We start from the raw sequence: 144,179 nt of genomic DNA on the forward strand, positions 1-144,179 counted from the left end.
CAATTTATATTTGTAAATTGTAGTTATGTTGAAATAAAAAAATATTACAATACTATTTTTGCGTTGTATGAAAATTTTTGTTGATCCGTATAAAATTTTTAATCAAGCCCCCCCCCCCCCCCAGGTCAAAGGTGTTTCTCTTTACCAATCTGAAAATCTGGTCACCTTAATATAGAAGCATATAAGCAGCTGCACAAACAGGCTGAAGAACAGTTTTTATCCATGGGCTGTCAGATTCCTGAATGCAAAATAACATAACTAAGTAGTACAAGGGACTTGCAGGGACAGCGCAACTTGTAACATTCACACTGGTGTAATGGGACTGAGTGTTTGTTAATATGATTTATTGGGTTTGGGTATTTTTTTTCTTTGTCTTCACTGTGAGTTGTATTGTGTTGGGGAGGTGCACTGAGGGAGCTCAAACAATTTCATTGTACATATGTTGTGCCCTGAAAATAAAGAATTATTGTTGTATAAATATAATGGTTGAAGTTGGGCTAGCCGGACCAGCCGATGGCAGGACAGATAAAAGTGCCGAGCGTCGTCTCTTGTCTTATCAAAACTGGAAAGAATATTTCATATTTATGTTTCCTGATCATGTGTATCTTACGCCGGTTTCTGTGGAACTTAAGGCTACAATTCGCAGCTCTCGCGATTGCCTTCGAATAACATGTGGTTCCTTCCTTGCCCTTTAACTTTTGTTTGCAGTTACGACTATAAGCCCGTTGCGAAATAAAACCACCGGCTAAAGCAATGGGTGCAGCAAAGCCGGTTTAGTTACTCGGTTAGGACCCAGCCACGTAAGTTTCGGTGCAGCGCTCAAATACTAGGAGAGCATTGGGGGGGATGGGGGAAGGCGGCGCCAGCATACCTGCAGGGTGTTACCTCGGCCCATTCCCCCCCATCTCCAGTACTTGGGGGCGGGGGGAGTTTTGCTTTGAATTGCGTTTGAACTAATATTTCTCCCCAAAGGGTAACGTAGCAAATGGGGGAGGGAGCGGAGATGCAAGACCACCGCGGAGGACCCTCTGCTTAGCCCCGCCCTCTCCCCTAACTGGGGCTCCGAAACAAACGTCCCTCAGATTTTTTTGCAAGCTAAAAGGAGGGGGGGGTCCGGGCGGGAGAAGGGGCGGGGTTTGGGGGGGTGAAGGCTCCTCGGCACGCGCTTTCGGCTCGCACCGCTGTCCCCCCCCCTCCCCGCACCTCCTCCATCACCGTCCCTCCCACCCTCTCTCTCCCTTGCTCTGTCAACCTAGCTCTGGCAACTGAAGGACACGGAGATTAGCCGATGGGGAGGCCGCGTCTTCCAAAAGCCGGCCAATAAGAGCATGGAGGAGGGGCGGGAAGCTCGGCCAGAGTCAAGTGCGCGTGCGGATGGTTGCTAGAGGCGCTTCTCCCTCCCCTCTCCTGCTCACTTTTGTTGTGGCTCGGAGGGAAGGAGAGAGAGGGAGCTGCGGTGTCGGCGGCTGCAGCGACCCCCCTCTTCACACACGGACCTCCTCCCCCGGTTTTGGTTTTGGTAGGGGAGGTAGAGGAAGGAGGAATGACCCCCTTTCCCCATAGGCGCTAAGGCTCCTTGCTCGGGAAGGAGAAGGGAGCTGTCTCTGGTGGACGTGGGCTCCGAGCTTAACCCAGGAGCCCTTTCCCCACTTCCACGCCAAAGCCCGAGAAGAAAGATAAAACGCCTCCCCCCCCAATCCCTTGAACCGCCCAAAAGGGTCCTTGGAGGAAGGGACCACGCGTGTCCGTCTCAGGTAAGTGAAGAGCTGGTGTGTGTATGTATGTGTGTGTGCGTGCAAGGGCATAATAGATCCCCCCTTCCTAATTCCCTCTATCTGCGATATGGAGGGGAAGCCCACCCGGTTCCTCCATTGGTGTTTGTGGAGAGCGGGGGGGGGTGTCCCACTTCCCCCCCCTTTGCTACTGCAGCGTCGTCTCCTTGTTTCAGTGAAGCTTTTTGCAGAGCTTTCCTTGCAAGGGCTTGTTATTTTAACGGGGACCCAGGATGCGGTGGAAGTGGAGGGCTCTTTGCTCTCTCTCCCCCTCCACGATTAGACAAGTCTTCTTAAAAGAGGGAAGGGTCCTGCCTTACTTTTCCCATTTTTCTGTTCTCCCTGGCCTCCTTTCAGCAGTTTGAGAAATTCGGAAAGTTTAAAAGTGTTGCTTCAATCTTCTTTTTTGTTGGTGTCCCCAAAGACCATATATATTAATTAAAGAGGTGCCTTTTGCCTCCTGACCCAACATTTGAAAGATGGCTAATTTTATTTGTTCAGAACTTAACCAGTCATACAGTACACAGTGCATGTGATAAAGTGGACTGTGATCATTTTTGTTTTTTTTAAATGCTGTTAATGTTTTTCTGCAAAAGAACTGAAAATTAATGCCACTTTGATAGTCCTCATAATTACACTGCTCAAGAATCTGTATTGAAGTATAGTATTGGCTTCCACACTATTTTTTTTAAAAAAAACATCACTATTGTATGAATGCTTACAGTAATTTGTTAAATATGTATATTGGCAGGCTTGGGGGAAAAGGCATGCTAATATTTTAAGAATCCTATATATTTTCTTTTTTGTTCAAGCACTGTGCTTTTATTTTTCTGTCCCAACAGGCGCAAATCATTCTGCCAAACTAAAACAATACATAAAGAACATCCTTTCAATGTTTTGCTACATTAAATGTAGCAGTTCCCTCATTTAGCAACCAAGTTGGAAGCGATAAAGTCAGTAAGTGAACACATAATTGAGAGAGAGAGAGACATAACTCTTGTTCTTATATGTATTGTCAGATACATAAATTTGGTCATAAGTGTGTGCACTGGTCCAAAAATCTTTAGGTTGCAAAAATCCAGATGGCCATCATATGGCAGCAAAAAAAGTTTGCAGCCTAGATCTAGTAAACGCATAATACTTATTGATATGTGGGTTTCACACTTGATGTGATTGGGATCACGGAATCAACACAGTAATAATAAATGTCTGTAGATTTCAGAGAATTTACCTATGTATGGTGGCTGAATCTATGTTTATGTATTTGTGGAATTTCAAGGATGATTCTCGTTTTTTTCTGGTAAATACAATATGTGTCTCAAAGCCAGTTCAGTGTATGTTGCTCTTGTGACCTGATAACTTCAAATAAGAGATTGTCTTGTTTGAAAACACTTATCTTAAAAGTTTAAAAGCTACGTTATTCTGGTGGCAAATATGTTAAAAGAAGAAACAGTTCTAACAGTGTAATCTTTCTGTCGGGTGAAAACATTCCCTCTTGCATTTGATATTTGAGGTACTTTTTACACACTTTATGGCAGTGATGGCGAAACGTTTTGGCACTGAGTGTCCAAACTGGAACATGTGTCCATGTGTGCATACCAGAGCGCCGGAAATCCACTGGCCGGCATGCACATGCCTGTTTTTTGCCATTTTCAGGTAGTTTTTCAGGCCAGAAATGGCCTGAAAACGGTTTGAAAATGACCAGAAAAACAGGCCAGAAAATGGCCCCAAAAGACAGCCCCAAAATGGCCTGGAAAACGGCCTGTTTTTTGGCTGTTTTTTAGGCCATTTTTGGGCTATTTTTTGGCGCTCCAGCACCTGCGAAGACCAGCTGGCCGGTGCACATGTACATGCCAGAAACCAGAAGAGCAGCTGGCGACGTTGCACATATATACAGCAAGGGCTCTGCATGCCACCTCTGGCATACATGCCACAAGTTCACCATGACAGCTTTATTGGATAAATCATATAGTATGTGTCAGCCTCTGTTTTGCTGCTTGCTTTTCGGCTGCCATTGAAACGGGGAGGGGGGGGCGTGGTATTTGGGTGAGGGAAATAATCTGTACAGGACTGTTAATTGGGAGTTGTTCTCACATTCATTTGCGCATGTGGAAGGAGGGGAGTTTCCCGCCAAGGCCAAGTGTCCAGCATACCAACCTGATGATGCTTTTTGAAGATGTCTCCCACCTGACAGCTGTGGAGATATACGATTAGACTATGGACTGGGGTACCAAGGGGAGGGGAATGAATCATTTATTGATATCTATTTGCTTTTGCGCTCTTTTGCTCAGATCCAGCTTTGCTTTGCTTCTCATTACTTGTAATCAGTAAAAGTACACTTAATTCTGCAAAATGGAGTTGAGTGGTTTCTTTCTTGGTTATTAAGTGAAGGAGGCATGACATTATGTCAAATTAATTCTATATTCGTTGTCTCATAAAACGTAAAAATTACCTCAAATATCAAATGCAAGAGAGAATATTTGTAATTTGCTTAATTGTAATTTTAGTACCATCTTTAAAACATAATGGTGGGATTTCATTGTCAATGATACAATCAGGTAACACATTGCAGTTAATGTCTGAAGTTTTCTTAGTCTACATGCTTATATTTTTTAGCTAATTGAAAGTATAGGGCAGTTACTATGGATGGACAGTTTCAGTCTATTTTTTTTTTAAAAAGCTTAGCCTGCTAAATAGAATTAGAAACATATTTTTCAAAAAATGTAAATGTGCCCCCAGAATAGTTGAACTTAAAAGAAAAAAACACTTAAGATTGTAACTTTACTCTTTTTTCTATTGAGAGCATCATTTCCTTTCTTTTTGAAGAAAGACATGGTGGGCAGAAATGAAGGGGTGGCAGAGTTGAAGTTAAATGTTTCTCCTGATATTTTTCTTTTAAGCTCCAAAATGGGATAAATAGCTTCTCTCTAAAGTCTGAACAGTTTGTTTACAGTAAACAACAGTTTGGGATTAATGCATGAGAGCTGGGGTTCAGTACAAAAACTGTGTTTAAGTCTGATACTATAGTCGCTCTCTTGAAAAACAGTTTAGCATAAAGGTGGTCAGTTCCCTTTAATTGTATAGATTTTTCAGATTATTGGAACTGTCAGGCAAAAGAAAGAGCTGCTGAGGTAGCACTATACTTGTCTAATTTGTATTCGTAAGAATTCTGACTCAAGAAAAGGTTAGTCTCATTGAACAAGGATGATTTGCTTAGTATTGGATGAGTGAACTGCAGGGCAAAACTGGGTGACACTACATTCCAACATTCAGATTTCGTTTTGTGAGTTTTACTAAAACAAATAAATCTATTTCTGGTAACTATCTTCTTTTTTTTGTCCACTTTGTTCACTCAAAGCTACATGGATGGAACTTTTTTGTCTGCAAAGAACTGGGTGCAAAATCCATGTCTATACCCCTTTTCAATTAGGAAAACAAAACATTTTGCCAATCATACTTTCTGATGCTGTATTGCAACAAATTAAGGATGAATTGCCTCCAGCAATCAATGCAAAGTGCCCATGCTTTATTGAGTTTGACCTTTAGGTATTGGGATTGATCTCTTCTGTATGGGCTTAGCAAATGGTTAATATAATTCAAAGGGTGAGAATTTGATGTTGCCACCCTGCACATTTTTTTTTACTAACTCCCATTAGATCCAGCCACTATGACCAGTGGCAAGAGTTTTGAGTAATTATAAGGCATGAAGAAATTCTTACTACAGTGTGGAATAATGCATTTAAGCAAATGGAATAAGCAAGACATATGGATGAATTTACTCATTGTTTTTCCTTTATATACAGAGCTTCTCTAATACAAAATGAAAAGTGCCCGTGGCAGCAGTTCTTCCTTTCAGGGAAACGGTGTCAATGGTGTGGACCTCATTCTTACAGGGCTGCCTATGCAAGTGCTTCAGCGCCCTAGCAGTGCCTCCCCAGGCAAACACATTGCTCGTTCCATTTCTGTCATTACGGAAAACAAACCCAAGAGGAATATCCTGGTGAGTACTGATGTTGTAGCAAGCATTCTTCTTCTAAAGCTTATGGTTTATATTCCTTTCACTCCTAGGGAATAGATTTGGTTTAAATGCATTCTTTAACTTCCATTGATGTACAAAGTAATAATGTGTCTTCAATTTGTTTGGATGAAGATCTTTGTGCCCTGTTATTCTTATGGTCAGATGAGAGAGAGAGAGAGAAGAGCCAGTGGTACAACAGATAAGAGGTTGTATTAGCAGAGGAGAAACCCAGATTCTCTTCACTTTCAACCTCAGAAGCTTTAACTTTGGGCCAGTCATTGTCCCAGCCCCACCTATCTCACTAGTAGTGTTTTTGTGGTGAACAAAGAAGGAAGCATTATGTACCTTGCCTCGGTTGTCCCCAAAAGCACGTTTGGGACAACCATGACCTGGGGACCAAGCATCTCTACATACGTTTAACTGCACAGTTTGAGATGAACACCCTTTGAATGGTGTGGGAGTAGGAATGGATTTCAAATTGCAGACTACAGGAACCAGGAGGCACTACTCAGGTGACCCTGAGGACACAGATAAACCCCCAAGGGCTCCAACGACCTAGCCCTCTAAAAGGATGCAGATTACCAGCTGCCTACAAGGAATATAAATCCTTCCATTTGCCACTGTCCTGTCAGAGCTGAAGAAGCTTCTTGAAGGAGAAGCTAAAAAGTCTTCAAAAGAAAAAAGTCCTGTTGCCTCCTGAAAAAGCACCTTTGGGATTACCTTGCTTTGCATAACATTTGAAGCTACCAAATGAAAGGCAGGATCTATATCCAACAAAAAGAACAATAGTTGCCTTGACAAAATACTTCACATTTTCTAGAAACATCCTTAGCCTCTCTTGCCTCTGTCACAAAGGGCAAAATAAGCTTCTCTTAGAAATGCTGGAGAATATGCAGAAAGCATTGCCTTCCAATCTTTGCTTAGTTTCCCCCAGCACTAATCAGAACCAGAAAATGCGTCCCTCCAGGGGTTTTACAAATGGGGAAGTTCCTGCTTTTTTGCAGATTTTACAGGATGCTGAGGGAGATCTGTGAAGCAGAAGAAGGTGAAGTAGCATGGATTCTCTCTTTAAGGTGCAAGAAGGCCATGTTTCACAAAACACTTTGAAGATGGTGCTTTCCTCAGATCTCCCTTGAAATGAACAATCCTTCAGAGATTGGCAAATCCCCAAATCCTGGACAGTCTAATTTTCAAACATTTTCAAAGGCAGAAACTTAATAGCTCAATAATAATCATTTATCTTTATGTTATCCCTCCCTCCCCTCCTCCCTTAAGAGGCAAAGCACTATTGACAGAAAATTGGCAATAAAATGAAAAGAAAATGCAAAATTAACATTTCTAATGTAAAAAAACAAACCTGAATTTCAGTGCTGAAGCCAGGAGCAGATGGTAGAGTACATTTAAGATCCTTCTCTCACCCCACATGTCTCCCATAGAGAAGTCTGTAACTCACTTTGAAAATATCAGTGTGATAGAAAACTGCAGAATCATGAGAGATCACAAAAGAATTTGCAGCATCCCTCTATAGCAGAGTTGGCAGACATTTTTGACACCCAAGTGCTGAAATGGGAGCATGCAGGCACGTGTATGCTGGAAACTGGAAGAGCGGCTGCCCGGTGTGCATGCCAAGAAAATGCTCTTCCGGTTTCTGGCATGTGCACGTGCGAAGACCAGCTGGCCGGTGTGCATGCACGAACCATAAGATGATCTTCCTGGCATGCACATGTGCATCGGGTGGCTGATCTACCGATCTCTGGCGCTCCTGTGACCAGGCTGGCAAGCTGGAACCCAGAAGAACCAACGGGATGGCTCGCGTGCCCAGAGAGATGGCTCTGCATGCCATAGGTTTGCCATTATGGCTCTGTACAAAATGTTTCATTCATGTACTGTATGCCTTAGCCAATAATATGCAGTAACATATTATTTTGGATTACAACAATGTACTAACAAATTCAATCAATTAGACCTGTAAATTGGTTTGGAGGTAGAGCAGACCCCTAACTGTAAATTACTAAAGTCATTTGATGGAATTGTGAGATACTAACACACAGGAAACTCATGAAAGAAAGTAATGTATTGAGAAATAAGCTATCAGTGTTATAATGCACTCTGTTGGTCTACAATTGATAGGGATTATGCAGAGTTTATAGGGATGTGTGACAATTCTTTTTTAAAAAAATACTATATTAAAACCTTTGCCATTCATGCAAAAGAGTACAGATGAAACTATGACCATCAGTGGAGAAATTTTTCCAAAATTTCAAAATTGAAAGGATCTAACAGCTGCCATGATAGTCAAAGAAAGAATGAAAGGGTTGTACAACAAGAAGAAAGCATGACAGCTGAACATAGATTTCCAGAGACAGGCAAAAACCAAACAACCCAAGGAAATTGACAAATAGAGGAAAATAAGAAGATATAGTTTTAAAAAAAAGAATGAAGAAAATATGGGAAAATCTATAGCTAATGTGAGAATATTGAATAGTTATTACAGAAGGAGTCTAGTAGAGGCAAATTGGGTTAAACAATACTGAAAGTGTTCAAATAGGATTACAGAATGATATAAATGTTTGCAAAGATAGAAGATATTAAAAACCAAATAAAAAAGTTGACATGAAATACAGATACTGAAAAAGAGTGAAAAAAAGAGAGATATTGAAATTGTTGACCTGAAGATGGTTACTGAAAATATCATTGACCACAACAACAATCTAATTAATCCTACATAAACAATCCCTTTTCCCCCCAGCCTTGACCAATGTTGTGAATTGCCAGCCTCTTGACCGAGCCTTTTGCCTCACTAAAATCTACACAAAATATACAACTCTGTGGGAACTTTAAAAACTTTATTTTGCTGCTTAAAATTTAAAGAATACTTTCAAGGAAAAAAAAAACACATTTAGTCATTAATTCAATCTACACAATGCTGTAGATTATACCGAATTCCAGATGCATAAAAATAACACTACAAAAACATCTCCAAGGCAGATGTAACCCTGAATTAGATCATTGTATTAAATGTTCTTGATCATAAGCTTATCAGCAAGTTTTCACTTATTCTACTTATCAATAAAAATGGAAAAAACAAAATTGCTAGTAGTGCAGAACAAGATGCCACCCAAGATCTCAAGAACAACATTAGCAAGCTGATAAGAGTCATTTGTCATTATGAATAAACTGGATTATTTCAAAAAAAAGTGAGAGACAGCCATCCAAGGCCATCTTGTACTAACTTTTATCTTCATAACCAAATGGCAGTACATTAGACAAAACTAGGTGATTTGATGAAAAGTTACTGAGTTATTGTTTTTCGGGCCGTTTTCAGGCTGTTTTTGGTTTTTTTTTTCAGGCCAAGAACAACAAAAAGGGGCCTGAAAACAGCCTGAAAATGGCTGAAAAATGGTTTGTTTGGGGGCTGGTTTTCAGGCCCTTTTCAGGCTGTTTTTCGGTCATTTTCAGGCCATTTTTTGGGCTGTTTTCAGGATGTTTTCTGGTGCTCCAGCATCTGCGGAGACTAACTGGCCAGCGTGCATGTGTGCACCAAAAACCAGAAGAGCAGTTGGTGACAGCATACCCACCCACAGAGAGGGCTCTGCGTGCCACCTCTGGCACATATGCCATAGGTTTGCCATCACGGCTATAGACCATCATCAATGCCCATATGCTTCTGCCTTCCATTTAGAACAAACCACCAAACATATCCTTCATGCTAACAATTATTCTCAACATGGATCATAAGACCACTTCCTCTGCCCCCCAAAAAGGTATCATAAAATATTTCTAGGAGCCAATAGTCTCTACACGATGTAGTTTAGATTAATAAACATTTAAAAAGTGTAAGTACCTTTTTTATAGCTAACAGGGACAATGAAAAGCATCATAGAGGTAAATGAAACCTAGAAGGGGGCCATGGGTAGAGAATCTGCGCCCCAACTGCTTGCACAGCAAAACAGATTCTCAAGGGATTGGGAAACAATATAACTAGTATGACATTGGGACTCAGAATAAGGGCAAAGTAATATTAGAGCATTTCAGCGTTCTAGGACACTCCATTACAAATCCCAGAGTAGCCATTTGGGGAACAAAGAAACATTGCCAGTATAATTGTGCAAGAAATTGTGCTGAAGGCTTCAACAAACAATGGATGTTTAACACTTTACAATTGTTACAATTGAAAAAGTCCTTGTGTAATTTGCATCTGCATCCATCTGTATTTCCCTTCTTCCCTCCTCATCTCATTTAAAATCCTATATCAGTGTAACCATATATTGTAATTGATGAAATGTGCTGTAATTCAACAAACCTATGCCTTTTAATTAAATTATTAGTCTGAAAGGTGCTCCTTCTGATATTCAAATATACAGTAAACTGTAAGATGTATAGTAGAAAAATTAATCAAATACAAGATGGCATTTTTCTCAATGTGCATGTCTGAATAGAATTTGGCTAAATGCAGTTGTATGGGTATAATTCTTTGTGTAGTTGGCGTTTTAGTTTTTTAAAGGGTTGGTGACATGTTGTTCCTCCAAATGAATTCTTATCTGAAGACAATGCCATTCTGTCATTTGTAGTTAACTCGTCTAGAATGATAGAAATTAGGCAGAATTAAGAGAATTTTTTTCTTGATAAAATGCAAGGTGGATGTACTAACAGGATTGTTATAAATTGTCTGTCTTTCAGGAAGATGCAGGGCTTGCCACCTCTAGAGCCATGAACAATTTGCGAAGATCCAACAGTACAACGCAGGTTAATCAGCAAATGAATGATGCCATCATGTGAGCATTAAACACTTCTTATTGAAAAATACACTAGCCTAGGAGGTGTCTTAGAACCTCTTTTCTTCCTTTGAGTACGCTGGGAAAGCTGAGTATCTTTGTTTTGGGATGTTGAAAGAAATGTCCTTCTGGGTTCAGCTCCAAGTGGGGAAGAAGACACTGGAGACATGGAGGCTGCTTGGAAAGATGGTTTATTGTTGGACACGGCCACATGGCTTGAGCCCTGTACAGAAAAGGTGATCACATGTTTCAGTGTAGGTGAAGAAGAAGAGAAGGGCTGAGGAAGGGGCTTGCTAGGCTTTTATACCCTGTTCAGTACCATCTCTCTGTTTCCTGTTCCTGTGTAAGAAATGTATTCTGACTGGTTGTCAGACTCCCATGGTGCCATGCAGGGGGCTACTCTCTAGGCTGTGATGAGTTCTCAGTTGCCTTGTGGTCAGTTGAGTAATATCCCTTCCCCCTACAGCTGCAGTGAGGAGAAGTCTTTATTATGTAAAGTGGGCTAGCCTGGCCATCTTAATGGCCCATTAGCTGGGGATGGGCAGAAAGCTATAGGCAACTATTCTGTCTTTTGAAACATGTTTCTTTTCACATCCAGAGAAATATTCTGCCTTTTCAATATTTCCTAGGATATTTCATTTTTCTGGGAGAAGGCTGGATGATAACTTCCCACAGGGATATATCCTTTAGACTAGTGATGGCGAACCTTTTTGGCACCAAGTGCCCAATCCGGAATGTGCGCACATGCTGGAGTCCCAGAAACTCAAAAGATCAGCTGGTCGGTGTGCATGTGCACACCAGCCACCTGGACTTTGGGTTTCTGGAACACGCATGCCTTTGGGTTTCCGGGGCTCCGGCATGTGTAAAGATACGCTGGCCGACCCGCATGCACACACTGGAAATCAGAAGAGCAGCTGGCGACGGTGCATGTGCCCACAGAGAGGGCTCTCCTTGGCACCTCTGGCACACAAGCCATAGGTTGGCCATCATGGCTTTAGACTGAACATAAAACATTGGAGTAGTTTATAGGAATAAAATATCTTTCAGAAAAGCTCAAAGCAATGCTATGTGTAGACTTCTGCAAGATTCCAAATTAATCTTGTCATTTTCCTTTTTAGCAGTGTAGATCACCATGACGACTTCCTCACATTGTTTAATAGCAGCTCAACTGGAAGAAGAAAACTAGCAAGTCTAAGCAAAGATTCCCCAGAAAAGAAAACTACCTGGAACATCCTAGTAAGGGCTGAAGTGCATGCACATTCATTAGAAAAGCTTCCGAAGCCAGTCCCAAAATTTAGGTTTATGTTGTTAAGCCTGATAATTCCTCTGTAAATGCATTCAGGATTTGTCTAGATTTGTTATGCCAAAAATCCATTGTTCCCCCAAAATAATAATCCAAATTATCATCATCTGCATTAAAATTATATTTCCCTTAGGATAAGAACATTGCCTTTTGACTGTTGGTAAAATGCAAGATACCCCTATAATGTACTTATCACACATGCCGCACTAATGAGCAATGTATGTAATACGCCTAAATGACTATCAGAGCTGTTGAGTAAGGTTTGCACTTCCCTCTGGGCAGGAACATACTTCTCTCCATAAAAAAAATAAAATAGTGGTGGAAAAGCTGCACACTACAAAAAGATTTCTGCCAATACTTTTTCATAGGCTTTATGGAGCTAAGTGCTAGAAAGAGTCAACCTGGGTTAGAAAATCCAGGAAAGATTTTATTATACCACAAATGAACAGGTTTTTTACCAAAGCTTTCCTGTTGACAAGAAAATTTTAAACTCTTTTTACACTTTCAGCATCTTGCTATGCTTTGCTTTGTATCTGGTTTGGCTGTCCAAACAGCAATTCCCCCAAAGCTATATAGGGGCTATGGTATGGGTGCTTTTGATTCCTATCTCTGCTTTTGAAGTTCCATTGACTCTGTTCTGATTTAGGCGTATCCAGGAAACTCTCCAGAAACTTCCACACTCGGCACCAATCTGTTCATTTTCAAGCACTCTTACCATATTTTTCAGAGTATGAGACGCACTGGAGCATAAGGCACACCAAGATTTTGAAGAAGCAAATTAAAAAAAAAAGTTTTCGCACTCTGCAGATCTTCCAAAAATGGGTCCATTTTTTGTCCAAAAAAAGGGCATGTATAGCCTTTAGGAGGCTTACAGAGGCCTCACGGGGCCGGGGGGGGGGGGGGGGCAAAATTGAGCAAAAAGCCCGTTTTTTGCTCATCTCTGCCCTCCCCAGCCCCCAGGAGCACTCTGCAAGGCTCCTAAAGGCTCTGCACAGCCATTTTGGTGAAGGGGCGGAGTTTCGGGAGGCAAAAAATGCTGTATTCAGTGTGTAAGATGCACCCAGATTTTCAGCCTCTTTTTTGAGGGAAAAAGGTGCATCATCTACTCTGAAAAATATGGTAATTGGATAAAAATCCTAGCATCTATCTCCAAAGTTTTGAAATATGTTACATTTATTTCACTGGTTTATAGTAAAAACTCTTGAGATTGAGCAATTTTTTTGTTTGAGGAGGAATTAAGAATTCTTGCTAAAATATATGTAGTGAAGATCTGTGTACTGTTATTTCCACGTATACTTATTTTTGGTTATTTGGCCAGGATGAGCAGCCCAGGATATTGCCTTCCTCATCCAGCACTCCTGGAAGCATGAGGAAGAAAGAAATCAGTGTACCCCTTGCAGCTAATTTCACTGCTAACAATAGGTAAGAAATATTTGTAAGTAGTAGGGCTTAATGCCTGGCATTCATCTAAAGTGCTGGCATTACCATAAGTTGCAGAAAAATTTCCATAGCTTTGATAGTAACACTTTAATAGTTGAATATGGGTGATACTTTGAGAGTAGGCTGAAACTGCCATATCTAAAGGTGAAGCAGGCGGGAAGGCACATAAACTAGGTGAACAAAAGCCAGAAATCTTGTTTAAAAGATCCCTTGGGGGAAGTAGATAAGGAGGAACTAAGTCGTTAAGGACACAAAAGGAAGAATGAGCCAGACAAAAGTTGGGCTTGAGTACATGAGAAACCCCTCCCCAAATTTCACCACCAGCTACTAGATTTGTAAATTAACAAGAGAAGAATAGCTGTCAGTCTTGTTGATCCACAAAGCAAGCAAGGACTGTGGAGGGATAAATAGCCTCCTTAAGCTTGCCCATTCTTGGAGTTCTCTTTGGATCCAGGCTTCCATCCATCCAGCCAGAATCTGGCAGAAAGACGTGAGTAAGCATAGATGAGTGTGTGTGTGTGGGAGGGAGGGGTTTTTATACATGCGAGAAAGAGCATATATAGATCTATTGTAACCAAGTGTTCTGTTGAAAGTGATTTGAATCTTTTTTCCAGGGCTGTGAGTGTATGAGTGAGTGGCCATAAATTGAATCTGGGAACACACGTAACAATACCAGGTCCTGAACAGCAAATACTGCTATAACCTAAAAATGGGTATATTATTATTGGCAGAATTGTGAATTCTGAAGTTTGAGAACTTCCATACTTTTAAAGTTCATTTTGGTTTTCATTATCTGAGGGAAACGGCATCTAGGTCATCATCTAGGACAGTATCCAGAATGCAGCTGATTCAAAAAATCTGGCTATCTTATTGAACATGAGACAGTTATTAAATGATGAGGCTCCAGAAATTTGAACTGTTTTGATAATATATTGGAGAAATTATTCTGAAAGCGTGCTGACACATTTTCCTTCTATTTTATGAGGAGTAACAAAGGTGCCATGGGCAACTGCGTCACCACTATGGTGCATAACAATTACTCCACTACGGACAAAATATCTGTGCCAAAGAGCTCCAATCAAGCTACAACTTCACTCAAGTAAGTCTCTTGTATATTCCTGTGACAGCTTTCCTTCAGTGGTGAATTAGGAGCATGTTAATCTACATTATGCATGAACAAGATGCTGGAAATGGGAGGGAACAGGATTGTTTTCAAGAAGAAAAAGCATAAATAGACCACACATCGAGAGCCCCTGAACTATCTCATTCTTAGTTTAATAACAAACTTGCACTTTTAGTCCTTTTTTTCATGTTAATACAGTGTTTCATATCAGCAGTCACTGGACTAAATGTGAGCAAATAGAGATTGCCCGAGCTGTGATGGAGAACCTATGGCATGTGTGCCACAGGTGGCACACAGAGCCCTCTATGCGAGCATGTGAGCTGTCACCCCACCTCAGCTCCAGCGCCCCTGCGTGTGCACCTCCCGCCGTCAGGCTGATTGTCAGGTCTCTGCTGCGCAGGAGCGGGGTGCATGCGGAAGAAACGCACACATGCGGGTGTGTGTGTGTGTGTGTGCGTGCTGTACGTGCATGCGGGGGGAACACGGGGGGGCGCGCTCAACCCACGCCCCATTTTTGGTCCAGGAGGTTTTGGGGAGACCTGCTAGGCCGAAAATGAGCCACAAGGGTATACGTGCGGCGCACACCCCTCCCCCCGGGTCCATTTTTGGTCCCAGGAGGCTTCAGAGAGACCTACTACAGGCAAGGGGATTGCATGCACAGAAAAGTGTGGGTGATTTCATGCGTGCATTGCATTATGGGTGTGGGCACATGCGCCCACATTATGGCATTATGACACCTTTGCACTTCTGGCACGCGAGGACAAAAAGGTTAGTCATCACTGTGCTAGAGTATATATTGTATATAAAAGTAGTTCTCAAGGACAGCAATCCCTGAGAAATCACAGTACAAGCTTAAATGGAAAATGGAAAACATTCTTTAGTGTATCCTAAATTGAAGAGACTTGCAGCATTCCATAGGATCCCATTGAGCAGCATATTATTGTCTCTTTCCTTAGCAACATCATCAAAGCTACTTCTAATGAAGACACAGACAGCAGCAGTTACATGAAATCTCAGAAGAACTTTTCCAGCAGTAATATCCTGGCTCGGAACAATAATACCAGTAGTAGCAGTCCCCCGACTAGGATACAAGAAGTGTCTGAGGAGGAGGCTGAGCGGTAAGCCTGAGAAAACTGACAGGAAGAAAGATGGTAGCAAGAAGTAACAAATTATGCAGAAAAATCAGAGGAAATGAAATGAGGGCATATAGAAATGAGGTTACTAGTTAATTGCCATATCTGATTTGGCAATTTCCAGTTAATAGCCTGGTTCTTTTACAAGCAACCAGGTAAATTTTGGGCAGTAAAAGTTGCAACTTGGTTCCCAGCGTTCTGAAGGATGACAGAGGCAATTTAGTTAGACTATGAATTACAGACAATTATTTGCAGTTACTAAATGGTGTATTTTCACACCTCCTTAGAACTGTGCTTCTGGATTTCTAAAAAATGGAGAGAGGAGTGTTTGTTTCAATATAGAAGCCCTGTTTTTCAGGGATGTTTTTCCCTGTAGCTTTAAATGTCCTTAACATCAGGAACTGTTTTGCTTGACATGGTAGTTGGAAAACATAGTCAACTTGCATGATTCCCCCCCTCCCCCCCTGTTTTAGATTTGTTAACCAAGTCAATTCGGCTGCTGTGACAATCCAGCGTTGGTACCGGCGGCATTCTCAGAGACACAAGGAAGGCGTAGCTCAGCTTGAGCGATTGTTAGCTTCCAAAAGAGAGGTTTGTCTTATGTATATATTGTATAAAAAACTTCTGAACATGCTGAAATAATATTTTGTTTCGTATGTTTTGTTTTCCATAAGCTTTAAATGCATGAGGTGTGGTTCTGGTTAGATTTTTGGGAAGTTAGTTGGCTTTATTTTTTTGTCCTAGAGACAGGATCTCGATCGTGTAGTTTTATAATGCTTGTGTTGTATGTTTTTAAGGAAAAACAGCAGCAGCAGCAGCTCACAGATGAGGGCAACATCTTGGATTTGCAGCAGAGACGAGATGAGGAGAGGAAAAAAATACGAGAGGAGAAAGCTCGCCTTGCCAGAAGAGCAGCCATCCAGGTAGCCATTTGCTCATTGATATTGCTAGTCCTGGGAATTAGAAGACAGGATTGTCTTGCTTGATTTATTTGGGTTAGAAGTTAGGCCAAGTATGTTTACTGGTGGACGAGGAAGTGGGTCCTAACAGAACAGAAATGCGAGTTGGTGTTTCATTTTAGGAGCTGCAACAAAAACGAACCCAAAAAGCTTTAGAGACACAGCGTTTGGTGGAGGAGGAGCTGGCAGTAATTAAAGAAGGCAAGAAAGCCAGGAGAAGGAAAAGTGAGAAAGCCAGCTCTTTGAAAAATAGCAGTCCTGCTAACAGCATCATCAAAGCCAACAATGCAGGTGAGAAATAATGGGAGGTCTTGGGACATTTGGCCTAGGGGTCTCCTGAACTGCATTTCTCCAAATTCAGCACACACACACACACTGAATTTGTTTCCATACAAAATAACATTTCTATGGCATTAAAACCCATGGCAACATGGTATTATTTAGTCGTACAAGGCACTGAGAAGCAACAAATAACATGCTGAAAATAAGGAGCAAGTTCAGAAATATTTAACTTGCACATAGACAAATGATGATAACGGAAAAATATGGGCAGCTTTTCGTAGTAAAAAGCTGATTTGCTACACTTTAGAATTGCTTGGAAAATTCAGAAAAATTATTTCAAAACAGACTTGGACTTGACATCTTAAAGTCTTATACAAAAAGGCCAATTCTGAATTCTTATTCTTACTGAATCAAATGCTTTTTGTTGCTACTGCAGGTGCCAACTTCCATTTTGCGGGAATAGATCTAGAAGAAGCTTCTGCCATGGCATCTCTTTGTCGCTCAGCACAAAACAAAGGACCTGAAGAACAGCCACAGGTGTTGCCGCCTTCTGATGTTCCTGAAAGCCTAAATACTTTTTTTTCTTTTACTCTTCCTTCATGATTTGTAGAGTTCCCAATTTCTGTAGCTTTAAATGTTTTTATTTGTTGAGAAGTATAAGGTCTTGCAAACCTTAGAGCTGAGATAGATGAGCCCTCCCTATGTCAGTGAAATATACTGATAATGTCTATTTAGAATTCTTCACAAAATTTCCCTCACATGGATTTTCTGTTTTCAGGATGGGAGTTCGGAAAAAATGGCCAGTGAAGATTTGGATGGTATGATGAGCGCAGCCAGTAGGATGCATTCCAAAGTAACCTTTCATGACCTACTAGACACCCTAAAGCTTTTGGAAGCGGATCCAGAATTTCTGCCACCACTACCGTATCAATCAAATTTTTTCAAGGATTACAAATATGCTTGGATAGATGGGGTAATATGAAATATTATATTGTGATGGGTTTTTTCTCTGTAGATCCTTTTTATGGCTTTGGATGAAAGTGTACAGAATTTGTTTGGGCTGGCGTGAAAGTGGTTTAGGGAAGAAATCCTGGAAATGAGAACACATAGCAACCATTGCTTCTTGCTTTACATTACATAAGCTGCTTAGAGCAAACTTTTGAGAGTTGTGAGCTGGAATATTTTTTACAAACTCGAGACATTTGTAATTGTTTCCCAAACATTTACAGTTAAGAGAAAACTTATCAAAATATTATTTTTAATCAATGGAAATGATTCAATTCAATTCCCCCCCTCACAACTGTTGCAGGTTGAAATCATTCTGTTTAGTACTGCCACAGTAGTCTATATCTATTGATCCCAAAAAATTTTCCCTGCGATACAGGACTTGGACTCAATTTCTCTAACCACTGACAACCTAGAGAAGTTTGGAAAATTGAACTGCTCGCTGGGAGCCCCCGAAGAAGGAACATTATTGTCAGAAACAAAACTTCAGAATATAATGAGCTTTTTGGATGAGATGGAAAAGTCTGAGCAGGAACGACCCAGGTCTGTTGCCTCAGCTTCACAACAAGAGGTGAATATGGTACATTTAAATTTTATTGATGGGGGTGGTGGTGGACAGGATAGATGGCTGTTTCAAGCAATGTGTTCTGACCCAGGCTTCCTTAACGAGCAAGAAGTGGAATCTTGGTCCAAGCAAAACCCCTTTTATTTACACGACTATAAATTCCTTTAATTCACAGTCCACAAGGCTTAGCAAACAGTCTTTCAGAGGGTTGTTTATCAAATACGAACATTATCTCATTTGGTGAGCTGCCAAATAACTACTTCCAAATGCAGGGCAAGGCAAAATTTTGCAGAGAGTTTTATTTATTTTTAAACAAACATAAACAAACAAGATATATAACATAAAAACATCTTCCATTACTTACAGTGTGTCGGTTGGTTACAATTTTTTTGTGCATCCTTTCCATAATCATCACCTAAACTTTATATAAAGTCACATATTATCAATCAGATATATATTATATACATTATTATTATAGTGCTTCATTTATTTGACTTTCACTATTATTTCTTCAATTTAAATGAGATATTCTAAATATGGGTTCATTTATGTTATCATAATTCATTACATCATATTCAATATATCCAATAGTGAAGTATTTTTATACCTATTCTAAATCATTCTATTATTTTGGTATTGGTAACATGGTCTAATAATTTTCAATTCCATTTTTTTTTAAATCTAACCACTGATAAAATAAATCCCATATCCTATAAAATTGTTTGTCGTCTTATTCTCTAATTTTATATGCCAACTTACTCATTTCAGCACATTCCATTATTCATATCATCAATCTAATATATATGTATACAATTATTATAATTATTAAACATACATTGAGTATAACTATTACTACATCCTTTTTATATGACGCATGGTAAATTTAGAATAAATTTATATTATGGCATTTTATTACATCATCCTGAAATCATCCAATAGTATTACATCTTTATATTCTTGCTTACAGTTTATATCGTTCCATATTATAAATCTAGTGTATATAAGTGCAATTTATCATTTTGTTCATATTTTTCTGGAATGTTTTGAATTCTATCCTCAATTTTCATCATCGTTTTGTAAACATTCTCAACTCTTCCCTCTGTTCTTTCTGTTCTTTGTTCTATAATCTCAAAACTCTTTTCAATATTCTCTGTACTGATTAGTATTTTTTGAATTTCTAGCATAATATTTTGCAATGTTAATTCCCTTTCTTCTTCATGTTGCACCATTTTTCCAGATTGTAAGCACTGCCACTAAACCATCCAAGGCTTATTGCTAGGTTTCAAACAAATTCACTATAATCTTTCAAGTCCAGGCTTTCTCTTTACTCCAGTCCAGCGGCTGATAATATTCCAAAAGAGCACCTGTATAAACAAATTGTGCTCTTCTCACTTCCTTTCAATAAACAAAGTTAAGGACTTTGAGATATAAAATATAAGTCAAATGTTTATAGGAATTAGTGTTTCCAAGCCTCCAGCCTTTAGGTGGCCGAGTTACTTCTTTTTCTTCTGCTTTTACCCTTCTCTTTGTTCCGGACTTGAGAGAAAAAAATGTTTAAAAGGAAAAATCCCCCCGAACATTGCAAAAAGAAAGAGATTCTTACTCCACAGATACAAAAAGTGAGGAAAAATAGAAGACGGAGGAAAAAAAAAAGACCAGTCCAATTTAAAAAGTAAGAGGCATTTGTAAGAATTCCATTCCAAAAAAGAAAACGAAGTTAAGGAAAGAAAGATAACATTCTAATTTTAATACAGGCTTAATCCGCCGCTTAGTCTCTTCTGTCTTCAATTTTAATTTTACTCAAAATCTTTTTGGGTTGATCTCTAATAGTAAAATTTATCTCACCAATTTCGACATACTCTCTCCTGCTCTGCTTTGGTTGCAGGAGGCTGTCCCAACCTTGGCTGCTGCTTTTGTAGCCAGAAAAAAAGAGCTTCTCCTGGATCAATCAGGCTTTGCTATGCTCCTGAGATCAGCAGGACATGCCCTTCTCTATCACCGTCTCTACCGGACAGTTTACATCCAAAAAGGACTGTCCAGCAGTAGAGATATCAACAGCAATCCTGGAGCACCAAGGTTGCATGTCGTGTTGTAGCGACGTCAGCCCCGCTCTTGGCACAGAGTTTCTTATAGTTACAAACAAGTTTCCTCTCTTGACACAACCGAATGAATGTATTGTTTCCTGCAAAAGACCATTCCCTGTTCATTCCTCTTTTGTTTCCTATGGGAGGGGCCAATCACCTCCAAGGTGTGGCTTTACCTGCTTTCTTAGTTATTCTTGTCTTCTGGCAGCTCTGCGCATACGCACACTGGGAACAGGGTCCAGCTGTTCCTCTGCCTCGCTGCTGTCTAACTCCCTCTGTGCCTCTGATGCAGAGCCCTCGTCTGAGCTTTCCTCAACCCCCAGGAGTGGCCCATGTTCCTCCCCAACCTCCTCACTGTCCGACTCTGCTGCCAGCTCCACTGGCTGCTACTGAGCCACAACATAATGAGCATTTGCCTTCGCTGATTGAAACAAAAAGTATTTGCGGTTAAAAGCCGTTAAGTTGGTATTGGCATTATGGCTTCCAATAATCTATTCTTAAGATAGAGTTGAGAAGCTTCAGATAGTTGGATCTGCTGCAGGAAATGAAGAACATCCCATGTTTCCCTGAAAATAAGACAGGGTCTTATTTTCTTTTGACTACCCCCAAAAAACACTTGGCCTTATTTTCGGAGAGGTGCAGGAGGCAGCAAGCATGGTCACCTCATGGCTGTTGCTGTGTTGCAATATTTTTGGGGAGGGCTTATTTTCAGGGTGGGGCTTATTTTAGTGCATGCATTCAAAAGCCCAATTGGGCTTATTATCCAGGGAGGTCTTATTTTCAGGGAAACAGGGTAGTAAAATGGCAATTTTATGATGGATGTTTCTTATGACGAGCAAAGCTTTCAGTACTGGTATATTAGTGCACACTTTAATTTCTATCCTTAAAGGATGGAAGTTGTACCTCAGTTTGACTAATCCTTTGCTGCTTATTGCACCTGCTAGGGATTATTGCCAGAAGAAGAACTTGCCCACTTGGATCAGGTCTCAGCAGTTGCCACAGAAGTCACCAGCTCTATCCAGAAGCTGAAGTTGGAAGTAGAAGAAAAAAAGAGAGCTGTTGCTTTTCTACAAAGAGCACTGGTGGGTGACCAGAACCGGATTCTTATCCTATGCTACAGGAAGGGGGGAAGTCTGTGTTACACAATTCAATCTTTCGCTCTGTTGTGTGAATGCATGAAATTAAACCCTGAACTGCCAAAGGGGCAGTGTCTGTCTTTATCTGGCTTTTCAGATTTCAGCAGTGTTGTTGGTGATGAACAATCCATATCAGCAAATGATCTGCTTAGGAATCCCAATGACTATATTTATATGCCCTTTCTTTTCCTTTTTTTTCTTGTTGACTTGAGCAGATAGAACAGGTTTTAGGTTTCCTTAATTGCCCTGGTTTTGCTCTTTGTCCTGGCAGGCTCAGCAGCAGGAGTTAGCTGGGCATCAGGTTAAAGATGTACAGAAAGAGCTAACTCACCAACTCACTGTGCAGAGGGAGCAGTATGAAGGTGCAATCCAACGGCACCTGGCCTTCATTGACCAGGTAATCTTTTCTTTTTCATTTCATTTCCATATAGGACTTGAGAATATCAATCCCCATCTTTCACCTTCTATCTAATGTCACTTGTATTACTGGCATATCTCTTCAGAAATTTCTGTGGGCATCAGCTAGAGCAGCTAGCATTCTAAGTTGAAATACTCTGTTGGAAGGGGGGAGCTTTGTATCTATTTTTACCGGAATAAGACAGCAGCTAGATTCCAGGTACTTTCCGCTAGCAAGCTAATGTGTCACATTAGTACAAAGAATGTTGTACTGATAGTAATACTATCTTGCCCGCATCTCTACAGCTCATCGATGACAAAAGAGCTCTGCATCAGAAATGTGAAGCAGTGGTATCTGAATTGAAGGTTGTGGATCAGAAATACACAAAGAAAATTGCCCAGATACAAGAGCAGCATGAGTTGGTGAGGAAATGACATTAATATAAGGGTTGGGTGAGCAAAGAGCAATTAGATAAAACATATTATTGGACTTAAGTTGAAGTGAATTTTGCATAAAGAAAGCAGTGTTTCATCCACTCCGGAGAACATCAACCAAGAGAATGTTGGAAGCCACTTGAATGTTAGTAACATGAGAAGACTGAAATACAATCTTCTATATCATTATGGTTTTTCTTCTATCATCTCTCAATATTTCTCAACTTTGTTAACTTTGACATACTTTAATTTCAACTCCCAGAAGTTTAAATCCATGTGTCTTAAGGTTGCCAAGATTGAGATGGGAGGATGGATAGACAGACAACTTCAGCTAGGACTTGCTATAAATATTAATTTGGGCCAAGCAATCTAAACTAGCAGGTACTGAGAAGGGTGGTAGATTTTAAAAAAAATTGACCTCAGTAAAATTAGAGGTATGTTAGCATTATTCCTGCCTTGAAAAGCACTTTGAACAGATGCAATATTCCCAAAATGTTAGCTCTTTCCCTTAGTCAATTTTTTTGATCCCTGTGCTAAGAAGTAATCTACGCTCTGCTTAAGCTGTATCCTTGCTTCCCCCCCCCCTCCAACTCTATTTCACACTCCTTCTATTTCCCCATTTCTCTCATCTTTCCTCTTTCTGTTTAGGTCTGGCGCACTCTGGGCCCCCTCTGTGAGGTAAACTCTGTGCATGCTGTTAACTTCCGCTTTTGTCCTTTTTGCTGGTCTAGATCCTTTAAATGTGATTTTTTTCCCCATGAATTTCTTAGATGGTGCTGTGCCTATATCTCTCTTGCGGTATAGGTATGGCAAACATTGCAATTTGGTGCAAAGTGCTATTCCTTGACTTTGATAATAATGCCCTCTTCAACTTCCATACCTAATACCCAGCTGAACAGGCTCTGGTGTTTATGAAGCAAAGGCAACATTTCCTAAATGCTTTAGCAATTCATTATTACCGACATGCACATTGTTTTGATTGGTGTAGGAAAGTGGATAGATCCAGCATCACATACCCGCCTGTTTTTAAATTTCAGTATATAGATGTAGAGGTAGATTATAGATATTATTTTCATCACATAGGTCCAGGTTACTTGAGGGATCATTTCACCCCACTGGGATTGGCCCATCCCAACCACTCTGGGAGAGGAGATGTGGATCCTGTCAGCCCAATTGTTCCAGCTGACGGGGTCCAGGAGGAGGACCTTCTCTGCTATTGCTCCTGCCCTCTAGGACATCTTGCCCCCCCCAATGAAAAGTTGGCCCCAACCCTCCTGTCCTTTTATAAGGGCCTAAAGATGTGCCAGTTGGGGAACAACCCAGTGAAGGTTGTCGATCGAGTAACAAAAGATCCCACCTCCCCCTACACCGCCCCTTCCCTCCCCATGTGTCCTTAGGCTTTAATGTTGATTTTAATTATGTTTTAATTGTACATGTATAGACATATTTTAATGTCTGTAAGCTGCCCAGAGTTAACATATGGTAAGATGAGTAGCCAATAAATTTTGTAAATAAATAATTTTGAAAGGGATGGAAGGGATAAAATAACTTTGCATTATAGAAAAGTACAAATACTAGTTTTATGTGGCACTATATAACCTTTTCGAGCAAAGTAATAACATTGGTCTTCAGATACAGCTAGTCAACTTTTTATTCATCAACTGTTCAAAGTTATTGTGTTGCTGGATGAAGGGATTTACAATCTGTTCCCAAAGTTATGATCATTGCATTGTGACCAAAATTTGAGTGTTTGGCAGCCCATCCATACTTAGAACTGTAGGGGTGCTGTAACTCATCTATCTTCCCCCATCTCTGCCCTTTTTGCCTCCAGCATTCCTTGACTCTTGCTGACTCAAGCTGTTTGGACTTCCTGAGGCTTATAGCCGGGGCTTCACACTGTGTGGTGGCTTAGGAGCTTCTTACAGCCTCAGTGCTGTACACTTCTGAAGATGCTTGCCATCCCATAAGGCATAGTACAGGGCAGCCTAGACGGCAGTGATGGTTTGGGGAGCGGGAGAGATTGGCAGTTTGGAGGAGTTGAAAGCACTACCTTACCTTCAAGGTTGATGGCTGAAAGTGAGCAAGCCTTCAAATGATTTGTACTGGGAAGGGGCTTCAGCTAACGACCAGTGGAATGTGCTTTGTGACTGCCACTGAGGGGTGCCAGGACTGCTGTTGCTAAGCGATATGGTCATGTGGTTTTGCACTTGCTCAGCAACTGAAATTCAGGTTCATTTGTGATAAACCAAGAACTACAATTTTTGTTACTCCCATAGTAATGTTACGAGCAGAGGTATATTGTCTGTTTTGCATTAGTTTTGCCTGTTGTTTCACTTTCTTGACTTCCAGTCTTCTGTCCTCAATGGCAATATTATATTGTTAGTTGACCTGATCTAATAATTATTTACAAAGAAGATCTGTTTATTTCTTCATCAGTCTCAAAAAGAACTGATAAACTGATAGGAAAACACATTAGAATTCCTTATTCGTGCCCCTTCCCTTTGCACACACACCCTTCATTTAATGCTGCTGCAAGATATGTATCACATTCTTTTCCAAAACAGCTCTTGAGAAAATCTAAGCTTTTTATTCCTAAAATTTGGGAGGCAAAGAATACTGAACAAACCACAACAGCCTCAAATGATTGTGCCCAGCCTTTTATTTTGTAAGGGTCAATCTATTTGAAGCTCTGGAAAAGATCAAGTCTGCTCTGCATCACTCTCGAGAGAGTCTAAGGATAATCAATGTTCAGATTAGGAGCAAGATAGGAAAATGAAGCTCCATTATCTTACAGACTAATCTTAAAAACAAAGAAAAATGTAATTTTTTAAAAAGCTGAGGAAAATGGGACATTTCTGAAGAGATGGAATGTGCCAAATTCAATGCAGCTGGTTGTTCTCTTAATTTTCTTGGTCCAAATTATTGCAATGGAGAAAGGAGATTTACTCTGTTGTTTAATCATTTTGGGTATATAAACTTAGAGCTAAAACATTTTAGTTGTTATTTGGAATTCATATCTTGAAATTTGTCTTCTAAAATTGGAGCTGAAAAAAATACCATTTATGTGGCATTATAAAAAAATGATACCCTGAATTAGGTTTTTATGCTAAATATATTTATTTTAAATAAATAAGATGAATGAATGAAGGTTTTATTTATATGGATGCATAATATAAATAATCAAGTATATAAATTACACACTGAGAGACATACACAAATAATATAAAGTACCAGCCTTCCACCCTTCTGAGTTTGGTAAAATAAGGAGCCAGATTGTTGGGGGCAATATGCTGATTCTGTAAACTGCTTAGAGAGGACTGCAAAGCACTGTGAAGCGGTATATAAGTCTAAGCGCTATTGCTATATAAACCACCTGTGTGTATTGTGGGGTGTGTTTGGGTTAGGGTTCTATAGTGAATTATTTGTAAGTAATGTCAACTCATACATTGCATGCCTTGAAATTCAATTTCAGAAATTTCCAGGAAGTTCAGTTGGTTATCTTACTGGGTTCTTTTTATCCCTTGCAAAGAATTCTCCTCTTCTAACGCAATTCTGATGCATTGCAGATTTATTGAAGAATTGCTTTGTTCTTTCATAGATACAAGATGGAATTTAATGAAAATCTGATATACGTCTTGCTTTTTTCCCTTTTTAATTCACATGAAGGAAATAAAGAAGCTGAAACAACTGATGACGGCCACAGAAAAAATCCGCCGAGAGAAATGGATTGATGAAAAGACCAAGAAGATCAAAGAGATCACTGTTAAAGGTACAGTTGAGCTTTGGTTATTTGTTCAGGTTCTTGTCCCAATAGCAGACTTTTTAGTGGAATCTCCCCCAGGTAGAACTATTTTCATAAGCATGTTGCCTTTGCTTTGACCTTCTAGGCAGGATTGTAGATCTGATTATTCTTTCCAGTTCTCTTTCTTTGCTTCGGCTCAGATACCTGAACTCCCCCCCCCTTTTTTTTTAATGGATTCATTATTAAAGGCAAATATGCTTTCAAGTGGCAACATTTTTATAACCAGTTATGGCAGAGAATAATTTACAATAGTTCTTTTTCATTAAATGTAGTCAGACATTTACGTTATATGCTCTCTGGTCTATTTTACCAGTGATAAAGATACAATTTCATTCCAATTAAACTTGGCTCCTAGTAATGTGATGACTATGTGCTATAAGTCAGGACTGTACAATGCTTTCAATATATTTGAGTAGCTCCATTCACCTTTTGTCATCTTTGATTATTACAACAACTGAATCTGCAGGAAGGAGAGGCGGGTGTACAGAGTGGAAATTCTTGCTTTCACGCAGGCATTTGTAGTCTGTAACCTCCCATTTGCTTTCTTCCCCATTCAGGCCTAGAGCCTGAAATCCAGAAGCTCATTGCTAAACACAAGCTAGAGATCAAAAAGCTGAAATCGCTGCATGAAGTAGAACTACTGCAGTCGGATGAGCGTGCAGCTCAGCGCTACATTCGACAGACAGAAGAACTGAGAGAGATGCTGGAGCACGAGAAAGAAGAGCAAGGGCAGCGAGAGAGAGACCTGGCAAGGCAGCGGTATGAAGGAAGGAGCAAGTAGGAAAATGTCCAGTAGGAGAATGAGGATCTGGAAAAGGCTATAGAAGATGTGCAAAGAGGAAGAAAAAGGGACAAAATTACTCAGGCGGGGGGGGGGGGGCACACAATAGGAGGGGGGGGGAAACCTTGTGTAATATTGTTTACGGAAGGAACACTATGATGGCCTAGAAAAAGTGAGGCATAGAATGTACCTTCATACCTGACAACAAGATGACTTTGTCCATTCGGTTAGAAAAGGTATTGCCAAATCCTGACATCAGGATTTGCTTGAAAATTCTGAGTGTATGTCATTGGTACTCCAAGGACAGAATGGAGAGATACAAGAGTTCACATGCCCACAGAGAGGCATCATAAAGTTGTATTTATTTTCTCAGTTTAGAAACCAGAATATTGTGCAGTCTTGACTGCTAACTGCTGACATCAGAGGGCTTAAGCAGGTACCTAATATAGTAATGTGGGAGGAAAGTAACAGGCAAACAGTACAGTTTGGGTACCATTCTCTGAAATACAGTGGGGCAAAAAAATATTTAGTCAGCCACCAATTGTGCAAGTTCTCCCACTTAAAAAGATATGAGAGGCCTGTAATTGACATCATAGGTAGACCTCAACTATGAGAGATAAAATGAAAAAGCAAATACATACAATCACATTGTCTGATTTGGAAAGAATTTTTTTGCAAATTATGGTGGAAAATAAGTATTTGGTCAATATCAAAAGTTCTTCTCAATACTTTGTTATATATCCTTTGTTGGCAATGACAGAGGTCAAATGTTTTCTGTAAGTCTTCACAAGATTGGCACACACTATTGCTGGTATGTTGGCCCCTTCCTCCATGCAGATCTCCTCTAGAGCAGTGATGTTTTGGGGCTGTGGCTGGGCAACACGGACTTTCAACTCCGTCCAAAGGTTTTCAATGGGGTTGAGATCTGGAGACAGGCTAGGCCACTCCAGGACCTTGAAATGCTTCTTACGAAGCCACTCCTTCGTTGCCCGGGCGGTGTATTTGGGATCATTGTCATGCTGAAAGACTCAGCCAAGTTTCATCTTCAATGCCCTTGCTGATGGAAGGAGGTTTGCACTCAAAATCTCACGATACATGGCCCCATTCATTCTTTCCTGTACATGGATCAGTCGTCCTGGTTCCTTTGCAGAGAAACAGCCCCAAAGCATGATGTTGCCACCCCCGTGCTTCATAGTAGGTATGGGGTTCTTTGGATGCAACTCAGCATTCTCACTCCTCCAAACATGACGAGTTGTGTTTCTACCAAACAGTTCTAGTTTGGTTTCATCTGACCATATGACATTCTCCCAATCCTCTTCTGGATCATCCAAATGCTCTCTAGTAAACTTCAGACGGGCCTGGACATATACTGGCTTAAGCAGGGGGACACGTCTGGCACTGCAGGATCTGAGTCCCTGGCGGCATAATGTGTTACTGATGGTAGCCTTTGTTACGTTGGTCCCAGCTCTCTGCAGATCATTCACAAGGTCCCCCTGTGTGGTTCTGGGATTTTTGCTCACCGTTCTTGTGATCATTTTGACCCCACGGGGTGAGATCTTGCGTGGAGCCCCAGATCGAGGGAGATTATCAGTGGTCTTTTATGTCTTCCATTTTCTAATTATTGTTCCCACAGTTGATTTCTTCACACCAAGCTGCTTGCCTATTGCAGATTCAGTCTTCCCAACCTGGTGCAGGTGTACAATTTTGTTTCTGGTGTCCTTCGACAGCTCTTTGGTCTTCACCATAGTGGGGTTTGGAGTGTGACTGTTTGAGGTTGTGGACAGGTGTCTTTTATACTGCTAACAAGTTCAAACAGGTGCCATTAATACAGGTAATGAGTGGAGGACAGAGGAGCCTCTTGAAGAAGAAGTTACAGGTCTGTGAGAGCCAGAAATCTTGCTTGTTTGTAGGTGACCAAATACTTATTTTCCACCATAATTTGCAAAAAAATTCTTTCCAAATCAGACAATGTGATTGTCTGGATTTGTTTTCTCATTTTGTCTCTCACTGTTGAGGTCTACCTATGATGTCAATTACAGGCCTCTCTCATCTTTTTAAGTGGGAGAACTTGCACAATTGATGGCTGACTAAATACTTTTTTGCCCCACTGTATGTTTTATGTGCTGGCTCATGCATTTATAATTGAGCCTTTATGCCTGTTTATTCCATCCTCTCTGTTGTAAGGTTTTTCCATTTTGCAGCTTCTACATCTCTTACAAAAAATTTGGTTTCTCCTTTTTTTAAAAAAAATAATGGTTTTGCATTCCTCAAAGGTATCATTATTTTTTTCCTCCCACTTGGTGGAAATCTTTGGCTTTATGTTTCCTGTAATGTTGGGTCAAGGCAAGGATACGGATGACTTGCTAAGACCTCCTTTGAAAGGCTCCCTCTGAACAGGTATGAGAAGCAGCTGGAGCAGGAGGAGCAGTCTCTACAGCAACAACGGCGTCGGCTCTACAGTGAAGTGGCCGAGGAGAAGGAGAGGCTAAACCAACAGGCTGCCAGGTGAGAGAAGACTTGTCGGGTTCAGAAATGGTGGGCATGCTGAGCAAGTGGGTATTGACCATTTGCACTGACAAGGGCAGTGTTCAGGAAAAAAGAACTACAACATCTTGAAATCCCAAAGGTAAAAAGCACAAATATTGTTCCCACATACATCATCTTATCTAGTACTGAGGCCTGGAGAATTTGCAGGTGACCAATTCACGTGGCAGTGCTGCATCAATTTTATAGCCTGTTTCAAGGGTACTTTTTTCCACCACATTGCATGTAGCATTTTTTTCAGTCTACAGGCTGCAGTTATTCTAGCATGCATAGAGATACACGCCAAGTGGCTAATGCACAAAGAATATTTTATTGGAAACAGTTTAAACTGAAACAATACTGTGAACTTGATTACTGTATTTTTCGGAGTATAAGATGCACGTTTTTTTCCTCAAAAAAGAGGCTGAAAATCTGGGAGCGTCTTATACATCGAATACAGCATTTTTTTTGCCTCCTGAAGCTCCGCCCCTTCACCAAAATGGCCGTGCAAAGCCTTATGGAGGCTTTCAGAGAGTTCCTGGGGGCTAGGGAGGGCAGAAATGAGCAAAAAAACAGGCCATTTTTTTAGCCCCCAGCAGCACTCTATAAGCCTCCATAAGGCTATGCATGCAATTTTTTTGACAAAAAATGGGCCAGTTTTCGTCCCCCCTCCCGAGCACTCTACAAGCCCCCCCTCCAAGGCTATTAATACCTTTGTTAAAAAAATGGGCCCATTTTCGCGAAAAACGGACCATTTTTGGGAGGTTTGCAGAATGCAAAAACTTTTTTTTCCCTTTTGGAAAGCTCTTTAACTGATTGATGAGAATTACATTGCTCAAGTGCTGTGCCAGCAGAAACAAAGTCTTAGGTGCTGCAGATTGTCAGCGATTTCCTTCTCCAGCACATGGATAAATACACCTGAAAACATCTACCTATCTACTGTCTCTGTCTCTCCCTCCCTCCCTCCCTCTCTCCCTCCCTCCCTCCCCCCGTCTCTCCCTCTGCCTACCTACACTCTCTCTCCCCCTACCTACCTACTGAATTTCTCCATCTCTCTATCCCTCTATCTACCTACCTACTTTTTTAAAAAAAATACCTCTTCAAAACCTTGGTGTGTCTTATACTCCGAAAAATACGATACTTCCAGTGTATGGGAAATATTCCAATCAATAACTTTAGAGGGTTGGTGGGAGCCACATTAAGACTGGGAAATGTATGCAATGGTGCCTGAATTTGGACAGTCTTATTCTATGGCATTCGTCTCTGATTCCCAGGCAAAGAGCTGAACTGGAGGATTTGCGAAGGCAATTGGAAGAGAACAATTCAATTGTTACCAAGGCCTTAAAGGGAGAATATGAGAAAGGGAAAGAAGAACAGGAGCGACGGCATCAGGTCTGTGTTTATTTCTAGACTTTCTACATAATTTTGCTGTCTTCTTCATTGCTAGCATTTGAGGTAAATTTACATTGGGGGTCACACGGCCTTTTTCAGCCTGAGCAGCCACATTGAAATATCTCTGTCATACATATAAGAACATATATGTTCTTATATGAACTTTTGTTGGAACTTTGGAAAAAGTGTTATTTGAGCAGGCTGGGGCCCCTTTTTAAATATGTGCATCATTAAGTGCAATGCTTGTTATGTGTACAAATTATTTTTTCTGCGTTATTGCAAGGTTCTAGTTTAATCTCTGGTTTGTGTCCTTTGTAGCTGATGATCAGAGTGGTTGTTTTTTCACGGTATCCTGAGGTCTTGTTGGTCATGTAGGGCTGCTCTCTGAAGTAATGTGTTATTCAGAAAGGTTATGTAACCTGGGCTTATTCTCATTACTTCAGCGCATATTAGATGGATAGACTAGAAGAGGGATGTGAAAGGCAAGCAAGATAGACCTAGATCATGTCAAGCTTTTTCGGGGGGAGGGGTTAGGGAGTTTGAAAAACATAATTCATGTATCAGTGTAGACCACAGGATACTCTTTTCATAATCTGTGATTGAAATTTGAATCCATATTAATTGTTTTGAGGTTTTGACTGGTTTCCCCCCCCCCCCAAAAAAAAAAAATACTTCAGCCCTTTTCTTCTTGAGGGAGGGAATTGCAACGATGAAACTGCGTACGAAGTGGCATATTATCTCATCAGTTTGACCATGTGACTTTGAAGACTATGGAACTAGAAAGGTGAAGCTGGAGATACAGCTTTAAGCTATTTGATGTTACAGCGAGAGATTACTTGCTTCCTTTGGTTTATTCTCACTTATTCTTTCTAACCAGAACAAGATTTAGGAAACTTTAACGTTGCCCTCTGTTTCCACGTAGCTACAGACCAAGGCTATTCTCAGATTCATGACTGTTGCAGAGTGATATTAATTCACTATGTGCCCCCTTAGTGAATAATCTGATAACATCTTCCTCAGACTTGCAACCTGGATTCCTTAGATCAGTCAGACTTTGTGTACTGGAGATTGGAAAGAGTCCCTTTCTTTTCTTTATACTTTTTCCCTTCCTCCTATAGGTAGAAATACAGACTTTGAAGATGCAACTGGATATGGAGAAGCAGGCCTGGGAGGCCAATTACCTGAAAAAAGAGGTAATATTTGTAGCTTCCTTTCCTAAGCCTCGGTGGCACAGTGGTTAGATTGCGGTATTGCAGGCTACTTCTGCTGACTGCCGGCTGCCTGCAATTTGGCAGATCGAATCTCACCAGGCTCAAGGTTGACTCAGCCTTTCAACCTTCCTGAGGTGGGTAAAGTGAGGACCCGGATTGTTGGGGGCAATAGGCTGACTCTGTAAACCGCTTAGAGAGGGCTGTAAAAGCACTGTGAAGCATTATATAAATTTGAGTGCTAGTGCTGTTGCTAAGCCACACGCTCATCATCCATCAGTGACTCAGGAGAACTTTCCTGGTATTGACAAAATATTCCCAACAACATACATGCACACATGTTAAATATTGATTTACAATATTGATCTCTCATTTGCAAGGGCTGTGAAACTTTCATGATTGCTTATAGGAAATGTGAGACCAAAGACAAAGCTTTAAAAAAGTTAGTATCGTTCATTACAGAACTAAAACAAGTTCAAAATACGTGTTTCAGGGAATCATAAATCATACTGATTAGCAGTTTAACAATACACAATAAACATGAAAAAGGCAGTACAAGTAGTCCTTGACCAAGACCATAATTGAGCCTAGTATTTCTGTTGCTAAGCAAGCGTTTTGCCCCATTTTTCAATTTTTTTTACCACGGTTGTTAAGTGAATCACTGCACTTGTTAAATGAATCTGGCTTCTCCATTGACTTTGCCTGACAGAAAGTCACAAAAGGGGGATCACATGACCCTGGGACACTGCAACCTTCATAAAAAAGTGCCAGTTGCCAAGCCTCCCAATTTTGATCATGTAACCATGGGGACGTTGCAATGGTAGTAAGTGTGAAAAAAGGTCATAAGTCAGTGTCATTGTAACTTTGAATGGTTCTGAGTCAAGGACTACCTGTAATACAGGAAGAGCCAATGAAAACACTATTTTTATCTGAGAGAATATTACAGTATAATCTGTATCATTTCTTTCAATACTGTTTTTGGAAAGGAAAGGATTATAACAAGGTAAAGGTTCCCCTTGCACATATCTGCTAGCCGTTCCCGACTCTAGGAAAATAGAAATAGGAAATAGGAAAACAGAAAATGGCAAGGATAAGAATTGCAGAATTTTGGGGTGGGGGAGGGATGAGATAGGAAGAACAGAAGTGACCTAAAAGCAGATTTGGAAAGAATTCCCAAGGAAAAGTGCTAAATATAAATACTGAATGCTAGTTTTAAGAGGCCTTGCAGAGATTGGATTTGTGGCACAAGAAAGATACACAGAGAAGATGTTATTTAGTTTATTGAAGATTAATTGAAAGGAATAGGAGTTATTGGGGGGTGAAATGCATGTTCTCCACTCTGTGGAAGTTGGCTTAGCATTTTTGGAAAAAGGATGAATAAGTGCAAGCAGAAAGAAGAAAAGGAAATTGCTTTTTCTTTTGGAGTGGAGAAAGGAGAAAGAGCAAGAATAAAATAAATTATTAATTTTAATTGTTAATTTTAATTTAATTTTTAAATCTCATTGTAAATGTCTGGTAAATGGTTTTTTGGATATTCTATTTAACCTTTCTTTTAACTTTTGTAATATGTGTGTTTTTATTGTTCTTTGGGACAAGGGCGGCATATAAGTCCAATAAACCTCAAACCTCAAGAATATTTTAGATATTAATTTCATACAATGTGTTCAACTTCAACCTGCAAGGGACAGGATACCTCAAAGATAATCCTAAACAAAGTGTTTTATTGAGGCAACCAGATGTGGTTACATCAGCAGGATGTGAATTGATTTAGTCTTTCTTTCAAATATAAGATCAGAAAAATAAAGCTGCACTGGCACAAATTGATGCTTACGCACAACAAAACAACCCATCTCTCCTTTTTGGCTTAAATAAGAAAGTTCGAGTCAGCATAAATATAACTTGATGCTATTTCTATTTCTCTGCCCTTAAGCAGCGTCTGCCATTTCAGTGGAATTTATAGGGGATTGTGGAAGCATTGAAGTAAGGCAAGGTAACCCATCAAAGGTGCTGGCAGAAGCTGGGGGATGTACATCATTCTGTTTGATATGTGTCTTGCCTGAGATCCAGTTGCACCTTTTGTCAAAGTGGAATGCCTTTCAACAGAAGACTGTTTTAACAAAAGGGTCTACGGGGCTTCTTTGTGTCCTCTTCAGGAGACCTGGTTGCTAACTCGAGAACGGGAACTGAGAGAAGAAGTCCGGAAAGAAAGGGACAAGGAGATTGAGCTAGTCATCCAGAAGCTAGAAGCTGACATGTCCTCTGCCAAGGATGAATGTGAGAGGATTGCAGAGAACAGGTAAGATGCAGGTAGATGAAAGTCAGAGATGATGGCCAAAGAACCAAGCACTTTCAAGAAACCTTGTAGCTCAGTGGTTGGAATGCAGTATTGCAGGCTAATTGTGCCTTCCACTGTCAGCAGTTCGATCCTGACGGGTTCAGGATTGACTCAGCCTTCCATCCTTCCAAAGTTGGTGAAATGAGGACCCAGATTGTTGGGCGCTATATGCTGACTCTGGAAACTACTTAGAAAGTGCTGGAAAGCACTGTGAAGCAGTATATACATTTAAGTGCTATTGCTATTCTGAGAGTGACTACTCAGAATGGCATTCAGTAGAATTTGTAGAAAAGCTCTGTAATGGGATTATGTTTTGTAAAGTTCTTAACAGGAAGCTGATGGTGGTGATATACTTTTTGTACTTGAATCATGGCATGAATACGCATGAACATCTTGAGCTCTTTGCTATAAAACTATAAAGAAATTAATTGTAAGCAGTAGTCTAAGACGAGATCCCTCTTGGAAGTGGCTCAGGCAGTCGCCTCCCTGATTCATTGAAGGGAAAGCAGGAAGAGCACAATCAGAATTGCAGGATTGTTGTCTCACTGAATAGTTTTAGGCGTTCTGTGGAATTGTTTTCCTATTCTGGTCTACCTTAATACGGACAACATTTTCAGGATTTAAAAAGATGCAAATTGTGACTGCAACTTTAAATAAAGCTTCTCATTTTCCATACCTAATTTTTCATGCCATGGTAATTCCAATAAAGAGAAAATTGTCTGAACTCATACTGCAGCCTGGATCTGATCCCAGTAGTTGAACAATTTGCCATCATGCTACTATATTCTTCACAATTTATAAATTCAGAAAAATGGTGTTCAAAACCACGCTGCACATAAAAAGAACTTGGACTCTATACCTCTATTGTCCTAGAGAGTAATTAATCAAATAATATTCCTTTCTCTATTCAGAATAAAGAGAATGCGGGACAAATATGAACTAGAGCTGCGGGAATTGGAGCTGTCGGAACGTAAGTTTCAAGAACGCTACAATGAGCTGAAGGGGCGTTTGCTGGAAACAGGAAGTGAGACTGTTCGTCTCCAAGGTCTTCTACGCCAGAAGGAACAGGAGGTTGAGGACATACGGAAGGTGAGTTGATCACAGGAAAGAAGACTTCTAACTGTATTTTTGTTTCGATGAACTCCTTTTCTCCCAGTATTCTTAACTTTTAGATAAAGCTTCAGAACCTGTGAATCCCATGATATACCTTTTTGGATAACTGACATTGATTAACATTGGTCCATACCCTAAGGATAGAAAGAAATGCTAGAACTGAATGAAGATAGCATGCATGCTGATTTTAAGCTTTCTTACAGCAATAATCAGCTTTTTCGAAGTCGGTCAAATGAGGACCCAGATTGTTGGGGGCAACAGGCTGACTCTGTAAACCGCTTAGAGAAGGATGGAAAGCACTGTGAAGCAGTATATAAGTCTAAGTGCTATTGCTTTTCATATGTTTATTGTAATAGGTGAAGGACCAGTTAGCTCAGGAGCGCAGCAGCCTCTCTGAGGTTATTCGGCAAGAGTTTGCAGACCGACTGGTGACCACAGAAGAAGACAACAAACATCTCAAGATAGAAATGGCTGAACTTCGTGCCCGTCAGCGCTTGGAGCTGGACAGAGTGATGCGAGACAAAGAGGAGGAGCTGGAAGAGGTGCATAAAAGGTAACAACAGCTCTGCTATATCTTCTGTACAGAAATTCAGTTCTGACCCAAGATCCTACTGGAGTCTATCACTGGTCTATGCCACCTGAGTTACATTCCCATGCCACGTGCACAAAACATAAATGGTGGCATTGTGCATTTGGCAAGCTGTGTGCCAAGATGCAATTTTAACAAATGAGGTGGGTTTGTGTGTAAAATAGAGAGTTAAAGCTTCCCAATCAATTTAAAATCAAATGTGTCTTGTTTCCCTTGCTTATTGAACTTTTAGTCAAAGCAAAGGACAAAGCTAACAGCTTAACTCATATTTTACTTTGGGATTTATTGCCTCTCATGTGTGAATGCACCCTATTAAATTTGTATAGGAGTGATTCATTCATAGACTTAGGAGGAATATGAAAACTGTAGGGCTTGAATGGAGATCCTCTGGCCTGCAGGATCCGAGGTGAATGCATTTCTTCTGAAAGCCTATTGTTATGTGTCCCAGATGGAACCCTTCCAAGCACAGCCCTACTTAAGCCTCCTTGTACTTTCTTCCCAAAGAAGAAAGACACAAAGCAGCCCAAACTGAAGAGAGCTGAATTGCAAGAGTCCTATCTGGAGTGTCTCCAGTCCTGGTTTTGACCAAAGATTCCAACCTTTATGCTGTTCTGAGAAATATGTCCAGCCAAAAAGAAAAAAAAAATCTGCCCAGCGATATAATAGACTGTTAGTTTTTTGCTTGTTCTTGTAAAGCTACATGTAGTGCTTATGTAAGCAGGAAGGTGGAGTATACATTTAATGATTATGCTAATGAAGTTGTTCGGTTATCCAAGTGTCATCTACTTTGAACTTCTATGTAGAGTGAAGACAGCAATTGTGAAGAAAGAGGAGGCCGTGAACGGCTTTCGAAAGCAGTATGAGGTGAGGTTCTTTGAGATCTGCCAGTTCTTGTGAAGAATAATAATGGTTTTAAGGTAGGAGAATTCCAAGAAAACAAATGGAGAGTTCCATGAGGAGAAACAAGCTCGCAAAATTGGCTCATTACAGAAAGGCAGAAATGGGATGGATGAATTGGGGGTTCCTCCCCCCCTCTTCACTGTTTTGTTTTGATAGTCATCCAGTGTTTTTTTCCCCACCCCACCAAAGTTTATACCAATGTTTTCATATTCCTGATTATGAATGTTAAGGTTCAGTCAGATTATAATCATATATTGCTGATGCAAGTATAGTTGAAAAACTTTGTTATGCTCTCACGAGATTTGATTATTTTAATTTTACCATATCTTGTAAATCTTATAAGATTCCAGGCAAGCCTGGTCACAAAAGAGTTTTAATCCCACAAAACATAGTTTGAGATCATTGGAAGAAGGAATGCAAACTTAGGTCGTCTTTATTTGCCAAGGAGTGTAAATGTCAGGGAAGGATACAGCTACCTCAGTCTATCTTGTCACTAATAATTATTAAAAGTGTCAGCTTTGGAAAGGACATCTTAGAACAGGAGTGTCAAACTCAAGGCCAGTGGCCCAGATCTGGCATGCAGGGTGCTTAGATTTGGCTCGCGGGGCCGCCCTGGAAACAGTGAAGGACTGGCCCGCGGGGCCTCTGCCAGCGAAAACAGAGCTCGGGAGGGTCGCACATGGCCACCCTGAGCTCTGTTTTTGCTGGCAGAGGGCTGCATGAGGCTGTCGTGTCTGAAAACGAAGCCCCAGAGGGCTATGGACAACCTTTCGAGCTCCGTTTCCGCTGGCAGAGGGCTGCATGAAACCATCGCGGCCAAAAACGGACATCAAACTGGCCACACCCACCCTGACCACACCCGCCACCCCAGCTCTCCAAGGTCAAATACAACCCTAATGCGTCCCTCAATGAAATAGAGTTTGACACCCCCCTGCCTCAGAAAGTCTTTATTGCAACGCCTTCTTTTCTGAGGTTTAGGGCTCTTTAGATATAGTAGAGCTCTCAGACTGATGACCTTTTAAGTGAGTTATCTTCTCATTGCAGGCAGCCATGAAGAGGGCAGATCATCTGGAATCCCTCTTGGAGCAGCAGCGTAAGCAGTTGCTAGCCACCAAGTAGCAACTGAACCAACGCTAACCAGTGGCCCTGTAAGGGTAGAGCCAAATGATGGTGCAAAACAGCAAAAGAAAATTTGTTGCAGTTCTGAAAATATGAAGTCAAAACGAACACTAATCTGTTTGTTGGTGGGGATAGGCTTAAGGTTTTTTTCCCCCTCTGATTATTTTTTTAACTTGTTCTGAAATCTGTCCTGAAGAAAATATCTGGAAAAAGATGATATTCCATTTCTTGGCATTGTATTTTAACAGTAAAATACAGCTAATTTGTAAAACGATTGTGTTTTTCTCTCCTTTGGTCAGAATATAATAACTTTTTAACACTTCTTAATACTCATCTATTTTTTTATAAACTTTCCTGCCTAACCATGAAAACCATAAATCAGAAGGCCATTTTTTTTTCATTTTTATACAAAGCCCCTATGAAAGATGATATCATCCTTATAATAGTAATTAAACAACCAGACAAGTCAAGGACTAGCCATGCCTAGTTTTAGGGCTTGTGTGGAGAACAGACCACATTTTAGCTCATTTATGCAGAAATACTGAAAATTCAAAAGAGTTCACATATTGATATTTAAGATATCCCTAGCCTTTGAAATACAAGTTGCTTGTTTTTTGTTTACCTATGTACTATATGCGTTCTTTTTGGAAAGAACATAAGTTTGTTTACGTGATGGTTTAGAACCATAACATACAACTTTTTTACACAGATTCCAATTGTAGACACACCGATTTGGTATTATGAAAAATGTCAGGTGCGAAAAATCAGAAGCCAGGAAAGACTTCAAAAGCAGTATTAGTTTATTTCATGCTATCTATACACAACGCTAAAGGCAAATTGGCAACTGACTGCAAGGGTCTCTTACAGAAGGGCATAGGGCAGTGAGGGCTAACCTTTTTGTTGTTGAGTGCCAAAAATGCAAGGGTGCGCACCCGATTGCGTGTGCCGGCACCCATATTGCAAAGCACGCCCCCCACGTGCATGCACGTACAATCCTCCCCCCCACGCTCCCCCCCCCCCATGCGTGCTCCACTGCTTGGCTTCAAGCTGACCTTGGTATTTCCTCCAAGGGGCTAAAGGAGTCAGTTTTCATCCTTCCCAGGCTTCAGGAAAGCCTCCGGAGCCTTGGGAGGGCGAAAAACTCCGGTAGGCCCGTTGGGCCTGTTTTTCATCCTCCCCAGGCTCCAGAGGCTTTCCTGAAGCCTGGGGAAGGCAAAAACAGCCTCCCTCGGACCTCCGGAAGGCTGAAAATCAGCTGGCCTGCAAAAAAATCATGCTGGAGTTGACGGCTCGCGTGCCGGCAGATATAACTCCAGTTGCCACCTGTGGCAAACGTGCCATAGGTTCGCCATTATGGGCATAGGGACTCTAAACTGATGGTGTGTTTCACCCTTCCCTCCGGCTCAGCCTGGTCATCTCTTATAAAAATAATTAAAATAAAATAGAAATACAGTAACATGAATGTTGTAATATAGGGTATTCAGTGATGCTATGATCTCCATAATTTACACATGTAAGGGAACGAGGGAATTAAATGAATATTCTATTTCATGTTTTGAAAAGCTCACAAAAATAGGATACTATTTTCTAGACACTATGGAGATATGCTGGAGAATATTATGCATCAAAGTGTTAACTGAATGTCCTGCTTAGCAATTCTCTCTTCGAGATTCCAGAAGGAGAAAAAACAAGAGCTAGAAGCTGCTGCTTAAATGGAATTAAAATGAAATAGAAAGCTGAGATTTGCAAGACGTAAATTCCATTTCTATTTTTGGCTCACCAAATGGTGAATAAGATCTGAGGCAAGGGAAAAATTGTTCTGGGTAAAGGAACATGAAGAAAGAACACAAATAAGGTTTTGCAAATTTGTTCACCTCGCTCTTGTCCTTTGGGAGGATTCCCGATTCCTAACTAGTGAATATTTTATTCCTAAATTCTCCTCCAACCATTTAAATTCCATCATGTATTATTTTAGATTACTTTTAACTTAAGTCACTAAGGAATTCTACAGAAGTAGTAACCATAGTGATTCATCCGAGGAGGAGGAGGAGGAGGGCAGCTTACATGGGCTGATTGGCTTTGCCAGCTGTCTTGTACCAAGCCTCTCACAAATGGAAGATCAGAGGAACTTTGACGCTAACTTCCTCTTCACGAGAGGCCACATACCAGAGGGCTTTTAACCTCAGTTTTCACCTGGACAACAGAGAACTTTTTAAAATGTGCACACAAAAAGGAAAATAATGGGAAAAGGAAATAAGACCCATTATGCAACCTACTTTTCATCTTCTGCTATATGCTTTAATTTGGATTCTACCCTGATTATCTTAATGGATTCACTCAACTCTATGATTCTGTGATTTTTTTCTACTACTACTCAGTTCATCAAAGCAGGAGGGAAGATAGGTAGATAAGGTCCTGGAGGAAAAGAAAGATTTACTCAGGAAGGGAAGTCTGATATCAGTACAACCCAACCCAAACAACTCCATGGACCTAGAGTTGTACCTTCATCCCTAAAGTAAAGGTTCCCGTCACGCACATGTACTAGTCGTTCCCAACTCTTGGGGATGGTGCTCATCTCCGTTTCAAGGCCAAAGAGCTAGCACTGTCCAAAGACATCTCCGTGGTCATGTGGCCGGCATGACTAAATGTCGAAGGCGTACGGAACACTGTTACCTTCCCACCAAAAGGGGGTTCCTATTTTTCTACTTGCATTTTTATGTGCTTTCAAACTGCTAGGTTGGCAGAAGCTGGGACAAGTAACGGGAACTCACTCTGTTATGCGGCGCTAGGGATTCGAACTGCCGAACCACCAACCTTTCTGATCAACAAGCTCAGCGTCTTCGCCACTGAGCCACCGCATCTCTATCTTACAATATTATAACCGTGGAGGTACAGTTGTATCTTCATCCTTAAACAACAACAAAACAATATGTCCTTAAAGCCCTCCTCAGTGGTCAATTCTAAGTATAGGCCATCTGATGAATTTTTCCATCTGCAATCTCAGAAACACTTTTTTTTAAGGCAGAGCTGTGTGAAAAACCGGCAAGGCAGCACAAAGCTCCTTAAACTGGATCAGTCAGACACAGCAGCAGCTTCCAATCCAACACCTAACTAAAAGTTAGGTGCATTGAGACAGCATTGCTGCCTTTTTCCACAGTGTTTTCTAATTTGGGCTTCAAAAAAGCCTCGGCTGCTTCAGCTCTAGACAACAAGGCTTAATCTCCCCCCAAATAACATGGCTTGTGTTATATAATCAATTATACAGAGTTTATCTTGGGCAGCAGCCCAGGACCTATAACTGATTAAAGCTTGAGTTGGGATTCACATTATCCACTATAATCCTAGATCAAGTGTTGCTGAACAACAAATTCATCTCAAAATTTTGTTATTTATCACCCAGAGATCTGGTGATCTGTAATTTTCTGGCATTTACATGCATGATGCAAAGCTACAGTACTTCACAGAACGTTGGTTGGCTTTGGTAATTTTTAGGGTAGCAAATTTCCATGGCAACAAACTGTTCACGTGACTTTGGAAGGCTAAAAAGAAGAGACTGCTCCAGTAGCAAAGTATTTTTAGTCTATTCCAAATAGATGCTATTTCTCAAGCTGAAACAAACGTCCCACAGCTAGAATGCAAATGGAATATTTCCCGGAGCCTCAGGAACTGCTGGAAAGGTGGCAAAAGGGGGTTTGGGCCTTGTCCCTGATTTCTTTCTCCACTGTCCCTTGGAGGTTATTGGTTATTCATCATCATCATCATCATGAATGGCCTTCTAATGGATTGACTTACATTGCCATCATGTGGCCACTGCATTCTGGAAAACCACCTTGAGTCTTTAGCCCACGGGTGTCAAACTCGCGGTGTCACGTTTCACAATGTTTTTCCCCCTTTGCGGAGGGGGGGCGTGGCCTAGGCGTGATGCATCCAGTTTGACACCCCTGCTTTAGCCACAAGGTGATTGGCTCAGTACATGGTTTACAAAGAGTCATTGCTATACACATAATCCTCGACTTGCGACCACAATTGAACCCAACATTTCTGTTGTTAAGTGAGACATTTGTTAAAGTGAGTTATGACCCCATTTTATGACCTTTCTTGCCAGAGATGTTAAGTGGATCACTGTAGTTGTTAAGATGGTAGCACGGTTTTTATCTGGCTTCCCCAATGACTGATTATCAGAAAGTTGCAAAAGGGATCACATGACCCCGGGATTTTGATCACATGACCACAGGGATGCTGCAGTGGTCATAAGTTTGAAAAACAGCCATAAGTCACTTTTTTCAGTTCCATTGTAACTTTGAAGAGTCAGTAAATGAACGTTTGTAAGTCTTCCTGTATGTTATTAAGCATTTTCTGAAGAAGTCCAGGATACAATCAATTACCCTGCCAATATTTCTTTTGTGCTTGTGCTTGGAGTATTTCTAAGCCTGCTGTAGTCTAGGTGGCAGCAGGTGACGCTGTTCTGTGTATTGCTGAAGCTGAATTATTTCTTTGGCTGTGCCACTCATTTGGCTTTGCACACTCATGGCAGTTCTTGTATTTAATCATCCCCCCCCCCCTTCTGTAGCAATTATACCTCTATCTCAGCTTAACAGGAGCCTCTACCTGAACGGACAACTTCAGCTGCTTCAGTTGCAGCTTGCTGCTCTTAAAACCACCATGAGATCACCTCCTTGAGGTTTTGTTTTTTTCTGAACAGGAAGCTCAAACTCTTCTAACAAATTAATGTGAGATGGGACACACTCTTTCCCCATGCTGTTCCCCTACAGAGGTGCTTTAACTCCATAATCCTCAGCTGCAAAGGACTTAGAGGAAGGAATTGCAGGGTAATAAAATAGTTTGGGAGCATTGTAATGTGTCCCCTGGTTGCAAATGGTGATGGCCTGGCTCTGTAAGAAGTGGGTTCTACCCAGAAGTGGGTTTCTCCCACTGTAGGGATGGACCCACTGTCAAACTAGCAGCCCGTGGGCCGGATGTATTACCCCATGACCACGCCCACCCCTGGTTTAGCAACTGGGGGGGGGAATTGTGTCACGAGATGACGTGACACTGCGAGTTTGACATCCCTGTCCTACTAGGAAGTGAACTTGGCAATACTGTCACACCGGCGTTGTTGTAATAAAAGGCTGTGCTGGAATGGGCTAAAAGCTACCCTTTACTTTCAGTGAAAGACATGACAATGAGTCTTCTCCAATCTGGTATCCTCCAAATACTGTATATTGGAATTATGGCTCCCAGAACCAAGATAGGCCTACAGTAGATACAGATAGCCTTCACATAACGTGACTGCCTCATTTAATGACCATTCAAAGTGATGATGATGTAAAAAGAAGAAAGCTTTGTGACCAATCCTCACATTTCTGACCATTGCAGCGTCCCACAGGCATATGATCACTGTTCAGGTGCTTCACCATTGGCTCACAAGAAGCAGAGTTAACAGAGAAGGCAGAAGTAAAATCCTAAGCCGTAGTCATGGGATGCTTCACTTAGGGGCCGCAGCACATAGCAACGGAATTGTCGGTCCCAACTGTGGTTACTAAGCAAGGACTGCCTATACTAGAATTCTGGAAATTGTAGCCCAACATTTTTGAAGCAATACCGAAATGTAGAAAAGTGAATGCAAAGTTGTATTCAGCACCGGAAGCTTTTTACGAATGCAAATTGCATCAGCTGCAAGAAGTGATTGTAGAGGGGGGAAATGTTAGGTCCTGCTCTCCTTCCAGATTAAAGGCCAAAGCCCTCTGCCATCCCTGTAGCTTTTTGCTCTGAAGAAGACCAAAGGCGTCTGTCATCGTTATCTAATTTTTTTTAAAAAAAAACTTCCCAGTCTAACCTACAAACTTGGTATTTCCTAGAGGTTTCCCATCCATAGATTAACCCTGATCAACCAGTTTGAATGTGGCCTGATGATGTCATTTGAGGAGTTACAAACCCATGGAGCTCTAAAATTATCTAGACAGCAACAAGAGAATGGGGCAAAGGAAAATAGTAATGCGTTGACTGCTACTCTTTTTTTAAGTATCAGAAACCTTTTGAATATTTTAGGATAGTTGCTTTCCCTGGTGTGCATATATTATACTTTTTATATACTGTATTACCTTTTAATGCAAGAACAGAGTGCTAATTCCTAGCCAAATAATTTAATGTTACAGTGGCTCATTCTTAAAATGTTTTGATTTAAGTCAAGTATAAAACTGCACAGGTTCAAAGGTTTTGTTCTTTTAAATGGGCAACTGGCTTTGCTGCCTGCCACCTCATATTGGACTATTGGTGCTGTGTTAAAGCATGGAGCTTGGGGGAATAGATGTTCATTGTGTGCTTTCCAAAGGAAACAGTTTATACAGGTTTCTAAAGCTACTCCTTAAATTCAGGAACTAAAAGTGGGGAAGGGGAGAGAACCTGTGTGCAGACTTGGAATTTTGAGCTCAATGTTTGGGTACCAGAGGTGGGTTCCAAATCGCGCACCAAACCGGCAGTAATGCCAGCAGCAACCCACCCCTAATGGGTACTTAATAGAATAACAGACCTGGAAGGGACCTTGGAGGTCTTCTACACTAATTCCTTGCTCAAGCAGGAAAGCCTATACAATTTCAAACAAATGGCTGTCTAACCTCTCCTTAAAAACCTCCAGTGTTGCAAAATTTACAACTTCTGGAGGCGAGTTGCACTCGCAAGGTTGCCACAGTTGGCATGGCCAATCAAAGAATTACAGCCACCAGGTTGCTGTTTTACCAACCCATCTTCCCATAGTCTTTTCCCTCTGTACAAAGAGCACCTATCCAAATAAAACATGGGAGTACAGGCCCCTTCCTTGCTTTCTAAACATGCCTATGAAATGAATGTGGGTACAGAGACATTTTGGGAAATGCAATTTATGCACGAGAGTTAAGTTTTCCTTGCCTCTTTGTAAGCTCCTCATTTTGCAAATAAAAGGTGAATATTTAAAAAATAAAGACACTTGGCAGATGCTGTGGGCGGTGTTTGCAGGCAGATGGGCTTCCCTGAGTGACAAAGTGGTGCCTAGAATCTAGAAGGACTTAGTTAGCCCATTGGGACAAACCCAGGTGCAGAAAGCTTTCCTCCCATACTGCAGTCCAGGGGTGGGTTCTGGCCGGTTTTACTGCCGGTTCGTTCGTGTGCTCAGTTCGCTCGTGCGCGCATGCGCAGTTCAATTAAAATTGTTCTGCACCTGCGCAGAAGATGGAGACAGCGGCGACCAGGGAACTGGTTCAGGGGTGTGGCAGGCCTGGGTTGCTGCTGGTTCCAGCAACCCAGGCCGCCATACCACTACCGGTTTGGTCAAACCAGTCCGAGCTGGTAGAAACCCACCTTTGCTGCAGTCCTCAAGAAATGTCTTTTTCTGAATGAGTACTGGGCATTGGAAACATCCCTCCTCCCCCTGGTTGCTAAGCTCAATAGCAGCTCTGGTAGTGAGTCTTTGATGCCCCTTGTTGACACTTGGTTTGCAAAGGAAAACAAGGATCACCATTTCAGGACTTTTTTTTGTGATAGAATAGATCTTTAGCCCATCAGATCTCACAGGTTAGGTCTCCTCTGGATTCCATCCGCCAGCCAATGTCAGCTGGCGACCCCCCGGGGGAGAGCCTTCTCTGTTGCAGCTCCAGCCCTCTGGAATGATCTCCCTGTCGAGATCCGGACCCTTACGACCCTCCCGGCTTTCTGCAAAGCCACCAAGTCTTGGCTGCTCCAGCAGGCCGGGGGGGCCTGTGAAACATCCAGCCCCGCAGAAATTGTGAATGTTGCGGTTTTGTTTTTAAAGTGTTGTCTTTGTCTAGTCTTCCCCCTTCCCTTGTCTATTGTGAGCCGCCCAGAGTCCTTCGGGAGTGGGCGGCATACAAGACAAATAAATACAAATACAATACAATACATTGGGTGGTTTCATGCACGCATCTATCTTCAGTTCTCCCCTTTTACCTCTTTTTCACTATGCTCAAATGCCTTGTCAAAGAAAGGTATGCTACAGCCAATGTGGTGGAAACATATGGCGTTTACTTGCCTCAGGAGCATTTTTGTTTTCGTGGCATAAAACCCAAGCAAGCATTCTAGTTCCGTATTGCAAGGCCAGCAAAGGATTTAGAGGAGAGGAAAACATGGCATTAGGAGGAGGTGCGGTTTCAGAACATGTTCATCCAGAATATCATTCAGTCCCATGTTCTCTGTAACCGGAAATGTCCCCACTGCGTATTTTGCACACTGACAGGTCTCCACTTCCCCAAGGGGCAGAGCCAAGGAAAACAGGATTTAATCCTCCATGCAAAGGGAGCAGTCAGGGCACTGGTAAATTTAATGAATAAAGACTAGGGAGGAGGAGGGCAGGTTGCAGCAAAGAATAGGGAAGGATAGACCTGTTCATCATTGTTCTGAAAAAAGCTGGTCTCATTCTGTTACCACAACTATATGTCTTCCACTGGGCGAGTATAGGCTAAGAAAATAGCAGTAGCACTTAGACTTATATACCGCTTTACAGTGCTTTACAGCCCTCTCTAAGCGGTTTACAGAGTCAGCCTATTGCCCCCAATGATCTCATTTTACCCACCTCGGAAGGATGGAAGGCTGAGTCAACCTTGCGCCAGTGAGATTTGAACTGCCCAATTGCAAGCAGCCAGCAGTGGTAACCTGCAGTATTGCACACTGCGCCACCGTGGCTCAAATGATTCCTGTTCTCGTGTAGCACAGCCAGGGGAAAAAAAAACTATTCAAAAGATTGGGCAGGGCATTTCATAAGACAAAAGAGAAATATAATGAATGCTTTGAATTGTTTCTGGGGCACTACAGAAGTCATTCAGCAAGCTGAAGATGTGCGCCCACCCGCCTCCAAAAATCTTCCTGCAAAAAAAAAAAAGTACTTCAAAGGGAGAGGGAATGATCAGAGATACAAGTACCAGCAGATTCCAACAACCAGCCCAGCCCAGCACACTACTTTTGAGTACAGAAGCAAGAGGTAGTTTTATTTTTCTCTATTTTTTCTTTGGAATCTTCTCCTTGGTGATCATATCAGAAAACTCTGCAATGCAATAAGATAATCAGAGTGAGTAGGTTTTGCATTAAAAAAAATATGTAAGGCAGCAATTGCCAGCTTTCTTCTATCTCACGCCAAATATAAGAACAAACCTGTTATGGTGTGGCATGTTTTATTTGCCCACCACTACCCCCAAAGCTGGCAGGGCAAGCTGCTTGTATAAACAGGAAGCAAAGTCCTCATTCACTTGCACTGATAATGTGTCATAGTTGGGTCATTAAATGTCTGCTAGCAAAGAACCACGTTCAGAGAGCACCAGGAACCTTACAATGCTTTCTTTCTGCAGAAAATTACTCCAATTGTGGCAATTTTTACCACCGGATGTTAATCATTTCACACAGCTGTTTCAATGGTTTTAAGCAAATAATCGTGTGGTATAGCAGCCCTCAAACATCACTCTGGGCTACACTTGCTTTGTAAGTACAGAAAGTCTAGCTTGCGTGTGGTTCTTTTCTTTTCAAACTCCATCGCATCACATGATGTCACGTGATATATTGTGATTTTTTTTTGAGGAGCCGGGGTGGGGGTGGCCTGGGTGTGAGGCATCTGGCCCACGGGCTGCCAGTTTGACACCCCTGTTTTAAGTCAATTGGATTAAAATGTGCCAAGAAATAAACAACTGGCTCTAATCTAAAAATATAAAATATGCAGTAGCTGATCATTAAAAGTGAGTATTAATGTAGCCATGCCACTGGGAAGGCCTGCATGATGCTGTAGTTCCAAGCTCCATTTGTTTCATGGGAACTTAGGGCATTTTTTGGGAGGGGGTGTGAATGCCTCCTTTCTTTCTGTAGCCAGTGACACCTACCCTGTTTCCCGGAAAAGAAGACCTCCATGGATAATAAGCCCAATTGCGCTTTTGAGTGCATGCGCTAAAATAAGCCCTCCCCTGAAAAGAAGCCATCTCCTAAAACATTTGAAATGCATGCACAGCCAGTCCCCGGGGGAAGTAAGGGGGAAACATGCCCCATGCACCCCGCTTGTACCTGCCATCCACGCGGAATGGCCCCGCAGAGGCCACTCCTGCAAACCCTAGCTACCGCATCCCCCTCTCTTAGTGGTGGCCGCAAAAAGAGCGGCAGGCCCGGCGATGCTAGGGCTGGCAAGAGTCTCCATTTTGGTGTCACTCTCTTCTGCGGGCATGCTGCTTGTTCCACGATCCTTGCTTTTTAATTGAACCAACTTTGTTACAAGGTCTTCTGACTTTCTGGTTCTAATATTGTCCTCACAAGTGTCCTAGAGGTGAGCTTTGCATAACAGTGGCTACTCTGAAGCTTATTTGCCTCTAAGTAGCCCCATTTTCCTTTAAAAGCTTGTTGCAGCAATTGAAGGCCAAAATGGTCTCGGGAAAGTTGGGCACATCTCATGGAATCTGTCTAAAAGTATACATTGTTCTTTGTAACATTACAAAGCTGAATTTTTTGTATTTCTGCTATGGGGAACAATTTCACAGATAATATTTAATTTGTTTAATTTCAAGCTAAGTCAAATTTGGCTTTTGTGTGGCTGCTTTCTGTGTGGACTTCTGTCTAAGAAGGAAGAGTGTTTTTTTTCCATGAAAAAGGTGCCAGTTTTGTTCTTAAGCTCTGTTTCTGCCCACCTTGAAAATCAATCCTTCCATCGCCATCTGTATCTGCTGCCTGGATCACGGCTTCTGCTTCTTCGTCTGACAAGGGGACAATTGGCATGTTACTGGGCACTGTGGCTAGGATGTACCTGTGGGTGAAAGAGGTGGAAATTGAGGCACAGCAAGGGACACAGTGGCTCAGTAGCTAAGACGCTGAGCTTATCGATCAGAAAAGTTGGCAGTTTGGCGGTTCGAATCCCTAGCAGAGTGAGCTCCCATTACTTGTCCCAGCTTCTGCCAACCTAGCAGTTTGAAAGCATGTAAAAATGCAGTATTTGAAAATACATCAAGTCATATGAAATTGAGATTGCGATTGGTAGATGAACTAAAAATATAACAAGGGTATAATGGTGAGACACAAGGCACTTTCTTAGCTGAAAAATCATGTTGAAACTAGTCCTGTGTAAGGTAATCAGATGCAACAGAAGACAAGATTTGAACAGGCACATGTAACGGGATTCGACACACGCAGTGCACATGATGAGTTGGCAAAGGTTGCATCTGTTAACCTTTTCTCCGTAATTGTTACAGCCAGAATTCTGTTCCATTTAATCGACACTAACACAGGAGGTAGGAATAGTCTTGATAGGAAGTTCCAATTCTACTTTTCAATCCACTTAATTCTGGGGTAAGAAATATAAGAGAATCCATAGAAAACAGGATTGGTCATAGCCATTACTTAATATAAGGATTAACCTTTATGCTAAATACACTGTCTTTTTAAAAAAAACAATTTTTATTTGTTTTTGAACAAGGACAAACATAAAAATAAAAATAAAAAACCCATCTTCCATTACAAATTGTAGAAAGTGTGTCAGTTGGTTACAGTATTTCCATGCATCTCTTCCATAGTCACCACCTGCTTTTCATATTAAATCGCATATTTTAAATTCACCTATATTCATGTATATCACAATTATTATATATCAACCTTAATTTGACTATAATTGTTTTACGTCCTTTTATATATAATATTCAAAATCTAGAATAGGATTATATGATAACATTCCATTAAATCATCCTAAAATCATCCAATCACAATATATCTTTATAACACATTCTAGATAAAGCTTTTAAACCTCCTCTTATAATCTCCATATATTATTTATATAAAATGTCATATTATCAAACTATTATATCTATATGTATTGTTATCATTATTAATCATTATTTAACTATAGCTATTGTCGCTTCATTTTATACATACTACTAGTAAACTAAATTTAGCTTAATTTTTATTATACATTTTCATTGCATCAACCTGTGTCCCTCCAGCAATAGTACGGTCTTATATCTCTTGCCATTTGTAGCATTAATGTTCTAGTTACTTTCTTAATAAATCTTGTATAAACCTCCCTTGATAACATGCTGTTCCTTTCGTATCTCACAAAAGTTTGAAACCCAACATCTGCTCTTTCCATCAGCTTATCTTTGGTTATCGCTAGTGCTTCTATCAAGATTTCTCTCCTTATCTCCGTCAATTTTTCTCTCTTTTCTTCTTCTGTGCTTTGAAATCTGGGGTAGAGTTCCAGTCCATCCATCTCCCCTTTCCATATTCCGCTCTTGCCATTACCAACCACACTCACTTTGTTGTCAGTATCCACAATTTTCTTATCGCTTTGCTCATTTTTTTCTTCCATCTTTTGAACTCTGTCCTCCACTTTCTTCATTTGGTAAACTTCCTCAGTTTCTCCATCAAATTTTTCTGTTTTGTATTCCATATTCTCCAATCTCTTTTCAATTCTCTCTGTCACAACTAATAGATTTTGAATTTCAAACATAATTATTTGCAATGTTACAGTTTCTTTTTCCTGCTGGGCCATTCTTTCAATTTTGCAGATACTGCCACTATAGGGTTCAAGGCTATTTTAATAAACTTCAAACAGGTTCATTTATTATCTTTCAAGTCAAAATGTTGTTTTCCTTCCAAAAGCTAGTGATAGAACTTCCAAAAGGCACCTGTATAAACAACTTGTGCTCTTCCTACTATCACTGTCAGTAAACAAGCTGAAAGAACCTTGAATCTCAAGTGATCAAAGAGAAAGAAGAAAAAAACAATGTATCCAGCCTCCAGCCTCTAGGTGGCAGTGTAACTGCTTTTCCTCCTGTTGTTACAACCCACTTTATAATCCTTCTTATTTTCTTCTTTATATTCCAATTTTAAGAAAGAAAAAAAAACCTTAAATGGAGATAAAAAACAATTCAATCAATCAAATCAAGCATTATATTAAAAAAGGAGAATTTTAATCCATAGATATAAACAAAAGTGAAAAAAGAAGAATTAATCCATTCAGTTTAAAAAATAGGGAGCCCCTGCAAAAGTTCCCTCTGTGGAAAAAAAAAAAGAAATTAGAAACTGGATAACAGACTAAGTTCAATGCAGATCAATCTCGCTGCCTACAGTCTTTTGTCTTCAATCTTAACTTAACCTATTTTTTTTTCTTGGGTAGTCTCTCCCTCTAATAATAAAATTTCCTCACCAATTCGACACACTTTCTTTTTCTGCTTTCTTCCTGTTACGGAGCTTTCCCAACTTCAGCAGCTTTATTAGCTGCATTTCTGTCGCTGGAAAAAAAGGCTATTCCTGGATCTTTCAGGGACTTTGCAGTGTCCCTGAGATCAGCAGGAGGTGCCTTCTCAATCACCATCTCTGCGGGACAGTTTAGGTCCAAATGGACTGTCCAGCGGCAAAAATTTGACTGCAATCTCGGAGCACCAAGATCGCATGTCATGCCATCGCGACGTCAGCTCTCTTCTCAAGCCTAAATGCACTGTCTTTATATGCATTAGCTGTATAATTTCTGGCAAAGCTGTCAAATTATGACTCAGACTAATTTTATGTAGCTATTGATGTGATTTCAAAAGTTGAGAGGGGGAAGAGAGATATATAGAGAGATAATGGTCATTTCTGTTGCCAGACCGACCATTTCTAATCACTCATATAATAATGGGACTCATCTAATTTATAAACATGGCTTTAAGGTAAAGTTAAAAATTCCTCTCGTACATATGTGCTAGTCATTCCCGGCTCTAGAGGGTGGTGCTCATCTCTGTTTCAAAGCCGAAGAGCCAGCACTGTCTGAAGACATCTCTGTGTTCATGTGGCTGGCATGACTAAACATCAAAGCTGCACAGAGCGCTGTTACCTTCCCACCAAAGGTGGCCCCTATTTTTCTACTTGCATTTTTACATGCTTTCGAACTGCTAGGTTGGCAGAAGCTGGGACAAGTAATGGGAGCTCACTCCATTATGCGGTGCTAGGGATTCGAACTGCCAAACTGCTGACCTTTCTGATCACAAGCTCAGTGTCTTAGCCACTGAGCCACTGCGTCCCTTTTAAACATGGCTTAAAGCATGTATTAAAGGATCTGCAGAAGTCTAGAGTTTTGAGATGCCCTAAGTATAATGGCTCGCTTGAAAAATCAACAGAAGACCTCAAGAATCAATGCTTTGAAGGACATGTGCAAAATATATTACAATGGCTTCAAGGATCTCTAGAAAGCCTCTCATCATCTGAAGAACCAGACCAGTTCTGGAAAAATGACTTCAAGAATCCTTTAAAAAAAGCTGGAAAAGATAGGTCCTGAAACATTGAAGCAAGGTGCCAAAAATGACTTAAAACACCTGTAAATAACCTTGAAGAGAAGGAGCATGGTGACTCATAGGGTTAGGATGCTGGTGTGATGTTTGGCAGGCTGGTGTCTGAGACGGGATGAGTTCCAGTCACTAGCTCTAACTCCTGCCAACCCAGCAGTTCCAAAGCGAGCAACCATGAGTAGATAGATGGGTACCACATCATTGGGCAGCTTAGTGGGGACATGAAAGATGCCCCCAACTGGGTGTCCTCTGGGCAATGGTAATGTCACTGGTTAATCCTTGCAATATGGAAGCACTTCAGCACTCTTGACATGACTGTAGTACCGTGGTGGGTTTCAAATTTTTTTAGAACCTCTTCAGTAAGTGTGGCCTGCTTTGTGGGAGTGGCTTGCCAGTCATGTGACTGGGTGGGCATGGTCAACTTGTAAAATGTGGTGAAACTCACTTAACAATGCTCTTTCTTAGCAATCAAAATGTTGGCTCAGAAACTCTGGCATTTGAAGCATGCAAGTCTTAAAGCTGTCAAGTTACAAGACCCTTGCACCCCTAACCCTTTAGAAACCCCCCCAGGGGTGTTCAAACTTGACAGCTTTAAGACTTGTGGACTTCAACTCCCAGAATTCCTCCTCCAGTCATGTTGGCTCAGGAACTCTGGCATTGAAGCACACAAGTCTTAAAGCTGTCAAGTTACAAGACCCTTACACCCCTAACCCTTTAGAAAAAAAAAACCCAAGGGTGTTCAAACTTGACAGCTTTAAGACTTGTGGACTTCAACTCCCAGAATTCCTCCTCTCACTCTTCATCTTGATGATGTGCGGAAGGGCGGGGGGAGGGAGCTGGAACCGGTTCTAAACGGCACTGTAGATTTGTGGAACCTCTTCTATAAAAGAGGTTAGAACTGGCAGGAACCCACCCCTGCTGTAGTAGCTTCTAAACACTGGTTAAGTCCATAGGTCAGCTGAGTCCAGATGAACCTAGTTCCTGAGAAATTAACAACTTTAGCTTTGTAAATGATGAGGTGACTCCACTCCAATGTTTTCTACCTCTCCATCTGTAAATAAAGCAATCAGCCACGACTGCCCTTGTTAACTTTCCCCTGTGTTTCGTAGCAATAGACAGCAACGTTATCTTACTTGATTTCATTCCATTCAATGAAACCACTGTCATCCTTGTCAAGCAATTTGAAGGCTTTACGCAGGTGAGTCTCCCTCTCATCCGATGTCAGAAACTTCTGCATGTATTCGAGGAACTTGGTGTAATTGAATGAAGCTGCAACAGAACGGATAATTTTTAATTGATGAATTATATTATTAGCATGATATACTGTAAATATAGTCTGCAGAACATTATCGATACTCTATGTGGAAGCTCTTATTTTCATATGTAGAACATAACTATGGCTCACTTCCCATCTCAGACAGAAACAAGTCCAGATTTAACATTGAAAACTATAGTACTGGTAGTCTGTGACCTACAACCATTCATTTAAATGTCTATGGAGCTTCTCTATTTCTATGGGACAACCATTCATTTCAGTGGTGGGATTCAATTTTTTTTACTACTAGTTCTGTGAGCGTGGCTTGGTGGGCGTGGTGTGACAGTGGGCGTGGCAGGGGAAGGATACTGCAAAATCCCCATTTCCTCCCGATCAGCTGGGACTCGGGAGGCAGAGAATAGATGGGAGGCGGGGCCAGTCAGAGATGGTATTTACCGGTTCTCTGAACTACTCAAAATTTGCTCTACCGGTTCTCTAGAACTGGTCAGAACCTGCTGAATACTACCTTTGATTTATTTAGATCATTTGATAGTACAACAGCGCTTTAAAAAGTGAATTATGACTTCTTCACACTGATGACTCTTGCAGCATCCCTATGGTGACATGATCAAAATTCGGACACTTGGCAACTGGCAATTTATGACGGTTGTGTGTCCTGGCATCCATGTGATCATTTTCTGATGATCAAAGTCAATGGGGAAGCCAGATTAACTTAAGAACCATGTTACTCACTCAACAACTGCAGAGATTCATTTAACTAGTGTGGCAAGAAAGGTAATAAAAACGGGGCAAAACTCACTTAACAACTGTCTTGCTTAGAAACAGAAAGTTTGGGCTCCTGTGTGGTTGTAGGTCATAGACAACCTGCATATGCAAATGCAGGTTATCAGTTAATTTGAATGTGATATCTGATATCCTTTAGGAATCTACTGCAAATTCAGCAATTTTGGTTTCTTTTGTTCCTTACCGTGGTGCCTCATTTCTGAGGGCAACAGGTCAAGATCTTTGTCCGTCAGGGATACACCCATGGCCAAGGCCATTTTTTGGAGTTGGCAAGCAAAATCATCTTCCATGATGCTATTGATTGCAAAAAAGAAGAAGAAGAAGAAGAATTTACGTGAGTATTAAAAAAAGGTGGCAGTTCTTCTCTTGCACATTAGCAGCGGCAGTCTGACACATCGTAACCCAGGGGTCAGCAAACTACGGCTCTGGAGCCGCATGTGGCTCTTTCATTCCTCCCTGTCACCAGTCGGCTCCACCATTGATAGGGCTTTCGGTTAGGGCAGGTAGAGGAAAAAGGACGCTACACTAGGAGGAGACTATGGTGGGGGAACCGGACTTCGGGGGGAGGGGGGCTTCTGGTTAGGACCTTTGTGGCTCTTTCAGTGTTTAATGTTGCCGACCCATGTCCTAACCAATTCTAAACAAGATTCTTTTAAAACAGTAAAACCCATGTCCTAACCAATTCTAAACAAGATTCTTTTAAAACAGTAAAACCCATGTCCTAACCAATTCTAAACAAGATTCTTTTAAAACAGTATAGGTAGTTCTTGACTTACAACAGTTTGTTCAGTGACTGTTCAAAGTTACAACAACACTGAAAAAAAATGACTTCTTGTGACCATTTTTCATGCTTACGACCGATGGCATCATCCCAACGATTACTTGATCAAAATTCAGACACTTGGCAACTGGTTCATATTTATGACGGTTGCAATGTCCTGGGGTCATGTGATCCCCTTTTGTGACCTTCTGACAGTTTCACTTAACAGCCGTGTTCCTAGCTTAACAACTGCGATGATTCATTTAACAACTGTGGTAAGAAAGATCGTAAAGTGGGGCAAAGCTCACTTATCAAAGGTCTCACTTAACAACAGAAATGCTAGGCTCAATTGTGGTCCTAAGTTAAGGACTACCTGTACTTCCAAAAGATACTGTTCCAGCTCAGTTTTATTGGTAGTACCACTCTAAAGTAATCAGGCGATATTATCCATCCTAACAAGAGATATAGCCATTTATAGAAATTCGAATAACTTAGGGAGGAAAAAAACCTGTTGTGCAAAACTTCCCAAAACAATCCAATGAGAAATAAGTTTGCCCAGAGGGTGGGGGCACATAATACTGGTAGGAAATGAGCAAAGCAAGAGTGAGAAAAATAAATCGCACTGGGTGGGGGGGGGGTAAGAGTAGTAGAGAAGAAGGCAGGGCTGGTTGACTAGAATCCTGGAGCACAACCACATAGCTGTGTCCTAATGGAATTCTTATCACGGAAGCCAAATGAGCGTGAATTATAGCATGATGATTTAATGAGCATCTCCCGTTTTGGACTTTATGTGAAATCCTGGTAAATCCTGAATGGAAAAGCTTCCAACCTTTTAATTTCAACCATCCTGATGAGAAGGAAGAGAGTAATTCCTTCTTGTAATGCTAATTCATAACTAAGCATTCCGAGCGATGCTCTCGCCATTGCTATTGCCATGGTTTCTAGTGTTGTTTTCATATTCTTATAAACATATCAAGATTTTTTTTGACAAAAAGTCACATATAATATCTTTTTGATTTAGCACTAGGGTTATAACACCCCAGAGGACAAAGTGCTAGAACTACAGAGATTTGAGCATCTTGCTTTCAAGCATAATAAGGGAGCTGAATTCTGTTTTTTAGACAAGGGGCATAATTTCTGTCACTGATTGTATTTATGAGGAATGCAGAGGCTGCCCATGTTTGCTTGCCTCAAGTCAGGTTATATATTTAATACCCTGTTCAGACGTATTTTTGTCTTCCTATGACAATTGCCTAGGTCAGCCTTCCTAACTTATCTTTTTGGTTTGGTGGCTTGCTGGAATTAGCATGTATTGTTATTTATTTATGGAATCCATGTCCAATTTTCCCACCAATGGATGGTATCAAGGCAGCCACCAAATTCATTTTAAAAAGCAGTTATAGAAATTATAAAAATGCACCCTAACACTCCCCCCCAATCCTCGGCTCCAATACGGTGGCCTCAACTTCAACAGCTAGAAGTCTGTTTTTCCACCAATGTCCTGCCCAAATACAAATATTTTTGCTATTGAAATAGATTGCCTCCCTTGATAGGAAGTTCTGAAAACTGGGAGTAACTACTGAGAAGGATTTTTCCAACCTGAAGTGACAGAATTGCGGAATGAGACTCTGCTGAAGCTGTAGATAGCCAAGCAGAGTTGGGGGGGGGGGACTGGAAAATCTTGCACTGTGCCCTTTGGCTTTCATTCCCATGCACAACAGGAGTTCCTACCAATTTCACAGATGAAATCCATTAATCCAAAGTAGATTTCAGTCCTAAGTGAAGAGACAGTATTGGTTACTGTGATTATCTTCCATTTAATCCAAAAGAAAGAAGCTTTCGATTGCCTGCTAAAACCAAAGGCAGATTTCAAATTCCAGTAAATCCTGTTGCACTGAGCTAGCTACTGATCTTGCCAATGACGCTGTCAGCAGTTCATTCTCCCTGGCTCCTTCCTCATCGCCAGCAGCCAAGTGTCTGATAGCCGAGGTGAACTTTGATGTGAGTCACGCTTACTTCCCACACTTTGCATCGTATTCTTCATTTAATAACACAAATGGAAATCCCTACTCAATGGTTGGATGACAAAGGGGCATGAATGATCAAAGGGGAGAGTGCTAATAACATTTATGGAGAAAGAGGTAAACGAATAAGGTGGTAGCCTAATCTGTGTGGTGGAACAGGGGGTCTAGGAAGCCCATGTCTAAAAGGGGTAGTCTCTCTCACAATCAAAAATTATGAAAGAGGTATATCTAATATTGGAATATTGGAACATTTGGGCTATTGTAGAGCAGAAAAATCAGGGTGGGGTATCCTTAATGCACTGATGCTGTGAGTTTGGGTAATGAAATGTCTGCAAGAAAACCACCAAATTCAGAGAGCACCAAGGACCCCTCGTTTCAACACTGAGCTACAAATATTCTCCTTTGTCAGCAGGAAAAATCATTTATGCATATCAATGTGGAAAGTCTCTTAATATTGGTAAAATTCTCTTTCAAGTAAGATGGTATCTTGTCACATCTCTGCCTTGTTCTTTGGAGGCCTGATGATGGCGAGCCATGCAGATTCACAAGCTGTCAGCTACCCATGCAATCCATCAATCACTCTCAGTTTAAATGCAAGGATACCTGATAACCAAAGTGGTATGTATCTGAGAAAATTCTAAAATTCTGTTCCTTCTTAAGGATAGGCAAGCTACTGGTTAGGTCTCCACTCCAGTATTCTCTGCATTGATTAATTCAAGGAATTAATATTGTGATTTAGAAGTGCCTTCTCCCTTTTCCACAAAATGAACTACTCTGTAAGTAATTCGTATTTTCTGGCAGCCCTTCTAAGTCATTCTTATTCTAGATTGCATGGACGTCATTTAAAAAGCCCTTTCAAATTCCTATTTATGAATAATTGGAGAAGTTAACATTCTAAACACAACGGTCTCTATTTCTCAGGCAAATCCAGCCATCCAATCTTCCTCCCAAACTTTTCTAAGTTGCGTTTTCAGCCACCAAGATCATTCAGCTTTTGAAGAATACTGTGCAGGTTGCAAATGCAACTAGGAGAAATGGTTGATAGCAATCAAAAAACAATAATGGCTGGTTGCAAACATCTTGCCAGGCCCCTAAAAGAAGAGGTTGGAACAGCAACAGGCCTGAAAATGCATCTACACAGCCGGATCAGAAACTGGGCTGCGTCCATTGTGGCTTCTCAGATGGAAAAATCAGAAAAACAGTGATTCAGTCTGGCAATCAAAAGACATTGTGGTGAGAGGCTGCCAAGCTGGTGCAACCATGGCAGCTGTCCCCAGGCCACTCCTTAAAGGGCACTGAGGTGTCCATAATGGCAATGAGATCAGTTGGTTTGTTTACAAGCGACCTTTACAGAGTAAAGTTTCTACTTGAGCTCCTTCGAGAGCCATTGGGGAGAAAGATTACCCAATGCTTGCTGTCTCAATTGTCCCCTCCACCCCCAGTGCTGTGCTTCAGGATGGTGAGATAATTGGAGACTGGGAACAAGCAGCCCCTGAACAGTCATCACTTAATTATAATGTAGTGTGGACCACGAGCCTGTGTGTATATGATGTGAACTTAGGAATAGTAATAGCACTTAGGTTTATATACCACCCCACATTCTTTTACAGCCCTCTCTAAGTGGTTTACAGAGTCAGCCTATTGCCCCCAACAATCTGGATCCTCATTTTACCCACCTCGGAAGGATGGAAGGATGGGTCAACCTTGTGCCTCGTCAGGATTGAACTCCAGGCTGTGGGCAGAATTTGCCTACAATACTGCACTAACTTTAACTACTGCGCCATCAGCCTAGCATCCACTCCTCCAAATCTGTAATTATAAAATGGGGATGGAGAAGACTGAAGCCCTGTCTCAAGTTTACTGTCTTATTTTAATGCCAAATAAGATGAGCTGTGGTGTCTAGTGCTCTTTGTTGGCAAGAGTGTTGTTTGGTCCTGGAGCTCAATGTGCTCCGAAGAACGCTGGCCCTCCTCTCTACATTACATTGTGACCCTTCCATTCCATCCTCTAAGGGAGTCTTATATTCACAAGGCAACAACTTGTGATGTGAACCTGTTCTAGGATTACACTCAGTCTAAATAACTCAGCTTTCCCCATGGACCCCCCCTGATCTGCCTGCCAAGAGTTTATTTAGGAAAGCAATTCTTCTCTTCCTGAATTTGGAAAGAACAGGCATTCTCCGAGGAGGTGTTTAGCTTGGAAGCTGGGCTGCTCAACGCTCAGAGAACGGCAGAGGGAAACAACCCAGGTGAAAGCATAAGGTGGGGATATGTAAGATCTGTTATTTGGTTCCAATGTTTAAACAAAAATCACCAATCCTGGTCATCAGAATAAGACACTCTGCTGAAAGTATTGTTCCCTCTTCTCATGATTATGTGTACGAGGCCAAGGCTCCATTAGATACCTTGTTTCCCTGAAAATAAGACCTCCACAGATAATAAGCCCAATCGGGCTTTTGGGTGCATACACTAAAATAAGCCCTCCCCTGAAAATATTGCAACACAACAGGTGTCTCCTGCACCTCAAAAATAATAAGACCTCCCCAAAAATAAGGCCAAGTACTTATTTCAGGGTCAAAAGAAAATAAGATCCTGTCTTCTTTTCGGGAAAACATGGTATTGTGTCATCGTACCTAATATGCATTTCCCTTCCAATAATTCTACATTTCCTCTCCTTTGGGGGGGGGGTTATTGGCTTTAGGCCCGTCCCTCCCAAAAAAACCTGGATATGTTGGCTTTCAACAGACCCCCACAACCCACTTTCCTTGTCCTTTTGCTTCGTCAAACTTTTCCTTCATTATCATAAGCATTTTCGCTGTATTTTCTCCACACCCACATTTTTGCAAATCACTCCCTCCCAAAATTCTTTCCAAGGCAGCATTGACATTTATCTGCACAATAAATATAAAATAGTATTTTCCACCCCCTCGCCAGCCTTGATTTATTCTGTCTTAATTAAAAAACTGCACTTAGCAAGCTGTTGGCACAGGATCACGAAAAGTAGCAGCCAAAGCTGCAGTAAGCTAAAAGAAAAGACAGATCTGGAGTTTTGAACTCATAGATATGTATATTCCAGCCTTCCCTAACCTGGTTGCTTCAAGATGGGTTGGATTACAACTCCCATCATCCCAGAAAGCGGGGTTGGGGAAAGCTGGATTCAAAGAATAGGACATACAGTATAATAACCTGCTCAAAATTTGAAAATTAAAAAATTCAATATGAATTAATCACTACCTTTTCATGCCTTTCCTTCCAATGGTGATGCTACTGTTAATGCATGAAATATAGCTTTCAGACAATGGTTTTGGCTTTAAGTAATAGCTTGTTTTCTGTTCACTGACCTTCCTAGGAAGGTAAGCTTCTAGTTGTCCATAGCTTTGTCAAAATTGTTGCCACACAGTGAAGCTATGGATGTAAATATTATTGATTTAATTATATCCAACACCATTGATTTCAACCCATCAAACATCTCTTTTTTGCTTCTGAAATATCACTAGGATGGCTGCCGAGGGATTATTAAGTGCTGGAACAAGACTAATAAGGGTCCCCTCATCTACACATGGACACACATTTCTGTTTTTCCTTGCATTTTTGAGCTCCAGATTTTTGAGATGACATTTCACCACCATTCATAAACTGAAATGAAATATAAAATATATTCCTAAATTAAATGAAACTAAACTTGCAAACTTAAATTAATAAGTAATGAAATTAAAATTCAATAAATTACAGAAATCACGGAGTTTCAGATTAATAAAGGTTCTGTCAAACAAGCTGCAAGGTGATTTTGCTCTACACACAAAGTATGGAGTATGAAGTATATATCCAATACTGTTTTTCTTTTCAAAAATAAAAAAATCCCCTTCATGGGCCCCCTTGAGCTCCATGGGCCCCAGAACAATGTACCAGCTGCATCCCCATCTCCTCAGGCCTGTTCAGAAGTCCCCTTTTTCAATGATCAGAACATTCCCTGTTTATGACTTCAGTGCTTTGGGGGAAACTCAACTGCACTGGTCGTCTTCTCTGGTGACAACCCCATTCAGGTTGTCTCTTTTTTTTAGGCACTGCATATCCCAGCAGGTACTTACCTGCCCCAGATATCCTCTGCTTGAAACTGGCAAGATACTTATTGAAAACCTAAACCATGTCTCTGGCTTTTATATGGCCCTTTGCTCAGCTTTGCTATTTAAGGGAAGGTGCACCTGTCAGGAATACATCCTGTAATTCTCTTGAGTCCTTTCAAGACACCATTGGATCATCTTGGTGGGTTGTGGTGTTATCAGTTGTCACTGGCACTTGGATGCCCAGCATCGAATATCATCTTGGGCAAGGCAAAATCTTTAGCATGGACTCCATATGATACAAAAAGAAAAAGAAAAAAAAAGAGACCCTTCTCTGTTATGTGATGCAATGGAGCCTCTTCCCCAAAAATGGGAAGACGGATATACTGTATGTGTCATCCTTCTGTTTATCATCCTTGTATTTATTTCCTTTTTTAAAGTTTCCACTCGTGTTTTTTTCAGGTGGGCCAATTTCAAAATAAAAGAGCAGACAAGTCTCCTATTGCAAATGTTTGTTTCAAATAGTGTTATTTTCCTGCATGTGTGTTTCATCTTTATCTTTAGTCATTCCCAAAGGGCCTGCAATAGAAAATGTAATATCAGTCACACAAAAATAAAAACAGAGGTTTGAATATGACCTATGCTAGAGCTGCCTGTCCTTTAGAATTGGGGGGGGGCAACTTTGGGATATTAAGCAGCTGCCATGATAGGCATGGAGCAAAATCTATTTAACAGAAAGCAAAATTGTTGAGTTACTTTCCCCCCCCCCTTATTTTTCTTTATAAGAATACTTTGGGCACTGAAATGGGCTGGGAAATGCAGAATATTATTTATTCGATTTTTCATTCCTCCTTTACTCCTTTATGACTAAATTAAGGCAGTAAATCTCCATAACAACTGCTTCTTCTTCCTATTTCCCCACAACCACTACTCTGTGAGGGGAGTTTGGCTAAGAGATTATGACTGACCCAAGTTTACCCAGCCAGATTTCATGCCTAAAGTAGGACTAGAACTCACAGTCTCCTGGCTTCTAGGCCAGGACCTTCACCACTACACCATATTGTGCTTAAGATCTCTGTGCTTAAGACTAAAGTTTTGCTCTGCACCATGCCAGATTTCTGTTTCTTTAATTTAAGGAATCAACAAACAACCCTTAACTGTGATCTATTAACGGATCTTTTTCTCGATTTTTCATTTTCTTTCTGAAACTGGTATTCATCCTGGCTTTAAAAGTCTTCTATATTGCTGTTTGGCAATTTGCTTTTTACCTGACCAGTTTTGCTGAAGGATGGTTAAATATTAATTTTATTTAGGGAAATCTTCACTCAATTTTGTATGTGAAATTTGAAAGAGTAAAATAATGCCAAAGGAATGGTCTTAGATTTCAGCCAATGTTCTCAAGACGTTAATGGATAATAACTTGTGAGATATAGAGGTGGGCAAGTTAAAATCAGTACGAGACTTCCTGTTCTTCATCAGTCTCTGTTCCTGGAGCTTCCTTATCTACTGAATCCAATCTTTGAAGGTTGCTTATGTCTACTTTCTACCTCCTTGAATCTTTCATGTAATTCCCCAAAATCAGTTATGGTTGTGTTCATGCAACACACTTAAATCAGGTCAGTTGGAAAGCTAATGACTACATTTATAAAACATGCTAAGTTTCCATAGAGCTCACCTTGGTTTGGATTTATGTGCATTAGGTTAGTTGTGTGAATCCAGCCTCTTTAGTTAATATGGGTCAAAGTATTGTGTGCATCTGGAGAGAAGGTTCATTCCTTGACCAGGTTAACTATGCCTGGATATTTCACTCCTTGTCATAATATTAAAAGGACACTTATTCCACCTCTTCCCCTTTAGGCAAGTCACCCTGAATAACTAGACATCATTTCTAACTCTATAAATTAGAGAGACCTGTTTCTTGCCTTATATTGCAGCCATGGAGTTTGAGATAATAATGTAAGTAGGACATAATTGTTACGTAAGTGTAGGGTTTCTGGGGGGAAATATTCAGAACTGAAAATGTTATATAAATTTCAGAGATGAGTCGAGCGTCCCAATCTTTTTCTGTTTAAACTATTTCTTTTGCTAATGCAAAACCTGGTACAAATTCTAAAGACATCTCTGCTGCCAGGTGGCAAAAATATCTACCAGAGTCTTGCTATACCTTTCCTGTGCATATTTAAAGCACCTTAAGGGTAAACTTAAATATATTATTTGAATTGGCACATGGGTGGCTTTTTCATGAGCCACATAAAGCAAGTGATTCTTGCTTTAATTAGAAATAATTACCCTTGATACGGCACATCTCAGAATTTGATGTACAACAGCACAATGATTCTGCCCCACTGAGCAGCTGTTCCAGGACAGCAGATCCTAAACTCACTTCAGGATGCAGTCCTGCAAATCAAGAGATACCTTGCTGTTATCTCTGCAGTGATGCCTGTTTGCCTGCACAGTGCTATTCCAACACAGCAATTCAAGCAGTCTATCCCTTGCACGAGTGTGTTTCTCGGTACTTTCTTTAGGCTGGGTGAAATGGCAGATGTTACATCCTCAGCATAATTAGAGCATAGGATTGCTTCCTTGCCTTGATTTGTGTTCTAGGCATGCAGTAGAAATAAAAAGAGTTCTGAGCATCAGAGAAAAATATGGGCCCCTCCTCCTCCTCCTCCTCCTCCTCCTCCTCCTCCTCTTTTCCTCCCCCTCCCGATCCACTTCTTCTTCCTCCTCCTCCTCTTTTTCTCCTCCTTCTGAATAGTAATCTTATTCAACTGAATAGTATCCATTTTTATCTTTTTATTTTTAATTATGTAGTAACAGAAAAAGAAAAAAAACAAGACATAGAAAAATACATATACAGTATTAACAAGAAAAACTGCATAAAAGTGCTTCAAAAGAGTGAAATCCCCCCAAAAGTATAACATATCATTATCAGTTAACATATACATTTCTCTATATATTTATCTAATGCAAATATTATTAAAGTGCTATATATTTATTCCTAATACATTTATATAACTATAATTATTTGACCTGCTATATTTTGTAGAAATAAATCCCATATTTTATTATAGTGGTCCATACAAAGCCTACATCTATAGGCAATCTACTCATGGGTGGCAAGTACACTCAGATTTTCAATCATTGAGTAAATAGCCCCATACATGTATCTTTCTAATGTTGCAATATTAATCTTCGGCTCATAATAAGGGCATAGAGAATCCATTTATGTTCCTCATTTATCAAATTCCATGTGACAGCTGTGTAATTCAAGAGAATATTATCCTCTGAAAAGTTTAGCTTTTGTTGCAAAGTTTTAATTTCAGTGCTTCCCCAACCTGAATAAATTACTTAAAATTAGATAAAAATGTTTTTTCTTCATTACCCATCACAACAGGGACATTTACACTGACTTAAAGACTGTAACGGGTAATAAAACATATTTGAATATCTCCCAAAGTATTCATATTAAGACAAAATCAATGTATTTGTTGAAATGACATAAAGATCATTTGATGATATTATTTTCATTATATAGGTAATCCTCAAGTTACGGCCATTTGTTCATCAACTGTTTGAAGTTACAACAGTGTTGTGACTCAGCAGAAACCTGTGAGTTGTTTCGGGATGCAGGATAATGAGCAGCTGTTGCTAGTTAGGATCTCCTCCTGTGGATAAAAGACTGATGGTGCCACGCCTTAGTTGCAGAAGTCAACGTCGTTCGTCGTTCTTCGTTCGTGTGTAACCCTTGAAAGAAGCCTGTAGTTAAGTGTCTGGATTCACGTAATTCTGTTTGGTATTTAGTTTGAGTGAAGACTTTTTGTAAGAGACGTTTATCTATGTTATTTTGGGCTTGCAGCCAGCTTGAGCCGGGACTGATAAAGACATTCCTTTTGCAAGCTGTGTGTGGCTTTCGTTTTCTGAATTAGCAAAGAGGGGGGTCAGAACAGTTTGACTTCTGCCCCGACAAACCTCCATTCATAAAAATATGGAGCAGCTTTACGCTGACAATGCCAGACTGACCCAGCAAATAGCAGTATTGGCTGACCAAATTTCTCAGCTACAGAGAGCTGCAAAACCCCTCCCAGCCAAGGAGGAAGTGCCCAGTAGCCATGCCAGATAAATTTGATGGGAATTAGGCCATGTTTGCCGTGTTTCTGGGACAATGCCAGCTGTTCCTGAGTTGGAGAGCGGAGGACTTTCCCACTGACCGGACGGAGGTGGGATTTATTATTAGTTTGCTCTCAGGCACAGCTGCCCATTGGGCTACCCCCTTGTTAACTCAGCCAAGCCCTTTGTTGGATGACTTCCAGGGTTTTTGCCAATATTTTAAGCGTATGTTTGAGGATCCCATTAAGGGGGAAACATCAACCAGACGTCTGAAGTCACTGCAGCAGGGGAGTGGTTCATTGCAAGACTATGTAAGTGAATTCAGGCTGCATAGCCAGGATTCAGCGTGGAATGAACCAGCTCTGATGGACACTTTCCAAGATGGATTGTCTGATGCTGTCAGCTTCTGCCTTGCTACTGCTTCAGCTGTCATGAAACGGGGAGGGAGGGTTTGGTATTTGAGTGGGGTTATTCGATGTGCTGGAGGAATGTTCTAGTAGTCACTGGATGGTTGGACTACGCATGCGTGGGTGCTTCCCGCCTGGACCAACGGCCCTGACATTCCATCTTCGTGATGCCTTTTGAAGTTATCTCACACCTGACACTTGAAGGACTTATGATTGGCCTGAGGCTATGATCCCAAGGGGTGGGGAATGGACTATTCTATATATCAATTGCTTTCGCGCCTAATTAAACAGACTTCGCTTCGCAACTGCTCGCTAACCATTTGTAATTAGTAAAAGTACTTTTGATTTCCAACCCATGGAATCTCTTGGCCTTTCTTTCCTAATTATATAATGGAGGGATGCTGACAGATGCCTTGCAAGATGAACTGGTGAGGTTGGACAGGCCACCGACGTTCAACGCGTTGGTCCACTTGTGCCTCCGGATAGATGCCCGGCTGCAAAGGCGAAGGCCTCACCATGCATTCCAGGAGACCACTCGCGTGCCAGTTTATCAAGAGACTGCAGTGGACTGGGAGGAGCCCATGGAGTTGAGTGCTGTCAGACCTCGAGTGTCACGTACAGAGATGAACAGACGACATGCTGAGGGATTTTGTTTCTACTGTGGGGATCTTGGACACCTGGCGGGGAGTTGCCCCAAGAAGAATAGAAGGGTTGCGCGGACTGTGGCCGTCCCTCAGCAATGAACTATCATGTCAGACAACCGACATGTTTGTGCAGCTTTAATACCCCGCTTGCACAATGTAGCGTGCATTCGTGGGGTGTGGAATCCTAGGGCGAATGCCCTGCCTAGGAAATCGGAGAACTCTGACCCTGTTGACTCGCTTCCACCTCGGACTGTTCTACCCGTTGCATCCTGCACTGCAGTTTATCATCCTGTGAGCATACAGTCTCTGATACGGGATGCGCAGCAGGTGACAAATGGGTGGAACGATGAAAGGTGGAAGTAGGGCCGGCTTCCCCGTGGACTTTGGAAGGGGATCTTTTGAAGTATCAGGGCTGGCTCTATGTTCCCGCAGGGCACATCCGTAGATGGGTGCTCTCTCAGGTTCATGGCACTTCTGCAGCGAGACATTGGGGTTTTTTCCAGACATTGCGCCTGGCATCCCATCAGTTTTGGTGGCCCCATTTAAGAAATGATGTGTGGAAGTGCGTGGAGTCATGTGTCCAGTGCCAATGGGCCAGGTCTGTGAGCAGGGCTTCGCCAAGATTCCAGCCCTTGCCGACCCCGGTCCCCACAGCACAGGACTTCATTTCTAGGATCCCAGTGGGGTACCAGTGTCTGGGACTGTGTTCTGTGGAGGCCGTCACCAACCCTTCCGGGCCACATCCCAAGCGTCGGAACCGGGGGATGGGCCCTGCAGTGGGGAATAGTGTGGTGGCCCAGCAGGAGTTGGTGGAGCTGCCGCCAGACTCCGACGGCGAGGGGTCATATGAGTTGACCTTGGAGGAGGTGGAGGACCCTGGTCAGGGTGTTAGGGCTTGGCTGGAGCTGTTAGACTTGGCTGCTGCCAGACTCCAACAGTATGGGGGCTGGTGGGTCGGCCTTGGAGGGGGTGGAGAACCCTGGACAGGGTGTTAGGGCTCGGCCGGAGCTATTAGAGCTGCAGCCAGACTCCGACAACACAGGGGCTAGTGGGTCGGCCTTGGAGAGGGTGGAGGACCCTTGGAGAGGGTGGAGGACCCTGGACGGGGTGTTGATGCTGCGCAGGGCGGAAGGAGATGTGGTGGCCACCAGATACCTGGGGAGCATTGGATCAAGGGGAATGTTCCTGCAGGTATTTGGGAATTATGAAGGAGGAAACACAGGAGATGAGTGTGGGCCATCTTATGGACAATCCATTCCGACTGCATCCGGATCGTCAGACCCGGGGGAAGGGCCCTGCAGTGGGGGACAGTGTTGTGACTCAGCAGAAACCTGTGAGTTGTTTCGGGATGCAGGATAATGAGCAGCTGTTGCTAGTTAGGATCCCCTCCTGTGGATAAAAGACTGATGGTGCCACGCCTTAGTTGCAGAAGTCAACGTCGTTTGTCGTTCTTCGTTCGTGTGTAACCCTTGAGAGAAGCCTGTAGCTAAGTGTCTGGATTCACGTAACTCTGTTTGGTATTTAGTTTGAGTGAAGACTTTTTGTAAGAGACGTTTATCTATGTTATTTTGGGCTTGCAGCCAGCTTGAGCTGGGACTGATAAAGACATTCCTTTTGCAAGCTGTGTGTGGCTGTCGTTTTCTGAATGAGCAAAGAGCGGGGTCAGAACACAATAGTAATGAAGGAAGGGATTTATAAGCAGTTCCTTAAGTTTGATAAGACTTTCTGCTAAGCAGTTTTGGATAAGGAAGGAAAAAGTCTGGGAATCTCTGTATTTATATTGTCCACTACAAAAACCTAGTAACTACAGAAAATTGTAAAAATACGTATTTTGAAGAAGAATTTAATTTCAAAATTAATTTAAATTTTAAAATATTTAAAAATCCCTTGACACCTGAAGTGATAAAAGAGGAAGTAAAGAAGAAGTATTATCCTTATTACACTTCCAACATAATGCTATCTTAGTCCTTTTTTATATGGAGTGCAATTAATGCTATGTATTTTTTTATTGTTGTAGAAGTTGTACCATGTTTCCCCAAAAATAAGACAGGGTCTTATTTTCTTTTGACCCCCAAAATAAGCACTTGGCCTTATTTTTGGGAGGTCTTATTATTTTTGAGGTGCAGGAGGCGGCAAGCATGGTCACCTCATGGCTGCTGTTGTGTTGCAATATTTTCAGGAGGACTTATTTTCTTATTTTAGCACATGTGCTCAAAAGCCCGATTGGGCTTATTATCTGGGAAGGTCTTATTTTCAAGGAAACAGTGTAGATTGAGGTCCATTAACACTCTTGCCATTGAAATTAAGATGCTCTCTCATTGTCTAAGCAATAAGGAACCTCTAATTCTTTATTCCATTCATTTCCTAGCATCTGCATATCAAATTGATTTATTGATAGCAAACATCTATCAATGGTACAAACAGTAGTCAAAAAATAGTATGCTTTTTTGAGTTTTAAAGGATTTAACAAGTTGTTCCAGTATCTTGGATATCTTATAAGTTGAAATTGTTGCTGGTCCACACAATATTGTTGACAAATGTTGTAGCTATAAATATTCCCATTGGGTTACATCTGATAGATGATACTTATCTATTAACACAGCATATGTTAAAATTCATCTTTATTGTCTATCAGTTGGTCCAAGGTCAATATCTCCAACTCCATCCATTTTTTTCCATATCGCCATCTGTTTCTTAAATTTAAAATTGAGTTTCCTCATAAAATCAATTTTGCATGGGAAAAGAGGTCAAATCTTCTTTTATTAGGCATTACTTTCTGTGGGTTTTTTTAAACGGTGTAATTATGAGATATGATAGTTCTAGTGTATTTTAGTCCTAATATTAGCTATCCAACCAAAGGTGCTATAGTTGCTCAAGTTAGAAAGTTGACACTAGTTGTTGGGCTTCACTATTTAATATGTGACAATAGGTAAGCATGATGAAACAGCTTCAGATTCAGAACAAAAATCCTCCCTTATTAATGTTAAAGGCATTTTCTGGAAAAATATTCTTGGAATTTGGGAATATTTCTATTCTTCTATTTGGGAAGAACCCAATAGAAATTTTGGGTTTCACAGGCTCAGCCACATATTCATACATGCTGGGCCTATTTCATTAAAGACAAGCATCATAAAATATATATTAAAGGATGTGCCTTATCATTGCTTCTGAAAGCAAGCAAATTTTTTAAAACTTGCAGCTTGTCAAAATTACAAGCAACTTTCATGCCTTTTTATATAGGAACATAAAAGATTGAATTGATGAGGGTTCATTGTTGTATGGAATATTGAGTTTGTGTGATATTGTATATGTTTTTTTCTTATCTGAAATACTACACAGGGGACTTACTAACTACTCAGAGTCTAATAGGTTGAAATAGCATTGAAGCCTATGTAAATTTATGAGAGTTCAAAATGGTCTGATAGATAGATAGATAGATAGATAGATAGATAGAAAGAAAGAAAGAAAGAAAGAAAGAAAGAACATACTTGTCTACCTATCTGACATAGAGAAAGATAGAAATAGATAGATATAAGACCATCCTAACCCATACTGACTGTAAAGAACTAAGCTAAATAATAATATAAATCTATATGAAAAGGTTGTCTTTGGAACAAGGAAGTTCCATGTCTTGAGGAAAATGCAGTAACCTGAGAATGATCTCAGACAGTCAACAAAGATGTGGCTGATGAAATATTTTTGAAAATTGGATTGATCTAATTGAGATGTGACTGCTATTCCTATTATGTACACAAACACAAACATACAGACACGTATACACTATTGTTTTGTAGACGTAAGTAGGAGAACCTGTCCTTCTACCTTAACCACTTCAAGCTCCAATCTTTCTAACTGGAATTGGATTTCTAATTACTTCAGTTCAAGTGGATTGATTTGGTCCCATTGGGGTGATTGGGCTTCAGCCCCTGGTGGAACAGACTTGGGCATGCATTTGGTATTTTGAGATGTCTTTGCTAGCTGGAAAAGAAAATAATGATTTTCCATAGCTGAAGAGCATACCGGGGAGATCTGTCTCCTAATACTAACCTAGCTAGCTTGTCAAATCCAGAAATAAGAATAACTTTTGTATGGGCATATCCCTTTTATTTCTCCACCAAAAAGAAAAAAAAAGAATTTAGGGTGACAAATTGCCCACCAACCTGCTCCTGCCTGTGTTTCAGGAGTGAAACAACACAGTCCTTAAGACCGTGATGGCGACTTATGGCGAGCATGCCAGAGGTGACACGCAGAGCACTCTCTGTGGGCAGACACACTGTCACCAGCTGCTCTTCCAGTGCGCACATGCATGCTGGCCAGCTGGTCTTCACGTGTGCCGAAGTGCTGGAAACCCAAAGACCAGTTGGCCAGTGTGCATGCGTGCACAGGAAACCAGAAGAGTAGCTGGCCAGCATGCCCGATAGCATGACAGACCATGCTGGTTTACATTGCCACGCCTGCGCTGGCTCTGCTCTGTATGAAAGTCACTGCAGGGTCACTGCGCATGCGTCAGGCCACCTATCAGCTGGGAGACACCACCAACAAAAAGCTCGTGGCCAAGGATCTGATGGGGAGTGATCTGAAAGTTTTGGGGGTTTCCCCAAACCCCAAAAACTTTAGCCTTAGACTGTCTACTGTTGACCTTACCCCATTCCTAAGAGGTCTGTAAGGGGGCGTGCATAAGCGCACCAACATGCCTACCGTCCAGTGGTGGATTTCAAAATTTTTTAGAACCTCTTCTGTAGGTGTGACCTGCTTTGTGGGAGTGGCTTGCTGGCCATGTGACTGGATGGGAGTGGGTTTCTGCCCATGTGACTGGGTGGGAGTGGCTTGTGGACATGTGACTGGGTGGGAGTGGCTTGCCAGCCATGTGACTGGGTGGGCATGGCCAACTTGTAAAATGTAGTGAAACTCACTTAACAATGCTCTTGCTTAGCAACCAAAATGTTGGCTCAGAAACTCTGGCATTTGAAGCACACAAGTCTTAAAGCTGTCAAGTTACAAGACCCTTGCATCCCTAACGCTTTAGAAAAAAAAACCCCAGGGGTGTTCAAACTTGACAGCTTTAAGACTTGTGGACTTCAACTCCCAGAATTCCTCCTCTCGCTCTTCATCTTGATGATGTGCGGACGGGCAGGGGGGAGGAAGCTGAAACCGGTTCTAAACAACATTGTAGATTTGTGGAACCTCTTCTATAGAAGAGGTTAGAACTGGCAGGAACCCACCCCTTCTACCGTCCCTGTCCTAATGTCCCTTTTATTCATATTCATTTCATGTATCCAAAATCATGTTTATACCTATATATGTTATCTAAAACATGCTTGATAAAATAAATAAATAAAAAAATAAAAAAATAGAATTTGTCTATAAGTGAAGGTTGGAGTTATTGCATACAGTTTCTGAGATTTTTGTTTTATTTATCTTATGACTGTCATTAAAAACAGCTTAACGGAGTCTAAGTGGTCTTTGCTTTCTTGATTTGCCCAGCAGTATTGGGCTTGACATGTCTATTAAATGGTAAGAGTCACTGGCAGCTGGGTGGCATATAAATAATGATAAAAATAAATCCATTCATGTAGCAATGTTGATGGACTTTACTTATCAAGGAAAAATAGGCAGGCATGGAATATTGCAAGTACATCAGACACTTGAAGAAGGAGAAAGGGCTTGGAAGAATGTCAGAAGGACACTGAAGAAGATGCACTGAAGCTAGTATATCAGGAAGGCTTATGAATGCTGAAGAGACCAAACTGGCCTACAAGAAAGACTAAATGAAGACTAGAAAAGAAACATGGCAAGGCAAAGTATTACATGGCCAGTACATTAAAAAAAATCTAGTAGGCAAAGCAGATAACAACAACAACAACAACAACAACAACAACTCCGCCGTTGCCGGTCCCAAGCCCGGATGAGAAAGGAGGAGGATTGGGGTCAGGTTGGCATCTGGTCCCGTAAAAAAAAAATCGTCAACCCATACAATATGGTGAAAAAAACAAATAAGAATTCCATACCGCATCGGTCGTTGCGCGGATTAACAAGGGCCGCAGCGGATGTTGGGGTCCCTGGACATCTGTCGACAAGTGGGCTACAAGTGGACCAGCCAACAAAACGACAAAAATATTGTGCAGATGAAAACCGTGCCATAATGGCCTGTTACTACAACTCAGAGCCAGAAAAAAGAGGCTATTTAAAGCGAATGTATGAATTATGGAAACAACAATATCCAGATTCAAATGTTAGTGAACAACGACTAGCAGATCAAAGGCGATTTATTATACGGAATAAAGTATTTAGTGAAGTTGAACATGAGGAAATTCAGGCAAATTGCAAAACCCAAAAAACAATATCACAAGCGGAAATAACTGATATTCAAGAAAGACACAACTAAAGACATTATAGTAGAACTCCCAGAAGAAGCTCTCGGGGAGGAAATAACATCACCACCACTAGAACCAGTTATCACTGAACCAACTGATGAACTAACTCAAAAAGAATTGAAGGATAAGATCATGGAGCATATTCTGCTTAATGAGGAAAGGCAACGTTTACCATCACTAAAAACTGTGCCTAAGAAAATTTTGGCCCCTATCATGAAAATGGTTAATGCAGTGTTTTCAACAATTGAACCGGGATCCATGTTGGAAACAAACCAGTTAATGTACAACGCAGCTGTAATAGTCACTAATGAACTAGGCGTTAAAATTAAAGTACCTAGTCACACAACAGAAAAAGCATCAAAGCCAAAGTGGAAAATCCATTTAGAACAAAAAATCAAAAAATTAAGGGCAGATGCTAGTAACTTAAAGAACATGCATGAGCAACGGCTTAAAAACAACAAAATCATAGATCGGCTAATCAGAAGATATAGATTGGATACAAGAAACATCAATGAAGCTGTAGAGATTGTAAAACAGCAGATAACAGCAACAGCTAGAAAAATTGAAAGATATGAGGCACGAATCATCCAATATAAACAAAATCAGCAATTTCAATCAGACCAACGGCGTTTTTATCAAAGTCTTAATGTGAATGGTGACACCAAAAGTGAAAAACCAGAAAAACAGGCCACAGTTGAATTCTGGAAAGAATTGTGGGAAAATGCAAAGGACTACAACAAGGAAGCAAAGTGGATACATGACTTTGAGAAAAGCATTGGCAACAAACAAATGCAAGTATTAGAAATAACAACTGAGATGGTCAAAAATCGAGTTAAAAAGGTAAAGAATTGGACATCACCTGGAAAGGACCAATTACATGGTTTCTGGCTCAAATATCTGACCAGTTTACATGCAATATTGGCCAGGCAACTGAATGAAATTTTACAAAAGGGCCAAATTGATGAATGGTTGACAACTGGAAAAACATACTTGATTCAGAAAGATGCAACTAAAGGAACAACACCTGAAAACTACAGACTAATAACACGCTTGCCAACAACCTTCAAATTACTCACAGGCATTATTGCAGATAACATGATGGATTATTTGGAAACAAACAACATCTTGCCAGTAGAGCAAAAAGGCAACAAAAGAAGGAGCAGGGGCACAAAAGATCAGCTTCTAATTGATAAAATGATATTAGAAAATTGTAAGAACAGAAAAACGAACTTGAATATGGTCTGGATTGATTACAAAAAGGCATTTGACTCACTGCCACATAGTTGGATCATAAAATGCTTAGAAACAACTGGCATTAGCAAAAATATTACATCCTTTACTGAAAAGGCGGTGAAACAATGGAGAACTGAGTTGGCAGTAGGGAATGAGATCTACGGAATGGTTAATATCAAGCAAGGAATTTTCCAGGGTGATTCACTTTCACCTCTTCTCTTCATCATCGCAATGATCCCACTATCAGTAATCTTAAAAAAAATGAAATTAGGCTACCAAACAGCCAAAGAAGCTGAAAAAATTTCGCATTTACTATATATGGATGATTTGAAACTCTATGGAAAGTCAGAAATAGAAATCCAATCATTGACAAACACAGTCCGAGTATTCAGCACCGATATTTCAATGCAGTTTGGCATGGAAAAATGCGCCACTGTATCCATAAAAAGGGGCAAAATCACTGCATGTGAGGGAATTGAAATGCCCAATGGCCAATTAATTAAATGCAAAGAAAATGAAGCCTACAAATACTTAGGCATTCTGCAGTTGGATAACATCAAGCATGGAGAAGTAAAAACTATTGTCAGGCGAGAGTACACCAACAGAGTTAGGAAAATTTTGAAATCTAAATTGAATGGTGGAAATACAATCAAGGCCATAAATACCTGGGCAATACCAGTTATAAGATACACAGCTGGTATAGTTAACTGGACACAAGCTGATTTGGACCTTTTGGACCGAAAAACCAGGAAACTAATGACAATGCACTACAGTTTACATCCACGTGGTGATACTGATAGACTGTACCTGCCCTGAAAATCAGGAGGCAAAGGATTATTACAAGTGAAGCAAACAGTTGAAGAAGAAAAACATGCACTGGCTGATTATTTAAAAGAAAGTCAAGAACATCTATTAATCGAAGTAAAGAACAAAAATCTACTGAAGGCCTAACAGACGAAACAAGAATACAGAAAACGTGATAAAATCAAGAATGGAGAGTTGGCAGAACAAAGCACTGCATGGCCAATTTCTGAAAAAATAAAAGATAAAGTGGACAGTGAACAAACTTGGTTATGGTTAACAACAGGTACATTAAAGAAAGAAACAGGGTCACTAATCCTGGCTGCGCAAGAACAAGCTATCTGCACAAATGCCATTAAGGCCAAAATCGAAAAATCCTCTGATGATGCCAAATGCAGACTTTGCAAAGAAGCTGATGAAACTGTTGATCACATACTCAGCTGCTGTAAAAAAAATCGTGCAGACTGATTATAAATTGCGGCACAATTCAGTAGCACAAATGATCTATTGGAATTTGTGCAAAAATTATAATATTAAAACAGCAACAAACTGGTGGGAACATCAGCCTGAAAAAGTCACCGAAAATCAGATCGTCAAGATCTTGTGGGATTTCCGTATACAAACCGACAAAATACTGGCGCATAATACACCAGACATCACACTGGTTGAGAAAAATAAGGTCACAATCATAGACATCACAATACCAGGTGATAGCAGGGTCGCCGAGAAGGAACATGAAAAAATCGCAAGATACCAGGACTTAAAAATCGAAATTCAACGACTATGGCACAAACCAGCAGTGATAATTCCAGTGGTAATTGGCACACTGGGTGCTATTCCAAAAGCACTGGAATTACATTTAAAACAGTTAAAAATTGACAAAATCACCATCAGTCAAATGCAAAAAGCCGCACTGCTTGGATCTGCACGCATATTACGAAAATACATTACGACGTCCTAGGCCCCTGGGTGGGGCCCGACTAGTAACCAATGCCAAATCCGGCGAAACAACTGGCCGCTGTGATACAATTGTACAACAACAACAACAACAACAATAATAATAATAATATCTGGCAATGGCTAAGAGCAGGAAAGTTTTTTTATAAAAAGACGGGCTGATCAGAATTAGCCCTTCTGACTTAGTCTGTTCTTAAGACCAAGGCTTGAGAACATGCATACAAGACCAGAACTGAGAATACAATAACAGATAGCAAATGCTACCTTTGTAAAAAAAAAAAGCTGAAGAAACAATAGATCACCTAGTTGCTGCAAGAACTGCACAGACTGACTACAAACAGCGAAATGACAAAGTAACAACAATGATATGTGACAAAAAACTGCATGCAAAGTAGCATTGGAATATCTGTAAGAAATATTGCTTGCCTGCAAGCAAGAACTGCTAGGACTATAATGTAGACCAGGGCTATCAAACTCCTGGCCAGCGGGCCAGATGCATCACGGACTGGCCACGCCCATGCCCGGTTTAGCAAAGGGGAGGGGGAGTCCTGATATGTCATATGATGCCACGGTGATGATGTGAGTTTGACACCCCTGAAGTGGACAAAGTAATAGAAAATGAAGAAAAGTAAAGTACTCTGGGTTTTTAGAATTCAAACAGGCACATAACAATCAAGACTTAACTTTACTTTACTTTACTTTATTGCCATTGTACATGTATACACAGTTTACACATACAACAAAATTCACATAACACCCAGAGACCAGGCCCAACATACATAACAATCCCCAAACACACCCCACCCACCAAAATATTCTCCGCCCCTAAACCACCCAAACATCCACACAACAGACCAAGTAGTGCTGTCCAATAGCTCACTGAGGGTGGCCTTTTAGTTCATTGTTGAGTGCAATTATATCTCTGGGATATAAGCTATTCAGAAGACGTGTGGTCCTAGTTTTAATTGTTCTGTATCTTCTGCCAGAAGGCAACAGTCTAAAAAGATTGTAAGCAGGATGGGAAGAGTCTCTGAGAACGTTGTGCAACTTCCTCAAACAGCGAGATGCGAAGATGTTATCCAGGGCTGGTAGCTGGAGCCCGGTGATATTCTGGACAGTTTTAATGATTCTCTGTAGAGCTTTTTTCTCTGCTGCAGAGCTGCTCCCATACCATGCAAGAATGCCGTATGTCAGGACACTCTCATAGTGCTGCGATAGTAGGACAGAAGTAGATGCTGAGATAGATTTATCTTCCTTAGTATTCTCAGGAAGTACAGCCTCTTCTGTGCCTTCTTCCCAACCATGTTAGCATTCATGGTCCATGAGAGGTCCTCCAAGATATAAATGCCCAGACATTTAAAACTACCAACCCTCTCCACCTCCTTGCCATTTATGTACAACAACTGTTGATAAGAAAGAGAAAAAAAGTCTGGCTAGTGGAAATTGTAGTATATGAGACAGCAAGAGAGAAGAGAAAGAATCAGAGAAAATCAGAAAATACAAATATCTGCAAATAGAAGTAGAATAACCGTGGTGATAGAAAGAAAAGATAGTATCAACGGTGCCTTGAATGCAATTCCAAAACAACTGGAGCACTACTTTAAACTCTATTTGCATTGACAAAACCCCCATCAGTCAACTGCAAAAATCAGCTTTACTTGGATCAGCTTAACTGTCATGTCTTTGGGAAGGATGGGGGTGCCAGATCCAGTCTGAACTGGCAGTAAAAAATCCCCATCAGTCAATCCCAAAAGGCAGTTTTACGTGAACAATTTAACATCATCAAACAAAAACATCTATCTATCTCATGTCCTTGGGAAGGACTCAATGGGTGGATGGATGTATCAAGTCCAATATGAACAACTGGCTAATTATGTGAAAACCATAATAATAATCTCCTTGCATAGTAGATTATATACCATATTTTTCGAAATATAAGATGCACCTTTTCCTCCCCTAAGAGTGTGGAAATGTTGGTGTATCTTATACACCAAATACATATATTTTTGGCCTCTTGAAGCCCTACCCTGCATCCCATTTTTGTGAAAAATGGGTGAAAAACTGGTTGTTTTTCACAAAAACAGGGGCGTTTTTGCCTTCCCCCACCTGCCAGAAGCACTCAGCAGGCTTCATCAGGGCTGGGGGAAGGCAAAAATGCCCCCATTTTCTGACTTACCTCTTTGAAATCTTGGTGCGTCTTATACACTGGTGCATCTTATAGCCCAAAAATACGGTACTCAGGTCAGCCTAGAAGATTTCACAAACTGGTTGTAAACAATAACATGACACAGTTGCCAAAATGATTTCATAGAACTTCTGTAGAAATGATCATGTGCCGATAAATTGAAAAATTGGTGGGAACATGGAGCTGAAAAAGTAATTAAAAATGTGAACAGGTTAAAATATTGTGGGACTTCTGAATACAAACTGATAAAGTTTTGGCTCATAACACATCACAGTAACTATCGTTTAAAAGAAGAACGTAAATAATGGATAGGGCAATACCAGGAGATAGTAGAATAGAAAAAAAAAAGAACCAGAAAAGCCCAGAAAGTATCAAGATTTGAAAATTGAAATTGAAAGATTATGGCACAAAGTGACTCTGGTGATCCGTGTTTATTGGTACACTGGACCATACCAAAAAATCTTGTATGGTTCTTAGATAATGTGTAAATTACAAACAGCAATACTGCTTGGATCCTGCACATATACCACATTAATATTTTATGACATCCAAGGTTCTTGGGAAGAACTTGATGTGTATGAAGGCCAACACCAGCTAAAGAACTGGTAGTTTTGATTTCACATTGTTACGTATATAATAATGATGATGGTGATGATTTCTATAATGCAATTTCCTGGCTATTAGCATATAGGTATATGATTAGGAGTTTCAGCTCTTCTTGCCCTTATGGAAAAGAGATCAAACTCACCAGAGTTAACAAAATCAAATTTTATTTTGAAAATATAATTGGAGATAAAAGTCTGTAAATTTTTAAAAAAGAGATTGCTGTGATCCAAGCCAGCCACAGGATGATGCTGATCTGTTATAAAAGAGACAGACAATGTTGCAGTTTATCTTTTTCCTGATTAATATTTTTTTAATTTTTATTTTATCAATTTCATATATACATTCACAATTATATGATCTTATAACTGTTATTAATAATATGTATTTATAACAATTTTTTCCATACAGTTGACAATATACTTGAAGATTGCTTTCTTACCATCCCATAGATCCATCTTATCTTACAACGGTCCTACTTCTTCTTCCCTCCCTCCCTCTTTCCTTCCCTCATTTCTTCTCTCCTGCTCTCCTTCCTTCCCTCCTTCCTTCCCTCCTTGCTTCCCTCCCACCTTCCCTCCCTCCTTCCTACACCCCTTTCTTCTCTCTGATTAATATTTTTTATTAAGCTTTTTGCAAAACAAAACATAAAAAACACATTCTACATCCATTCTTCCCATTCTTTCCCATTCCTAATGTTGCAGTTTAAAGACTACCAGAATAATATTTCCCTCACCAACCTGAAGTCAGGAATGCAAGGCCCAGATTATAATGCCTATGTCCTCATTTATATAGAGAAATAGGGAATCATATCAACACATAGTTGAGAAAAAGAAAATCATTCTACTACATATCCCTAGCTAGACTTTTTAGCTATTGGTCTAAAACGATAATTTTCTTGAGAACCAATGTTCCATCTGGATCAATGATCTGGCTGTCTTCCAGATTTCTGACAGGTTCAAACTTTATTCAGAGGCTATATGAAATGATGTTAGTCTTGTCTTTTCCCAGCTTCGTTTCCCATCTTATTTAATTTCCCAGTTCTCCTTGTTTTTTTTTAAGGAATCAATTTTCTACCCATAGAATAAAGGGAGGGGCTGAAGTATCCATAATATGAAACAGAACTCTCCTCTGTGGAGATGTGTATTTTGCATGTGGAAAGCAGCTTGTGTATTGTGATTGTGGATAATACTCAGAACAAATTGCAGGTAAACACATATGAGATCTTTTTCTGTATTGCACGCGAAGCTGGTAAATTGATGCATGCGAACTTGATAGATATAGATTTTACAGGCATGCCAAATATCCAGGGCAACAACCTAAAATAGAGGCTATCTTTGCTGGTGCCTGCCGTATTGACAAAATGCATGCATTCGTTTTTCTTCAAGAGAATGAATTGGGTACCAAAGGGAACATATTGATGCCAAAGCCATTATCACTTAGCACGTCTTTTTTGTGGTTTGGGGAGAGATTGGAAATACGGGTTACATTAGTATTACGCACAATAACTTGCTCAGACAAAACATGTGAACTTTGAACATTATTATTATTATGTTATTAATTATTTGCTTAAAGACTGTGTGGCTATTTCTCTACTAATCCAGAGGGACAATATTTATAAGCTGTTTTCAGGGCAGAAAAGAAAAGCTAAACAAAGAAGTTAAATGTTATTAAAACTACAACACTTTTGTTTGCAAGAACCAGCTTGGTGTAGCAGTTAGGGTATCAGGATAGAAACTGGGAGAGTGGGAGTTCTAGTCCTGCCTGGGCATGAAGCCAGTTAGGTGCTCTTGGTCCAGTCACTTTCTCTCAGCCCTAGAAAGGAAGCAATGGCAAATCACTTTGAAAAAGCCTTGCCAACGAAACCCTGCAGACTTGAATTGGACAGGATTGAACAGATGAAACACACACACACACCTTTGCAGCAGAGCCTCACCATTTGATCATTTTATTCACCTTGGTTCCAGATTCTTGCTCCAATTCAGTACACGTCTTCCTTCACATATACGTAAGAGAAATTATATTCTCTCCTTGCAACAACCTGCCCTCTGCTTTTGTATGCAGCACTGATGCCCCGGAGAAGGGGTGGGGAGGGTGCTGTCTCAGCCGGAACAGCAAAAGGTTTTCCTTTCCATATCATAATTCCTAAGAGGATTCAGGTTATTTGGAGACAACATGCATGCAAATACACTCCATTTTCCTGGGATTAAAACCACCATTTTTTGTGACACCCAAAAGAGGCTGCCTGAAACCGCTGCCTACTCAGCTGGATGGGAGACCAGCTCTGCTGTCAGGGCATGACACTATTGCTGTATCTAGAACAGGGCTTGTGCTTGTATAAAATATACAGACCAATTCTTAAGCAGTGGAGGTGCTCCAGTAGAAGAAACTATCTGCAGCTCAGGGTTAAACTATGGACCTTGGTGCTGAGTATGATGTTTTTCTTGCAGTATTTCATGTTTCCTTCTGAAGTTGTGGGAGCTTCACCACTGGAGGCTTTCAAGAAGAGATTGCACTGCCATTTGTCAGAAATGGTGTAGGATCTCCTGCTTGGGCAGGAGGTTGGACTAGATGACCTATAAGGTCCCTTCCAACTCTCTTAATCTGTATCAATCTGTATTAACCAACTGGTAGGTAACATCATCAGTGTGAGTGAGTGAGGGATTTGCTGCCTCTTTATATGCAGTAACTTCCCCTGCCAGTTTTGGTGGAGGTATCATTTCCTTCATTAGAAGAATGAAGGTTCCTTCATTACTGTTTTCTTCCTGATAGTTTGTCTTGTGCTGATCCCTGCTTACCTGAACGAGGGCTGCTACAGGGGATGTGTTGCAGTCTTTTGGCTTAATTCCTAGTCCAAAAGTAATCTGATTGATAGAATGGAGATCCGAGGAGTATATTTTGGGGGGATGGGTGGGTTAGAAGTGGAGTGTTTTTGGTACATCACGATAGCTCTCCTTTCCATCACAGCTCCTCCTTCTGTGCCTCTGATCTATCAGTTGCTGCAATGGACTTGAGATTAGATGCTCCTTCAAAATGGTGCTAAACCTGCACACCGGTAATTGAGGGCTACATGGCAGATGCCTCTGATGCAGTAATTCCAACTTTCCTATAGTGTGAGCCAAAATTGCTGTTGAGGAAATGCTCAGCAACCAGAGCGAAGGGGATGTTCCCCGCGACTAGCCTAAAGTAGCCAATAAAAGTTGGACAGATCAAGATATCATCATCCAAAGTACTGTATCCTAGAGTATGTCAAGTGCAAAAATGTTGTTGGCTGAGATAGGAAAACTAGTCTTTAAAACTCAAACTGCAAAATAATGACTCTAATAAGCCTTCGCAATGGCCTGGAGATGAGATGAAAAAGTCACAAAGACATGATATTTAAACATGTTTATGGTGTGTTTTCAGGTCATGCTCAGAGAGATGTAGAATAGAATAGAATTCTTTATTGGCCAAGTGTGCTTGGACACATAAGGGATTTGTCTTTGGTGCAGATGCTCTCAGGGTACATAAAAAGACAAGATACATTAGTCAAGGATCATAAGGTACAACACTTAATGATAGTGTGACAAAGAGCTTTAGGTGCTGTTGATTGTGCTGGTCAGGACAGAATATGGAATCATCACAGGTAGTCCTTGATTTACAACAGTTCATTTAATGACAATTCAAAGTCACAACAGCACTGAAAGAAGTGACTTATGACCATTTTCACACTTATGACCAATGCAGCATCCTCATGGTCATGTGATCAAAATTCAGATGCTTGGCAACTGACTCATATTTGTGATGGTTGCAGTATCTGGAGGGACATGACACCAGCTTTTGTGACCTTCTGACAAGCAAAATCAATGGGGGAAGCTAGATTCACTTAACAACCGTGTTACTAATCTCACAACTGCAGTGATTTACTCAACAACAGTGGCAAGAAAGATTGTAAAATGTGCCAAAACTCATTTGACAAAACTCAAAACAGAAATTGTGGGCTCAATTTTGGTTATAAGTTGTATCCTCCCCCTCAGCTCCCACAGTGGGAGATAATAACAGTTAACACAGCACAGTACTTAAATAAAATGGTTTGGTTGAGATCTGCATATGTGGGATTCATTGGGATAGATTGCAGGGATGACACCTATATATAATTTTATCATATTTTATCTATATCTTAAATTATTGTATTCTATTCCAATTTCATTTTAAATTGTATTTTATCAAATTCCATTTTATATGGCTTTTATCAAATTGTAGTAATAATTTGTTTCTGGAACTTTGCACTTTGATATGGTCTAAGGGTTAATCAATAAAGACTCAACGTCAATGTCAAAGGTAAAAAGGAATACCCCTTATTTTATCCACACTATTTGGAAAAGCCCTCAATGGAATAGGCTCAGGGACATAAAGTTCCATTATTAACCAGCTAGAGATGGAGGCTGTAGAATTCGAGGTCCCTCAAGAAATCCTTACAGACAACAGAAGACAGTTCAATAAACCAAATTAAGAATCTAGCTCTCTCAGAAGTTGTCAATAGTTTTCTGGGATTCATTCTCCCTTTTTTTCCTTGCGGGTCTCCAAAGAAGAATAAAATCTGTTTTTCTTAACTTTGAAGAGGCAGCTGCCTTCTTACTGATGAAAAGAAATATTATTTAAAAGCAGATTGTGTTCTAAGCATTTCTGCTCCCACTCAAACAAACTGCTTCAATAACCACCCATTAAGAGTTCTGCATTCTGATTTTTTACAAGTGGGAATTGTAGCTCCATACAATACAATATTATCTTGTACCTCAGGAAGGAAAAAAGAGTAAGTTTGAAAAGCACCAGGGGTAGCCTTTCAGAGAACATTTGTTCACAAGAAAACCTTTATTCCCCACCTAACATAAGATCTATTTATGGTACGATGACATATGCAGCGTCATGTTCTTTGCGAGCCTAATCCCTTGAAAAATTAATAGTATATACTAGGAGCCCAAACTTTAAAAATTAAAACAGACTGTGAGAAGATACAGCTTTCTTGCTAGATTGTATCACATTTTCAGCATATGATGTATACTTTGCTGAAAACATTTTGGCATTGGGCTTTAATTAAAGTAGCTCTCAAGACTGACATCTCTTAATCAGCTTTTGTAACTATTTTAACTGTGTATTGAGCCCTCATTTTCTGTACTGATCATTTCTCTTTTCATCTGAGTACATCCAGTTCTGCAATTCTACTTTTAGATCAACATAATTAAAGGGTGGTTATCCACAAAGATAAGCAGCAGAATGTATGTTCATCGTAACTTCCATGGAATCTGCCATTAGGACAGATTCTTCGTGGGAAATTCAAAATGGTGACAATTGTACTTTGGTAAATTAGAAGTGTTGTATGTTAACAACAAGGGACACAGTAGCTCAGTGGCTAAGATGCTGAGCTTGTCGATCAGAAAGGTTGGCAGTTCGATGGTTTGAATCCCTAGTGGCGCATAACGGAGTGAGCTCCCATTACTTGTCCCAGTTTCTGCCAAACTAGCAGTTTGAAAGTACGTAAAAATGCAAGCAGAAAAATAGAAACCACTTTTGGTGGGAAGGTAACAGCATTCCGTGCACCTTCAGTGTTTAGTCATGCCGGCCGGTCACATGACCACGGAGATGTCTTCGGAAAGGGCTGGTTCTTTGGCTTTGAAACGGTAGATGAGCACCGCCCCCTAGAGTTGGGAATGACTAGCACATATGTGTGAGGAGAAACTACCTTTACCTATTGTTAACATCTTATGGAACAAAAAAACCTTGGGATTTCAGAATCTGACTTATGGTAGCAGGTAGTGGATGCAGCTGGATGTGGCGATTTGTGTTTAAATTCATTCTATCTTGAAGGTCATTGGCAATCTTCAGTATTTCTAAGCCTTATTACTGGGTTATTGGTGAAGATAGAATTACTTCACATGGAAACCCTTTTTGTCTTCTTTTTAAATTGCCTACAAATGCAGAACTGCCCTATTTGTATCAGAATCCAGGTTGCTGGACTTCACTATCATACCATGTCTTAGCACCTGTATGTGAATTCCTGGCCACTGGTATAATATTGTGTAATACTTGCTCCCTGCCATCTATTTCTGATAGGAATAACAATGGGGAAGGGGACTTTGAAGAAGAAGAGAGTGTTTTGTGCAAAACAAGCCTGGCTTTTCAATATACATGATACATTGAATACATTTCCGGCTTTTCAATATACATGATACATTGAATACATTTCTAACATCTTTCTGCTTAGGACTCCAATAAGCACTTTGGGCCTCCAGGCAGGAGTTCCACTTTTGTCCCTGGGCGAAGCTCATCCATAGACGTTAGCAAAGGGGAAGGAATTTCATGTTACAAAATAGAAAGGCGGCAGATCTCTACTCCTTCTCCCTTTTGCTGCATGTGTGAATGCTAGAATTTATTTGAATTGTCTACTGCTGAAAAACTCTCGTGCTGATTGGTGCGCCTGGGTAGTGTTTCCAGGGACACTGGGGGGTAGGGGAATTGCTTGTCTTTTTCAATGCTATTTTTGGATTTTCTGTGTATTGTGTGCTTTCTTCTCCCTCCTTATGCTATCCTGATGGTCTAAACACTCTATGTTGTTATTGATTTATTCCATTACTATGCTGTTTCTCGGTCCAAGTAGGCATGCAAGATGCCCGATAAGGTAAAGATTTTAAAAATATGTCAAACGCGGTGCAATTAAAGCATAACTGAACATTCTACATTGTGATATCATGTTAAAACCTCGAGCTGCCTACTCTGAGTAGGACATATATGCCTGATTTTCTTAACCTGGTGAACTTCCCATAATCCCTAGCCAGCTTCGACCCGATGTTGGCTGCCAGCAATGGGAGATGGATTCTGATACATCAGTCTGGAAAAGGTTTGGTATGTGCCAGACCTGAGGGCGAAAATTGCCATCTAACACCAATTGCTTCTGTGGATGTACATTGGGTCAAAGTTTGGGGGGAGGGGGGAGTTTCTCACACCATGAAAATTAATAGCAAGAGGGCCGCCTCAACCTGGTGACTGTGTACTACCATGTTTCCCTGAAAATAAGACAGGTTCTTATTTTCTTTTGACCCCTGAAATAAGCACTTGGCTTTATTTTCGAAGTTTTATTATTTTTGAGGTGCAGAAGGTGGCGAGTGTGGTCACCTTATGGCTGCTGCTGTGTTCCACTATTTTCAGAGAGGGCTTATTTTTAGGGGTTTAATTTTAGCGCATGTGCTCAAAAGCCTGATTGGGCTTATTGTCCAGGGAGGACTTATTTTTGGGGAAATCCCACCGCAGAAACAAGAAAGCACCCCAGCCCACTAGCGTATCTACCATGGGGAATTGGGGATGGTGGTTAGAGATGAACGCGTGGAGGGTGTCAGAGATCGTCCATGTGATTTTCACCAGAGTCCCATATATCCCCTTTCCCCTCTATAACTCCTGCTATTTATAAGAGCTCTAGAAATAAGAGGCGAGCGTGGACAGCAAGATTCGCAGTGCACCGATTTTGATATATATATATATATATATATATATATATATATATGTATGTATGTATGTATGTATGTATGTATGTATGTATGTATGTATGTATGTATATATGTATATATGTGTGTGTATATATGTGTGTGTGTGTATGTATGTATGTATGTATGTATGTATGTATGTATGTATGTATGTATATAATTTTAAAAAAATCGCCCGCTTAGACCAGCGTTGCCCGAAAAAAACACCACCCGTCCGGGCGAGTTCGGCATCCTCAGTGAAGGGAGCCAACTGAGGCTCCAAAACGCCTGAAAGCGCGCAAGCGGACGTGCCGTGGCCCCGGTCCAGGCGGTTCGAACGAAGCGGAAAGCCCGCCGCGGCTAGCGCGTCCGGGAATGAGGAGCGCGTGAGGGGGATGGGGGGAAGTGAGGCTCGCTTTGCCTTTGGCCGCCCGGCGTGAATCGGACAGCGTGCGCGCGCTGGCGGGGCCCCGCTCGTGCTTGGAATGAAGGGCGTGCACGCGCGCGGGGGAGAGAGTGGGGGGGGGGGGCGAGAGCGCGCGAGCTCAGCCGGGTCACACTTGACTGCACGTGCAGCGACGCCCCTTCTTCGCCCCGGCGCGCGCCACACCGTGGCACCTGTGCAAGCGCTGCCCGGCCGCCTCTCCTCGCGCTCCCGCACGCTCCCGCACACTCCCCCCCCCTGCACCGCCCGCCCGGCCCCGCTCCTTTCCTGCTGCTTACTGCAGTGTTATGTGGGGGGAGGGAGGGCAGATCTGGACCAAGATGGCGTTGCTGCTGTTGCAGTTTCTCCCAGGGTCAGCACTGGAACAGCTCCCGCCTTTGCTTTCCCATTAGCGCCGGCCACCGCGGCTCTGAAGTTCTGCAGTCGCTCGGAAGCTTCTTTTTTTGCCCGCTCGGGCGTTATTGCTGTCGTTTCGTCTCGCCGCTCTAGCTTCTTCGCTACTGTATTGGAGGGTTCCTGTTTTGCTGCAAAGCTCCCCTCTCTGTGGCAGCCGGACCTTGGGGTTGGGGGGGTGGAAGGAACGGGGGTTGAGCGGAGCGTGAGACCGTATTTTGGGCTCTTGCAGGCGCTCGCGAGGTTGTGTGCATTCTTCGGGTGACAGCGAGCAGTCCGACCCGGCACAATTTTATTTTGCTGTTGGCATCGTCTTTTGTTTTCATTTGGCACTGCAGCCCCGAATACCAGGGTGGTTGCATTATTGTTTTGCCTAAACACACACACACACACACACACACACACACACACACACACACCAGCTCTTATCGCCGTTGGTTCTTTAAGTGACTCTCTCTAATGCTACCCTTTGCAAGTGTGGCAATTTCTAGCCGAGCCCACTTCATCCCGTGGATACCTGAAGGAGACGCATCGGGATAATAACATGGAGGAAGAGGAGGAGCTGCAGTCTTGAATACCCTGCCTGTGCTGTCAAGAAGAGAGGAGATGGTGATTTTTAATGTGACACCCGTGCAACTTCTAGAGTTGTGAGAGCTTTTAATCTCCCCCCCCCCCCGCATCCCACTGCCCTCACCTGCCTGGTGCCTTTGCTATTTATTTATTTATTTGTTTTTTTTCTTAAAATCTACTTTTCGTTCTCTCGTCTTCGTACTTCCCACAAACCCCCCTTCCCACTTTTCTGCTTTTGCCATGGGAATGGTGGCAAATCTCTTGGCTATTGTCATGTCGGCTTCATTTTTCAACCCCAGCTTTGCCTTCAGTTCGCACTTCGACCCTGGTAAGTTGATTTACTTCTGGAGCTTTGGAGTAAAAGAAATAAAAAAAAAAATCCCCCCCAGATGCTCAGATGACTTTTTTTCACTTTGCAAAATTACTATGTTCCACTGGCCTTCCTATTTTTCTCTCTCGGGATTTGGTTTTCCTATCCTTGCTTTCCATCTCTGCTACCAAAAAGGAGTTGAATTTTGTAGCATGTTATTCCCTCGTCTTGCAGGTTACCTGCCCCCCCCCCCCAGCCCTGGTCCTTGCGGCACTTCTTTGCATTGTTTTAACCCTTCGCTGAAACTGTTCTAGCTTATATAATAGTTGATGGCAGGCTGGCAACTAAAGGGAGCAAACAACAAAATCCTCACACACTGCTTTTGTCTTGGGTGTAATGATTTTAGAAAGGTTCCAGAAGAACAGCTCCTTCCTCCAAAGTTACATCACCAATAATCAGCTATTCCACCCTTTCCTTCTTACTGGCCTTTTTGGCAATTGAGAGTATGTAAAAAGAATTCTTGGGCATTTGGATAGGAAGTAAGTCCTAATTGTTCCTGATAGATGTGCAGTATCTTTGTATGTAACAAGATGTTGACCATACCAGCTGTTTAAACATAGATGGTTTTGTGTAACAAGCTGTGAATTGCCTTTTTCTTGCCTGGAAAGTTGCTTTGAATTTCAAAGAGGTAGAATTGTAGACAAGTTTGGGGTCAGAGGTGTGTCTCTGCATTCTCGAAATGGTTGCTTTGAAAAAAGTCAAGAAAAATAAGGAAAAGGGTAGTTATTCACCTGGGATTGGGCCTCCTCTGTGGTGGATGTTAGACTGAATTAATATCCCCCTGGTGGAATGATTGATTTACCTTAGTCAGCCATCAACCTTTTGGCTGGGTAATTGGTAGCCCTTGATTTGTGGGAAATAAGTATGTTGTCTTGGCAAAGACCATGTTGTGTTGCAGTCCCTGAGAGACTTATATCTTTTGGGGGGTTTTCTGCTTTTTCCTAGCCAGATAATACTCAAAGGTAGAAACGTATCATTTCTTCAATCTCCCAGTTTCTTCCTAGAGAGGTTTTGTATCCAATGTCTGAATTCTTTTTGCTTATGATTGTTGAAATAAACTTCAAGGTTCTGTGGTTTTCATATCACTGCCTCCCACCCTCATACCTTGGCTCTTCATCTCTCTTCACTGATTCGTTGCTTCCATAGATCTTATCCGTATAAACTGTTCGACTGACTTAGAAACGGGTGTGAATAAAAGATGAATTTGGTTTTTAGCACCCTCAAATGTCACTTTTCCAGTGCAATCTTCAAGTGAAAACAAACTGCCTTGTTCTGCTGTGGTTAAAAGATTTTGGCACATTTTTCTAGATTCCATTGCAGTTGTATCTGGCAGGCCTGGAGTGAGATTTTGGGCTCTATTATGGATTGAAAGATCTCCTTAAAGTCATTAATTGGGTATTAAAAATGGGTGTATATTTGGGGGGTGGGGTGAAGGAATTATAAACAAATAGCACTTTGTTACGATTTGATTTTTTTGTTCTGATTTGATTTGAGTCCTTTATTGCTCTGTTGACTTCCACAACGAATGGCTCTAGAGCACACAACAACGAGTAAGGCTTCATCCCACACCTCCACCCCACACTTCCATGAAGGTAGCCACCCACAGTCCCACAACAAAAGCCAGTAAGCAACAAACCCAAAGACAAGGTGCAAGATCACTGGGCAAGGTCCAGGGTAAAAGTCCAGAGGGCAAGACAAGTCCACGGAAACATAAGTGAAGGCTGAGTTGTTTTTCCTCCACCAAAGCCAGGGGAGTGCATGCCAAAGCAAACAATTGTTCCTGACAAAGACAATCTCTCCTGGCCTCTGCTTGTCAACCCAAGGCAAGTGTTCCTTGTGAGGAGGGGTGGGGCGTCCTTCTCCCAAGCAGCCTCACAGAACTCCTTTGAGCTTGCCTCCTCTCTACTCTAGCTGCCCTCGGATCGGGGAAGGCAGCTGTTCCTCATCAGAGGGCATCTTCTGCCTCTCAATACCATTGCCTTCTGCAGCTGATCCTTCCCTGTGCCTCTGTGGGTAGGTCCGGTTGACTACCTCCCCCAATGTCTGAGGGGCCGGTGGACAGCATCATCCTCAGCCCCTGGTCTGTCCAAACATTCCAAGGGAGATGTACCATCCTTGTTGGATGGTCCCAGTTCCAATGCCTCCTTTTCCTCCAAACCAGGATCTGATGGGGTCATGTCATTAAGTTTATTAAACATATGTATTTCCTCTGGCCACTTTTGAACCATACTTTGCTTAGTATTATCTTTAGTGAGAATCTGTGAGAAGGCCTTTGGATAAAATATAGGGTGAACATCTAAGAGTATGCAGGTCCATCATGAAAGCAAGAGAGAAAAACTTTGTGTTGTATACTTCAGGTTTTGTGTTAAATATGTAGAACGGACCACATATAAAAACGGAACTCTTTCCTTACTTACGTGTATTACAATGGCTGAGTGCATTTCAGAATTATACTCCATCCATCTAGCTACCAAAGGAAGTTGACAAATTGAGTGTGAAATTATGTTTTTGCTTCCCATCGCTCATGAATTCTAAACATAAGGGTCAACTGGAGTTTCAAAATGTCTTTGGCTAGAACTCTTTGCTAAAAGCAATATAAATATTCAATCTTTCATAACAGCAGACACATATTAAGGAGAAACATTATTATATTATATTATTTTTTCTATATTGTGGACTTTCATATTCAAGGAGAAGAAAAATATATTGGCATAATTTATAAAAAGTATCCAGGAAACATTTGTTCATTGTATGTAACCATTAAATGGAAAACATTGTAAGGATGATGACGAAAAAAGGGGGGGGCATATAGAAAAGATAAGAATAGATACTTCAGTTATGCTTTTCCCCTTAGTATGATCTCTGCTTGCTTCTTGAATAATAAATAAAACTTTTTTAAAAAAAAATCACCTTGGAAAATGGAACGTTTACTATATTAGGAAGTGAGAGAAAGAGACTTGTTTTCATTATTTAACACGTAAATAAAAAAATAGAAAAGAATTACTTAATTATATATAATCCTTCAAAGAAACATAAGTCAGGAAGTTACTTTAGAACTTTATCCCTAACGCATAACCTATTCTATATTAAAGTTTAGTCAATATTAGTAACTGAAGAAGATGAATAGCCAGACTGAATTTGTATTGGATTTTCTGCAAATTAACTTTATTTAGGCCATACACCAACATACAGGTGATCTGCCTATTAGAAACTGTAATGTGTTCTGGATTAGTTTTAATATCAGTTCTGTATTATCTTATAGTTTTAGAAAATGTATCACATTGTGGACAACATAATTTTTCTGATTTTTATAAAACACCACAAACAGCATTACCTTGTATTTTTCCATGCTTCATCATTATTGGGGGGATATGGGGCAAATGTGTGGAACAGTTCTTCAATGCTATTGACTGTTCTCCTTAGTTAAATATCATACAAGGAAATATGGTAAGAAACATTCTTTAAACTTGACCCATTGCCATTGTTGGAGTAGACAAGTTGTCTTCATTGCTAAGAAAACATCTTGAGCTAATGATTCCTGTTTTTGTTTTTCTTGGAGTGTGATTTGAGTTTCTTGCCTGAATCATATGGATATATTTTTCACTGAGCTGCTATTCTGTGATTATAGCACACAATATAACCTTGATTATGATAGGACCAGAAAAGAGAATTGCTTGATATGTGGATTGGCCCACTTCATAGAAAAGTGACTTGGTAGATTTTTAGATTTATAGCACTCTTGAGCAAAATCTCTACAGGTTTAGTGCAGCATATGTGTAATAATAGTAACACTACTGAAAGTTTAGGTACCCCTAACTCTTAAAAAAACCTGTGACAAGTTAGCACAAACTGTGTAAACAGTTTAGTTTTATTATCAAGTATGTAAAAAGAACTGGTTAGCAAACTGTATGTGGATCTTTTTTAGATGTGTATGGCAAGACACGGACCATTTCCTTAGTTCATTAAAACTTCCGGTTGATATTGGGGCAGATACATTGGCCTTTGCATATTAGTTTGATGCAATGCAATTATGTTTATGTTCTTATAAATCTCCAGTTAAAGTTGGTATCAGGACTAACTGAGGCATTTAATGAGATTTGGCATTCAGAAAGGATCCCTAATTAAATTCTAGAATTTTTGATCCTGCTACTTCTCTTTTTCATTCTCTTTCTATGGATTCATTTATACTTTCTAATAAACGAGTAAAGATAAAACCCTACTTTCCTTATTAAAGGACTTTTATAAGTTGGATGCCACAGAAAGAAAAGCAGGTGAACAGAAGTGGGGAGGGAAATGGGACTGCTTTAGAAAATTTGTGATTGGAACCACTAGGAATATTTTATCTAAGAATCTTCAGAACCCTAGAACCAAATTGTGACTGGATTCCTTGCAGACATACGTGCAAATACTGTTAATATATTTATGAAAAACACAATAATTTCCTAAAGGATTTCAGTCCCCTCAGTTGAGATAAGGGGTGGAGGACACGTGTGTGATAAATCAGAGATGATTGATAGGAAAGATAATAATAGAGCTGGAATGGACCTTGGAGGTCTTCTAGTCCAACCCCCTGTTCAGGCAAGAGACACTATACCAGTTCAGACAAATGGCTGTCCAATCTCTTCTTAAAAATCTCCAATGATGGAGTATCCACAGGTTCTGCGGACAAGCCATTCCTCTGATTAATTGTTCGCACTGTCAAGAAATTTCTTCTTGGTTCTAGGTTGATTCTTTCCTTGATTGTGTATGCTTTTTCAGAGGCATAGCACTCTTGGAAGGCTGCTGTTTTTTTTAAGGAGCTGTGATAAACCACTTCTCATTAGTGATGTAACATGAGGGAAACAAAAAGAGGAAACAGTGTAAAATAATTGCACCTGCCTGACTGAATAGTTACCATTGTGCACATATAGTGTGCATAAATCCAATGAAATACATAGATATACCCAATGCATAATCCATGCTATTATTAGGAATACTGGTTGGTGGTTCCAGAGTCAAACAATAGTGGAGAGTATGCCAGCCCAACAACAATCACAGCTAAAGATACAAGTTGAAAGAAAAAAGCATGTGGGAAGGGGAAAGGAAAGTACATGATTTAGTCAACATCAACCTGCTTAATGAAAATATGGAATTGCCTCTATAGTGTGTCCAACTTTATACAGTGTACAGTTAGTCCTCAAATTACAACCATTCATTTAATGACTGTTTGAAGTTACAGTGGCACTTAAAAAAGTGACTTATGGCCGTTCTTTACTCGTATGACCATTGCAGCATCCCCATAATCACACTTGGCAATTGGCATATACTGTATTTATTATGGTTGCAGTGTCTTGGGGTCATATGATCAACTTTTGAGACCTTCTGACAAGCAGAGTCAATAGGGAATCCAGATTCACTTAACAACTGTGTCAATAACTTAATAACTGAAGTGATTTATTTAACCCTCCTGGCAAGAAAAGTCGTTAAAAAACCCGTCACTTGACAACTGTCTTGCTTAGCAACTGTAGTCCATAGTTACTGAGTTTGGAGATTCTTGTGGTTGTTTTTGGTACGTTTATATGATAACTTATCCTGGTAGAATATTGTGTGGCCTTAATGTCACAGGAACTCCACTGTGACAGTGTACCTTTCCATTTGGGGATAACAACAAAAAATTCTACATATCTACATGTTTATGTGAACTCCAAACATTCATTTCCTTATTGATTAGGTTTCATATTTTAACTATCTGGCTTATATGGAGAGAGTTTCAGTTTAATCTAGGCTCCTGACTCAGGAGTCCTGAGTCCCTTTCAAGCACACAGTAAAGGAATAAACTGCTGGGCACCATTTTATATGTTGATAGTACTTCTTCACAATTTCTGTGGGTGCTGAAGGTATATGTAGACAACTGAATTGACTAAATGGATGAAAGATCTGATTCTGAACCATGTTAAGTCATTTCAGAGAGCATTTATGGAGAGCAGAACAGTAGTGATGTAACATCAACCAGTAATGATGTGACACTACAGCAGTAGTAGTATCTTAAGAAAATAGTAAAAAAAAAAAGAATTAAACTTGAAGAATGCAAAGATGCTCAAAACCTGCAGATTAAGTCTGGAGGTTGATTTTGCTCTTTCTCCCAAACTAGCTATATCAAGCAGCATTGTCAGGCCCCCAGGTGAGGGGCAGTTGATTGTTTTCTTTCTTTAGTTATAATGGCAGCTGCTGCACAGGACAGGATGACTACAGGATACTAATGGATTCAGCATGAGTCATCAGCTCCTTCTCTGGTCATTCACTTAGGATTCTTTCTGTCGCAAAGGGAGTGTCTCTGGAAAAATTCACAAGCCTTCTCTTCTGCTACATGCCACTTCATCCCTGCCAGAACCAAGAAATACTTGATTTGATTGGCCAGTGAGAGCCTGTGAGAGGAAACCTGCCAAAATTGGTCTTTAGCTTCAGCCTTAAGCTACATTCATTAGGAGCCATTAAGAACTGAGTTGGAGTTGTAGGGGCACCAAGTTCTCTTTGCTCATAAAGTTAATTCTCAGAGAAGCTCATTGTTCAAATGTTACCTTTGGTTTTGGCCATTGAGTCAACGGCAGTGTGACTGGATAAGAAAACAGTTTAGACAGGTGGAGCTTATTTCAACATAATAGATATTCAATATTGGGTAACTTTACTTATCCATCCTCCTGTGTGTTCTTAATTTGTTGATGTTTTGATTTTTTGGGGCAGGGGATTTTGTTATTGTTTTGCCATGAATGGTAGTTTTCCTCAATGTGCTGTAATGCTTAGATATGCAATAGCAATAGCACTTAGACTTATATACCGCTTCACAGTACTTGACAGCCCTCTCTAAGCAGTTTACAGAGTCAGCATATTGCTCCCAACAATCTGGGTCCTCATTTTACCCACCTTGGAAGGATGGAAGGCTAAGTCAACCAAATGTTTACATTTCAAATGCATTTCATTTTTCATAGTCTTGTTTTCTTCTAACATGTCTATATGGATGAGTCTCTCACCAAAGAATCTCTACCTCATCAAGTTATACATTTTGTCCTTTGTGTAGCCTTTTAGTTGACTATAGACAGTTCACCATCAAAACCTACCTCTCATTGAACCCTGCAGTTATGTTAAGGCTAAAGCTCCCAGACTTCCTATCCAGCTTACCTTTTGATTTAGAACTCTAGCTTCTACATATTTTAAGAACTCAAGGTTGAGAAGGTTGCTCAACCATATTTCTTACTCCAAATGCAAAGCAGTTATTCTTTGCAGAGATTTTTTGGAGGGGAGGGAGAGGGAGGAAGGTGATGATTAACCAATTTAAGAATATTATGTAATTATCTGCCTCATCTCAAATTTGCCTGAATTTTGACTTTACAAGCAAAAGTGTACCCTGATTTAAGCATGTTAATCCCATCTGGGGTCAGGTAAAGATTGCTTCAGAAGGCAGTCTTCTGTTTCTTATTAGTTTTCTGTCCCAAACCGAGGCTACAAAAGACTCTATCTCTATACATCTATTGCAGAATAGTTTTGAAAGGTCATACCTACGTTTCTCCAAATTTGGCCAATAATATAGAGCTGGAGGCTAGGATACAGATTGCCTAAGGGCCCTACAAGTCTGAACATGCTTAATATATTGCCTGTCATGATAGGCCTGTTGTGTCTTCTGTAAGAGACAGGCGGGCATGGGCTGGCCATAGAAATAAATCATATTAAGGTAATACCTGCCTTAGGCAGTTGTGAAGCTTTATGCGTCTTTATCATACAGTATAGTATAATAATAATGATACATCAAAATTATGTCTGCTGTTAAATTACTGATTTATATGGAATATGAAAGCCTGAGAAAGACAAGTCAGAGTAAGAGTATAAGCACTGAAATACTTTATCAAGGCTTAGTGTGAAGAAATAAGTAATGTGCAATTTCACATTTTTGGATATATGAAAAGCAGCTATTAAAATTATTGTTCCATGTCTATGATGCTTGGGGGATTATGGAAGTTACGGTTTAAAATTTTAGAGAGCATCAGACCACAGTTGATTCCTTTGGAGGATTTTCTTGGTTATTTGTATAACCATTTTTCCAAGAAGTTAAGAGTCTTTTCCATATTCATTCATAATCACCAGATGATGAAAGATTCTGATGATTCGAGAGAATCATGGTTATGTGGTGCCCAGGAAGACAATATAGCAAATTCGATGTTCTGATGATTGTGGAGGAATTATTCTGATCTGGATAGGTTGGCCAGGCAATCTTACTGATTTTTATGCTGTGGTTCTACAGGTAGTCCTTGGTTTACAACCAAGTTTACGATGGCATGGAAAAAAGAAACCTATCACCATTTTTCACATTTAGGACCATTGCAGCATCCCCATAGTCACGTGATCAAAATTTGGACGCTTGGGAACTGGCATGTATTTATGATGGTTGCAGTGTCCCAAGATCATGTGATCACATTTGCAGTTTTCTGAGCAGCAAAATCAATGGGGAAGCCAGATTCACTTAACAACTGCGTTACTAACTTGACAACTCTTAAGTGCAGAGATTCACTTAACAGCTGTGGCACAAAAGGCTGTATAATGGGGCAAAAATTGGTTTAACAACTGTCTTGCTTAGCAATGGAAAATTTGGGCTCAGTTGTGGTCGTAAATCGAGGACTATATGTATGGTCTTTAAAATCTGATCAGAGTTTTTTCCCCAGAGACAATAGGATAAGATGCACCAGAGCAATTAGTAAAACAGGTAAAAAGAAAGATTGTAGGTTGAGAAAGATTTCTAAAATACGGGTAGTAGACTTGAGATGGGCTAAGCTTGGAAAAACTTGTATTATGTGCTTTAAACTATAGAGAGTTTACACAGTTAGGACACAATGTCCGTACTTTTTCTAGGCAGGAAGTTTGATGTATTAATAGCAATGGGATTTGTTTAGTGTTTTTCTGTTTGATTACCTTGAAAATTTACCGTCTAGCTTGATTTAGGCCTGTAAAAATAATGTTTTTCAAGACTTTCTTGTTATTCTTAGAAGGGGTTAAAAGTTGAAACACAAGGATGTCACTAATGCGTTGATTATCTCAGGAAAGGTTTGAAGCAACATGTCTGACATACAACTTACCTTAAGCAGGTCTTTACAGGAGGGTCTTTGATATGGATAAGAATTAAGTGATCTTCATAAAGTTTCTCTGCATACAGAATTATTGCAGTTTCAATGTATTGGTGTGGAGAGAAATGGCCAACAATGGTATCAGGGATGAACCACATTACAACCTTATCTTCCCCAAATTGACAAAAAAAATGCTATCTTAAAAAAAACACTGTTCATTGTGCTGTTCATAAAGATTTTGTGGCTTCAGATGTTAAAGAAGGGTTAGAATATTAGATATTTAGAAAAAAACTGTTGTGTTTATTGTCAACATTCAGAAATATTTCTTATATTGGAATATTAGTGGAATGGAGCTTGAAAACCTGAATTAAAGCATACACTACAAAACTTTATTAAAAGAAAATTGGTTGTTAATGTTACAATAAAATGGATGTAAAGATTTACTGTACTTCAGTTTAATAAACCTTAATAAATTTTACCTAGAATATGCTTATTTGTTTGCATTTTCTTGAAGTCATATTATCTCTGTTTACTGTAATGATTTGATTGTAGGTTTATCATATCTGAGCTGCAAAAATCCAGATGAAAACTACACAAAACTAGTGCTCTGTTATCATTATCATCAGTGGTCATTCAGAATTTTGTAGCCCATATGTGGTAATTATATTTTGGAGATCATATTTGGACTACAAATATTTTTTCAGAACAGTTAGCCTCAGATCCCTTATCATTTTGTCATTCACAGTTTTTTGTTACCAAGATAAGCACAGAGTTTAATTCAACCTAAAGAAGCAAATGATAATAATAAATAAACCAGATTGCGTAACAGATAATTTAATTGCTTCAACAATTAAATTAACCAGTATTTTACAAACAAGGAAAAACAGTTTGGATCGTGTTTGTTCCACAGCATCAAAAATAGTGTTCTATGCAGAAAAACAAAACTCCTGAGACATATACCCAAGGCTATGTGCCTTTTTCCTACCATGAAGGATGCATTACCCCTAACTAAGTCTTAACTTACCAAATGCTTTGATGCGAACATTCCCATTTCCCTTATTCTGACTGCATTTGCTTATAAATATTCCACACTTGGAAAAAGACACAGTACAACTGAAATTAAGCCTCTAAAATTCAATAGAAAATGCAGGCCGACTAATCTCCCTTGTTTAAATCAACGGGACTTAAAAAAAGCTTCATTTTGATTGGACTATAGTCATAAACAAGATTATTTTTGCTGCCAGTTGGGAAATATCTGTATCAGAATTGAATGGATTGGTATTTTTTTTATTTGCAAAAAATGGTTGAACAACAGCTTTTATATTATATGTTGCTACTTTTAGAAATGGGAAAGTGGCATTAAAACTGAAATGCAGCTATATTTACTTAGTCTAGCAAGTTAATAAAGATGGTGTTGAACACATATAAAGATGATAGCTAGCTAGCTAGCTAGCTAGCTAGCTAGCTAGATAGATAGAAAGAAAATAGATAGATAGATAGATAGATAGATAGATAGATAGATAGATAGATAGATGATAGATAGATAGATAGATAGATAGATAGATAGATAGATAGATAGATAGATAGATAGATATACATTTTGTGGAGTGCAGTCCACATTTTCAGCTATATGAAATACCGGTCTACTGTATTATTGTAAACATTCAAAATGGTTAATGTCTATGGAGATTCTCAATCATCCAGATCATGGTTGTCCCAAAGATGCTTTCCAAAAGGCAACTGGACGTTTGGATTCCCCCCCCCCTTGAAAAAGTTTCTCTTTTCATCTACTGTAAGACACTTCTTCAATTCTGATTGAATGGTGGGGAATGGGAGGATTTATATTCAGATGATTGGAAGAATATAAATCCTTCCATCCCCCACCATTTAGTCAGAACTGAAGAAGCTTTTTGCATGAGAGGAGAAACGTTTTGAAGGGGGGAAAAAACCCAAGAAAGTCCAGTTGCCTTTTGAAAAAGCATTCAAAATGCTTGAAAATCCACAGTGCTTTCTAGTTGCAATGTTAAATTAAAATGAATAAATTTGAAATATGTAAATTCAACACATGAAAAAACAGGTTTAGCATCTCAAAGGTACAATAATAGCCTGCGTTCCAAGCAGGAAGTTCAAGAACTTCCTGTTAGAGAATAAAACATCTCTTTAAGAGAAAATCCTTGTATTGCTTCCTTCACAGTGTAATTCTTCCATCTATATCAGAGGTGGGCTGCTGAGAGTTTGCAGGGGTTCGAGAGAACCCCTAGCTAAGATTCTGTGCAGTTTGGAGAACCCTCAAATCCCACTCCTGGCTGGCCCCGCCCACCCCTCCCCTCCCAGGGGTCTCCACACGGCCTATTTTGGACGCAGGTAAGGGAAGGATGCGCACAGAGGGTCAGGGAGGGTGAAAAACGGGCCTACTGGAAGGTTGGGAAGGTCAGAAATGGGTCCGTTTCCAGCCTTCAGAGGGCCTCCGGAGCCTGGGGAGGCCGTTTTTGCCCCCCTGGAGACTTGAGAAAGGCCTCCAGAGCCTGGGGAGGGCAAAACCTCCCCCTCTATCATGGTGCAGGAGATCAATTAGGCCACACCCACCATAACTACACCCACCCAGTAACCGGGCAGAGAACCCCTTGCTAAAAATTTTGAAGCCCACCCCAATATATATGAATGGTATAGAAGGTGTTCAAATTTGTTACTGTTACTGTTTTGATAACAAAAATAATTATAAGATTAAGAATGAAAAAGAAAGATTAAAGGAAAGTACATACATTTATTTTATACATAAAGCGTTTTCAAACTATCTGCACTTTGTAAAGCATTGTTGTTTCTTTGCTAGTAAGCAAAATGTATGTTTCCTTATCAGGAAAAAGGTGGGTGGAACATTCCTTAATTAAATCACATTAGACCAAGTACTGTAGAAAAAGTCATGCCACTATGTGAATCAGTCTGACAAAGAATGTTGCCATTGTTTGAACCTAGCCAATCATTTTAAGTAGCCTAATATTCTACTCGGATAACAATATTATCTAATATTATAAAAATAGAAGGTTTTTATTTATTTGAACTCCAGTACATGCTATGTATTTTAGCATGGTTGAATGAATAAACACACACACATCACACTCCTGCTTATTACTAATTATTGTAATGGTGATTAGTGCTCAGGAATTGCAGAAAGAGAAAATCAGGAATATGAGTGGTAAATTGGATCCTAACTGCTTTCCTTTATATTGTACTCTTTCCGTATGTTCTCCAGCAGAGATGAAGCCACTATGATAAATAATTGCATATATGTTGTCCATCTATGACCTCCATCTATCTATTCTTTTTAAAAAAATATAGAGCCAGTTTGGTCTAGTGGTTAGGGTACCAGGCTAGAAAGCAGGAGATTGTGAGTTCTAGCCTGCCTTAGGCATGAAAACCAGCTGGGTGCCTTTGGCCTAATTATGCTTCCTCAGTCCAACCAGGGGTGGGTTCCTGCTAGTTCTAACCTCTTCTATAGAAGAGGTTACAGAAATCTACAGTGCCGTTTAGAACCGGTTCCAGCTCCCTCTCCCCGCCCATCTCCACATCATCAAGATGAAGAGTGAGAGGAGGAATTCTGGGAGTTGAAGTCCACAAGTCTTAAAACTGTCAAGTTTGAACACCCCTGGGTTTTTTTTCTAAAGGGCTAGGGGGTGCAAGGGTCTTGTAACTTGACAGCTTTAAGACTTGCACACTTCAGTGCCAGAGTTCCTGAGCCAACATGACTGGAGGAGGAATTCTGGGAGTTGAAGTCCACAAATCTTAAAGCTGTCAAGTTTGAACACTCCTAGGGGTTTTTTTTCTAAAAAGTTAGGGGTGCAAGGGTCTTGTAACTTGACAGCTTTAAGACTTGCGTGCTTCAAATGCCAGAGTTTCTGAGCCAATATTTTGGTTGCTAAGCAAGAGCGTTGTTAAATGAGTTTCACCACATTTTACAAGTTGGCCATGCCCACCCAGGTACATGGCCGGCAAGCTACTCCCACAAAGCAGGCCACACCTACAGAAGAGGTTCTAACATTTTTTTAGACATTTTTAGACATTTTATTAAGATTTATAGGCCGCCCTTCTCCCTGAGGGGACTCAGGGCGGCTTACAATCACAGGGAAAGGGGTGCAATACCAAAAGACAAACAGTGAGTGAGCAAAATAAAATAATAAAACACAACTTGCATTCAACAGTCAACACTCGGGCGGGTAAATTAAGAACCTATCCCCAGGCCTGCTGGGAGAGTCAGATCTTAAGGGCCGTGCGGAAGGTCTGGATGGTGGTGAGGGTACGAATCTCAACGGGGAGATCGTTCCACAGGGTCGGAGCTGCAACAGAAAAGGCTCTCCTCCGTGTAGTCGCCAGTCGACATTGACTGGCAGATGGGATCCGGAGGAGGCCCAATCTGTGCGATCTAATCGGTCGAAGGGAGGTAATCGGCAGAAGGCGGTCTCTCAAGTTTGAAACCCACCACTGAGTCCAACCCACCTCACAGGATTGTTGTGGGGAAAAGAGATGGAGGAAGCTGTGTTGGATATGTTATTTATAAAAATGATAAAGGCAGGATACAAATAAATAAATGAAATATATATTTTTAGGAAGCAGCGGGAGACATGTACAGCATTGTAAGGACTAATTCCAGGTAACGGTTTATTTTGCCCACCCCTTCTTCATCTGTTGTTTTGTTTTATTATGTAAAAACTTGATGAAAGAAATGTCCTTCTGGGTTTGGCTCCAAGTGGGGAAAAAGACACTGGAGACATGGAGGCTGCTTGGAAAGATGGTTTATTGTTGGACAGGGCCACATGGCTTGAGCCCTGAACAGAAAAGGTGATCACATGCTTCAATGTTGGTGGAGAAAAAGAGAAGGGCTGAGGGAGGGGCTTGCTAGGCTTTTTATAACCTGTTCAGTCCCACCTCTCTGTTTCCTGTTCCTGTGTAAGAAATGTATTCTGATTGGTTGTCAGACTCCCATGGGGCCATGCAGGGGCTACTCTCTAGGCTGTGTTTTGAATCTAAATTTGGTTGAGTTCTCAGATGCCATGTGGTCAGTTGAGTAAAGGGCTAATATTATCATGCTTTTACTCCCCCCCCCAGCTGCAGTGAAGAAGTCTTTATTATGTAAAATGGACTAGCTTGGCCTTCTTAATGTCCCATTAACAGTGGGGATGGGCAGGAAGCTACAGGCAACTATTCTGTCTTTTAAAACATGTTTCTTTCTTTTCATATCCAGAGAAATATTCTGCCTTTTCAATATTTCCTAGGATATTTCATTTTTCTGGGAGAGGGCTGGATGATAGCTTCCCACAAACTTCTAAATGAAAAATTCCTATTGTTACCGGTCAAAAGGCATTGTGTAGGAATTTGTCTTAAATTCGTAATGAATGTTATGTCTGTGCGAATAAATAAAAAGCTGAATAAGCAGTAGCAAAATGTGGGAGTGTTAAGTTGAATGATAAGAGTACTGAACACTTTATAAAATTTTGGCTGGAAGAATCCATAGGCTGGGTAACACAGAGTACCCTAAGCTGTTGTGTAGTTTATTTGATTTTTGGCTTAGTTTATTAAAATAACAGTAGAGAAGGGTCTCTTCCTGAACTCCACCAGTAAGAATTCTTTAACTGACAGGTTGCAACATACCTTTACTGCTCAATCGGCCAATGCAATGGGATGAATGTAGGTAGCTGGCCCCATATCATGTAGGGCTTTATAGGACACAATCAACACCTTGAATTGGGCTGGAAAGCAAACCAGAACACAGTGCAGCTTGCGGAGCAGAGTTTTTATGTATGTCCTTCTTTAGGTGCCCGATATAGCGTGTAGCTGCATTTTGTACCAACTGAAGCTTCTGGATATTTTTCAAGGATAGTCCCATGTGGAGCAGATTGCAGTAGTCCAAATGGAAGATGACCAGGTCATGAGTGACCTAGCAGTCATTGTTATTATGACTAGGTAGTCAAAAAGTAAGCTCCCCTGGTACAAGACAGATTTGGACAAGTGATGTCCATTCATTAGTTTAAATTTTTATTGAAGCATTGGATAAGTGAGAATAGAGTGTTATTGGAAATACATCCTTTTTAAAACATGGACCTTTAAAAACTGGTGAAAATAGTAATATTTTGATGGAAATAATGTTTTTTCAAAAAAGAACAACCCCCCCCCCCCAGGGAATGGGGAAGGGTAGCAAATTGGTTTTGAGCTAACGAGTATCTGCAAAGAGATCAGCAAACAAGGGTAAATACTTATGCATCTTCAGAAGCACTGTAGTAGTAGTTTGTGGCATGTTTTTTCAAACACTGCACCGAAACGATAGAAGATTAATTCTGTTGGACTGTTCTTGGTCTGAGAAATTAAAGCAGTTAATGGTTAAACAGACAAAAGATCTCTACTGTAAGCTTGTTCTGGTCATGATTTTTTAAAGCTGTCTTTTTTCCAACCCTTACTGATTTCTTTTGCTCTTCTGCCTGGCACGGGTGATTACCTTTTGGATGATGACAATGCAAATTCCTGTCAAAGTAAATTAAGAGAAATTTACTACAGAAGGTTTGAAATGGCTCAAATCTCTGGAATTGTTCAGAGTACAAATTATGACTCATGACATCCCATTTTCCTCGTTGCCTTTCAGTGAACTGAAAAGGTTTGGGTGCGAAAGTGAGGACAACTTTCTTCGGCCTACTGCATTCATGAAAGAGAGAAAATAGTATTTGTATATATGACATTCACAAGCTTTCCTGGGTTTGAAAGGGAGAATAATTCAAGTATGAAGAGAAACCTACTTCTGTTTCATTTGTATCTTTTATTCTTGCATTCCTGAACTGCCCATCAACTTTCCCCAGCAAAAAGAACATTTTATGTTTCTACATATTTCTGCAAAAAAATTTATCAAACTAAAAAATGAAAAACCCAATAGCCTGTGAACAAAGTTTCAATGTATTATTTTATGAAAAGAATTGTGTATTTGAAAATTCTGATGTTCTGTAGGGTCTGAATGTGTTACATTTTTCTTTTCATCTTAAATTTATTGGATTTAACTTTTAATTTATAGCTATCTCATTTCCAACATCTACATCAACCTTTTTGAGCACTGTGTATAGCTGAAAAAAATAATAATATTAAATGTTTTGGTTTATTTGCATAGATTTTTATAATACGTAGTAGAAAATAACAACAATAACAAGAGAAGTACAATCTCCTGTATCACTGAAAGCAACATACACCAAATAAATAAGCTTCTTTCTTTGGCTTTGTATCTTTTAGAACAGAGATACACTTACCTAAAATATCAAATATTTCTGTGGTGTATTACCAAATTAAATTTGTTTACTGGACAAAATTAGATAATTATTGAATGTAGAGTAATTTTATGAATTTTATTTCATTAAGGTTAAATGCAAAGCAGTATGATATTTTTTTTGTCCTGACTCAAACCAGTACATTTTGGAATGAGACCCCCAGTGCTGAAAAAGTTGTACATTTTATTTACAGATAGTTACAGTTTGTTTCACTTAGTCTCCAAAGTAAATAACTGTAATGGAATTCCTAGACTGTGTTAGTGCTGTGGTGTGTTCCTGAGCATATTGTTTCCCTATCTATATATTACTAAAACTCTGTTTGTAACCTTCAATTAGTCCAAACATTCATGGCACAAACTTTTTAAAATCAAGTTTATCTAGGTTCCATTGACTTAAAACATGAATACAAAATTGGGACCCATTACTCCTGTGTAATTGAAATTTCAAGAATCTTCACAACAATTGCATTTGCGAAGTTGTGGCTGCGTGTAGCATTGTCACAATCAGCTGTGGTCATGCTATCATGATTCTTGTCATTCCGTGCTAGCTTCCCACAAGCAAAGTCAATGGGAACACCAGTAGGAACTCAAAAGTTGCTCCTGCTCCAACTGCTTTTTTTGTCCGCTTGTGGTCATTCTGCTTATCTGTTTAGGCAAGGAAAGAGTACCTCTGAAAGGATAACCCAATGGTTCATGGGTTAAGTGACATATAAAGATGAGAAGTACAGGTAGTCCTTGACTTATGACCACAATTGAGCCAAAAATTTCTGCTCCTAAGTGAGATATTTGGTAAGTGAGTTTTGTCCTATTCTTCTTGTTAAGTGAATCCCTGTAGTTGTTATGTTAGTAATATAGTTATTAAGTGAATCTGGCTTCCCCATTGACTTTGCCTGTCAGAAGATTGCATAAGGTGGTCACATGACCCTGGGACACTGGAACCATCATAAATAGGAGACAGTTGCCAAACATTTGCATTTTGATCACATGGCCATTGGGTTGTTGTTATAGTCATAAGTATGAGAAACAGCTATAAGTCACTTTTCTCAACTTTGAACAGTTGCTAAATGAAATGTTGTAATTTGAGGGCTACCTGTAATAGATGCATTGCATTCTTAGGCTTAGGTCAGAGGTCACTTTGTCATATGTATGAAGTATTAGTTGTGAGAATGACAGTGTGAAATGTCCATGGCTCTAATAAAGGTTCCATTTAGCTGTGTTATGCCAAATGAGCACTAGATATCCCTACTTTATTAGGACAAGAAGCCCATGTTCTGGGTTTCAAACACTACCAATAATACTATCCCCAAATATACATAACAATACAATGTGTATACATAACAGTTACATAACAATGTGCATTTGAAAATAGCCATTTTTGAAAAATGTACTTCTTGTTCTGATTTTGGCATCATCAGAGAGTTTTACAATTTATATTATTAGCTTCCTCTGGACATCTTGTTTCTTGGCCATCATATAGATTGTTATTTTAAAAAAATGGTCTTTATTTATTTAAACAAACTAGAAAAAAATGAAGAGTGGAAAAATAAAAAAGCAAAGTGAATATTATATATGTAAACCCTTCATAAATGTAAGTTGTGCATGTATGTATATCAGAGGTGGGTTGCTCCCAGTTCGGCCCAGATCACGCAAGCACGAGTGAACCGGTAACACTGGGATTTGCAACCCACCTCTGATGTATGTATTTTTGTGGGTGTGTATATTTCTTATGTGATAAGAAACACAATTATCTAATCTAACCCTCATTATCCAAGTGATTATCAAAATGTATAATGTAATCTTGTGTTCATCTGGATATATTTCTGATATAAATAAATTTTACCTATTCAGATATGGATATTAATTCTAGATAATTGATACAACAGTCTAAAATGTAATAGTATGAATCAGAAGGAAAATAGTGACAATGACAAGTAAAACTAAATTTTCCCAGTTTCTCTTCCACCCTAAGGATACTTTATCTAGTTAAGTATTCTTTTATAATGCATCAAATGCTTTAAAGAAAAAAACCCCACCCATTCTTCTACTAAAGCTGCACTACTACTGATCTCATGGGCTCATCCATACAGTTTTCTAGGTGACAATATGTAAAAACTGTACTTCATTAGCTTCCTTTTCCAAATTGTTTTCCTGTGTTTTCCATTTATCCTACAACCCCAATTGTTTCCTTGAGTATTAAATTTGAAGTCCCAAGATGAGACACAGGTATGACTGCAATGTCATCATTTAAGTGCTCTGATATACAGATTGGGAAGCACCTTATTATTTAGGATGATAGCTATATAAGTGATAATTAGGTGGATACATAATATGTAACTTTGATTCTTAATTTAGTGTTAATTCTAAATGTAGAGAAATTAGTAGCAACTTTAAAAACAATACTTTTAAAATGCCAAAGATAAATAATGTACAGAATTTTTTTAATGTAATAATTTATCTGAAAATACTTTTGCTTCATGTCCCCAGAACATTAAACAAATTCAGTTAAATACAATAGCAATAGCAGTTAGACTTATATACCGCTTCATAGGGCTTTCAGCCCTCTCTAAGCGGTTTACAGACTCAGCATATTGCCCCCAACAACAATCCGGGTCCTCATTTTACCCACCTCGGAAGGATGGAAGGCTGAGTCAACCTTGAGCCGGTGAGATTTGAACAGCCGAACTGCAGAACTGCAGTCAGCTGAAGTAGCCTGCAGTGCTGCATTTAACCACTGCGCCACCTTGGCTCTTTTACAAAAAAGTAATACAGTCCCATTAAAAATTAAAACATTAGAGTTCTACAAAATTAAATTCTCCATGTTATACTTTCAGTGTCTTTTATTTGCCTTTGTTTTATGTATTCATCTGAAAATATTTCATGCTTTGTTTCTAACTTTAAACAACACTATATTAACTATTAAAAAACATTGAATTTCATATTTAAAATTAAAACTGCAGTGCCAGCAAAATGGTACAACTTGGTTATTTTTTCTTTTCTTTTTTATGTTCTTTTTTATATTGATTTGGGAAAATCGTGATAAATGTAGAAGCAGTGCAGGCCTGCATGTCTGTCCGCAGAGATCAGCCTCGCTGAGCTTAATGGGACTGGAACTATGGATTGGAAATTAAAGTCTCTGTTTATGGAGAGATTTAATACTAACTGGCTGGAGAAAGAAAGAGAGTTACACCTTGTTTAGGTATTACATAAGGAGCTAAATTCACTTAAGAAAACAACTTCTCCCAAGTCCTAGTTAATCTTCAGAGATGTCCAAATAATCATTTACATTCAAAGTTAATTCTTTTGTTTTCAACCAATATTTTTTTTTGTATTACATAATTTAAGGCGAATCTCTGCCATTTAATTTTTGCAGAGAAGTCTTGTCCATACTTGTCATAGGTGTTCACCTTAATCCATCTTTATGCATGTCACCTTGTCTTTTGTGTAGGACTTTTCCATATTAAACCATGATTGCCAAAGTTTTCCTGAGTCTGCCTGTTCCCCCCTTCTTGACATTTCTTTAAACAATAGGAAAAAAATTAAATTTATTATAGCAACACAATATTAACTATATCTCTGTTCTGTCTCTTCTCTGTATCTATCTATCTATCTATCTATCTATCTATCTATCTATCTATCTATCTATCTATCATCTATCTATCTATCTATCTATCTATCTATCTATCATATTCAGATCTTTCATACATATAAATAATACTTTAACCAAAAGTCCAAGAAGCAATTTATGTTATTAAATTTTAGGTCATTATATTTATTAGAAAGGGAGTAAATAAATATCTAAAAAACATAAAAAAATAAATAATTCATAATTAGTAGCATAACATTGTTTATTATTGACACTGTGACTGATATTCTAACATTTTAAGATAGAAACAAAATTTTAGTTGGGAAGTGGCAATTTTTCATCTGGTCCCGAATGAAAAGAGCACTCGCCATCCATTTATAAAAATTACATTCACGAAAAACAAGTTAATGATAAACGAATAGTACCTTTTTTAAAAAGGTTCAGTAAAGAGAAAAGAGACTGTTCCATATTATTAAATATTGTCTTTTAAGAATATTCTTATTTTCAACCAAGGATGAAAGAAGTAATGGAATGTTTGCTTCTTCACTTATCATTCCTGTAAAATACAGTAGTCTGGCCATTAGGATTATATATTTTTCAGAATCAGATGCATAGGAATCTGAAGAAAGGGGTCCTAATGAATAGCAGATGGATATATGTTCATGTGAAATCGAAAGCACTTCTTCCAAATCATTTTTGAAGGGTACATAGCTTCGAGAACGAGATCTAGACAGATTTAGCTAAGATGAGACTTTATCTTAGGGATTTCTGGCATATATACAGGTAATCCTCCACTTATGACCACAATTGAGCCCCAAATTTCTATTGCTAAGCAAGACAATTGTTGAGAAGGTTTACCCCAAGTTATGACCTTTCTTGCTACCCTTGTTAAATGATTCACTGCAGTTGTTGTTAGTAACACGATTGTTAAGTGAATCTGGCTTCTCCATTGACTTTGCTTGTCAGAAAGTTGCAAATGATGATCATATGACTTCGAGAAACACCAGCTGTCATAAATATATGCCAGTTGCCAAATGTCTAAAGGCTGATGATGTGACCATGGGGATGCTGCAATGGCCATACGTGTGAAAAACGGTCATTAGTCACTTTTTTCAGTGTTGCCATTTCAAATGGGTCACTAAACAAATGGTTGTAAGTCAAGGACTATCTCTATTTTGATACCATTATTTTATGATCGTGGAAAGTGGAGGCCCATTTTGCTACTTGGTATGTAGTTGAAAGGCAGATCATTTGTATAGAACGTATGCTAATCTTGTGCTTCTGTTTTAAATTATATCTAGGGTTTGGGAATTTTGAATCAGAACAGGATGATAAAATCAAATAGATCAACATACAGCTTTGGGCTTAGTTTGTTGCACATGTTCTTTTCAGTACAATCTCCTGAGGTTTCCAGCTTGATAAATTTAGCAAAATAGATGCTGCATTTTTCCTTGCTGAAATTATTTTTGGTTCCAGAAATGTGTTCCTTATGTTCTTCTGTCTTAAATAGATTACTTTGCATTGAAGCGTATTCTCTAATGGTTGTGCAGTTACATCCTGATATTGAGAACAGCCAGCAATGCTAATAAGACCAACTTAAGAATTACTTTTGACACATGCCTTTACAAAATTATACATCTGTTATAATTAATGAGAGCTTTGAACTACATTGAGAAAATATTAATCTCTATATATTGTTAGTCTAATACTGTATGTTGCCACCTGTGGTGGAATCTCCAACTAAGATGGGAATAGTGGAGAGACTGGCAACCTTGGAGATCTTACAGGGGAAGAAGCAATGGAGAATTGACCTCCTCTAAAAACCCTGAAGCCTTTATCTGGCTGTTCCCAAGAGAATGTGGTCAGTCCGGTGAGATTCTTGTAGATAGGCAAGCAGTGATAGAGAAACAACTCTGATCAACTCATGGTGGCATTCTAGCTCCTTGCATCTGATACCACCCCTTGTAGAAGGAAGAATCCTTGCTACAGAATAGGGTGCATTGCTGTTATCTCCCCAATTCTTCCATAATCTGAGCCATCCTCATTTCTCTTGTTGATTTATAATTTTTCAGGGGTTGTCCTAGACAACATTATTTGGATCTATCAAAATGTGACAATTATAGAGCACTGTTATCTGGTGATACCTTGTTTACTATTGTGGCTAGTAAAGTTTGGAGTTACAGAGCAAATGTACAGTGAAATACAGAAACCATAAACTTCGGGAAAAGCTCATTCCTTTTTCTTTATATGGATCAGACGTTATAATTGAAAGCCGAATATGCTTAAGGACCATCAAATCAGTGAGAAATTAGCCACATGTTTGTGTCATCAAGGCCTGTGGAATCTGTCCGCTTCAAATGGTATCTGTGGAACACCCAAATTAAATGTTTGTTAATTAGAGGATTTAAATAGCTGCAATATTGAAACACTTCCAAATCACTTGAGATTTTGTTATTCTGGCCTGAAATCTTATACATTACTTAAACCATACCCAAACTCTTAATCTAAGGGAAAGGGGGAGGTTTTTGGAAAATGGTGGTGGTGATAAGTGTTCTTTGCAGGACTTTGTAAAAAAAAAAGACCTTGTTTTCTGTTGCCACAATTAAATCCACAGATTCCTTGAGGCTATTTTTGGCTGTAAACAGCAGTATCTTCATTAGAAAATTACTCAACCCTAAGGACAATCAAGAGGATGATAATGTAGATGGCAGCTGTTTTGAACAAATAAAACTAAAGCGTAGTATAATTAAGGTAATAATTTAATTTGACTTGTTGTCTTTCTATTTCTGTTTCATACAGCTTCATATTATATGTAATGTTATGTTTATGAATACAGTCTTAATTCTGTAAATATTTATTCAGGAGTTAAATCTATGAATACAATGGGACTCATACTCAGTTGTGTGTGACATATGCAGGCCACAAGTTTGATACCCCTGATTTAAGCTAAGTCATTCCCCTTGGAAAGGTTCTGATCAATCAGCTTATTGGCACAATTGAAGAAAGAATTGCCTATTTCCTGAAAGATTCTAGAAATTCAATTTCAACTGCTTTAATCAGTTGAAACAAGAACAATTAAGATTGTGGTCCTTCTAAACAGCAGCAACTGATGAAATTGATTGTTTTCTGCAAAATGTGCTTTGAGGCACAAGATTTGTTATTTTGTTGTCTCTCTGTGTTTGATCATAGTTACTGAAGTTCATCTTGTGTCATTCTGTTTTTAAGGAGGAGGTTAATTGTGTCAAATGTTTAGTGCAGAGATAAGTATAATTTCTGCAATCCAAGCAGCAAAGATGTTTTGGAGCTTGGACTGATTTTATTGTTGGAGTATTTTATGGCAATTTATAGGGTGCCTTTTGCTTGCTTACATGCTTGTGAATATTCTTTTTTTCCCTCTCCGCAATTTTTCTCTTTCAGTTTCATTTTAAAAATTACAGGTAGTCCTCACTTGTGGCCACAGTTCAGCTCAAAATTTCTGTTGCTAAGCAAGGCAGCAAGTGAATTTTACCCCATTTTACAACTATTCTTACCACAATTGTTAAATGAATCATAGCAGTTAAGTTAGTAACACAGTTGTTAAGTGTATCTGGCTTCCCCCATTGACTTTGCTTGTCAGAAGCCAGTTGGGAAGATTACAAATGGTGATCGCATGATCCCAGGGCAGTGCAACCATCCTAAATACCTGCCAGTTGCCAAGCATCCAAATTTTGATCATATGACCACAGGGATGCTGCAATGTTCGTAAGTGTGAAAAACAGTCATAAGACTTTTTTTCAGAGTCACTAAATAAATGATTGTTTTCTTGTGCTGTTCTTGGTAGAAGAAGTTGATGCTCGAAATACAGCATAGTAATTTCAACTGTATAGTGTTTGAGATATGGCTTGTGTCACTCGGTTGAGTGTCCTGTAATCTTACTTTTTGCTCTTCCTGGTGCAGTTTTCCTATGATGCTGTGGTAATCTTGGTATTGAAATTTTGATCGTGTACTGATATAAAAATATCCTCGCCTAGTAGCTAAGGAGGCATGGGCTAGAATCCAGGAGACCATGAGTTCTAGTCCAGCCTTAGATATGAAAACTGGCAAGATGACTTTGGGTAAGTCACTCTCTGTTAGTTCAAACCAGCTCACAGAGTTGTTGTTGTGGGGAAAATAGGAGGAGGAAGAAATATTATATATATTAGGTATAAGAACATAAATAAAAATGCATTATAAGTAGCAGTTTACTTTAACAAAAACAAAATATGCATAATTTTCTCCCCTTGTGGCCATTCTTTAGTCTTAAAGAAAATGTAAGGTTACTCTTCTTTTACCTCTACAGAAATTTGAAGATACTGACTTGATTTCAACTTGCAGTTGAAATTTCACCTCATTTTCAAATAAGTGAGATGAAATTGTTTGGAAGCTCTTAGCAGAAAAGGGTTAGATGGCAGAATTCCTATGGCAGAAATAGTGGCAGGTACAATTAAGAGAAGAATTATTGTGTGCCCCTTCTGGCAAGAATATTTATGCAGTACCAGGAAAGCCAAAGCTTAATTAATTCTCTCTTTAGCAATATATGTGCTGATGGTTATTCTAGCTAAGGTAGAAAATGGACAGGTTAAATTTAATCAGAATGGCTATTTTTTGTGAAGATGTTCTGTTTTGTGGGGACTTTATATTATGCAATCTTTAGTACTAAATTGGCTACTTTTTTTGGAGAGAAAGAGAAGAGAGGGAGAAAGAGAGGAAGAAACCTTTGTTTATTACTGGTATCAGTTGTAGCAAAGATCTTTCAATGCTTACAGGTTTTGATTCTGTGCAAAAGAGAAGAAGCATTCTTTCAATTAAAGGAATCGCTCTTAAAAATGAGTGCTGTACTTGTGACAAACCTGTAAGGCAGTGGCCAGCAATTACTTTTAGTCACCATAGTAACCTTAACACGAATCATTAGAGCATTGCAGCTCCTACCTATTTAAGAAGAAAGGTTATACTAGGAAATTGGAATAGTCTTCCTTCCTTTAGCCAATTGTGATAGCCGACAAGTTTATTTGATGATAGTTACTTATGTTTGCCTCATGATAATTACTTCAAAGAGAGAACATTTGGTGCAACCCATTCTGGGAAAAACTTCAGAGGCAGTACTCCAATTTTGCTAGGCCAAATTTGAAGTAAAAAAAAAAGTACAGACATTAATTTATATGAACCGTTATCGGCTGTACTGTATATACATCTTCCTGCAGGCTTGTTCAGAAATAAAGAAGCGTATCAATTAAAAAGCTGCTTCTCAGAAGTGAGTCTCACTGGATGTACATCTGACCTAATATTATTCCCTGGATGTTCTTCACTTAGATAATCACAAAGTTGCTTTTTCAAAGAGCAACTGGACTATGTTTTTTTTCCTTCAGGAAGAAGACATTTCACTTCTCATTCAAGAAGCTTCATCGGTTCTGACAGGATGGTGGCGGGGGGGGGGAATGGAAGGATCATATATTACTTTGCAGTCATCTGGCGGCTAGCACTTTCTCTGAGAGCCTGTTGAGGCCACTTGGGGTTTTTATCTATGCTGTTCTTTCTTAAGGAAGGTTTGTCTGTGTTTTCTTCCTCATGGAAAAAACATAGTCCAGTTGCCTTTTGAAATTTGAGACAACCATGGCCTGGATGACAGAAAATCTCCACAAACATTCACTAGATAATGTGACTCACTGCAAAATAAGGTCATTTGGCTTATTTCCAGAAGAGCATGTATAAGATTGTAGCTGTCTTACAGTGACTTAAACAATAAACTGTTCAAAATGCTGTTCAAAGTCACATTGCTGTTTCCAGCTGTTTTGGGCCCAATAATTTTCCAAGACAGAATTCTGTTGTGGTTCCAGATATTGAAAAATCTAATGACATTAGAAAATGTATAAGAGGATGATTAGGTAATTAGAGGCAAACTAAATACCTTTGTTTTCAGAGCCGTTTTAGTCATGTTGCTGAATTCTTGATTTGGCTCCCATTTCATGGGTGAACTAATTTCTTGGTATAATGTAAGATTAATGATACTCTACCTTATGTGCTGACGATGAAATTGGGTCAGCGTTGTAAAATTGTTTGCATAATGAAACTGTGTCTAGCATTGACACCAAGGCAAAGTAATAAATTTGCTGCAGGCTATTCAGGATCATTTTACTTCAGCTATAATATCAGGAGCGGGTTAGAAATTCGTTAGAAAATGTGGTTTGCTCAAAGGGATGACTGTTGAGCTAGCCACAGTTTCTTGCTTTATAGCTAACTGATATTGGTGCTTGTGCATGTTTGAACGAAGAACGAAGGGTTGAATTATGACATGCATACACATCAGCAGAAGTAATCTTATCCATCATAGATGAGATGAAGTGAGATATGGGACTTCAATATAATATGGAAGCCTGGGAACAACTTCTCCACTGTGATGGCTTGCTAGTGTGATTTAGTGTAGTGATAGCTAAGGAATCGGCTCATTTTCCTTTTTAAATGGAACAATTTAATGACAGACTTAGCATCTGCTTTGGAATATGTGGGTAACCAGGAGACAAGCATTGTCTACTATAAGTTGACCAGGTGCTCAAGCAATTTTTAATAATCTCTTTTCCATCAGCAAGCCTACCTTATTCAAACTTGGTTCTTTCTACAAGTTCCTTAAAATGTGTAATGCATACAATGGATGTTAACTGGCTATCTGATAGACTTAGATCTGTTGTTGTTTAACATAAAAGGGAACAAGAAGAACAGGAGAATTCTGAATATGAATGCAATATGGTCAATACCTCTTTTTTCAATTACAAATATGTCTATGGAGATTCTCAGTCATCCTGGTCATGGTTGTCCCAAAGATGCTTTTTCAAGAGGCAACTGGACTTTCTGGTTTTTCTCTGAAGATGATCTGCTTCTCATCCAAGAAGCTTCTTCAGCTCTGATTGGATGCTGGGGAATGGAAGGATTTATACTCCTTGCAGATCGCTGGTCATTTGCATTCTTTTAATGAGTTGTTAAGGCCACCTGGAGGTTTATTAGTGTCATCAGGGTCACCTGAGTGGTGCAAATGGGTGTGGAGCCTTCTTGGAACTGTTGAAAGGACTTTGTTGTAGATCAGAGATAGATGATGTGATATCCCTTCCCCACTGTTGAGAGAGAGCTATTCAATTTTGACATAGATGGCCTCTTTGACCCCTTCAAACCAAGGGTCCTCTTTGTCCAAAATGTGGATTTTGCTATCTTCAAAAGAGTGGCCTTTGTCTTTTAAATGAAGATGGACTGCTGAATATAGTCCTGATGGATTTGTTCTCCTATGTTGTGCCATGCGTTTATGAAGTGGTGGTTTTGTTTCCCCAATATACAGATCTTCTTGGCTGAGGGAGTCCTTCGGGATTGGGCGGCCTATAAATTTAATAAATAGAAATAGAAATAAATAGAAATAGATCTGCATTTGTACTCACTGCACTCACTGCATTGTACTGCATATACCACACTCCTCAATTTGTGTCTGGGTGTTTTATCCTTGGGGTGAACAAGCCTTAGAGAATTCTGGGTTTGAAGTGTTCACATATGTTGTGTTGGATGAAGATCCTCCTGAGCTTTTCCAATGTTCCTGCAATGTATGAAACGACAATGTTGTTTCATTTATTGTTCTCTTCATTGTTCGTTATGGAGGAGCTCCTGTAGGGTCATTTTTGAGATTTGATGAAGGCCCACTGGGGATAGCCACATGTTCTGAGGGCTTCCTTGATGTGTTTTCATTCTTTTTCTTTCCCATCTTTCCTGAGAGGCAGGTCTTCAGTTCTTCGGTGTAGGGTTCTGATGACTCCCATTTTGTGCTCCAGTGGGTGGTAGGTATTGAATATTCATAGCCTCATTAATATGTATAAGCCATATAAATGGCCTCGCTGTTCTTGTATTTCAGCACCTTTGTGCTGGCCAGCAACAGCCTCCTCCGTCCGGATTGGTTAGGACGCGAGGGAGGCTGTTGCCGGCTGAATGCTTGTTTCTGATTGGTTGAAGCCCGAGTATATAAGGTTTTGGCGGGCTGGTTATGAACTGAATCGCTGTTATACTTAGCTTGGAATAAATCCTGTTAGCTGTTCACCCTGTGGTCGCGTCCCTCATTCCGAACCTCTAAACTGGCGACGAGGATGGGATCAGCGATTCCGTGACGCTAGGGTGGAAAGAGAGAGACAGACAGTTAGCTGCCGCCTTCCAGACCGGCAACGAACGCTGCCTGAAGAGGGAAAAAGTTTTTTTTTGTGGCCCTCAGTATCTCTCCCTTCACAACCGTCAGGATGACATCTGCTCTACCTCCTTTTGCCCCCTTTGGTTCGGCCGGAGAATCTTGGGAAGGGTTTATGGAGAGGTTTGAGTGTTACCTGATCGCTTCCAAAAATCAGGCTCAAACCGAAGAGGAAAAATGCAGCTTTTTCCTCTCATGCTGCGAGCCATCTATGTTCACCTCAGCAAGAGCTTTGGCAGCCCCACGGCCAGCATACAAACTTGGGTGGGACGAACTCATGGCCAGATTGAAGAATCACTATGCACCCACCCCTTCAGTCATCGCTCGCCGTTTTGCCTTCCGCAGGCGAGTCCAAAAACAGAATGAATCCATCAGTCAATTTTTGGAGGCTCTGCGGATGGTGGCTGCCCAGTGCGAGTTCTCCAACCTTGAGGAAAATTTGGTGGAACAGTTTGTGTGCGGGGTCCGCGATGTCAACCTGCGGAGCCGCATGTTCCGAAATCACCGAATTACACTCCTCCAGGCCGTGGAAACTGCCCGAGCCGCTGAACTATCTGAGCAATCCACGGCCGACATTGAGCGGTTACAGATTGCCACACCAGAGCGAGCACCGCCTGACGCATCGCCACAAGCCCACATGGTCGAGGACGACCTGGCTTATGAGGATCCAGAGGAAGAAGTGGTGGCCCAGATGAGGACTGTGCCTAAAAGGAAGCCGAAACCGCAACCTGCAGCCCAACAGGCGTCCGCAGTGCCCTGCCGGGGTTGCGGAGGCCGTCATAAACGCCAGGCTTGCCCATTTTTGAATGCCATCTGTAATCGGTGCAAGGGCGAAGGCCACCTGGCTAAGGTCTGCAGGGCATTATTGCCGGCACCCTCGTTCCTTCAATCTCCCGGCCGTTCCCAGGCACAACCGCGCCGCCAGCAGCAGCGGCCACCGAAGAGGTCGGAAGATTGCTACCAGTCCACCAGTCAACCATCTACTTTTGACAGTACGGCGAGCCAAGCCGTTGCAGGGGCCCGGAAGGTCTCGACCTCCGTCCAGCTGGAAGGTCAGCCGTGCCGGATGGAGGTGGACTCTGGCTCTTCTCGGTCCCTCCTGCCCTGGTCTCTCTTCGCCAAACTGTGCCCTAAAGTGCCCCAGAAACGCCTAAGGCAATCTGAGGTTTCCCTAAGGGATTACCAAGGGAGGGTGATTCCTACGCTGGGATCCTTCCCTATCTCTGTATGTTATGGCCAATTCCGGGGAAAGCTACCCATCCTTATAGTCAGGGATGACTTGCCGGCCCTTCTGGGCCTGGATTGGTTTCCTGCCCTGGGATTATCAATTGGGGGGGTCCACCGGGTGGTTCCTAGCACTCTCGAGGACACCTTAAAGGAATTTTCGGACGTTTTTGACGGCCAGTTAGGCCGTTACAAAGGGACCCCCATATCTTTAAGTTTAGACCCTCAGGTTGCTCCCATTAGGCTGAAAGCCCGTAGGGTGCCTTTTGCCTTAAGGGCCAAGGTTGACGCCGAACTGGATAAGTTGTTGGCGCAGGGAGTCATCGAGCCCGTTGATCATTCCCCTTGGGAGACCCCCATCGTCCTCCCAATTAAACCAGACGGGTCGGTGAGGATCTGCGCCGACTACAAGTCGACGATCAACTTGGCCCTTCAGGCAAACCCCTATCCAGTCCCTGTAGTGCAACACCTGCTCCATTCCCTGGGGCAGGGTTGCACATTCGCCAAACTGGATATGGCGCAGGCCTATCAACAGCTCCCGGTGGATGACGATGCGGCGGCTGCCCAAACCATCGTCACCCATCGTGGGGCTTTCCGTTGTCGCCGCCTGCAATTCGGCGTTTCCGTGGCCCCGGGGATCTTCCAAAGCCTGATGGAGCGGCTGCTCCATGGGCTGCCGGGCGTGGTTCCGTATTTCGATGACGTCCTGATCGCTGCTTCCAGCCGCTCAGAACTCATCGAAGTACTGCGGAAGGTCCTCAGTCGTTTCAGGGGCGCGGGTTTAAAACTGAAATGCAGCAAATGTTCATTTGCTGTTCCTAGAGTGGAATTCTTGGGCTTCATGATTGACGCCCAAGGCATCCACCCTACACCGTCTAAGGTAGCTGCCATTAGGAACGCCCCTGCTCCCACCTCCAAGGCGGAGCTACAGGCGTTCCTAGGGCTTCTGAACTTTTACGCCCCTTTTATACCGCACAAGGCGTCACTAGCCGAGCCGCTGCATCGGTTGCTCGACCGATCTGCGGCCTGGCGCTGGGGGAGCCGCGAAGCGCATGCGTTCGCGGCTGTCAAAGAAGCTCTGACGTCAGCGGCAGTCCTAGTCCAGTACAATGACAGGATGCCTCTGACGTTAGCTTGTGACGCCTCCCCCTATGGAGTCGGGGCCGTCCTAAGCCATGTCCTCCCAAATGGCTTAGAGGCCCCTGTGGCCTATTACTCCCGGACACTCTCCTCGGCGGAGCGTAATTACAGCCAGATAGACAAGGAGGCTCTGGCTGCAGTGTCCGGGATTAAGAGGTTCCATGACTACCTCTATGGTCGGCCTTTCACCCTTGTCACTGACCACAAGCCACTCCTTGGGCTTTTGGCAGGTGACAAGCCGACCCCCCCCATCCTCTCCCCCAGAATGACTAGATGGACGGAGTTCCTTGCAGCGTATTCTTATACGCTGCAGTACCATCCAGGCAAGCAGCTGGGGCATGCCGATGCCTTAAGCCGCTGCCCGTTACCGGAGACCGACACCGCCCTAGTGCCCTGTCTCTCAGTCCTGTCCATCGCGTCTTCCGGTCTCCCAATTTCGGCCGCGGATGTCGCGGCCTGTACCAAGGCCGATCCGATCCTCTCCCAGGTCGCTTCCTGGGTCTCGAGGGGATGGCCAGTGGACAAAGTGGCAGAGGGCTTCAAGCCCTTTAAAATCCGGCAGGCGGAGCTCTCCCTCCACGGGGGGTGCCTCATTTGGGGGGATCGAGTGGTGATCCCCACCGCGCTGCGACCACAAGTCCTGTCCCTGCTCCATAAGGATCATCCGGGCATAGCACGAATGAAGGCATTAGCCCGTAGCTATGTTTGGTGGCCCTTACTGGACTCAGAGATAGCGGCCTATGTTGGCCGCTGCAACCCCTGTCAACAGTCTAGGCCTAATCCCCCAGCTGGGCCGGCTCGTGAGTGGGAGGCTCCGAGAGGCCCATGGTCACGCCTCCACCTAGATTTTGCCGGTCCCTTTCACGGCCAGAATTTCTTGGTAGTGGTGGACGCTTACTCCCGCTGGGTGGAGCTGATCCTGATGGGCTCCACCACAGCTGAGAGTACGGTCCGAGCCTTGAGAAGGCTGTTCGCGACCCATGGGTTGCCGGACCTGATTGTTTCTGATAACGGGCCCCAATTTATGTCCACCACGTTCCAGGAGTTTCTGGCCATGCAAGGGATTCGACATGCGCCCATAGCCCCGTACCACCCGGCCAGCAATGGCCGGGCGGAGCGGGCGGTCCGCTCAGCAAAAGAGGCACTGGGCCGCATGGACCGGGGCGACTGGCAGGAGAAAGTGGCGGCTTACCTGCTAAGCCAACATTCCACTCCCTGCCCAACGACCAACCGAAGCCCCTCGGAGCTCTTGATGGGCAGGCGCCTACGGACTCCCCTGGACCGGCTACATCCATTGTATTCAGGGGATCAGCCGAGCAACCTGGGGGTTATCCCTTCCCGTTCATTTAAAGTAGGGGACGCGGTGTGGGCCCGGGCATTTTCGGGGCCTTCTAGATGGGTGCCAGCCACTGTGACTGCCCTGACAGGCCCGTGTTCTTTTAGAATCGGACTGGCTGACGGATCCCAATGGAGGCGTCACCTGGATCAGTTGAGGAGACGCCTCCCACCGCCAGCCGGCGGCCCGGACCCAACCGATGCCGGCACCGCCTGCCCGGGCACCCAGCTTGAGGCCTTCGCCACTCCAGGCCTCTCCTGTCCACAACCGAGAACTCAATCCGGAGGAAACACGCCGCGGGCCTTCACCACACCAGGCCCAACCTGCCCGAGCGCCCCCTGCCGGGAACGTCCACAATCATCTCAAGCCGCCGCAGAACAGTCCCCACCGAGGCCAAGGGTCCTCCCTCCCGACACGCCTTCCAAACACGACACCAGCACAGTTGACACACCACCTCGCCCCTACTCACCAGTACAGTTGAGCCCTCCTTCTGGGCCGTCCCAAGAAGGCGTGCCTTGGAGCTACACCCCCTTCCGGGAGGAGCTACCACAAGGAGGTCCTCCTCCGCCGACGACTAGGGGAGAACTGCGCAGATCAGGGCGGGTCCGGCACCGCCCCGCCTACTTACAGGACTACGCATGCTCCACCCGCGGAGCATGCGCGGAACTGGGGGGAAGGGGTATTGAATATTCATAGCCTCATTAATATGTATAAGCCATGTAAATGGCCTCGCTGTTCTTGTATTTCAGCACCTTTGTGCTGGCCAGCAACAGCCTCCTCCGTCCGGATTGGTTAGGATGCGAGGGAGGCTGTTGCCGGCTGAATGCTTGTTTCTGATTGGTTGAAGCCCGAGTATATAAGGTTTTGGCGGGCTGGTTATGAACTGAATCGCTGTTATACTTAGCTTGGAATAAATCCTGTTAGCTGTTCACCCTGTGGTCGCGTCCCTCATTCCGAACCTCTAAAGTAGGAATCAAAATGTAAATATTGATATCTCTGTGTGATTTTCTGTAAACTTCAATGTTAATGTTCCTGTTTTCCTTAATGTGTACTGCACAGTCCAGGAAGGCTAGACTATTTTCCTTAATATCTTCCTGTGTTTGATGTTTCTGTCCACAGAGTTGATGTGTTTGGTGAATGCTTGCATTCTCCTAGGCACTGCTTGGAGTGTCCAAGCATGCATTAACTTCAGCTTGCTGCCCAAGGACCGAGTTCAAAGTTTGTGTAGCCACACCTCCTGCTCCCTTTAGAGGCTCAGTTTAAAAAACTCAGTTGCCCTGAAAGGACGCAGTTAGGGAGCTCCAGTACTTGGACAGCAAGTTGGACTCTCCAAACAGCCTAGTGTAGCCTCTTTTCTTATTTTTGTGTTTAGAGTGTAGCTTAGGAAGCATTAGGTTTTGTTATTTTCTTCCTTCAATTGAAACTTCCTTCCTATACCCTTCTGATGCGTGGAACAGGCAGCTTAGAGCACGGCTGCCTTCTGCAACCACTACAGTCAAGGCACCACCGAGAGGTTCGTCAGCAGCCGCTGGCGGGCTCTGGGGGCAGGTAGGAAGGTTAGGGATCCCCCAAAAGCTGTCAGAGGACTGTGTTTAGCCCCAGAGGCTCTACTGAGCTCTCTGGATTGCTGACAGCTCCCCAGTGCGCTCCAAAGCTTGCGACGGCCATTTTGAAAAGAAAAAAAGTGGCACACTTTATTTTCAAGCCGTTTTGAATTGCCACAGCCTAGTTCCATAGCAGATTGCCACTGCGAGAGCTTCTTAACATTGGGATCTCGCTCTGGGGCTCCAGGCAGTTCTCCCCCTCCCCAGGAAGATTATTAAGAGTGGCTGCAGGGATTTTGGCTTTGCTCTGGCCATTCCCTGCTTTATTTTAGCGCGGATCTGCAGTGTCCTGGGACTCTCCAATTTGGTACCAAAAAATTGTTCAGCGTTATTGCTCCCTGTCTGGCTCCATTTTCCTCAGGACTTGGACTGAATTAAAGGGCCCATTATCCAAACTCTATCATGTACAGTGATTAATTACAACCAAGCTGTGATAGGGCTGGAAGTGAACCATGGCCAGCAATAGTGTGGCTGAAGTCAGGGATCAAACTGAGCCTACCTCTAACAAGCGCAGCCGGCCCAATCCTGCTGCTAAAGGGGACAGTGCAGGATGCCCTGCAAAGAGGAAACAGCCCAAAGCCAAGAAGGTCTCCAAGGCTGCAGAAAGATTGGCTGAGAGGAGACAAAAAGTCCTGGAGAAGCAGTTTCAAAGGGCAGTAAATGCCCAGGCACAAACTGTTCGAGACAGGGAACCACCACCGGCTCAGGTTCCTAATCAATGGGAGGGATCTCCATCTCTGGTGGAAGAAGGGGACTTTGGCTTTTCACCCAATCCTTTCAGGGCATCTCCCAGGTCTGCTAATTCATCCCTGGAAGAGGTGAATATGGAGGAGGCCTGCTCTCTAATGGGGGAGGAACTTCCCCTTTCTGGTCCTATTCCCGGGATCACTCCTGAGTTATCCCAAGCTATCCAGGAGGTGGTCACACGGGCGATATCGCAGGGGAATGCATATGGCATCCAACAGCTGAGTCTCACCTTGCCTCTCCAGAGCATGGTCAGAGCTAAGGTGCAGGCCACAGGGGCTCACACTCAATCTACAGGAGCCTCCCTTCCTGCTTCCTCAGCTGTCAGCAAGGTGTCTCAGGATGAGGAGAGTGGACAGGATCTGTTGGAGGATGAGAATCCAGTCCTCGACGCCCCTGTCTTCTCAGGCTTATTCAAGCCCTCAATATTCAAAGCCATTCTGACCAAGGCTAAAGCTTCGTCCATTCAAATGGGACTCCCCGCCCAATCTGACAAGAATGCCACTGAACAGGGTAGCAAGGAAATGATTGGATCAGGGGATCCAGGCGCAGGTCTCTTTAAGGAGACCAGCCACCCTCAGGAGCTGGTCCTGGCAGCGCAGCTGTTCCTGGATGTCATCCAGCGACAATGGGCCCAGTCTGGGTCGATGGCTAATCCCAGTAGGGTGGATAAAAAGCTCTACTCTATGGAGAATGGCATGGAGGATCTCCTGAAGCTTCCTCAGGTAGATGACCCCATAGTGGCACTAACCTCAAACTCAGTCCTTCCAGCTGATCTGCTGAGGGACTCAAGGTGGAAGACAAGAGGGCAGAGAAAGCCTGTCATAAGACTCATATGGCCACCGCGTGGGCCATGAAAGCCTCCTCCTCCTCTTCCTACTTCAGTAGGGCAGCCCTATTTTGGCTCCGTAAGCTGCTAGCCAACCCCCCAGCCAGCGACACTAGATTGTGCCAGGATGTCAACAAAATTATCACAGCGGTTGAATGTTTGGCCGACACCTCCCTTAATTCCAACAAATTTTCCTCTAGGGCTCTGGCATCTAATGTGACCTCACGCCATCTGCTGCGGCTCCGCCACTGGCAGGCAGACATGAAAGCGAAGTGGAAGTTGGCCTCGGCCCCTTTCAAAGGGTAGTAAACTTTTTGGTGAGGCCTTGGACTCAGTCTTAATTGAGTCCAAGGACAAATGCAAAATCTTACCAGCGGTCACCAAGAAATCGGACCACAAGGGTCACTCCTTTTTTCATAGGCAGCCCTTTCGGAATGCAGACCCCCCCATTCACCTCTGGGAGAGTTACCAAGCCTTATTCCCAAGTGCAAGACCGCTCCCAGGATAGGACATAATTCAGGGACAAATCAAGGCAACAGGTAATCGCAAGTCCTTTAGAGGAGGGTTCTCCAACCGTTCCTTTCGAAGAACCAAGTGACTGTCTCCAGTCCCCTCCCATTGGGGGACGGCTACAGCTCTACGCCACCCAGTGGGAGGAGACAATGACGGACATTTGCGTCTTGAACACAATCCGTCATGGCCTTACCTTAGACTTCCTCTCATTTCCTCCACAGACATTCATCCGCTGCCCCCTCCTGAAATCGACCCACAAGCGACAACTGATGCAGGCAGAGATCTGGCATCTACTGGACATAGCAGCCATCAAGCAGGTGCCCCTGAGTCAGGAGGGCAGAGGATTTTACTCGATCCTCTTTCTAGTTCCCAAGACCTCGGGAGTGGTGAGAGCCATACTGGCCCTCAAGAAACTCAACATCCATCTAGTGTACAAGCGCTTCAAGATGCAATCACTCCAGACCAACTTGGGTTGTATCAGGCAGGGGGATTTTCTGACATCAATCGACCTGAAGGAAGCGTACCTGCATGTTTCCATTCATCCAGCGCATCGCAAGTTTCTGAGGTTCCAGTTTGCAAACCAGCATTATCAATACAAGGCTCTCCTTTTTGGCCTATCATCGGCCCCCAGGACGTCCACCAAACTTCTGGCTGCTGTCGCGGCACATCTCAGATCTCATCCAGTAAGACTCGCTTGTTATCTGAACAACATTCTGTTGATGTCGTCATCCAGAGTGCCGGCGTGTCGAGATCTCAGCGTCACCATCCACGCACTAGAGCAACACGGCTTCTCCATCAATCTGGAGAAGAGTCACCTGGAGCCAACTTCCAGGATTCAACACCTGGGCATGGTGATCAAGTCCAGAACTTGCAGGGTGTTCCTCACACAGGAGCTGATGGACAGCATCACATCCCTTGTGCGTCAGATCCGTAGGTCCAGGTCAGCACCTCTAGTGACTCTATCCCAGCTACCGGGGAAGCTGATCTCGTGCATCACTGTAGTTCCTTGGGCACGGCTGCATGCATGGGATCTTCAGTGGTTCCTTCTTCCGATTCAGCGGTGCAAGGCCAGAAACTCCAAGAGGGTGATCAGCATTCCCCCAAAGGTGCTCCGGTTGCTCGGGTAGTGGCAATCTTCGGTGCTTACGAGGGGATCCCTCTTCAAGGAACCAGAGCACCTGGTCATAACAATAGGTGCCAGTTTGTATGGCTAGGGTGCCCACCTACAGACGCACGTGACTCAGGGCAGATGGTCGCAGTCAGAGCTCGCCCACAACATAAACTGGCTGGAGCTCAGAGCCACCAGGCTAGCCCTGCGCCACTTCCATCGGTTCATCGAGGGATCCCATGTCCTCATACTAACGGACAACATCGCTACCAAGGCCTACATCAATCACTAGGGTGGAACTTAGTCAACGGCCCTGATGTCGGAGGCGGAGGCCATAGGACGATGGACGGAGCGTCACCTTGAGTCTTTGAGAGTGGACCACATCTCAGGGGAGGACAACGTGACAGCGCACTGGCTGAGCAGAATGACCATCAGCAACTCAGAATGACGACTTCATCCATCTCTGTTTTACCAACTGACCCAGAGATTCGGTCTTCCGACAATAGACCTATTCGCCAGTCTCGAGAACACACATCTCCCCCAGTTCTTTTCAAGATTCCAGTGCTCCGGCGTGGAGGGGATGGACGCTCTTCGATGCCGCTGGCCTCCTGGCCTGTTATACGCATTTCTGCCCCTTCCACTGATACCTCAGGTGATCAGGAAGATCTTACTGGAGGACGCCGAAGTACTGCTAGTCGCCCCGCACTGGCCAAGGAGGTCCTGGTTCGCCGACCTTGTCAGCCTGTCAGTGACCAAGCATTGGCGCATACCTCAGGAGCAGATCTCCCTCAGTCAAGGGGCCATACCACACCCGGACCCTCAATGGCTTCAGTTAGCTGTTTGGCACTTGAGGGAGACTTCCTAAGGCAGGACAGCTTTTCTGACAAGGTTATCCAAGTGCCCAGGCATCCTTCCACTGTGCGGATCTATGATGCAACTTGGGCTATCTTCTCCTCTTGGTGTCAGTCCCATCATATCGATGCCACAGTAGCGACAATTCCACAAATCCTAGACTTCCTCCAGGAGGGGTTGGACAAGGGTCTCGCCTCCAGCACCCTTCAGAGACAGATGGCAGCCCTGGCCGCCATCTTGTCCAGAAACGATTCTCAACTGCTCAGCAGAAACCCAAGGGTTCACAGTTTCCTAAAGGGGGCTACCAACATACGCCCTCCGACGGTACACCGTTACCCAACTTGGGACTTATCGATTGTCTTGCAGGACTTAACATCGGTGCCATTCAAACCTATTCATTCTGTTAGCCTATGACATTTGTCATTCAAAACTGCCTTTCTCATAGCCATCATTTCAGCATGCAGAATTTCGGAGCTAGTCGCGCTCTCCGTTAGGGAGGGGCCTTTGTATTATACATTCGGACAGAGTCATTCTGCGATTGGATCCAGACATGTCTTCATCAGATGGGGGCCCTGTTGGGTTCTCCTAGGGAATAATTTAGTGTTGATTATTTTTACATTTACAGGTAGAAGGTCCCAATCTGAGGTTTTGATGGCATGGATATTTATGGTATGATAAAATTAAAATTGATGTGTACTTTAAAAATCTCTTATTTCTTTTTTTCTTTCTTTTCTCTCTCCCTCCGCAACTTTTTTCTTTTCTTGCACATTTTGCTTTCTCTTTGCTTTATTTTTTTCCTTTTTCTTCCTTACTTTATTTGTATTAGCTTTTACCTTTTTTTGAAGTTTTGATTATATATCACATTTATACATATACATATACATATACATATACATATACATATACACACACACACACAAATATATATATATAGTCTTTGGTTATTCGGGTTTTCTCCCGCATAAAATTGGAGGTGTCTTGGCGACGTTTCGACGAAGTCTCATTCGTCATTTTCAGGCTTTGTGCTTCCAGGAGCAATGTGAGATCTCGGCTGTTTCTTCCTTTTAACTGCCAGTGGGGGTTTGAGCTGATTGGATGGGAGCTTGGCTGTGTTCTGTGTTCTGATTGGGTGGAGGTGTGTTCTGATTTTTTATTTTAAAAAGACCAGAACTATCGCCAAGGCTGAACATTTTAACAACAGAATAATCAGAGAAGCCATCGAGATAGAAAAACGCCCACACAGCATGAACAGGCGGGACAATACCTCCCACCTGCCAGCCATTTGGAAGCCTGCCCTTATTGATAAACGAGTCCCTAACATGATGAATGACACCAGGCCCACACTCACAAGAGCCACACAGGATGTCACCACCAAACATCCACAAAGAAAGCAGACAAAAACCCACACTGATGAGGAGGCACGACCAAGGACCAGAAGCCAGACTGCAAATGCACCATTAGCCTCTTTAAACCCCTCCTATCCTTACATGAAACACAAACCCCCAACCAATCAGAACACACCTCCACCCAATCAGAACACAGCCAAGCTCCCACCCAATCAGCTCAAACCCCCACTGGCAGTTAAAAGGAAGAAACAGCCGAGATCTCACATTGCTCCTGGAAGCACGAAGCCTGAAGATGATGAATGAGACTTCGTCGAAACGTCGCCAAGACACCTCCAATTTTACGCAGGAGAAAACCCGAATAACCAAAGACCTACATACTAACACCCGCGAAAACTCAGAAAAAAAAACACACACACACACACACACACACACACAAATATATATATATTTACAACCACCGGTATGCCCAAATATGGGAGGAAGATCACTACTTCCATTCCCAGTTCGATTTCCAGTAAGGGTATGGCTAGCTGATGAGAGCTAAATAGCTTGAAATAGATCTATACTAGTCTCCCTTTATTTATTTATCAGCACAAATACAACATATATATTCATATATATATATGTGTGTGTGTGTGTGTGTCTGTGTGTGTATGTATATATATGAATATGAATATATAAATGATGGCTCTTTTATCATGAGCAAAGAATTCCAGTGTATTTCAGCTTCTCTGTTGCTTAGTGACCAGTTAGGCTCATTTGTGGCTCATACTCTTCCTCAGTGGAATTGTTGCTATAAGAAGTATTCATTTTGATATGATTATGTGTGGTATTTCCTCCACTGCAGATGAAAGAGAAATGGGTAAAAGAGCTCCTTGTGATTTTTTCAGGGATGATTGAGTCACTTTTCTTGGATGGGTGATGAACTAGGAGTTGAATTGAATTCAATATTTGAATATCTTATATTAATTGATTTCAGTAACAGAGTCTTGCAGAACTGAGATGACCTTGAGCTTAATTTTATCAGTAGCTGTAGGGCAGGAGTGTCAAACTCATGTCATCATGATGGTGTCACATGACGTATGAGGACTCCCCCCCCCTTGCTAAACCAGGCATGGGCATGGGCAGTGCATGACGCATCCAGCCTGTGGGCCGCGAGTTTGACAGCCCTGGTGTAGGGTCTTAACAGTTAGCACAATAGGAATTCATACCAAACATTGACAAGTGACCACTTTGAGTTATGGATGAAACCACATTCAAATAATATGTTATTGAGCCAGAAGACTTTAGTTCCAAGAATAATAGAGATTCTTTGCTTTGCTTTGATGTGACCGTGTGCTGCATGTTTATAAACTGAATATGACCTGTTATATTCCTTCCCAAATGGGATTTCGATATCTTCCAGGCCCAGTATCTGGAGACACAATAACATGTTACAGTGACATGTACATTAGGGACTTAAGTGAAGAAGTCAGCAAGGATATTGTTGTTGCTATTACCTGTAGTAATAAAATACCATTAAAGTTTAAGAAGTTTCCTTTATAAAATATCCTTAATACAGAGACTTCGCTGGGACCCCTTCCATTAGTATTAGGTTGCCAAGATGAAACAATTTGTTCAAGCTTTTAATGAGCAATTATGTTGATTTCAAGGCTAAGATTGTATTGACTTTATCAGTTTTCTTTGCTGCATTCACATGTTGATTAATTTTATGGATTTTATAATTAGTAGACTTTTTTTTGCAGTGATTTCTTTTCTGCAATTATCTAACTTACTAAATGGCTTTTATATTTAAAGCCAATATATAAATATTTTAAGTGCATAAATGTTTATTAGAAAAAACTGCAACATAATATTCTTTGGTGTGGATAATTCGTAATAATTCGTAACATTTCTTTATCTAATTAATTTTGAGCATGCAAAGCTATTCATAAACTACTATCAGATTGTAATGGTAGATAATTTTGTTTTATTTCATTTTTATTAAAATTCCATTAAGTTTCTATGCCATCTACTTCCTTTAAAATGATATATTGTATATTTTATTATAAACAAAACTGAAGAAATTGGTGTTGGTGGAGGAGGTAGTATTTAAAAAGTAGACAGAATCTCAATTGTCAATTGGTATAATCAAATGGAAAATCCAATCTCTTTGGGGTTTTTTGTTCTTTGTGAGCAGAGTGGATGCTTCTTGAGGAGTATAACTCTGTGAGCTAAGCATAAATTTGTCTTTTTGCGCTGTAATTATTGAGATATTTTCATTCTAGGGACATGGTGGCTCTGGCTAAGACACTGAGCTTGTTGGTCAGAAAGGTTGACAGTTCAGCAGTTCGAATCCCTAGTGCCCTGTAACAGAGTGAGCTCTCGTTACTTGTCCCACCTCCTGCCAACATAGCAGTCTGAAAGTATGTAAAATATGCAAATAGAAAAATAGGGACCACCTTTAGTGGGAAGGTAACAGCGTTCAGTGTGCCTTCGGCGTTTAGTCATGCCAGCCACATGACCACGGAGACATCTTCAGACAGTGCTGGTTCTTTGGCTTTGAAACAGAGATGAGCACCGCCCCCTAGAGTGGGGAATGACTAGCATATATGTGCGAGGGGAACCTTTACGTTTACCTTATCTTCATTCTAGAGTAAGATCACAAATCTTTTTTGATGAGAGGTCCTTGGTGGTCTCTGAGCTTATTTGTTTTCTTACAGATGTTTCATTATCCAAACATCATCAGTCTTGGTAGAGAGTCAGGTTTGTTCTCAGATTATATTCTAGTGTTGATGGGAGTGCTCTGGGTGAGGTGTTTTTTTTTTTTTGTTTTTTGTTAGGCTTTTAATGTTGGGTTTTTTCATCAGTTCTTTGATTGGGGTATTATTGTTTACTTCTTGATTGTTGGTCTAATGTTAATCTTGGTGTTAATCTATGCTCATCAGTGTATTGACTGCTGGTGGGAAGGAGTTTTCGTCTTTTTCATTCCTTTTAGGCTAGATTGAATCTTTTGCACAGTATGTAGAAGTAGCTTATGTCTATGTGTCTATTGATGCCCAATTTGTCAGAATGGCAGACTTTCAGGAATTCTCTAGCATTCTTAGACGACTTAGTCTAGGATGGTCATGGTTTCTGAGTTGAAACTATGGTTAAGTCTGGCCTTATGTTGTGAAATTAAAGACTTTTCATCCTGTCTTCTGACAGCTAGTTGCTGTTCATGGATTTCTTCTGCTAGTCTTCTGCCTGTTTGTCTTAAGAGGTATCTGTTGCAGTTTTTACAGTTTCAGAAGTCTGTTATTATAGTCCATTTCAGTAGAGGTAGTTCTAGTCTTCCAGTGGAGTTGATCTCTTGGTCTGGCCTGCTTAGAGGTATTGACGCAACCTCTAATTGTGTTGATTGTCCCCCTAAAGATTACAGTCACATCAATATACTCTTGAAAGACTGCAGCCTGGTGGATTTGACTGCCCTTCTTGGTAAACATTGTTCTAGAAAGATATGGTTTAGAATGTTGAACTGGAAAGTTCTTGATTGCAGTTTCTTGATTCTGACATCAAAAACTCATGGGATGGATTGAATTTCCCACTATGAACTTGACTGGGAGAGTTGTAGACATATAATGGAGCAGATTTTGAAAAGATGTGGTTTCAAGCTTAGCAATTGGGTTTGTGTTTAACACATTATCATAGAAACTCAAGACAGATCATTACTGCACCTCTGTAAGAGTCTTGACTTGTAGGATTTTAATTGTACACAAAGTCTGGCTGGTGTAAATATAGTTTAGGTGTTAGATTGACTGGAAATACTGAGCTGGGGCAAGGCAGGTCTCTTGACAATTAATTGAAGTGCCCAAGCTCTGGAAACTTGTCCTGAAGAGAGGTGGTGGCAGTTTTTGTGAGGTCACTGGAATGAAATAAATGCTTCCATTCTGAAGTTTCATAAAGCTCCAGGCAAATTCTTGGGAAACCATATATAAAATATCAAATTATTTTAAAATACTTGTCTGCTTCCTCTTCTTTGAAATTTCCCTTAGTCATTCTCATAATGTCCTTTCCCAAAAGGAAGTACTGTGTGTATTTATTTAATCAATTTGTTAGCCACCCCAGTTGCTAAAACAACTCTGGGTGGCGTTATGTTTTCTACATCAAGGTAATGGAGCAGCATAGACAAGCATTAAAATGCCGAGTAGTATACTGAGAGTAAAGAGAATAAAGGAAAGTGAATATATCTATATTAAATCCACCTATACATTAAAAGTGCTAAAGCTACACAGAAAGCTTAACATCATAGTTTCTAATATCAGTGCAAAAGATGTTTGGCCCATAGTACCATGAACTGAAGTAGTGTAATGAAGATGCCAAACAAAAAACTAAATACAATACAATACAATACAAAAAACTAAATAAAATAGAAATGCCAGACTATTATGTTCTAGGCTATGGCTGGATGTTTGTGTTTGCTTACATGTCCCTTAAGCCAAAGGGCATGTTTTGGTATTCTGTCTTTCTCTACTTCCTATTAATTAATGGTCTGTAAAAGGGCTTCTTTTATCTGCCTTCTCTGGGGAGGAGAAGGAACCCCTCTCCAATGATCCCAGTCATTAAGAAAAAAATGTCTATGCAAGTCAATCAATTATTGTTCAAGCTTCAGCCATGCACGTACCAAATTTAAAATTATGTAGTTTAATTACATAATTAACCATTTTTGGTCATTTTCTTAGGATAGTCCTTTATTGAATAGCTGCCGACAGATGGGTTATAAACAAGGTGCTCTCACTAGTATCATTGAATCCAAAACTCAGTAAAAGTTGCTGTTTTTTTTGTTTTTTTTAAATTAATTTTTTTTTAAATTTCAATTTAAAACAAGTACAACATCTTTCTTTACATGCTATAGAAAGTGTATCAGTCGGTCACAAATAAACTTTCGTGCATCTCCTCCACAGTCAACAAACATAACTCATGTTAACTCAAGCATTTTAACTCAGATATTCATACATATCACCATCGTCATATATCCATTTTCATTTGACTGTAATTATTATTTTAAAATATTGGTAATAATAATACTCTTAAACAATACATGCCCACACCAGTGGGAAAAGAAAAAAATCAACAACAACAACAACAACAACAACAAAAACAAAAAAGACAAAAAGAACAAAAGACAAGGCAGAGAAGAAAAAACAAACAAACAAAAAAACAAAACAAAACACAGGTATATATTATTTTAAAAAAAGTATATCAGCTGGTTACAACATGTTTTGGTGCATCTCTTCCATTAATTCATATTAATTCAAATATCTTAACTCAAATGTTTACCATATTGACATCATTATACCTCCACTTTTAGTTAACTACAATTATTTAAACATCCTTCAACCTTAACTATGCCAAAGAGTTAATCCATAACCACATGCTGACATTTCATTTACTTGTTTGTAAAATCCTCTATTAACATCAAATCCTCATATCCTGTTTTAGCTGAACATCCATAATATTTAATACCAAAAATTCCATCTTTCATGCAATATAATTTATTATCATTCTCCCTTCTTTATGTAGTTATATCGTATATCATAACATTTTCCCCATATTAATTAACATTTAACTGTATATATTTTATTTTATTTATAGTAAAAGTTGCTGTTGACACACAAGCCAGAGTTTTGTAAGCAGTCACCGTCTATAAATCCAGTGTTAGCTGGAGATGAAATCATACTCTTATACTATGATGAACATATTCATTCCAGGGTTATGCAGCCCCATTAAAAAGCATCTTTCATTTCACTCCCCAGATCCATTTTTGGTAGTTGGTAATTTTATCCTGATCAACTTCTTACTTATCTAGTATAATAATGGTACCCGACTCTAAAGGTCTGAGTTATCTCACCCAGTAGTTTCACATTTACAGCACAGAAGACAAAGTAAGGGCCCTTTGATATACCAAAGATTTACTACTTAGGTCTTGAACAGTAGACCTCAAACACCACCTTCTGAACATGTCCAGATAGGAAGAACTAGAGCAGTGATGGCTAACTTTTTCCAGACCGAGTACCCAAAGTGTGCGGTGCAGCCAAAACCCCAAAATGCAATGCATGCATGGCCCCCACATGTTTCCCACCTCCCGTGCATGCGCGCCTGACCCACACACATGCCCCACTTTCACACATGTGCAGCAGAGACCTGACGACCAGCTGGCCAGTGGGAGATGGGCACACATGCGCAGCAGAGCTGAACTGGGGCAACGGCTCACATGCCCATAGAGAGGGCACTGCGTGCCACCTGTGGCATGTATGCCATAGATTCACCATCACGGAACTAGAGCCACTACATACAAGTGTACCCAAGACTCACCCTACTAGATAATTCAGAAAGATGATAACAATAAAAGCCACTGAATGTATCAAGGAAAGGAGCAAGGTTGCATTTTCTTTGTCTGGCTTCCATCATAAGTCATCCACCAAAATACCGTAAACTGGATAAGATCCCTATTGAAATGCGCCTCCTCCCCCGGGTCAGTTACAAATAGATGGATTTGGAGTTGTGAAGCTACAATTATGTCAATCAACTACATAAGAATACAACATTTAAGGCTGATCTATAATTACAAAGATGGTCTCTTTCAGGCTGCAGGGAGGCACTATGTAATGCTTGATTCCAGACGGATAAAGATTCAGGAGACTGTTTTATAAACAGTTACCCTGCATGTTTCTATTTCTGGAAATGAAAAAGCCACTTGGTTTGCCAGTTTGATCTCCCCCCCCCAAAAAAACCCCCAGTATTTAGAAAATTAGGAAGAATCTGTCCAATATATACTCATTATATTAGTTGATTGTTGGGAAATAGTTCAGTTGGAATTCTTGTAGTCCCATTCCCTTTTTTATTATTTTTCATTATTTTTTAAAAAATAATGCCTTACAAAAGACACTCTGTAAGAATCATGCTTGGGGAAAAAAATTACTTTCAAGTTTTTTGGCAGAAGCTTTTTCATTACGTGAAAATATTACATAACTGGTCCCTTTAAGTAGGGAGGAATCCATCTCACATTCAAGGAGGCATTAATCGCCTCTCTTAACAATGGAGATAACGCTAACCTGGCCCGTTTAATCACCCAGAAAGAACAAGGGTTAGCATGAAGCTGGTGGCCCTCATCCCTCAGGTATCCTGTTCGCACATGCGAGACCTTCAAGCTGAAAAGAATCCATATATACAGCATTTACCAGAGCTATCTCTCTATAACCTATCCCAGTGCTCAAATCCAAATTAAGATGAAACCAGTAACCTTTCCCAAGAACAATGCAAATGGCTCACAGTGTCTCTCTGACTATTCTAGCTACTCTTCCTCAATAACTTGATAGAGGAGATGCTAACAATTAAGTATGAAGTAGCAGGGGTGAAATCCAGCAGGTTCTGAAGAGCCAATAGTGGAAATTTTGAATAGTTCAGAGAACCGGTAGCGGAAATTTTGAGTAGTTTGGAGAACCGGCAAATGCCACCTCTGGCTGGCCCCAGAGTGTGGAGGGAATGGGGATTTTGCAGTATCCTTCCCCTGCCATGCCCACCAAGACATGCCCCCAAACCACACCACACCCACCAAGCCACACCCACAGAACCGGTAGTAAAAAATTTGAATTTCACCACTGTGAAGTAGCAGCTCATTCTTGCTCCATGCTCTTGGAGAATTAAGCACCTTTCTCTACAACCATTGCTATGGAATGAGATTTCAGATGGGTCTTAAAAAGGGTCCTAATCTGTGTTTGATTTGATTAATTCTAAGAGCTCCTGCATCTGTTTCCAGCCCACTACAACTGCCAATCTAAACTTGACCAGCTAACCAGGAGCCTGTGATAAGAAAGGACAGTTATCAAAATACTGTGCAATCTCATTCTACATCTAAGGCCAAAAATGGAACGGCAAGAAATCTAACAAAAAGGTATAGAGCTTAAATGCCTTGAAATAAATATCTTGCAATAATTGATCTTCTTTTTCTTACTGTTTCTTTGGCATGTGCAAAAAGTCTTATCCTTGACTTCTTGCTGCTAGTTTCTGAATTCAGATTTCGGTTTCTTGGGAAAGTGGGAGGCAGAGCGAAGTGTGAAGCTCTGTCAAAGAGGGTGATTTGTTCGTGACAATGCAATTATAGAAAGCTTCTCCATTCTCCATAGTGAGGGGGGAGGAGTATCCAGATTGGGGTTGACCTTGTCCTCTGATGATTGGATTGAGTCAGATAAGCTCTTTGGGCTATGCCCCTTGGCCACCAGGAAGACCCAGTTATCTACTCAATCCACTCAGTGGAGGTTGTACCATTCTGGATCTCCAGCAAATCGCAAGAATTAAAAGGAAAAAATATTTGGACCCGACAAATTTTGCCTCCCTGTACCACGCAGCCTCCTCCTGCAAGTACTGGACTGCCACAAGCCCCCTGGGGTGGCACACTGCCCTGGCCACCGAGTGAGACGGAGTCACTCAGTGAGGACCTTTGCTGGGCAAGCAGGAGGACAGGGCACAAGCCTCCTGGAGGCAAGCCCTTGCCGCAGAGGCTTCTCAGGAAAAGGAGTGCTCCCCTGCTCCCCTCAGGGGTTGAGCGACGACCGGCTTGTTAAAATGCCCCAGAGGGCTGGCAGCGATCACCAGAGAACAAGGTGAGAGCCGGAGAGGCTCAGAAAGAGCTGCGGGAGGCAGGGGGAGGCAAGAGAGAGAGCCTCCAGTGGCAGTGGCAGCGGCAGCTGCATGGCAGCCTGCAAAGGCACAAGCCATTTCCATGTGCTCCAGCAAAGAGGAGCTTTTTGAATTTGGAGCCAGAGGCCATCTTGAAACCACGTGTCCAAGATGGCGGTCCCCAACAGCTCAGAGGAACAACCTCTCAGCCCTGCAGCAACAACCACCACCAGACGCTCTGAGGAGCCCTTAAAAAGGTTAGAGACCATCGCAGAGGCATTAGCCAAGGGCGGGGGAGGCAGGCAAAGGCCAAAAGGAGGCATATCTCCATCAAGGGGGTTAAAGAGGCAGGCGGTGGATCAATCCCCCCCTCCAAGCCTACCTCCAAGATGAATCACAGAGGCAGCTGCCACAAGGCCTGCAGCAGGAAGAACCCTCCCCCAACCTGAGGAAAAATTACCACTCTGGCAGGGGAAGAAAGGAACCCCTCCCCCCAGGGGAGGATCCCCTTCAGCTTGTCATCCGGTGTTCCAGCAACCTTGCTATCACGATTTATGCAAGCTCTAGGCTCTCAGCAGGAGGCCACAGTTAACAGCCGGAGGCCGGCAGCTCTTAGTAGCACAAGCTGTGTTTTTTGTTGCTAAATTTTGAGGGCGGGGCTATGGTATTTGCCCTGCAGAGTCATTTTGGAAGAATGGGGAGGAGAGGCCCCACGTGGCCCAAGATGGCAGCCCCCTGCAATTGGGAGGACAAGCAGGAATCAAGTCCTCGCTGCTAAAGGCTGCAGCTCCACTGGAGGGACAGAAGAGCCTCCAATCAGGTTAGAGATTACCCCTGAAGGCCCATCCAAGGGTGGGGGCGACTAGGCAAAGAGCAAAATACAATGCAATGCAATACTATACAATACAATAGCAGAGTGGGAAGGGACCTTGGAGGTCTTCTAGCCCAACCCCCTGCCTAGGCAGGAAATCCTATACCATTTCAGACAAATGGCTATCCAACATCTTAAAGACTCCCAGTGTTGGGGCATTCACAACTTCTGGAGGCAAGTTGTTCCACTGATTAATTGTTCTAACTGTCAAGAAATTTCTCCTCAGTTCTAAGTTGCTTCTCTCCTTGATTAGTTTCCACTCATTGCTTCTTGTTCTGCACTCAGGTGCCTTGGAGAATAGTTTGATTCCCTCTTCTTTGTGGCAACCCCTGAGATATTGGAGCACTGCTATCACGTCTCCCCTAGTCCTTCCTTTCATTAAACTAGACATATCCAGTTCCTGCAACCGTTCTTCATAGGCTTTATCCTCCAGTCCCCTAATCCCCTTTGTGGCTCTTCTCTGCACTCTTTCTAGAGTCTCCACATCCTTTCTACATCATGGTGACCAAAACTGAATGCAGAATTCCAAGTGTGGCCTTACCAAGGCCTTATAAAGTGGTATTAATACTTCATGTGAGCTTGATTCTATTCCTCTGTTTATGCAGCCTAAAACTGTGTTGGCCTTTTTGGCAGCTGCTGCACACTGCTGGCTCATATTTAAATGGTTGTCCACTAGGACTCCAAGATCCCTTTCATAGTTACTAATGTGGAGCAAGGTATACTGTACCTGTGCATTTTGCCTAAATGTAGAACTTTACTTCATCGAATTTCATTTTACTAGATAGTACCCAATGTTCAGGTGTATCAAGATCCTTCTGTATCTTTAGCCTGCATTCTGGAGTGTTTGGATTTGGATTTGGATTTGGATTTATTCGACTTGTATGCCGCCCTATTCCCAGAGGGACTCAGGGCGGCTGAACAAAAGCCAAGGGGAGGGGAACTAATACAAAAAAGTAAGACAAAAAATAAGACAATAATACAGACAATTTAAAAAACACAACAAGCGCAACCAATTCGAGTAGGGGTGGAACTCAACAACCCCAGGCCTGCTGGGACAGCCAGGTCTTAACAGCTATACGGAAGGCCTGAAGGGTGGCGAGGGTCCGAATCTCCATGGGGAGATGGTTCCAGAGGGCCAGAGCAGCCACAGAGAAGGCCCTCCTGCGGGTGGTCGACAGCTGGCATTGGCTGGTAGATGGAATTCGGAGGAGGCCTAATCTGTGGGATCTAATGGGTCTATGGAAGGTAATTGGCAGAAGGCAGTCTCTCAAGTACCCAGGTCCAATACCATGTAGGGCTTTATAAGTGATGACTAGCACCTTGAAGCGTATCCGGAGACCAATAGTGCAGCTCGCGGAGGATAGGTGTAACGTGGGTGTACCGAGGCGCACCCACAATCGCTCGTGCAGCTGCATTCTGGACAAGCTGAAGTCTCCGAACACTCTTCAAGGGCTGCCCCATGTAGAGCGCATTGCAGTAGTCAGTAGTGTTGGCTATTCCTGCCAGCTTGGGGTCATCTGCAAATTTGATGAGTCCCCCACTGATCAGCATTTAACAAACAGAGAGCTAACAGTCATTCTGGCTCCTTCTTATGACCGCTTGAGGTAACAGCATCCAACCACATTTGCAGCAGTACTTAAAGAAACAGTACTACTATCATGGCATATATATTGCTAACCCAACTGTTAGCTCACATACCTAACACCCTCATCCAATTCACTGATGAAGATGTTGAAGAGTACTGGGCCCAACACAGAGCCTTGGGGTACTCCACTGCATACTTCCCTCCATGAAGAGGCAGTTCCATCAAGGACTACACATTGAGTGCGGTTGGTCAACCAGTTACAAAGCTATCTGGTGTGATGCTATCTAACCCACATTCCTCTATTTTATCTAGTAGTAGGTTATGCTCTACCTTATCAGGACTTGCTGAAGTCCAAGTAAACTATATCGACGGCATTCCTCTGGTCCACTAGTTTTGTCACTTTATCCAAGAATGCAATAAGGTTAGTCTGGCATGATCTGTTTTTTTTTGACAAACCCATGTGGGCTTTGGCTTTTGATCGGTTTTCTCCCTTTCTGAAGATGGGAACTACAGCAGCAATCCTATGATAGTTCCCCGGTACTCCAGGATCTCTGAAAGATATAGTTCAGGAGAACCAGGTCAAGCAGGAAATCCGAAGCCCTGTTTGTCTCCTTCCAACCAGGATCCCTGGGAAACAAGGTAACTTCCACCACAATAGGTAGGTGGCTGCGAACCTGCATAGCCACTGCTTACCAATCACAGGGTCTGCAGACACCAAGTCATATCACAGCTCATTCCACGCATAGCGCAGCCACCTCCACAGCCTGGGCCACGCAAGCATCCTTGGCTGATATCTGCAGGGCAGCCACGTGGGCTTCCCCCTCTCCCTTTGTTAGGAACTATAACCTGGGCTCTTTTGCCTCGGCAGAAGCCTCGTTTCGCCACAGGGTGTTGCAGGTGGTCCACAGGGCGGGGGCCACGCCTCGACAGGCATGAGTTGAGGGCCATGTGGCCTCAGGGGTCTCCCTCCCTAGGGACGTGTAGGCTTTGGTACGTCCCAATCTGGATACTCCTCCCCCCTCACTATGGAGAAAGGGCATTGGTACTTATCTGATACACCTCTTCTCATAGTGGGGGGAGGAGTATCCAGCCCCTCCCTGACTATGTTTGTACGACTAAGAGTTATGTTATTTGTTTATAAAAGTTATATAAATATTGATGTTGAATACAATGAAAGCTAAGAACAGAATTAAGAGTCTGGAGTGAATGGTGCAACGAGTCAGATAGAGTTCGCCGATAACTGGGTCTTCCTGGTGGCCAAGGGGCGTAGCCCAAAGAGCTTATCTGACTCAATTCAATCATGAGAGGACAAGGTCAACCCCAATCTGGATACTCCTCGCCCCACTATGAGAAGAGGCATATCAGGTAAGTACCAATGCCCTCTTTCCGATTAGCAGTACCAGCTGAACAGAATAGCAGGTATGTGCTCTGCTACATATGGAGCCAGGTACTAATTGGGACATTATCGCAGCAATCATGGCATTGTGAAACATTCCTGTTTCTGTATGTTCAGCATATGCATTTATGTATTTGTTAGATTATACCCCACTGTTCCTTTAACTCAAGATGGCATAGACAGCACACCCACCTCCAGTTTCCCCAACAACAGGTTGTTTGGACAAAGAAGAAAAAACACAAATTGGCCCTCATGAACTTACATGGCTAACCATCCATCCAACATTTTAATCATTACAGCAGACTGCTTCATATTGAAGTCTGCTAAGATGAGAAGACTAGAGTAGTTTGGTGTCATACCAGAGATTACTTCACCTAGCTCAGGAAGACTGATTGTTGTGAAATGAGGTGACTCAGTTATAGCAGCCTTTTTTTCTCTCGCCTGCCTACACTTGTCTCCTATCCATTCTTGCATCTGCATCTGCATTACTCCATTGTTTTTCCCAATATGTGATGTGCTAAGCTTCTTCCTGTTTTCTCTTGATAGTGTTGTGACCTGCCAGCATCCAGCAGAGCTGGCACCATATTTGGACAGTGAGGAGGTTGGGGAGGAACCTGGGCCAGTCCTGGAGTCTGGGAAAGGCTCTGATGAATGCTCTGCTTCAGAGGCAGAGAGGGGGCCAGGGACATCTGGTAGTTATTTGCTGCCTCCAGAGCCTCCAGAGTCTGACATCAGCAAGGCAGAAGAACAGCAGGAGCCTGTTCCCAGTGTGCGCATGTGCAGAGCTGCTAGAAGGCAAGAACTATTAAGAAAACAAGGTCGACTTGGGAGTAAGGCTTGGAGACGATTGACCCCTCCCATAAGATATAAAAGAGGAGCGAACGGGATATGAGCTTTTGCAGGAAGCAATTAGTTCATCTGATCAGTTCAAGCTTTGAAAAATTCTGTTTAAGTCTGTGCTACGTTTGGCCTCATTTTGCATTTGGCAATTAGGTCTCTGGCAGCATTCCAAGGGAGATAAGGTGGGTGTTTATCAACATTCCCCTGAAAGACTGTGGCAACACGAGCAGACATCTGTTGGAACCTTCACGGACTGTTTGTGAAGCCTTGCGGACTAGGAATGACCATAATTTCCAGCCGTATAAATAAAAGAGGGTTTGGGGGACTAAGATTGTGATTTATGCTTTCTCAGGAAGCCTACGTCAGAACAGATAGTGAGACAGGCAGTCCCTCAAATAGCTAGGCTCTATGCCACGTAGGGATTTACAAATGACAAACACTACCTTGACCTTGCTCTGGGAAACCAACTGCAGCTCATGCAGCAACGGTGTTACATAGGCATAGCAGGGGTGTCCATTACTAGCCAATGCTGCCATGTCCTGGATTATTTGTAGTTCCCACATAGTCTTCAAGGGAAGCCCCAAATTAATCACATCTTATTTGATATGAACTCAGCTCCTGGTGACATCATGCATTATTCTATGTAATTTTCTTGGCAATAATTCAAAGTGATTTATTATTGCCTTCTTCTGGAATTTTTAAAAACCTCCTGTTGTAATCTGCAACCCTCAGTATTTCTGGTGTTTTCCCATCCAAGTCTAACCAGATCCAACTTTGATTAGTCTTTTTTTTTTTAGATCAGACAAAGTTAGTTAAGTGCAGCCAACCAGTGAAGACATGTATGTATTTAGAAAACAGCCCATGTTGGGCTGGGAAATGGAATAACTAGATTCAAGACCCCCCCCCCCCCAGACTTGGAACATCTCTAGGATAACTTGGGGAATAGTCACTAGCTCTCAGCCTAACCTATATCATACTACCCCATTTATTGTGCGAAAAAAATGGATGAATGATTTTTGTGAGACAAAGATGAGAGGGAAAGAAAGAGAGAGGGAGGGAGGGAGGAAGGGAGAAAAGTTCAAAAAACAGACATCAGATTCAAGAAAATGTTTCTTTTATTTAGCCTGACTCATAGTTCACACAAACCTGATATCTGTTCTTGTCCATGGTGCTGATTTTGGTCCCTTTAACAATCTCACATTTCCAAATTGGATATATGCAAAATATTGCAAGCATTAACTCTTCCACATCTGGATTTGGTTTTAGGTGCCCAGTTTTAAAGTGTTCACAGGCCAGTGTGCTATGCCCTACTAGGACATTAACATTAGAAGTGGATGATGGAGAAAAAAAAGGAAAAGAAGGCCCTGAAGAAAATGGTGGGATGGATAGGCTGGTAGAATATGCCACACTAGAGCTATAGAAGAGAGAAAGACTTTGCTCTACTTGCCGGGTCTCTATTTTGTTATCTGATAACATGGAGTAATCAAAGCATTTGGTGGCTGACTCAAAATTGCACAACAGAATTTCCTGAATGTGCTTCAAACAAACGATTTCCCATTCGTTCTAATATAGACTGACATTATGGCATTATATAAGTGCTTTTCCAGTTTCTTCACCCAAAATTAGTCCACAAATTTAAATCATTTGAATATAGCATATTTCCATTGTTTTTTTATTGTATGGATATTAATATATTTTTATCCTACATTTAAAACAATATTTGGTCATCTCAAGGTGGTGAACGTACTTCATATTCCCGCCTCTTATTTTCATATGATAATGCTGAATCATATTTGTCTGGAGCTGTTAGATTTCATGATGATATCTTACATACATCAAAACTGCACATGCTTGGAAAATTATTCAGAATAAATGTTTCAGATCTCATGAGAGTACAACACTTTTCTGCTATTTTAAAGCTGCTGAGTCTCTTTTCCAGACTTCCACACAAGTTTGAGGAAAAGATACCTCTACTTTCAAAAGTGCATTCTATAAAGTTAATGTGATTCCTAAAACATCAGCATCTTTTTTTAGGCTTGCACATAAACCTTTAAAAAAATGGTCTGCTTTAATGAACTGGTCTGCTTCAAAACTTTTTTTTAAGTTTCTTTTAAAATGTAGGTGTCATTCATCACAGCAGCTGGTTGCACATAATTGCCTCTGACTCAGCTTAGCAGCAGCTAAATAAAATTAAACTTGGTTAGCTCTTGGGTGGGAGACTAGTAGGGAATTCTTGGGCTATTGGCTAGATTGGGAAATTAGAAAACATCCATGAAAAAGGACATTGCAAACCAGTTTCAGAGTTCTGAAGTTCATTGCACCAAGAAACCTTTTTAAGAGTAGCAAGACAAGCTTGATGGCATCTTTACTTTTAATTTTGGGATATAGGCCTCATAGAGGGTTAAGTCTTCAACCTTTGTGCCTTTACTGATTTTTATGACACAATAAATAGTGCTTTATTCACTATAAAGGAACCTGATTCTTTTTATTTAGCTGCGGTAGAAATGCTGTGTTGATTGTTATCAGTTACATTGATAAAGGAAACTTCACATGACCTGTTTATCCTTTATTGGGAATCTTCAGACACAGATAGCAGGGAATTGAATCTTTGCACTTTAGATGACTATAAACAATGCATTAATTTTGAGAATTTCCCAGATACTGGGACTGAGTGAATGCTGGAAGGGATAACAGTACAGCTCTCTGAATGTACAGAAGTTATATTATGTCATGGCCCATGTATGAAGTTTTACATGACTTCCTGTGCCCCTAGGGAAGGGGGGAATTCCTTTGTTTTTGCAAAATATTTGCCTCTTTTCAGTTACAGGAGTTCTATTAAATTGACTCAGAGAGCTATTGAGGAAAATGAATCTTTAGCTATTATCAATGGGCCCATGTTGGATAGACAGGAAGCAATGTACTAACGCAGCTGGGCTCTTGGTTATATATTGCACCTACTGTAGAGAAACAGCTGAGATCACTTAGTTTATTCCAATGGCAGTATGGATATGCTACGTTCAAAAATATTCTCTAGAGATTAATTCTGCAAGTCATTTAAACTCCCAAGCTATAAGTCTTTATTCGGTTCTGTATCCAACATTTATTTCTTTTGATATTTGAAGCAATGCAATTAATCTGGAATGCATATACTTTTATTCTGCAATACTAAATGAATTCAGTTTTTTTAAAATATAGATTTTTAATCATAACTATACAGCATCTATATTTTAAAAAAAGACAAATAAGACTGAGAATATTCTGGCACTTTAAAAAAATCACCAGACTGATTCTGCACAAGCTAGTCTGCATATTTTCAAACTTTTCTATGCAGCTATGGGAACAAGAAATGTATAACTCCCTGATTTTAAAACATGATTGGAATGTAAAGGAAGACACGTTTTGCTCCAGGCCTACAGTGTATTCTATATTGTTTAGCAGACATAATATGTTTATTAAATAACCAGAGCTCCACATGGCTTTTATCTGCTGTCGTGATTTGTTGTCATTTTGAAGAACAGACCTTGAGTAGCCAAATGCAGACATGTCTCCTCTTGCAGAGATTTAATTCAATTAAGCATCTGGGACATATTTTGACTTTCCAGTCTTACTGATGGTCCTGGAATTCCATAAGAATCCTACTATAACTGAGAACCCAACTCAGCTTACCTTCCGAAGCCGGACAAGGTCAGTGAGGTAATGTTGAAACATTTGGCAATAAGAAACCCTTATTGTTTATGCATAGAATTTCACTTGAAATCCCTTTAAACAGAAATGAAGCTGGTGTTTGCATGGAATAGCTTTGATGTTACTCAAAGCTCAAATCAAGCCAGGAGCTACTGTAATATTATTGCAGTTTCCTTCTGCTACATTATTAAAAGCATGCCTTATCTGGTGTACTAATCTTGGCACTGGTATATGCCATTATTTCAAATGGTTGCATATAATTTGTGCTTGTATGTTCCTTAGTAGATGGCAGCATCTAAGCAATGCTGGCTACTCTCCAAAAAGCTAAGCAGGGTCA

General features: G+C 41.3%; 2 protein-coding genes across 5 annotated transcripts; one reads left to right on the forward strand and one right to left on the reverse strand.

Moving 5' to 3' along the window:
• The first annotated feature begins 779 nt into the window (after positions 1 to 779).
• CEP131 (centrosomal protein 131) lies at positions 780 to 38,463 on the forward strand. 4 transcript variants are annotated; one of them, XM_032209872.1, is made up of 26 exons: positions 780 to 800; positions 5,576 to 5,772; positions 10,471 to 10,565; positions 11,684 to 11,801; positions 13,187 to 13,290; positions 14,294 to 14,407; positions 15,388 to 15,549; positions 16,038 to 16,155; positions 16,362 to 16,487; positions 16,646 to 16,814; positions 17,242 to 17,342; positions 17,584 to 17,778; positions 18,190 to 18,381; positions 21,404 to 21,541; positions 21,867 to 21,992; positions 22,298 to 22,414; positions 26,093 to 26,195; positions 26,786 to 26,987; positions 29,407 to 29,514; positions 30,807 to 30,924; positions 32,043 to 32,117; positions 34,286 to 34,428; positions 35,379 to 35,556; positions 35,937 to 36,133; positions 36,973 to 37,033; positions 38,114 to 38,463. In XM_032209872.1, the coding sequence occupies exons 2-26, from the start codon at positions 5,593 to 5,595 to the stop codon at positions 38,186 to 38,188; spliced, it is 3,315 nt and encodes a 1,104-aa protein (XP_032065763.1). In that variant the 5' UTR covers positions 780 to 800; positions 5,576 to 5,592; the 3' UTR covers positions 38,189 to 38,463. The 4 variants fall into 4 exon arrangements, with proteins under 4 accessions (XP_032065763.1, XP_032065766.1, XP_032065762.1 ...); XM_032209875.1 differs by having other exon boundaries at positions 11,687 to 11,801; XM_032209871.1 differs by lacking the exon at positions 780 to 800 and adding an exon at positions 1,332 to 1,754.
• An 8,706-nt stretch (positions 38,464 to 47,169) lies between these two features.
• On the reverse strand, positions 47,170 to 54,810 carry PVALEF (parvalbumin like EF-hand containing). The gene is made up of 4 exons (XM_032209243.1): positions 54,699 to 54,810; positions 53,589 to 53,724; positions 48,832 to 48,947; positions 47,170 to 47,216 (listed from the first exon to the last, which is right to left on the reverse strand). Exons 1-4 carry the CDS (start codon positions 54,802 to 54,804, stop codon positions 47,170 to 47,172), a joined length of 405 nt encoding a protein of 134 aa, XP_032065134.1. The 5' UTR covers positions 54,805 to 54,810.
• Positions 54,811 to 144,179: the final 89,369 nt, after the last annotated feature.

This window comes from Thamnophis elegans, chromosome 2 (genome assembly GCF_009769535.1).
Source record: "Thamnophis elegans isolate rThaEle1 chromosome 2, rThaEle1.pri, whole genome shotgun sequence".
In the NCBI taxonomy this organism is placed as follows: Eukaryota; Metazoa; Chordata; class Lepidosauria; order Squamata; family Colubridae; genus Thamnophis; species Thamnophis elegans.

Coding starts and splice junctions, on each gene's coding strand:
- PVALEF (XM_032209243.1), bottom strand. CDS start 54,804: ATGGAAGATGATTTTGCTTGCCAACTCCAAAAAATGGCCTTGGCCATG. Junction 53,725..54,698: donor CTCAGAAATGAGGCACCACG/GTAAGGAACAAA, acceptor GTTCTGTTGCAG/CTTCATTCAATTACACCAAG. Junction 48,948..53,588: donor ATTGAATGGAATGAAATCAA/GTAAGATAACGT, acceptor TTTCACCCACAG/GTACATCCTAGCCACAGTGC.
- CEP131 (XM_032209872.1), top strand. CDS start 5,593: ATGAAAAGTGCCCGTGGCAGCAGTTCTTCCTTTCAGGGAAACGGTGTC. Junction 17,779..18,189: donor AATATGCTTGGATAGATGGG/GTAATATGAAAT, acceptor CCTGCGATACAG/GACTTGGACTCAATTTCTCT. Junction 26,988..29,406: donor AGAGACCTGGCAAGGCAGCG/GTATGAAGGAAG, acceptor CCCTCTGAACAG/GTATGAGAAGCAGCTGGAGC.